Source organism: Bombina bombina, chromosome 11, assembly GCF_027579735.1.
Source record: "Bombina bombina isolate aBomBom1 chromosome 11, aBomBom1.pri, whole genome shotgun sequence".
NCBI classification, from domain to species: domain Eukaryota; kingdom Metazoa; phylum Chordata; class Amphibia; order Anura; family Bombinatoridae; genus Bombina; species Bombina bombina.
Genome location: NC_069509.1, coordinates 169,465,488 through 169,609,666, shown reverse-complemented (window position 1 = coordinate 169,609,666; position 144,179 = coordinate 169,465,488). Strand labels below are relative to the sequence as shown.

At 38.3% G+C, this 144,179-nt stretch overlaps 2 protein-coding genes and 1 non-coding gene across 3 annotated transcripts in view; 1 reads left to right on the top strand and 2 right to left on the bottom strand.

Annotated features, from left to right (window-relative positions):
- Window positions 1-14,360: 14,360 nt before the first annotated feature.
- On the top strand, window positions 14,361-14,442 carry TRNAL-UAG (transfer RNA leucine (anticodon UAG)). The gene has a single exon. It is a non-coding gene; the product is annotated as a tRNA-Leu (tRNA).
- Window positions 14,443-27,157: 12,715 nt separating this feature from the next.
- SDR42E2 (short chain dehydrogenase/reductase family 42E, member 2) lies at window positions 27,158-86,180 on the bottom strand. Its single transcript, XM_053694259.1, has 11 exons — window positions 85,857-86,180; window positions 84,510-84,605; window positions 78,078-78,135; window positions 77,646-77,764; window positions 73,988-74,063; window positions 67,633-67,715; window positions 61,845-61,982; window positions 46,105-46,170; window positions 39,938-40,001; window positions 32,384-32,457; window positions 27,158-27,516 (listed from the first exon to the last, which is right to left on the bottom strand). The coding sequence occupies exons 1-11, from the start codon at window positions 86,178-86,180 to the stop codon at window positions 27,316-27,318; spliced, it is 1,299 nt and encodes a 432-aa protein (XP_053550234.1). The 3' UTR covers window positions 27,158-27,315.
- A 40,964-nt stretch (window positions 86,181-127,144) lies between these two features.
- Window positions 127,145-144,179, bottom strand: part of VWA3A (von Willebrand factor A domain containing 3A) — a 147,692-nt gene continuing 130,657 nt past the window's right edge. The window contains exon 33 of the mRNA XM_053695138.1: window positions 127,145-127,381. Coding sequence (XP_053551113.1) covers window positions 127,344-127,381 — 38 coding nt within the window. The 3' untranslated portion in view covers window positions 127,145-127,343. The remainder of the gene's footprint in view (window positions 127,382-144,179) is intronic.

Below are 144,179 nucleotides of genomic sequence, written 5' to 3'. Positions count from 1 at the left end.
GTTTATTACGGCTGTTTATGCGCGTAAGGTTTTCTGCTTGTATTTCAAGTTGAAAGTAAACGCGATCGCTTGAGCGCACTCGCAATTTACACTAGAATGATTACTGCATCCTCAAAACTCTGGTTAACTGTTTGAACAAAAAAGTGTCACAAAACACATCACAAATACATTACAAAGTACAGTTACACTCATACTAACACTATCTAATAACAATTATTTTAAACAATATTGCACAAAAAAGTTATTAGAGCTCAAAGATATGAGGTCTCAGGTGTAAGAAAAAAACAGTATATGTATGTATTTATATATGTATACAACAAAAAGAACATAGAAAGCGCTGGTGGTTTATACATATGTTGATACTATGAGGCTATCAACGTGTCTACTTTACCTGCCTTCGCCGGTCCAATACGCCCGCCTAAGCTCGCCTACCTTCGCCGCCGCGGACCTGCAAAATTTCGCCTAAGTTATCAATAAATAAAATAAATGAGCAGCAGACTGTGAGAGTTATCACTCATCTGATCTCGCTGCTCTTCGGCTTTTTTACAGCTTTATTGCTAGCCTGTCACTAAGCACCCACACTAACTACACTGTTCTACCCCCTATACCGGCGCCCCCGGAGCCCCCCGCAACTCAATAAAGTTATTAACCCCTAAACCGCCGCTCCTAGACCCCGCCGCAACTCTTATAAATGTATTAACCCCTAAACCGCCGCTCCCGGACACCTCCGCAACCTACATTATACCTAGTAACCCCTATCCTGCCCCCCCTATACCGTTGCCCTCTATAATAAAGTTATTAACCCCTATCCTGCTGATCCCGCACCTCGCCGCAACTAAATAAATAGTTTAACCCCTAAACCGCCGCTCCCGGACCCCGCCGCAACCTATATTAAACTTATTAACCCCTAATCTGCCCCCCCTACACCATAAACCTAAGTCTAACACTAACCCTAAAACCCCCCTAACTTAAATATTAATTAAATAAATCTAAATAATATTTCTATTATTAACTAAATTAATCCTATTTAAAACTAAATACTTACCTTTAAAATAAACCCTAATATAGCTACAATACAAATAATAATTATATTGTAGCTATCTTAGGATTTATTTTTATTTTACAGATAACTTTCAATTTATTTTAACTAGGTACAGTAGTTATTAAATAGTTATTAACTATTTAATAGCTTACCTAGCTAAAATAAAGAGAAATTTACCTGTAAAATAAAAACTAACCTAAGTTACAATTACACTTAACACTACACTATACTTTAATAAATTATTCCTATTTAAAACTAAATACTTACCTGTAAAATAAACCCTAAGATAGCTACAATGTAATTAATAATTACATTGTAGCTATTTTAGGATTTATATTTATTTTACAGGTAACTTTGTATTTCTTTTGGCTAGTTAGAATAGTTATTAAATAGTTATTAACTATTTAATAACTACCTAGCTAAAAGAAATACAAAATTACCTGTAAAATAAATCCTAACCTAAGTTACAATTAAACCTAAAACTACACTATCATTACATTAATTAAATAAATTACCTACAAATAACTACAATTAAATACAATTACATAAAATAACTAAAGTACAAAAAATAAAAAAAATAAGTTACAAACATTAAAAAAATATTACAACAATTTTAAGCTAATTACACCTAATCTAAGCCCCCTAATAAAATAACAAAGCCCCCCAAAATAAAAAAATTCCCTACCCTATTCTAAATTAAAAAAGTTCAAAGCTTTTTTACCTTACCAGCCCTTAAAAGGGCCTTTTGCGGGGCATGCCCCAAAGAAAACTGCTCTTTTGCCTGTAAAAGAAAAATACAACCCCCCCAACATTAAAACCCACCACCCACATACCCCTAATCTAACCCAAACCCCCTTAAATAAACCTAACACTACCCCCCCCTGAATATCATCCTACCTTGAGTTGTCTTCAGCCAGCCGATCCACCGATGGAACCGAAGAGGAGATCCGGAGCGGCAGAAGTGATCCTCCAAGGGGCGCTGAAGTGATCCTCCAGGCGGGCGATGTCATCTTCCAAGCGGGGTCTTCAATCTTCATTCTTCAGGATCCATCTTCATCCCGCCGACGCGGAACATCCTTCTTTCCCGACGGACTACCAACGAATGAAGGCTCCTTTAAGGGACGTCATCCAAGATGGCGTCCCTTCAATTCCGATTGGCTGATAGGATTCTATCAGCCAATCGGAATTAAGGTATGAAAAATCTGATTGGCTGATTGAATCAGCCAATCAGATTGAGCTCGCATTCTATTGGCTGATCGGAAAAGCCAATAAATTGCGAGCTCAATCTGATTGGCTGATTGGATCAGCCAATCGGATTGAACTTCAATCTGATTGGCTGATTCAATCAGCCAATCAGATTTTTCCTACCTTAATTCCGATTGGCTGATAGAATCCTATCAGCCAATCGGAATTGAAGGGACGCCATCTTGGATGACGTCCCTTAAAGGAGCCTTCATTCGTCGGTAGTCCGTCGGGAAAGAAGGATGTTCCGCGTCGGCGGGATGAAGATGGATCCTGAAGAAAGAAGATTGAAGACCCCGCTTGGAAGATGACATCGCCCGGATGGAAGACTTCTTCAGCGCCACTTGGAAGATGACATCGCCCGGATGGAAGACTTCTTCAGCGCCGCTTGGAAGATGACATTGCCCGGATGGAAGACTTCTTCAGCGTCCCTTGGAGGATCACTTCTGCCGTACCGGATCTCCTCTTCGGTTCCATCGGTGGGTCGGCTGGCTGAAGACAACTCAAGGTAGGATGATCTTCAGGGGGGTAGTGTTAGGTTTATTTAAGGGGGGTTTGGGTTAGATTAGGGGTATGTGGGTGGTGGGTTTTAATGTTGGGGGGGGGTTGTATTTGTCTTTTACAGGCAAAAGAGCAGTTTTCTTTGGGGTATGCCCCGCAAAAGGCCCTTTTAAGGGCTGGTAAGGTAAAAGAGCTTTGAACTTTTTTAATTTAGAATAGGGTAGGGCATTTTTTTATTTTGGGGGGCTTTGTTATTTTATTAGGGGGCTTAGATTAGGTGTAATTAGCTTAAAATTGTTGTAATATTTTTTAAATGTTTGTAACTTATTTTTTTTATTTTTTGTAACTTAGCTTTTTTTATCTTTTGTACTTTAGTTAGTTTATGTAATTGTATTTAATTGTAGTTATTTGTAGTTAATTTATTTAATTAATTTAATGATAGTGTAGTGTTAGTTTTAATTGTAACTTAGGTTAGGATTTATTTTACAGGTAATTTTGTATTTCTTTTAGCTTGGTAGTTATTAAATAGTTAATAACTATTTAATAACTATTCTAACTAGCTAAAAGAAATACAAAGTTACCTGTAAAATAAATATAAATCCTAAAATAGCTACAATGTAATTATTAATTACATTGTAGCTATCTTAGGGTTTATTTGACAGGTAAGTATTTAGTTTTAAATAGGAATAATTTATTTAAGAATAGTGTAGCGTTAGGTGTAATTGTAACTTAGGTTAGTTTTTATTTTACAGGTAAATTTCTCTTTATTTTAGCTAGGTAGCTATTAAATAGTTAATAACTATTTAATAGCTATTGTACCTAGTTAAAATAAATTGAAAGTTACCTGTAAAATAAAAATAACTCCTAAGATAGCTACAATATAATTATTATTTATATTGTAGCTATATTAGGGTTTATTTTAAAGGTAAGTATTTAGTTTTAAATAGGATTAACTTAGTTAATAATAGAAATATTATTTAGATTTATTTAATTAATATTTAAGTTAGGGGGGTTTTAGGGTTAGTGTTAGACTTAGGTTTAGGGGTTAATAATTTTATTACAGTGGCGGCGGTGAAGGGGGGGCAGGATAGGGGTTAATAAGTTTAATATAGGTTGCGGCAGGGTCCTGGAGCGGCGGTTTAGGAGTTAAACTATTTATTTAGTTGCGTCGAGGTGCGGGATCAGCAGGATAGGGGTTAATAACTTTATTATAGAGGGCGACGGTATGGGGGGGCAGGATAGGGGTTAATAGGTATCATGTAGGTGGCGGCGCAGTCTGGAAGCGGCGGTTTAGGGGTTAATACATATATTATAGTTGCGGCGGGGTCAGGGATGTCGGGCAGCAGCGAACTTGTACTTTCGCTATGGTCAGACTCCCATTGATTCCTATGGGATCCGCCGCCTCCAGGGCGGCGGATTGAAAACCAAGTACGCTGGGCCGGAAAAGTGCCGAGCGTACCTGCTAGTTTTTTGATAACTAGCAAAAGTAGTCAGATTGTGCCGCACTTGTGTGCGGAACATCTGGAGTGACGTAAGAATTGATCTGTGTCGGACTGAGTCCGGCGGATCAAAGCTTACATCACAAAATTCTACTTTTGCCGGTCTCTAGCCTTTGATAACTAAGGCGAATCAGCCTCGCCACAAATACGCTGCGGAATTCCAGCGTATTTGAGGTTGACGGCTTGATAACTAGGCTCCTATATACATATTTATATATGTACTGTATATATGTATTCACAGACTATATACACTGTTTGCAGCATCGGGAGTCCGTCTTGGGAGTGCGGTCCGCACTAATTAAGATTATGAAACTGTCTTGAAGAAGGCCTCAGGATAGGCCAAAACGTCGACATTCTCTAATATATGTAATTAGTAATATGAATAAAGAATACTTATTGAATAAAGTCCTGTGAGTCCCCTCCATCTACACAATTGCTCTATACTTTCTTATTGAGGATAGAACCCAGGCATTGGCAACACAGGTGTGGAAGGAGTGCTAGGCCACCGGCTACAGTGTATATATATATATATATATATATATATATATATATATATATATATATATATATAGGTATAGATATATATTTTTCAAAAATACCATCAGATATATGTAGAAATATGTATTTATGAATAAATAGAACATATTCTGCTATGTGAAGAACATTTGGAATATGAAATGTTCATATTTTCATGTCGGGTTAGCGCACAAGTAGGGTGTTTGTTCCCCCCCCCCCACACACACACACTATTTATGCTCCATTGACTTCTATGGTGGAATATGTTCTTGCAGGCAGTTTACTTTTAATTCATAATACGAGCGCAACCCAACAGGCACAAAAAGCTTACTTCTAGAGTAGTTAATGGTCGATCAGGAGCGTTAAATAGAGCTCCACTTGTAATCTGGCCTATAATGGTGTAAATAAACGTCTGTGGTTCACAGGAATCATCACTGTTCTCTATGCAGCTAACATCAGCTGTTGAATATTGGTCTATAGATGGCTCCTAGCACTGAATAATTACATATCTACATAAGTGATCAATAGAAGGACTAATGACTACTTTGCCTGGTAGGAAGGAGACAATAGCTAACTTTTCAGATGTGATAAATCTGTGTGAGAGCTATAAAGTAGATGAGGGATAATGGGTAGTTAGATTTATCTGTGGCTAGGGCAGGACAAAACCAAAATACACTACTGGACTTCACCTTTTTTATGTCCATAGGCTGACCTCTGGGCCACTCAGATTATGTCTGATGACATCAGCAACTGTGTAGGTCAAGTCAAAGGGCACTCAAGGGCAGGATAATAGCTTAACCATATGTTGGACAGGTGCTGGACGTGCAGTTTTAGCTACCCATTTAATAAACTGTGCTTTTTACTAAATGATTTAGAAGAGGCATCTGATTCAGTCCTTACTTCTGTGTTCCTTTTCCATCTAGTTCTTATGAAGGTGTTAGTAGTGGTGCAAATTACAATATAAAGGAACCGGTGCTCATTCCTTGTAGCACGCTGTCCGTCTGGTGCATAAATTAAATGCTGTGCCGCACTTAAATGGACATGAAACCCTTTTTTTTTAAAAATTTCAATATTTAAAAGAGCATGAGATTTTAATCCACTTTCCAATTTTCTTAAATGATCAAATTCACTTTATTCTCTTGATATGCTTTGTTGAAGGAGCAGCAATGCAGTACTGGGAGCTAAATTAATGCATCTAGTGAACCTATGACAAGAAGCATTTGTGCAGCTCCTGAGCCTACCTAGATATCTTTTCAACTAATCATCCCAAGAGAACTAAGCAAATTAGATAATATAATTATATTAATAAGTTGTTTGAAATGACCTGCTCTGTCTGAATCATACATTTTTTTTTAGAGTTTCATGTTCCTTTAAAGTAATGGTAAATCCAACTGGTTCATTATTAAGATCACAAATCTAAGCGCTGTTTTAAGCGAATTTTAATATAAGAGCCAGTTTAGCAAAAAAAAACCCATAAAAATTACACATGCCATTGTGTCTCCTTGCACAGTTCTAAAGGCTTTTTTTGTTTTGTTTATGTGAGTGCCATACGGCTAAACAGAGGATTGGTTAAAAGAAAAAAAAAATCACGTTATGAAAAAAATGTTTTTTTATATCGGGCAGCAGAAGTGGGGGATTATAAGATAAGGTATGCAGTAAACATAGAGCCAAACAGTCTCATATCAAACACAATTAGATTTCAGATCTTATTAGGGAATCAGTTACATTTAAAATCAGTTTAATGCCACTTATCCGAAAAGTATGTGTGTGAGTGTGAGTGTGTCATTGTCTTTATTTGAGACTTGAATGAGTCCAGTATGCCCCCAGCTTCTCATCTGCCTCTTGTTCCCAGTTTTATTTAAAGGGACATAAAGCGCGCATACATACATTTCAGATTTAAATCATTTTTGTAATAAACATGTTTTAGCAGAAATGCTTCTAGTGAAAGCTATGTTTCTGTGACAACTTGTTCTGCGCATAGAGCATATGTAGATATGCCCGGTGCAGAATTGAGCACCATGCCTGCTTAGAGCATATATTGTGCTGGAGATGAGTCTGCATCATTGCTGAGGAATACACCATCATCTGGTTACAGCAAGCAAAGAAACAGTGACACATTGTACTTTAGGCGCTTTTGTTAATACATGCGTATCAGAACAATGCTTCCAAAAATGAACATTTATGCACAATCTTGAGTTTTATGTCCCTTTAAAGGGATTTTAAAGTTTTTTGTTTTTTTTTTACTTTTGACGGAACATTTTAGAAGGTGTTGTGGTTTTTTGGTTTTTCTTGGACACAGATTTCATTGCATTAAAGTGCTAGGGTTGTATAACCTCAGCATAAAATTGACTTCCATGTTCCTTGAAACGGACATGTTGAAAGTTATTCTTGTTTTAATTTTTTGCAACCATAAGAAAGTGTTTTATATTTTGTAAGTAAATGTTTTGTTCCCCTTTAAGAGATAGGAAAGTCAAAATTAAACTTGCACAATTCAGGTAGAGCAGGTCATTTTCAGACATGTTTAAATGTCTTCTATTTTCAAATGTGCTTTGTTCTCATGGTATCCCTTGTTGAAAAATAATATGCACATATCCTACACTAGTGGGAGCTAGCTGCTGATTGGTGCCTGCACACATTTGTCTCTTGTGATTGGCTAACTAGATAGTTGCAATGCTGCTCCTTTAGCAAAGGATAACAAGATAATGAAGCAAATTTAATAATAGAAGTAAATTGGAAAGTTGATTAAAATTGTCCAAATGATGAAAGAAAATGTTGGGGTTTCCTGTCTCTTTAATTAAACCTAAAACTAATGCTAGGTGGGGTCAAACAATACCCTCGCAAAAGCTCTATCTCCCACTCTTGATCACACCATGTATATACTCTTGATCCCACCATGTATATACTCTTGATCCTACCATGTATATTTTTAACAACTGGACACCTGGCAACCCTATGAGTGATCAATATTTAAACTGCCACAAATCAGAAGACAAAACACTTGCAAACAGATCCTTCAAACTAGATGAGGAGCTGTGTTGATTAATTGTAAAAGAGTGAGCATTACTTGACTATTGCTGTAGATAATTTATTGTTTGCATCTTTGCATTATTTAGTCTGACAGTAATCTTCATATTTTAGCACTCTATATCTTCTGAGCTTACTGATTTTAGCATACGTTTTAAACATATACCACTTTCTACACACAGTGCAAAAATATGAAAATTGCGGTCTCACTAAATAATACAAAAATCCATTTGCCCCCAACAGCCCACCCAGTCCAGTGCTGTGCATACTCACACTGCACTGTTTGCTGTGTCTCTCCTCCTGTTCATAGTATTTTTATAGTATTTTTACACACTGCAGCCTAGCTCCTCCCCTGCACCTCTGCCCTCAGAGTGTCATTAGGAGTCCAGGACAAGTTAGGAAGCATTGCTGCTGGCATTTAGGACAGTGGATCTAAGGTAGTTTTGTGTCACCTCAGTTCTGTGTGTCTTTAAGCACTTAGCTGAGTCCTGCAATAGTGTATTATATAGAGAAGTAATAATATATGATTGATTAGGAGATGGTTTATGTTTCATTATAACTTTAATGCAATAGTACAAGAATTATTCTATTTGTATGGTCTTTTGGAAGGATAAATGACTATTAATAGTAAAAGTATTGTTGATGATCAATTCATTAAGGGCATTTGATTAGCAGCACCTGGCTGCTACTTAGTCTCTTAATTTCTATGGAAGCAGTAAGGGTGTACTTAATTTTTTACACATGGCTTCTCCATTTTGGCTTTATTTTTGTTAGGCTGTTTCTTCCAGTGCATATGCGGGGTGTCATAAAGGGGTTAAAGGGATTTCAAACCCCAATTCTTTTGTATGATTCAGTGCATGAGATTGAAAACAACTTTCTAATTTACTTCTATTATCAATTTGTTTCATTATTTTGGCATCTTTTGTTAAAAAGCAGGGATGTAAGCTTAGGACCCGGCACATTCCTGGAGCACTAGATGGCAGCAGTTTTACAAGAATGTTATCCATTTGCAAGAGCACTAGATGGCAGCAGTTTTACAAGAATGTTATACATTTGCAAGAGCACTAGATGGCAGCAGTTTTACAAGAATGATATCCATTTGCAAGAGCAATAGAGGGCAGCAGTTTTACAAGAATGTTATCCATTTGCAAGAGCACTAGATGGCAGCAGTTTTACAAGAATGTTATCCATTTGCAAGAGCACTAGATGGCAGCAGTTTTACAAGAATGTTATCCATTTGCAAGAGCACTAGATGGCAGCAGTTTTACAAGAATGTTATACATTTGCAAGAGCACTAGATGGCAGCAGTTTTACAAGAATCTTATCCATTTGCAAGAACACTAGATGGCAGCAGTTTTACAAGAATGTTATACATTTGCAAGAGCACTAGATGGCAGCACTATTTCCTGCCATGTAGTGCTCAGATGCCTACCTAGGTGACTATTCAACAAAGAATGACACGGGAATTAAATAAATTTTATAACAGAAATAAATTGGCACCTTTTTTAAATTGTATGCTCTGTGTGAATCACAAAAAAATATTTTATTTGCAATTCATATCCCTTTAAGGAACATTATAATGTTTTTTTTTGAAGGGCACTATACACTAGTAGCTGCTGCCACTCCCATTAATGCATTAAAAGACACAAACACCTGAATATGTTAACACTTGGTCCCCAGGGCCCATAGCTGTTCATTCCTAGACGCTGTACTCTAGGTGCGCAGTACAGTTTGTCCTGTAAACAGAGAATTATTGACACAGCGTTAAGGAGCGGCTGAGACTTCTCTCTGTGTGAAACTTTAGGCCTCTGTGCCAGGAACAAAACCAGTGCCCTGAGCTTCTTAATAATGTGCAGAAATTGTTACAGGAGAAAAAATATCAGATACGTTACCTGTTCATAAATGTCAGAACATCTCTGTAAAGGGTTAAAGTACAATGTGATGTTTTAGAGAATAAATGTGTGTTTGACGCCTACAAGGGGTTAAACACAGGGTTAAAATCAGCTCCAGAGCAGTAATGCACTACTGTGAGCTAGCTGAGCACATGGGGTGACCCAATAACTAGAGGCTTATGTGTGTAGCCACCTATTACCAATTACCTCCCAGGAGTGCTCCTAAGCCTACCTAGGTATGCTTTTCAATAAAGGATACCATGAGAATGAAATAAATTTGATATGAAAAGTTTAAATGAACTAATTTAAAGCATATACAATGTATTAATGTTTTATTTTTATTTATTACAAATATTTCCCTGGCTGGACTAAATAAATCATCTTTTTCTTTCAATTGGATCCATTCCAATATACCTTAAAGGGATACTGATCCCAAATTTTTAATGATTCAAATAAAGCCTGCAATTTTAAGCAACTTTCTAATTTACTTCTATTATCAATTTTTCTTCGTTCTCTTGCTATCTTTATTTGAAAAAGAAGGAATCTAAGCTAAGGAGCCAGCAAATTTTTGGTTCAGGACCATGGACAGCACTTGTTTATTGGTGCTGTCCAATCAGCAAGTACAACCCAGGTTGTTTACAAAAAAATGGGCTGGCATCTAAACTTACATTCTTGCTTTTCAAATAAAGATACAACGAGAATGAAGAAAATTTGATAATAGGAGTAAATTAGAAAGTTGCTTAAAATTGCTGCTCTATCTTAATCACGAAAGAAAAATTTTGGGTTCAGTGTCCCTTTAACCTTTCATTAGTTTTTTTTTTGCAGGCTTTGCCTCTTGGGAAAATATATTGGACAGTTTGGAGTGGGATATCTTACCTGGTGACAAAAGCAAATGTATACGCTGGCGCATTGTAACAGAAAAATAAATCCTGTATTAAATCCTATAAAAAGCTTTACTGCACGGCAAACACACAGGCCCCTGGCGCATTTCACCTGAGGCCTTAATCATAGCTGCAACAGCTTAAAACGCGTCAGATGCTCTTGTCTGCCCTTTGTGTCTGCACTGACATCAAATAAAGCTTTTTTATATTATTAAAGGTACATTGTACACTAGATTTTTATTTGCATAAATGTTTTGTCGATGATCTATTTATATAGCCCATCTGGGAGTGTTTTTGTAACAATGTTTAGTTATGCTTATTTTAGAAAAACATTGTGCTGATTTTCAGACTTCTAACCAAACCTCTAAGTGTCAGAGGTATACACACGTTTACAGACTCCTGCTATCTCCTGTTTATGTTATCTGTCTTTTCCTATGCAGGCAAGGCAGGAGTGTCTGCTCTTTTTGTTTAGCCAGCCCCTTTCAGTGGGTGTCCCAGCCTAACCTCATCAACAGCGCTAAATTTGGAGCTTCTAAGTCAATTTTAAAAAGTTTTATAGTGGATTTTTGGATCAGTATCTGTGCATATTATTCATTATCGTAGTGTCTATTACTTGCAGTTATATGAAAATTAGTGTATTATGTCCCTTTATAAAGGATTTGCTTTTATTTGACCATTTGCCTGTTGTTTTCTTGTGAGTTCTGCAGTTCCAGAGATACCAGAGCACCTGTTTCTCTACATACATCTCATACATCACACAAGCTTTATTGCGCTATTGTGTGCACATCCTGGTGTAATGGGCAGAGACGCTACATATTCACAGAGACGGACTGAGCTTGCGTTTGTTGCACCAAGAGATTATGGGATCATGGTTAAAGATTGGATGTTGTACTTTACAGAACTAAGTATCATTATTGAACTGAAATTTCAAGTTTTTGCTGGATTTCCTATTACTGCGGTGTAACAACTGTGATTCACACACACACCTCTATTTGTATCTTGTAATCATATCAAGTAAGTGCATGTGTTATTTTTGCTTATTAGTAATCAGTTATATGTATTTACTCACTAAAGGTACAATGTACAGTACTGTGAAATGCTCCCCAATTAAATATTTTCCCAGTGATTCTTTTTGCCTGTTGAAGTGTATTAAATTGTATCTGGTGGCCTCCTCTACTTTTATTTTGGCATTTGAAATAGCTGGTTTTGTCTATTGAATCTAACATCTTTACTAAAATTAAGAGTCATATAAGCTTTGGACCAGTATTTTAGAGGCCCAAGCAGCATTGGCTGCTACATGCTTTTTGCTGGAAAACAAATACCGGCGCCAGGGTGAGGTGTGATACGCACATGATAAACAGTGAGCTCCAGTATTGACAAAGGCCAACAAACTTTTCCTATAAGGAGCTACCGTACTTTCCATCCTCGAGTAAGGAATAGCTGGGAACACTAAATGCAGCCACCAATAAGCAAGCGCTATCCAGGGTGCTGAACCTAAAATGGGCCTGCTCCTAAGCTTTACATTCCTGATTTTCAAATAAAAATAGCAAGAAATATTGATAATAGGAGTATATTAGAAAGTTGCTCAAAATTGCTGCTCTATGTGAATCATGAAAGAAAAAAATGTGGGTTTAGTATCCCTTTAATATATGTTAATCGGAAAGTTACTTTGCTCTGTCTGAATCATTGAAGAAACATTTTGGATTTCATGTCCCTCTAAGGGAGCTCAGCTAGATGTGGGGGGGGGGGGGGGGGCAAGTATTCAGTCTCAGCTCCCTTCAGCCCTAGAAACCCCCCCAAAAAATTCCCTCAGGTTTAAATATCCAGGCGATCACTTCTAGTAATCACCTAGTGTCAATAAATGTGCATTTACGTGAGTAGAGGAGCCCCTGTGCACACCATATATATAACTATTCACAAGGTTAACACATTAAAACACACAGGCACACTATTGCTTACAACTTTATTTATTATGAATGTAATAAGGATATACACTTTATATTGTACTGTTCTCATGTGCCGTGATATACATGAAATAATAGTACAGGCGTACCCCTGAGATATTGCGGGTTTGGTTTCAGACCACTGCAATAAAGCGAATATAGCAATAAAGTCACACTACTTTTGTTTTGTTTCCCAGTGCATATAAACTTTATATTTACAATATACTGTAGTCTATTAAATGTGCAATAAAATTATATTAAAAACAATGCTAACCATCATCTGAGCCTTCAGCGAGTTGTAATGTTTTTGCTGGTGGTGTGTATATACAGGTGCGTATATATGTGTATTTATGTGTTTATATGTGCATATATGTGTATTTATGTGTATATATGTGTATTTATGTGTTTATATGTGTATATATGTATATATATATATGTGCATTTATGTGTTTATATGTGTATATATGTGTATTTATGTGTTTATATGTGTTTATATGTGTATTTATGTGTATATATGTGTATTTATGTGTTTATATGTGTATATATGTATATATATGTGCATTTATGTGTTTATATGTGTATATATGTATATATATATGTGTATTTATGTGTTTATATGTGTATTTATGTGTTTATATGTGTATATATGTGTATATATGTGTATTTATGTGTTTATATGTGTATATATGTGTATATATGTTTATGTGTTTATATGTGTTTATATGTGTATATATGTGTATATATGTGTTTATATGTGTATTTATGTGTTTATATGTGTATATATGTTGGAAAATTGGCGGCGATAGACTTGCTTTGACATAGGGTTGCCACAGACCTTCAATTTGTAAAAAGAGCAATATTTGCGAAGCGCAATAAAACGAGATATGCCCCCGTATAGAGTAAATCTGATGAGTCTGCTGACCCCCCCAATATATAAAATGTGTTAACTCCTTACTGAAATGGCCTACAGTAAGTATTAATTATGTGTGCAACATCTAGAAACTTCAAAACAGCTCCGCATAGAGGTGGAAATGGCTCAGCAGTTAAAGGGTTAAGTATGTCTTTAATCTCATATGCAGGGGTTTAACACAGACATATGAAGCAATAGTGCAATGTCCCTTTAAATTGTAGTGAAAAATATACATCTATATGAAACATTTTTGCCTGTGTACACAAATATCATGCTGAAATGTTCATGTTATCATATGAAAATAATACTATTTGGTTCTTTAGGGGTAGTAAATACATTGTGCAGCCACATTACACTGGTGGTAGAAAGAATAAAAATACTTATTGTAAAGGTCAGTGGTGTAAAGATCCTGAGAAATAATTGATACAGTTTATTTTTTAATAGAGAGTAGATTGTATTAATTTCAGTGCCTTTAAAAACTATATTTTTATGATGATTTCTATGATTTTCTAGTTTGATCAGCATTTAATTTTAAAACAACAAAATTTTTCTTCCCAAATATATTACAGAAACTAATATATATATATATATATAATTTATATATAATATAATTTATATAGAATTTAGAAAAAAAAACATAATTCCAGGCTCCGTAGTAAAATTCTACAAAAATTGATGTGACTGCGCCATCTAGTGGTAGAATATGGAACGTATTTCTAGAGGTTGTAAAGCGTATTGTTTCATTCTATTAAAAACATTGTGCAAGTTTATATAGTTCACAACTTTATTCGAATGAAAAGTGCTGATGCTTCCCCCCCAGCTCAAATAATTAAATTATATGTAATAATGTGTCTAATACGGTATTATTATCACTTTCTGATATAGAAAACTAACTTTACTGATGTCAATTGGTAGCGTGGCCGAGTGGTCTAAGGCGCTGGATTTAGGCTCCAGTCATTTCGATGGCGTGGGTTCGAATCCCACCGCTGCCAGGTCGTTTTTTAATTTTCAACATTATATATTTACTATTATTCTAACCATTAATTAGTAATAAAAACGACCAATACTTTATCCTTAACTATTTTAAATTAATTTTATAATCATTTTATTCTTATGAATAGAACACAGACAATCCAAAGTAATACACTTCCCTACCACACAACTTAATTTTCATGTCATTCATTAATTCGAACGTGAAAGTTAATTTGTTTTCAGGTTACCAAATACGAGGGTAATAGTGGGAAGTCAGTTCAAGTAATTTCTTCTTTATTTCCCCCCTCCCTACATAATTATCAGATATAAATAATCTTAGAATTTTAAATGGATATTTGTTTCCGAACAGGAATTCAGCCATTACCCTCACCATAGATAGCACTCACTATAACTCTTTAACCTTAACCATGACTCTAACCACGACCTTAACCCTAAACCTTACCATAGCCCTTACCATATCCCTCACCATCACTCTAACCATGACCTTAACCCTAACCCTCACCATATCCATCACCATGACTCTAACCATGACCTTAACCCTAAACCTTACCATCCATAGCCCTTACCATATCCCTCACCATTACTCTAACCATGACCTTAACCCTCACCATATCCCTCACCATGACCTTAACCCTAAACCTTACCATAGCCCTTACCATATCCCTCACCATTACTTTAACCATGACCTTAACCCTAAACCTTGCCATAGCCATTACTATAACTCTATCACCCTTACTCTAACCATGACCTTAACCCTAAACCTTACCATATCCCTCACCATTACTCTAACCATGACCTTAACCCTAAACCCTACCATAGCCCTTACTATAACTCTATCACCCTTACTCTAACCATGACCTTAACCCTAACCCTTACCATAGCCAGACATCCCAACCTGCAAAAACTCATTTTATTGAGGTAGCTTCACCCGCTACTGCGCCCCCCCCCCCCCCAGTTATATATTGGACACCTTGAAATCCTAAATAAGATAGAAACTTATCATTAAAGAAGCTTCCCACTAAAGTCACATTAAAAAAAATAGCTTTATTGCACAACCACATACAACAAACCTATTTTCCAGTGATCGTATGCTTGTTGAATGCTTAAATGTTTTAGAATATGAAGTTTAATTACTTGCAGTAAATAAGGTAGTATTTGTGTTTTATTTTATTAAAATCAGTGGGGGATTTTTGATTACTGATGCATGCTTTAAGGGTTCTATAACGTCCCAGCAACTACAGGGATCCTTAAATAAGTACTTTTCCGGATTTGGGCCACATTGGATCATGGTACTTGGAGTTTGCATTCCATTTGCTGGCATCAGGGAGCCGCTATTACAATCAGGGAGACTCCCTGAACTTCAGGGAGAGTTGGGATGTCTGCATAGCCCTCACCATATCCCTTACCATTACTCTAACCATGACCTTAACCCTAACACTCACCATAGCCCTCACTATAACTCTATCACCCTATCCTCACCATGACTCTAACCATGACCTTTACCCTAAACCTTACCATAGCCCTCACCATATCCGTCACCATTACTCTAACCATGACCTTAACCCTAAGCCTCACTATAAGTCTAACACCCTATCCTCACCATGACCTTTACCCTATACCTTACCATAGCCCACACACTACCCCTCACAATTACTCTAACCCTAACCCTCACCATAGCCCTCACTATAACTATCACCCTATCCTCACCATGACTCTAACCATGACCTTAACCCTAACCCTCACCATGTCATCACAATAACTTCAACCATGACCTTAACCTAAACCCTCACCATATCCGTCGCTATTACTCTAACCATGACCTTTACCCTAACTCTTACCATAGCCCTCACCATATCCCTCACCATTACTCTAACTACGACCTTAACGCTAACCCTCACAATGTTTTCACAACGACTCTAACAACGACCTTTACCCTAACCTTTACCATAGCCCTCACCATGACTCTAACCACAACCTTAACCCTATCTCTCACTATATTTCTAGCCATAACTCTAATGCTAACCCTCATCAATGCTATAATCTAGACATTAACCCTCACCATACACCTAATCCTAACCCTAATCATCACCATAACCCTTGCTATAACTCTAATCATGACCTTAACCCTTACCCTTTCCATAATTCTAACCATGGTCCCAACTCTCACCATAGCCCTAACTACAACTCTAACACTCACCATACCCCTAATCCTAACCCTTACCATAACTCTAACTATGACCCTAAATCTGCCCTGCCTGTCGATAACCTTAACCCTAACCCTCACCACATCCCTAATAATATTAATAATAATCCTAGCAATCACCATAGCCCTAACCTATACCTCACCATAGCCCTAACCCTCATCATAGCCCTAACCTATACCTCACCATAGCCCTAACCCTCATCATAGCCCTAACCTATACCTCACCATAGCCCTAACCCTCATCATAGCCCTAACCTATACCTCACCATAGCCCTAACCCTCATCATAGCCCTAACCTATACCTCACCATAGCCCTAACCCTCATCATAGCCCTAACCTATACCTCACCATAGCCCTAACCCTCATCATAGCTCTAACCTATACCTCACTATAGCCCTAATCCTCATCATAGCCCTAACCTATACCTCACCATATCCCTAACCCTCATCATAGCCCTAACCTATACCTCACCATATCCCTAACCCTCATCATAGCCCTAACCTATACCTCACCATATCCCTAACCAAAACTCCAACACTAACACTAATTCTAATTATAGTTCTCTGTATTAGAAGAGTGATGAGAATGTTACAAAAGTTATATGTTTTTGTAAACCAAACTAGTGAATTTTGTCAGTTTTGGGGTATGGTTGAATAACACAGGTAAAAGTGGGCTGCTCTGCATTAAAATGCCCAGGCCTATTTGTGGTCCCAGTTTAGCACATTACGCAGTCACACACTATACAAAGAAAGCACACACATTACACATAACATTACACAGTCACACAATATACAAAGAAAGCACACACATTACACATAACATTACACAGTCACACAATATACAAAGAAAGCACACACATTACACATAACATTACGCAGTCACACACTATACAAAGACAGCACACACATTACACATAACATTACACAGTCACACAATATACAAAGACAGCACACACATTACACATAACATTACACAGTCACACAATATACAAAGGCAGCACACACATTACACATAACATTACACAGTCACACAATATACAAAGACAGCACACACATTACACATAACATTACACAGTCACACAATATACAAAGACAGCACACACATTACACATAACATTACACAGTCACACAATATACAAAGACAGCACACACACATTACACATAACATTACACAGTCACACAATATACAAAGACAGCACACACACATTACACATAACATTACACAGTCACACAATATACAAAGACAGCACACACATTACACATAACATTACACAGTCACACACTATACAAAGGCAGCACACACATTACATATAACATTACACAGTCACACACTATACAAAGACAGCACACACATTACATTACACAGTCCCACAATATACAAAGACAGCACACACATTACACATAACATTACAAGGTCACTATACAAAGACAGCACACACATTACACATAACATTACAAGGTCACTATACAAAGACGGCACACACATTACACATAACATTACACAGTCACACACTATACAAAGACAGCACACACACATTACACATAACATTACACAGTCACACACTATACAAAGACAGCACACACATTACACATAACATTACACAGTCACACACTATACAAAGACAGCACACACATTACATTACACAGTCCCACAATATACAAAGACAGCACACACATTACACATAACATTACAAGGTCACTATACAAAGACAGCACACACATTACAAGGTCACTATACAAAGACGGCACACACATTACACATAACATTATACAGTCACACACTATACAAAGACAGCACACACACACACACATTACACATAACATTACAAAGTCACTATACAAAGACAGCACACACATTACACATAACATTACGCAGTCACACACTGTACAAAGACAGCACACACATTACACATAACATTACACAGTCACACACTATACAAAGACAGCACACACATTACATTACACAGTCCCACAATATACAAAGACAGCACACACATTACACATAACATTACAAGGTCACTATACAAAGAAGGCACACACATTACACATAACATTACACAGTCACACACTATACAAAGACAGCACACACACATTACACATAACATTACAAGGTCACTATACAAAGACAGCACAAACATTACACATAACATTACACAGTCACACACTATACAAAGAAAGCACACACATTACACATAACATTACAAGGTCACTATACACATAACATGTGTGTGTGCTGTCTTTGTATAGTGTGTGACTGTGTAATGTTATGTGTATAGTGACATAACACATTACACATAACATTACACAGTCAAACACTATACAATGACAGCACACACACATTACACATAACATTACACAGTCACACACTATACAAAGGCAGAACACACATTACACATAACATCACACACTATACAAAGACAGCACACACATTACATTACACAGTCCCACAATATACAACGACAGCACACACATTACACATAACATTACAAGGTCACTATACAAAGAAGGCACACACATTACACCTAACATTACACAGTCACACACTATACAAAGACAGCACACACACATTACACGTAACATTACAAGGTCACTATACAAAGATAGCACAAACATTACACATAACATTACACAGTCACACAATATACAAAGACAGCACACACATTACACATAACATTACACAGTCACACACTATACAAAGGCAGCACACACATTACACATAACATTACACAGTCACACAATATACAAAGACAGCACACACATTACACATAACATTACACAGTCACACAATATACAAAGACACCACACACATTACACATAACATTACACAGTCACACAATATACAAAGACAGCACACACATTACACATAACATTACACAGTCACACACTATACAAAGGCAGCACACACATTACACATAACATGCCCAGGCCTATTTGTGGTCCCAGTTTAGCACATTACGCAGTCACACACTATACAAAGAAAGCACACACATTACACATAACATTACACAGTCACACAATATACAAAGACAGCACACACATTACACATAACATTACACAGTCACACAATATACAAAGACAGCACACACATTACACATAACATTACACAGTCACACAATATACAAAGACAGCACACACATTACACATAACATTACAGTCACACAATATACAAAGACAGCACACACACATTACACATAACATTACACAGTCACACAATATACAAAGACAGCACACACATTACACATAACATTACATAGTCACTCAATATACAAAGACAGCACACACATTACACAGTCACACACTATACAAAGACAGCACACACACATTACACATAACATTACACAGTCACACACTATACAAAGACAGCACACACACACATTACACATAACATTACACAGTCACACACTATACAAAGACAGCACACACAGTACACATAACATTACAAGGTCACTATACAAAGACAGCACACACATTACACATAACATTCACTATACAAAGACGGCCCATACATTACACATAACATTACACAGTCACACACTATACAAAGACAGCACACACACATTACACATAACATTACACAGTCACACACTATACAAAGACAGCACACACATTACACATAACATTACACAGTCACACACTATACAAAGGCAGCACACACATTACATATAACATTACACAGTCACACACTATACAAAGGCAGCACACACATTACATATAACATTACACAGTCACACACTATACAAAGACAGCACACACATTACATTACACAGTCCCAAATATACAAAGACAGCACACACATTACACATAACATTACAAGGTCACTATACAAAGACAGCACACACATTACACATAACATTACAAGGTCACTATACAAAGACGGCACACACATTACACATAACATTACACAGTCACACACTATACAAAGACAGCACACACACATTACACATAACATTACACAGTCACACACTATACAAAGACAGCACACACATTACACATAACATTACACAGTCACACACTATACAAAGACAGCACACACATTACATTACACAGTCCCACAATATACAAAGACAGCACACACATTACACATAACATTACAAGGTCACTATACAAAGACAGCACACACATTACAAGGTCACTATACAAAGACGGCACACACATTACACATAACATTATACAGTCACACACTATACAAAGACAGCACACACACACACATTACACATAACATTACAAAGTCACTATACAAAGACAGCACACACATTACACATAACATTACGCAGTCACACACTGTACAAAGACAGCACACACATTACACATAACATTACACAGTCACACACTATACAAAGACAGCACACACATTACATTACACAGTCCCACAATATACAAAGACAGCACACACATTACACATAACATTACAAGGTCACTATACAAAGAAGGCACACACATTACACATAACATTACACAGTCACACACTATACAAAGACAGCACACACACATTACACATAACATTACAAGGTCACTATACAAAGACAGCACAAACATTACACATAACATTACACAGTCACACACTATACAAAGACAGCACACACATTACACATAACATTACAAGGTCACTATACACATAACATGTGTGTGTGCTGTCTTTATATAGTGTGTGACTGTGTAATGTTATGTGTATAGTGACATAACACATTACACATAACATTACACAGTCAAACACTATACAATGACAGCACACACACATTACACATAACATTACACAGTCACACACTATACAAAGGCAGAACACACATTACACATAACATCACACACTATACAAAGACAGCACACACATTACATTACACAGTCCCACAATATACAACGACAGCACACACATTACACATAACATTACACAGTCCCACAATATACAACGACAGCACACACATTACACATAACATTACAAGGTCACTATACAAAGAAGGCACACACATTACACATAACATTACACAGTCACACACTATACAAAGACAGCACACACACATTACACGTAACATTACAAGGTCACTATACAAAGATAGCACAAACATTACACATAACATTACACAGTCACACAATATACAAAGACAGCACACACATTACACATAACATTACACAGTCACACACTATACAAAGGCAGCACACACATTACACATAACATTACACAGTCACACAATATACAAAGACAGCACACACATTACACATAACATTACACAGTCACACAATATACAAAGACACCACACACATTACACATAACATTACACAGTCACACAATATACAAAGACAGCACACACATTACACATAACATTACACAGTCACACACTATACAAAGGCAGCACACACATTACACATAACATTACACAGTCACACACTATACAAAGACAGCACACATATTACACATAACATTACACAGTCACACACTATACAAAGGCAGCACACACATTACACATAACATTACACAGTCACACACTATACAAAGGCAGCACACACATTACACATAACATTACACAATCACACACTATACAAAAGGCAGCACACACATTACACATAACATTACACAGTCACACACTATACAAAGGCAGCACACACATTACACATAACATTACACAGTCACACACTATACAAAGGCAGCACACACATTACACATCACATTACACAGTCACACACTATACAAAGGCAGAACACACATTACACATAACATTACACAGTCACACACTATACAAAGGCAGCACACACATTACACATAACATTACACAGTCACACACTATACAAAGACAGCACACACACATTACACGTAACATTACACAGTCACACACTATACAAAGACAGCACACACATTACACATAACATTACACAGTCACACACTATACAAAGGCAGCACACACATTACACATAACATTACACAGTCACACACTATACAAAGGCAGCACACACATTACACATAACATTACACAGTCACACACTATACAAAGGCAGAACACACATTACACATAACATTACACAGTCACACACTATACAAAGGCAGCACACACATTACACATAACATTACACAGTCACACACTATACAAAGACAGCACACACATTACACATAACATTACACAGTCACACACTATACAAAGACAGCACACACATTACACATAACATTACACAGTCACACACTATACAAAGGCTGCACACACATTACACATAACATTACACAGTAACACACTATACAAAGGCAGCACACACATTACACATAACATTACACAGTCACACACTATACAAAGGCAGCACACACATTACACATAACATTACACAGTTACACACTATACAAAGGCAGAACACACATTACACATAACATTACACAGTCACACACTATACAAAGGCAGCACACACATTACACATAACATTACACAGTCACACACTATACAAAGGCTGCACACACATTACACATAACATTACACAGTAACACACTATACAAAGGCAGAACACACATTACACATAACATTACACAGTCACACACTATACAAAGGCAGCACACACATTACACATAACATTACACAGTCACACACTATACAAAGGCAGCACACACATTACACATAACATTACACAGTCACACACTATACAAAGACAGCACACACACATTACACGTAACATTACACAGTCACACACTATACAAAGACAGCACACACATTACACATAACATTACACAGTCACACACTATACAAAGACAGCACACAAACATTACACATAACATTACACAGTCACACACTATACAAAGACAGCACACACATTACACATAACATTACACAGTCACACACTATACAAAGACAGCACACACATTACACATAACATTACACAGTCACACACTATACAAAGACAGCACACACACATTACACGTAACATTACACAGTCACACACTATACAAAGACAGCACACACATTACACATAACATTACACAGTCACACACTATACAAAGATAGCACAAACATTACACATAATATTACACAGTCACACACTATACAAAGACAGCACACACACATTACACATAACATTACACAGTCACACACTATACAAAGACAGCACACACACATTACACATAACATTACACAGTCACACACTATACAAAGACAGCACACACATTACACAATTCCATATAAACACTACACAAACATCAGACAGATGGTATATGAAGTATACTGCTGTGTATACCTATCAGCCAATGAGCTTTGGCAGGAAGTAAGTAACGGCCAATGAGCATTAATAGAAAGTAGCAGCCAATGAACATTAAGGAGTTGCACAATGAATGCTGCTGTAATCGTTACATTTAGTTTAAATTTAAGCCACTTCTACTTGGCATTTTCTTTCAAGGATTTTTTTTAATGTGTAAATTCTGTTTTTCCATATGAATAATATAAATGTTTTTAGCGCAGTGTCCCGTTAATACAATATTACTATTTTGAGAAACATTTTAAGCCCTGTGTTTATGTGCATATGAAGACAACACATTATATTAAATAATATGATTATAATATTAAACATTTTTTTAAAAAACAAACAAACATGATTTAAATATTTATTTAAACAGTAGATGAGTAACAGATAATAACAGTATTTTCATTCAGTGCATGGGTAATTCAGTTTCATACTTAGTCGTGGCTAAAATCAACTGAATAAAAATGGCAATGTGCAAGAAAACCGCAATATAAATATAATATCAGACCACACGTGTGGTACCTGTACGGTTTAATGACAGAACGTGGATCAGATCCTAAGAAAACTATCCACAAAAAGTATTGATAAAAGAAATCTGATATATGAGCTACTATTTTTTGGATAAAGGATACTGATTCATTGTTAGACCATTGCTAATATGACTGACTCAATAGAAGCTCTCTAAATAATTAACCACTTAAGGACAAGGCCATTTTTCAATTTCCTTCCCTTAAAGGGACACTCAATCAAAATTAAACTTTCATGATTCAGATAGAGCAGCCATTTTAAACAACTTTCCAATTTACTTCCATTAACTAAATGTGCAGTCTTTTTATATTTAAACTTTTTGAGTCAACAGCTCCTACTGAGCATGTACAAGAATAAGTGTGTACGCATTTTTGAATGGCTGATGTCTGTCACATGGTACTGTATGCATTTGTGATTGGCTGATGGCTGTCACATAGTACATGTATGCATTTGTGATTGGCTGATGGCTGTCACATGGTACGTGTATGCATTTGTGATTGGCTGATGGCTGTCACATGGAACAGGGGGAGTGGAAAAAGACATAACTTTTAAAATTGTCAGAAAAAAATCTACTACTCATTTGAAGTTCAGACTAAGTGCTATTGCATTGTCTTGTTATCTTGCATTTGTTGATTATGCAAATCTACTGTGTTGACTGGTCCTTTAAGGACCAGGGCTATTTTTACATTTCTGCGGTGTTTGTGTTTAGCTATACTTTTCCTCTTACTCATTTACTGTACCAACACACATTATATATCGTTTTTCTCAACATTAAACGGACTTTCTAAAGATTCCATCATTTCATCATATCTTATAATTTACTATAAAAAAGTTATAAACTATGATGAAAAAAATTGAAAAAAAACACACTTTTTCTAACTTTGACCCCCAAAATCTGTTGCACATCTACAACCACAAAAAAACACCCATGCTAAATAGTTTCTAAATTTTGTCCTGAGTTTAGAAATATCCAATGTTTACATGTTCTTTGCTTTTTTTGCAAGTTATAGGGCAATAAATATAAGTAGCACTTTGCTATTTCCAAACTATTTTCAAAATTAGCAAAAGTTACATTGGGACACTGATATCTGTAAGGTAGACAACCCAAAGTATTGATCTAGGCCCATTTTGGTATATTTCACGCCACCATTTCACCGCCAAATGCGATCAAATAAAAAAAATTGTTAATTTTTTCACAAACTTTTTCACAAACTTTAGGTTTCTCACTGAAATTATTTACAAACAGCTTGTGCAATTATGGCACAAATGGTTGTAAATGCTTCTCTGGGATCCCCTTTGTTCAGAAATAGCAGACATATATGGCTTTGGCATTGCTTTTTGGTCATTAGAAGGCTGCTAAATGCCGCTATGCACCACACGTGTATTATGCCCAGCAGTGAAGGGGTTAAATACAGAGCTTGTAGGGAGCTTGTGGAGTTAATTTTAGCTTTAGTGTAGAGATCAGCCTCCCACCTGACACATCCCACCCCCAGATCCCTCCCAAACAGCTCTCTTCCCTCACCCCACAATTGTCCCTGCCAGTCTACCAGTACTAAAATAAAAGGCTTTTTATTTTTTTAATTTTTTTTTTTTTAAAATACATTCTGCTGTGTAGTATCCCCCAACCTCCCTGATTCCCCCCAAAGAGCTCTCTAACCCTCCCCCCCCTCACTATTTCCTGCCATTTTGGCCAGTACCGGCTTTTCAATAAATTGTGCCCAATTTTTTTATCTATATATTTTTTTCTGTAGTGTAGCTGTCCCCCCCCACTCAATACCCTACCCCCCTCCCAGATCTCTTTCCCAACATTACTTCCCCGCTCCCTCTCCCATCACCCTCTCCCATTACATTTTTATGCACATATGTGCAGATCGCATGCGCTCCTGCGCGCACCGGCGAGTGTTTCCACACAGCTGGACGGAAGTTTGCCAGCGATGGGCCGCCCACCCGCCACCCTGAACTTGCTCCCACCGATCCAACGATCAGCACCACCGCTGACCGATGCAGAGAGGGCCACACAGTGGCCCTCTCTGCATCAACAACTCTGCACATCTATTTCTGCAGTGCCCCATGCAGAAATAATGCGATCTCGCTCTTTTGAGCGAGATCACGACAGAGAGAATCCCAGGAGTGCAGCAACGTACAGGGTACGTCGCTGGTCCTTAAGGACATAACGACCAACGTCGTACAGGGTATGATGTTGGTCGTTAAGGGGTTAAAGGGATACTGAACCCAAATTTTGTATTTCGTGATTCAGATAGAGGAGCAATTTTAAGCAACTTTTTCTTCGTTCTCTTGGTATCTTTATTTGAAAAAGCAGGCTGCATTTAGCCACCAATCAGAAAGCACTACCCAGGTTCTCAACTAAAATTGTTAGCTTTACATTCTTGCTTTTTCAAATAAAGATAGCAAGAGAATGAAGAAACATTGATAATAGGAGTAAATTAGAAAGTTGCTTAAAATTGAAGTTTTCAAACCTGTCCTCAGACCTCCCCAACAGGCCAGGTATTCAGGATTACCATTGGATGAAAGCAGGTAAAATAACCATGGTTACTAATCAGCTGATTATTTCACCTGTGCTCCAGTTCAGTAATCCTCAAAATGTGACCTGTTAGGGAGGCACAAGAACAGGTTTAAAAAAACAGTGCTCTATCTGAATCATAAAAGAAAAAATTTGGGTCCAGTATCCCTTTAACATTTCATGATAGACAAACATGAATTATTTTGCTAGAGGTAAACAGTACAAAGAATGCCCAGTTGCCTTTTATTTCTGTTCTGTGTTTTGTTTTTTTTAATAGTTTATAGATTGATTCCCTGAGCTTTATGATTCATCTGTAAATATGTTTGTGACTATTCAATACTAACGTACGCATAACTCTTAGACAGTGCAAGTTCTGTGATGCAAAAGGTTAAAGGAAACATCTGGACATTTGATCTTTCTACAAAAACAGAACAAAGAATATATAAATAAAGATGCAGAACCCAACAACGCAAAGTATTTGCCAGAAGTGCTGAGGTTTTGATGGCTCCAGTTCGTAAAACTTCACAATGTCGGCTAAGAAAAACTTCTTTGGGTTATAACCAAGGTCCTTCCTGGCCTTGTCTATTCGGAATGTGTACATCACACCTGCGTTCATCACCTGCAAAAGCGGTCACCACATATGTCACATAAGTCACTGTACATGACATTGTATCATTTTGTATCTTTTAAACATTGACAATATTCACATTGAAAAAGGAAGGGAGCAACAACAAACACATACAAAGTGGTGAAATATGTAATTTTACCCCCCATCAAGATGTGTGTAGGTAAAGTTGTATTTGTAAAACTGTACAAAACCCCTCTTGAAAATTAAAGAGATTGGGTTTGTTTGGTGACTTAGTAATTTTTTTTTATTGCAAATTGTAAAGTGAAGTCAGCTGGTTTAAAACAGATCTCTGCAGCCCTTGGTTTTTTTCACTGCAGCTAGGGATTCTGGGTAAGGATAATTAAACAGACAAAAAAAAAAATTGTGAGAAAGCAGGAATGTAAGTTTTGGAGCCGGACCATTTTTGGTTCAGAACCTGGGTAGCCAGAACCTGGGTAGCGCTTGCTGATTATTGACTACATTTAGCCACCAATCAGTAAGCGCTACTACCCAGGTTCTGAACCAAAAATCGTCCGGCTCCTAATTTTACATTCCTGCTTTTCAAATAAATAAACTCTGGGCTGGATTATAGTTGGATCACAATCTATAACAGCAGGGTGCACCTTCTTTTACAACTTGGTATTATAAGCAGATGTTATACAGAGAATCTTGATGGGGCTGACATTTTTTAGCGTGCCCTATACTTTTGGATAAAATCACTATTGATTTACCTCAAACAATGTTAGCACACAATAGCGCTAATAATTTTGAGCTCCACTTGTAATGAATTAATTAATTCTAAGTAAAGTCATTATATCTTTAAATTAAAAATAGTCAAGTTTGTCATCTCATGTCAAACTGATTGTCAGTTCTTTTCCTGCTGCATATATATGAGAAACCTCTGCTGTGTTATATATGCAACTGCCAAATTGTAAAATTGTGACAGTCATAAATGTAAAAAAGAAGCTTCCGTTGTGGTGAATGGACACTGTATGCCCACTGCCCAGATATACTATTAGACAATACCTCGTGCAACAAGTGACCAATCACACAAGAGCAGGGCCTGTCAATCACCTGAATAAACTGTACAGGGTGACTTATCTCGGCCACATTTAGAGGTGTCAGAGAGCATACGACACACAGCAATCTGCTTCTTACACTGCGGTAAGCAGCCATGCAAGGGCAAAGCAACATCCACTTCATAGTACATGGACCCTGATGTTTATTTAAAGGGACAGTAAACACCAGAATTTTTGTTGTTTAAAAAGGTAGATAATCCCTTTATTACCCATTCCCCAATTTTGCATAACCAACACAGTTATAATAATATACTTTTTACCTCTGTGATTACCTTATATCTAAGCCTCTGCAAACTGCCCCTTTATTTCAGTTCTTTTGACAGACTTGCATTATTAGCCAATCAGTGCTTGCTCTTAGGAGCTTCATGTGCCAGAGCTCAATGTTATCTATTTGAAACACATGAACTAACGCCCTCTATTGGTGAAAAACTGTCAAAATGCTTTCCGTTTAGAGGCAGTGTTCAAGGTCTAAGAAATTAGCATATGAACTTCCTAGATTTAGCTTTCAACTAAGAACACCAAGAGAACAAAGCAAAATTGGTAATAAAGGTAAATTGGAAAGTTGTTTAAAATTACATGCCCTATTTAAATCATTAAATATTTTTTGTGACTTTACTGTCCCTTTAAAGGGACATGGAACACAAAATTTTCATTCTTGATTCAGATAGAGCATTCAATTTTAAACAGCTTTCCAATTTATTTATACTATCAGTTTTGCTTCATTCTTTTGGTATCCTTTATTGAAGGAGCAGCAATGGACTACTGGGAGCTAGATGAACATATTGGTAAGCCAATGATAGGAGGTATATATTTGTGCAGCCACCAATCAGCAGCTCCTGAGCATACCTAGGTGTGCTTTTCAACAAAGGATACCAAGAGTACAAAGCAAATTAGAAAAGAGACGTAAATTGGTAAGTTTTTTTAAATTGTATGCTCCATCTGAATCATAATTATTGATTCAGACAGAGCATATAATTTTAACCAACTTTCCAATTTATTTCTATTTAATTTGCTTCCTTCTCTTGTTATCCTTTTTTGAAGGGTTTATCTAGTGTGAGCTCAGGAGCAGCAAAGCACCTGGATGCTAGCTGCTGATTGGTGGCTGCCTATAAATGCCTCTTGTCATTGGCTCACCCCATGTGTTTAGTTAGCAACCATTACTGCTCCTTCAACAAATTATACCAAGAGAATGAAGCAAATTTGATAATAGACGATAATAGAAATTTTGGGTATGTCCCTTTAACTTACACTTCTTGGTAATGTACACTAGAGGTCACTGTCTGACAAACGTTTCTATGACTTATTGCTTTATATTTCATGACTAGTCTCTATCACTGTAACATAAATATAGTATACAGGTAGAAAACCCTTTATCCAGACTGCTTGGTACTAGAAAAGGGGGGCAAGACCAAGTGTAAATAACAATATCTTATGTCACTTAGGCAGTATTTATATGTCATTATACAGCTCATTCATGTAACCTAAAGATAGTTTATATAATTTTTATTACAGAAAGATAGTACAGTACTGTAAACAGAAAGGTAATATTTGTTGTTTTAAATAAATATAGACTATTATTTGCATTTTCGATTGTGACGGGGGGGGGGGGGAAATAGTCATTTTTGATAATTTTATTTAAAAAAAAATTAAGTTTGGATTTCAGAATAACTTTGGATTTTGGAATTTGTACCTGTAATATAGATAGATAGACAGACAGATAGATAGACAGACAAACAGACAGACCATAGATAGTTAGACAGACAAACAGACAGCATAATTAAAAAGAGAGAAGCGCTCATCCTGGGAACGAACAATAGCATAATAGCTTGTTCTATGGCTAGTTACCACCCAAGAAGCAGCCTCTTTTTGCTCAACATGTGCCTTTCACAGAGAAGAACTTTCCTGAAGCATATCAGTCTGATCCTGACTTCACAGTACAGTCCAGCCCCGAAATACCAGGCAATCCCTCTCTGAACGAGAGAAACAGCAAAACCCCAGACGTACGTTTCGGCCTATTGTGGGGCTCGTCAGTGAGGTGCAGCCATATCCCTCTAGGCACACTGAGCAACGGGTCCACGTCTGGATTCCCGCATCACACATAGGGAGACTTCCCTAAGTGTCATAATTTGCATAATTAAAAAGAGAGAAGCGCTCAACCTGGGAATGAACAATAGCATAATAGCTTGTTCTATGGCTAGTTACCACCCAAGAAGCAGCCTCTTTTTGCTCAACATGTGCCTTTCACAGAGAAGAACTTTCCTGAAGCATATCAGTCTGATCCTGACTTCACAGTACAGTCCAGCCCCGAAATACCAGGCAATCCCTCTCTGAACGAGAGAAACAGCAAAACCCCAGACGTACGTTTCGGCCTATTGTGGGGCTCGTCAGTGAGGTGCAGCCATATCCCTCTAGGCACACTGAGCAACAGGTCCACGTCTGGATTCCCGCATCACACATAGGGAGACTTCCCTAAGTGTCATAATTTGCATAATTAAAAAGAGAGAAGCGCTCAACCTGGGAACGAACAATAGCAAATTAGCTTGTTCTATGGCTAGTTACTACCCAAGAAGCAGCCTCTTTTTGCTCAACATGTGCCTTTCACAGAGAAGAACTTTCTTGAAGCATATCAGTCTGATCCTGACTTCACAGTACAGTCAGCCCCGAAATACCAGGCAATCCCTTGGGTGGTAACTAGCCATAGAACAAGCTATTATGCTATTGTTCGTTTCCAGGTTGAGCGCTTCTCTCTTTTTATTTATGCAAATTATGACATTTTGGGAAGTCTCCCTAAGTGTGATGCGGGAATCCAGACGTGGACCCGTTGCTCAGTGTGCCTAGAGGGATATGGCTGCACCTCACTGAAGAGGCCCACAATAGGCCGAAACGTACGTCTGGGGTTTTGCTGTTTCTCTCGTTCAGAGAAGAATTGCCTGGTATTTCGGGGCTGGACTGTACTGTGAAGTCAGGATCAGACTGATATGCTTCAGGAAAGTTTTTCTCTGTGAAAGGCACATGTTGAGCAAAAAGAGGCTGCTTCTTGGGTGGTAACTAGCCATAGAACAAGCTATTATGCTATTGTTCGTTTCCAGGTTGAGTGCTTCTCTCTTTTTATTTAGACAAACAGACAGACCTATAGATAATAGAAAGATAGATAGCTGTAATATAAACAGATAGACAGACAGATAGGTAGCTGTAATATAGATAGACAGATAGATAATAGATATATAGACAGATAGATAGACAGGTAAAATATAGTTAGACAGGACTATTGATAATAGATAGATACTGTAGATAGACATATATACAGACAGACAGACATATAGACAGGCAGACAGATAGATAACTGTATAGACAAACAGAGAGATAGATAGATAGATAGATAGATAGATAGATAGACAGCTGTATAGACAGACGGATAGATAGATAGATAGATAGCTGTAATATAGATAGATATACAGAAAGACAGCTAATAGATAGACAGACCTATAGATAATAGATAGACAGACATATATACAGACAGACAGACATATAGACAGGCAGACAGATAGATAACTGTATAGACAAACAGAGAGATAGATAGATAGATAGATAGATAGATAGATAGACAGCTGTATAGACAGACGGATAGATAGATAGATAGAAAGATAGATAGATAGCTGTAATATAGATAGATATACAGAAAGACAGCTAATAGATAGACAGACCTATAGATAATAGATAGACAGACAGATAGACAGACAGACAGATGAGTAATAGTCACTAGTGACTAATTGACTTATTTATTATCTACAAACATTTACCTCGTATCTTGTAAGCATTGGATTGATTTCTAAAAATGGTTTTATTGCAAGATGCAGGAATTCCAGGATGATAGCTGCACAAATAAGTAGCACAAGAGACATAAATAATAATGATTAGTGTAGCTCAGTAGGTAACAATGTATGACATTGCTGTTGGCAGTGTGAGAGGGAATATTGTTGTTCTCATCTTTACAACATTTACAGCGGGTTACATTCAACAAAATTTTTAAGGGACATTCTAATTAAAGGAACATGAAAGCCAAAATAAAAAACTTTCATGGCTCAGATAGAGCAAATTTAAGGAACATTTAAATTTAAAGGGACAGTTAACACCTTGAGATTTTAATATAATGGTTAAAGTTCTGTGTAGTAAAACACATTTGCCATATACTTTATTTATTTTGCTCCCTTTTCATGTAATTTAGCTTTGAAAATTGTGGCTTTTCTAATTCTAGACCTGAAAAAAGCAACCTGCAGACTTATCAAGGCGAACCCTGCTACATATATTACCCTAATTGGTTTTAACAGACAACAAATGCAAAACAATGCAGTTTATACTAACAATATGACCCTAGCTAGTTTTACTGTCTGCAGATTGGCTCATCCAAATAAAGCAAGAGGTGGTGTAGTTTGGCTATTGAAATACAATTGCAGCAAATACAATGTTATTCTATAGCAACACAACAGTATGGTTTGTATTTACATGGTGCTTACTGTGCCTTTAACACATAAGAACATTTTCTTTTTTTACTTGTATGTCCCTTTAAATGATCTTTTTTATTAGATGACGTCATTTTGTAATTAGTGTCTCTTTCTACCAGTCGGGTCATCACAATCCTTTAGCAAAATCTCTAAAGGCCAGCACTCTCACATATTGACAAGCCAGCAAGCTCACAAATACACAAGCCAGCAAGCTCACAAATACACAAGCCAGCAAGCTCACATATACACAAGCCAGCAGGCTCACATATTCACAAGCCAGCAAGCTCACATACACAAAAGCCAGCAAGCTCACATATACACAAGCCAGCAAGTTCACATATACACAAGCCAGCAAGTTCACATATACACAAGCCAGCAACTCACTTATACACAAGCCAGCAGGCTCACATATTCACAAGCCAGCAGGCTCATATATACACAAGCTAGCAAGCTCACATATACACAAGCCAGCAAGTTCACATATACACAAGCCAGCAACTCACTTATACACAAGCCAGCAGGCTCACATATTCACAAGCCAGCAAGCTCATATATACACAAGCCAGCAAGCTCATATATACACAAGCCAGCAACTCACTTATACACAAGCCAGCAGGCTCACATATTCACAAGCCAGCAAGCTCATATATACACAAGCCAGCAAGCTCACATATTCACAAGCTAGCAAACTCACATAAACACAAGCCAGCAGGCTCACATATTTCACAAGCTAGCAAACTCACATATACACAAGCCAGCAAGTTCACATATACACTAGCTAGCAAGCTCACATATACACAAGCCAGCAAGCTCACATATTCACAAGCCAGCAAACTCACATATACACAAGCCAGCAAGCTCACATATACACAAGCCAGCAAGCTCACATATACACAAGCCAGCAAACTCACATATACAAAAGCCAGCAAGCTCAAATATACACAAGCCAGTAAGCTCACATATACACAAGCCAGTAGGCTCACATATACACAAGCCAGTAGGCTCACATATTCACAAGCCAGCAAACTCACATATACAAAAGCCAGCAAGCTCACATATACACTAGCTAGCAAGCTCACATATACACTAGCTAGCAAGCTCACATATACACTAGCTAGCAAGCTCACATATACACTAGCTAGCAAGCTCACATATACACTAGCTAGCAAGCTCACATATACACAAGCCAGCAAGTTCACATATACACAAGCCAGCAAGCTCACATATACACAAGCCAGCAAGTTCACATATACACAAGCCAGCTGGTTCACATATACACAAGCCAGCAGGTTCACATATACACAAGCCAGCAGGTTCACATATACACAAGCCAGCAAACTCACATATACACAAGCCAGTAAGCTCACATATACACAAACCACCAAGTTCACATCAGGGATAGGAAAAGACAAAGGCTGTGGTGGACATTTTCCAAAGTACAGACCTTAGTGAAGGACACCAAGGTAAATTTGAAATTAAAAACATTATTTTATAGTGCTTCGTGTTATTATACTGATACAGATACCACTGACCCTATAACCAGCCCTTGTCTGGCTATACCCATGAGCCAGTGTCACTACTGTGTCATTATATAGTGCTGGGTGTTATTATACTGATGCAGATACCACTGACCCTATAACCATACGCATGTGCCAGTGTCACTACTGTGTCATTATATAGTGCTGGGTGTTATTATACTGATGCAGATACCACTGACCCTATAACCAGCCCTCCTCTGGCTATACCCATGAGCCAGTGTCACTACTGTGTCATTATATAGTGCTGGGTGTTATTATACTGATGCAGATACCACTGATCCTATAACCAGCCTTCCTCTGGCTATACCCATGTGCCAGTGTCACTACTGTGTCATTATATAGTGCTGGGTGTTATTATACAGATGCAGATACCACTGGTCCTATAACCAGCCCTCATCTGGCTATACCCATGTGCCAGTGTCACTTCTGTGTCTTTGTATAGTGCTTGGTGTTATTATACTGATGCAGATACCACTGACCCTATAACCAGCCCTCCTCTGGCTATACCCATGTGCCAGTGTCACTACTGTGTCATTATATAGTGCTGGGTGTTATTATACTGATGCAGATACCACTGATCCTATAACCAGCCCTCCTCTGGCTATACCCATGTGCCAGTGTCACTACTGTGTCATTATATAGTGCTTGGTGTTATTATACTGATGCAGATACCACTGATCCTATTACCAGTCCTCCTCTGGCTATACCCATGTGCCAGTGTCACTACTGTGTCATTATATAGTGCTGGGTGTTATTATACTGATACAGATACCACTGCTTCTATAACCAGCCCTCCTCTGGCTATACCCATGTGCCAGTGTCACTACTGTGTCATTATATAGTGCTTGGTGTTATTATACTGATGCAGATACCACTGATCCTATTACCAGTCCTCCTCTGGCTATACCCATGTGCCAGTGTCACTACTGTGTCATTATATAGTGCTGGGTGTTATTATACTGATGCAGATACCACTGATCTTATAACCAGACCTTCTCTGGCTATACCCATGTGCTAGTGTCACTACTGTGTCATATAGTGCTGGGGGTTATTATACTGATGCAGATACCACTGATTCTATAACCAGCCCTCCTCTGGCTATACCCAGCTGCCAGTGTCACTACTGTGTCATTATATAATACTGGGTGTTATTATGCTGATGCAGATACCACTGATTCTATAACAAGCTCTCCTCTGGCTATACCCATGTGCCAGTGTCACTACTGTGTCATTATATAGCGCTGGGTGTTATTATACTGATGCAGATACCACTGACTCTATAACCAGCCCTTATCTGGCTATACGCATGTGCCAGTGTCACTACTGTGTCTTTGTATAGAGCTCTGTTATTATACATATGCAGATACACATCCAGTATTTCACTCAGGCTTTATTTATTCCATAACTTATCACCCAATATCGCCAGCAGTCTCTTGACAAACTACTAACTTTATTCACACTACATATTTTTTTTTTATTCCTATTATTTAATCAGAAAGAAAAGATATACTAAGGTTGTGGCGGACACTGCAAGGGCTAGTCACGGACACCAGTGTCCGTGTACGGACACCTTGCCTATCCCTGGTTCACATATACACAAGCCAGTAAGCTCAAATATACACAAGCCAGCAAGCTCACATATACAATTCCAGCAGGCTCACATATACACAATCTAGAAAGCTCACATATACACAAGCCAGCAAACTTAGATAAAACGCTAGCAAGCTCACATATACAAAAGCGAGCAAGCACACATATATACAAGCTAGAAAGCTCACATATACACAAGCATAAGCAAGATCACATATATACAAACATCAGCTCACATATACACAAGCCAGCAAACTTAGATAAACACGCTAGCAAGCTCACATATACAAAAGCGAGCGAGCTCACATATATACAAGCTAGAAAGCTCACATATACACAAGCATAAGCAAGATCACATATATACAAACATCAGCAAAATCAGATATACTCAAGCAACAAGATCACAGATACAGAAGCTAGCAAGCTCAAATAGACACAAGACAGCAAGAACACATATACACAAGCAAGCAAGCTCTCATATACATAAGCCAGCAAGCTCACATATACACAAGCCAGCAGGCTCACATATTCACAAGCCAGCAAGCTCACATACACTAGCTAGCAAGCTCACATATACACAAGCCAGCAAGTTCACATATACACAAGCCAGCAACTCACTTATACACAAGCCAGCAGGCTCACATATTCACAAGCCAGCAAGCTCATATATACACAAGCCAACAAGCTCACATATTCACAAGCTAGCAAACTCACATAAACACAAGCCAGCAGGCTCACATATTTCACAAGCTAGCAAACTCACATATACACAAGCCAGCAAGCTCACATATACACAAGCCAGCAAGTTCACATATACACAAGCCAGCAAGTTCACATATACACAAGCCAGCAAACTCACATATACACAAGCCAGTAAGCTCACATATACACAAACCAGCAAGTTCACATATACACAAGCCAGTAAGCTCAAATATACACAAGCCAGCAAGCTCACATATACAATTCCAGCAGGCTCACATATACACAAGCTAGAAAGCTCACATATACACAAGCCAGCAAACTTAGATAAACACGCTAGCAAGCTCACATATACAAAAGCGAGCGAGCTCACATATATACAAGCTAGAAAGCTCACATATACACAAGCATAAGCAACATCACATATACACAAACATCAGCTCACATATACACAAGCCAGCAAACTTAGATAAACACGCTAGCAAGCTCACATATACAAAAGCGAGTGAGCGAGCTCACATATATACAAGCTAGAAAGCTCACATATACACAAGCATAAGCAAGATCACATATATACAAACATCAGCAAAATCACATATACTCAAGCAACAAGACCACAGATACAGAAGCTAGCAAGCTCAAATAGACACAAGACAGCAACAACAGAACACATATACACAAGCAAGCAAGCTCTCATATACATAAGCCAGCAAGCTCACATATACACAAGCCAGCAGGCTCACATATTCACAAGCCAGCAAGCTCACATACACAAAAGCCAGCAAGCTCACATATACACTAGCTAGCAAGCTCACATATACACAAGCCAGCAGGCTCACATATTCACAAGCCAGCAAGCTCACATACACAAAAGCCAGCAAGCTCACATATACAAAAGCCAGCAACTCACATATACACAAGCCAGCAGGCTCACATATTCACAAGCCAGCAAGCTCATATATACACAAGCCAGCAAGCTCACATATTCACAAGCTAGCAAACTCACATAAACACAAGCCAGCAGGCTCACATATTCACAAGCCAGCAAACTCACATATACACAAGCCAGCAAGCTCACATATACACTAGCTAGCAAGCTCACATATACACAAGCCAGCAAACTCACATATACAAAAGCCAGCAAACTCACATATACAAAAGCCAGCAAGTTTACATATACACAAGCCAACAGGCTCACATATACACAAGCCAGTAAGCTCACATATACACAAGCCAGTAGGCTCACATATTCACAAGCCAGCAAACTCACATATACAAAAGCCAGCAAGCTCACATATACACTAGCTAGCAAGCTCACATATACACAAGCCAGCAAGCTCACATATTCACAAGCCAGCAAGCTCACATATACAAAAGCCAGCAAGTTTACATATACACAAGCCAACAGGCTCACATATACACAAGCCAGTAAGCTCACATATACACAAGCCAGTAGGCTCACATATTCACAAACCAGCAAACTCACATATACAAAAGCCAGCAAGCTCACATATACACAAGCCAGCAAGTTCACATATACACAAGCCAGCAAGGTCACATATACACAAGCCAGCAAGCTCACACATACACAAGCCAGCAAGTTCACATATAAAAAAGCCAGCAAGGTCACATATACACAAGCCAGCAAGCTCACATATACACAAGCCAGCAAGTTCACATATACACAAGCCAGCAGGTTTACATTTACACAAGCCAGCAAGCTCACACATACACAAGCCAGCAAGTTCACATATAAAAAAGCCAGCAAGGTCACATATACACAAGCCAGCAAGCTCACATATACACAAGCCAGCAAGTTCACATATACACAAGCCAGCAGGTTCACATATACACAAGCCAGCAAACTCACATATACACAAGCCAGTAAGCTCACATATACACAAACCAGCAAGTTCACATATACACAAGCCAGTAAGCTCAAATATACACAAGCCAGCAAGCTCACATATACAATTCCAGCAGGCTCACATATACACAAGCTAGAAAGCTCACATATATACAAGCCAGCAAACTTAGATAAACACGCTAGCAAGCTCACATATACAAAAGCGAGCGAGCGAGCTCACATATATACAAGCTAGGAAGCTCACATATACACAAGCATAAGCAAGATCACATATACACAAACATCAGCAAAATCACATATACTCAAGCAACAAGATCAGATACAGAAGCTAGCAAGCTCAAATAGACACAAGACAGCAAGAACACATATACACAAGCAAGCAAGCTCTCATATAAATAAGTCAGCAAGCTCACATATACATAAGTCAGCATGCTCACATATACACAAGTCAGCAAGCTCATATATACACAAGTCAGCAAGCTCACATATACACAAGTCAGCAAGCTCACATATACACAAGCCAGCAAGCTCACATATACACTAGCTAGCAAGCTCATATATACACAAGTCAGCAAGCTCACATATACACAAGTCAGCAAGCTCACATATACACAAGTCAACAAGCTCACATATACACAAGCCAGCAATCTCACATATACACTAGCTAGCAAGCTCACATATACATAAATCAGCAAGCTCATATATACACAAGTCAACAAGCTCACATATACACAAGCCAGCAAGCTCATATATACACACAAGTCAGCAGGCTTATATATACAAAAGTCAGCAGGCTCATATATACACAAACCAGCAAGCTCATATATACACAAACCAGCAAGCTCATATACAGTATATATATACATACAAGCAAAAAGTTCACATATACACAAGCCAGCAAGCTCATATATACACAAGTCAGCAGGCTCATATATACACAAACCAGCAAGCTCACATATACACAAACCAGCAAGCTCACATATACACAAGCCAGCAAGCTCATATACAGTATATATATATATATATATATATATATATATACATACAAGCAACAAACTCACATATACTCAAGCTCAAATTGTGGAAACCTCTTGATATAGACATTTATATTGTTGGTTATGGTCATTTGTTCAGAACTAGGTTATGAATTATCTGTACCTGCACCATAAACCAGAGAGTAGGGGATATGAATCCATGGATCACTGTAACCGAGCTTTTCAAACTGCAAATATAATATAACAGTGTCATTGTCAGTGCTCATACAGTACATTATATAGCTGGTCAGTAATATAATATAACAGTATCATTATCAGTGCACATACAGTACATGATATAGCTGGTCAGTGATATAATATAACAGTATCATTATCAGTGCTCATACAGTACATTATATAGCAGGTCAGTAATATAATATAACATTATCATTATCAGTGCTCATACAGTACATTATATAGCTGGTTAGTAATATAATATAACAGTATCATTATCAGTGCTCATACAGTACATTATATAGCTGATCAGTAATATAATATAACAGTATCATTATTAGTGCTCATACAGTACACGGTATAGCTGGTCAGTAATATAATATAACAGTATCATTATCAGTGCTCATACAGTACACGGTATAGCTGGTCAGTAATATAATATAAAAGTATCATTATAAGTGCTCATACAGTATACTATATAGCTAGTCAGTAATATAATATAACATTATCATGATCAGTGCTCATACTGTACATTATACAGCTGGTCAGTAATATAATATAACATTATCATTATCAGTGCTCATACAGTACATTATATAGCTGGTTAGTAATATAATATAACAGTATCATTATTAGTGCTCATACAGTACACGGTATAGCTGGTCAGTAATATAATATAACAGTATCATTATCAGTGCTCATACAGTACACGGTATAGCTGGTCAGTAATATAATATAAAAGTATCATTATAAGTGCTCATACAGTATACTATATAGCTAGTCAGTAATATAATATAACATTATCATGATCAGTGCTCATACTGTACATTATACAGCTGGTCAGTAATATAATATAACATTATCATTATCAGTGCTCATACAGTACATTATATAGCAGGTCAGTAATATAATATAACAGTATCATTATCAGTGCTCATACAGTACATTATATAGCTGGTCAGTAATATAATATAACAGTATCATTATCAGTGCTCATACAGTACATGATATAGCTGGTCAGTAATATAATATAACCATATCATTATCAGTGCTCATACAGTACATTATATAGCTGGTCAGTAATATAATATAACAGTATCATTATCAGTGCTCATACAGTACATTATACAGCTGGTCAGTATTATAATATAACAGTATCATTATCAGTGCTCATACAGTAGATTATATAGCTGGTCAGTAATATAATATAACAGTGTCATTATCAGTGCTCATACAGTAGATTATATAGCTGGTCAGTTATATAATATAACAGTATCATTATCAGTGCTCATACAGTACATGATATAGCTGGTCAGTAATATAATATAACCATATCATTATCAGTGCTCATACAGTACATGATATAGCTGGTCAGTAATATAATATAACAGTATCATTATCAGTGCTCATACAGTACATGATATAGCTGGTCAGTAATATAATATAACATTATCATTATCAGTGCTCATACAGTACATTATATAGCAGGTCAGTAATATAATATAACAGTATCATTATCAGTGCTCATACAGTACATTATATAGCTGGTCAGTAATATAATATAACAGTATCATTATCAGTGCTCATACAGTACATGATATAGCTGGTCAGTAATATAATATAACCATATCATTATCAGTGCTCATACAGTACATTATATAGCTGGTCAGTAATATAATATAACCATATCATTATCAGTGCTCATACAGTACATTATATAGCTGGTCAGTAATATAATATAACAGTGTCATTATCAGTGCTCATACAGTACATTATATAGCTGGTCAGTAATATAATATAACAGTGTCATTATCAGTGCTCATACAGTACATTATATAGCAGGTCAGTAATATAACATTATCATTATCAGTGCTCACACAGTACATTATATAGCTGGTCAGTAATATAATATAACAGTATCATTATCAGTGCTCATGCAGTACATGATATAGCTGGTCAGTAATATAATATAACAGTATCATTATCAGTGCTCATACAGTACATTATATAGCTGGTCAGTAATATAATATAACAGTATCATTATCAGTGCTCATACAGTACATTATATAGCTGGTCAGTAATATAACAGTATCATTATCAGTGCTCATACAGTACATTATATAGCTGGTCAGTAATATAACAGTATCATTATCAGTGCTCATACAGTACATTATATAGCTGGTCAGTAATATAACAGTATCATTATCAGTGCTCATACAGTACATTATATAGCTGGTCAGTAATATAATATAACAGTATCATTATCAGTGCTCATACAGTACATTATACAGCTGGTCAGTAATATAATATAACAGTATCATTATCAGTGCTCATACAGTACATTATATAGCTGGTCAGTAATATAATATAACATTATCATTATCAGTGCTCATACAGTACATTATATAGCTGGTCAGTAATATAATATAACAGTATCATTATCAGTGCTCATACAGTACATTATATAGCTGATCAGTAATATAATATAACAGTATCATTATTAGTGCTCATACAGTACACGGTATAGCTGGTCAGTAATATAATATAACAGTATCATTATCAGTGCTCATACAGTACACGGTATAGCTGGTCAGTAATATAATATAAAAGTATCATTATCAGTGCTCATACAGTACATTATATAGCTGGTCAGTAATATAATATAACAGTATCATTATCAGTGCTCATACAGTACATGATATAGCTGGTCAGTAATATAATATAACAGTACATTATATAGCAGGTCAGTAATATAATATAACAGTATCATTATCAGTGCTCATACAGTACACTATATAGCTAGTCAGTAATATAATATAACATTATCATGATCAGTGCTCATACTGTACATTATACAGCTGGTCAGTAATATAATATAACATCATTATCAGTGCTCATACAGTACATTATATAGCTGGTCAGTAATATAATATAACATTATCATTATCAGTGCTCATACAGTACATTATATAGCAGGTCAGTAATATAATATAACAGTATCATTATCAGTGCTCATACAGTACATTATATAGCAGGTCAGTAATATAATATAACAGTATCATTATCAGTGCTCATACAGTACATTATATAGCTGGTCAGTAATATAATATAACAGTATCATTATCAGTGCTCATACAGTACATTATATAGCTGGTCAGTAATATAATATAACAGTATCATTATCAGTGCTCATACAGTACATGATATAGCTGGTCAGTAATATAATATAACCATATCATTATCAGTGCTCATACAGTACATTATATAGCTGGTCAGTAATATAATATAACAGTATCATTATCAGTGCTCATACAGTACATTATACAGCTGGTCAGTATTATAATATAACAGTATCATTATCAGTGCTCATACAGTAGATTATATAGCTGGTCAGTAATATAATATAACAGTGTCATTATCAGTGCTCATACAGTAGATTATATAGCTGGTCAGTAATATAATATAACAGTATCATTATCAGTGCTCATACAGTACATGATATAGCTGGTCAGTAATATAATATAACCATATCATTATCAGTGCTCATACAGTACATGATATAGATGGTCAGTAATATAATATAACAGTATCATTATCAGTGCTCATACAGTACATGATATAGCTGGTCAGTAATATAATATAACATTATCATTATCAGTGCTCATACAGTACATTATATAGCAGGTCAGTAATATAATATAACAGTATCATTATCAGTGCTCATACAGTACATTATATAGCTGGTCAGTAATATAATATAACAGTATCATTATCAGTGCTCATACAGTACATGATATAGCTGGTCAGTAATATAATATAACCATATCATGATCAGTGCTCATACAGTACATGATATAGCAGGTCAGTAATATAATATAACAGTATCATTATCAGTGCTCATACAGTACATTATATAGCAGGTCAGTAATATAATATAACAGTATCATTATCAGTGCTCATACAGTACATTATATAGCAGGTCAGTAATATAATATAACAGTATCATTATCAGTGCTCATACAGTACATTATATAGCTGGTCAGAAATATAATATAACCATATCATTATCAGTGCTCATACAGTACATTATATAGCTGGTCAGTAATATAATATAACCATATCATTATCAGTGCTCATACAGTACATTATATAGCTGGTCAGTAATATAATATAACAGTATCATTATCAGTGCTCATACAGTACATGATATAGCTGGTCAGTAATATAATATAACAGTATCATTATCAGTGCTCATACAGTACATTATATAGCTGGTCAGTAATATAATATAACAGTATCATTATCAGTGCTCATACAGTACATTATATAGCAGGTCAGTAATATAATATAACAGTACATTATATAGCTGGTCAGTAATATAATATAACAGTGTCATTATCAGTTCTCATACAGTACATTATATAGCAGGTCAGTAATATAACATTATCATTATCAGTGCTCACACAGTACATTATATAGCTGGTCAGTAATATAATATAACAGTATCATTATCAGTGCTCATACAGTACATGATATAGCTGGTCAGTAATATAATATAACAGTATCATTATCAGTGCTCATACAGTACATGATATAGCTGGTCAGTAATATAATATAACAGTATCATTATCAGTGCTCATACAGTACATGATATAGCTGGTCAGTAATATAATATAACAGTATCATTATCAGTGCTCATACAGTACATTATATAGCTGGTCAGTAATATAATATAACAGTATCATTATCAGTGCTCATACAGTACATTATATAGCCGGTCAGTAATATAATATAACAGTATCTTTATCAGTGCTCATACAGTACATGATATAGCTGGTCAGTAATATAATATAACAGTATCATTATCAGTGCTCATACAGTACATTATATAGCTGGTCAGTAATATAATATAACAGTATCATTATCAGTGCTCATACAGTACATGATATAGCTGGTCAGTAATATAATATAACATTATCATTATCAGTGCTCATACAGTACATTATATAGTAGGTCAGTAATATAATATAACATTATCATTATCAGTGCTCATACAGTACATTATATAGTAGGTCAGTAATATAATATAACAGTGTCATTATCAGTGCTCATACAGTACATTATATAGCTGGTCAGTAATATAATATAACAGTGTCATTATCAGTGCTCATACAGTACATTATATAGCAGGTCAGTAATATAACATTATCATTATCAGTGCTCACACAGTACATTATATAGCTGGTCAGTAATATAATATAACAGTATCATTATCAGTGCTCATACAGTACATTATATAGCTGGTCAGTAATATAATATAACAGTATCATTATCAGTGCTCATACAGTACATTATATAGCTGGTCAGTAATATAACAGTATCATTATCAGTGCTCATACAGTACATTATATAGCTGGTCAGTAATATAATATAACAGTATCATTATCAGTGCTCATACAGTACATTATACAGCTGGTCAGTAATATAATATAACAGTATCATTATCAGTGCTCATACAGTACATTATACAGCAGGTCAGTAATATAATATAACAGTATCATTATCAGTGCTCATACAGTACATTATATAGCTGGTCAGTAATATAATATTACAGTATCATTATCAGTGCTCATACAGTACATTATATAGCAGGTCAGTAATATAATATAACAGTATCATTATCAGTGCTCATACAGTACATTATATAGCAGGTCAGTAATATAATATAACAGTATCATTATCAGTGCTCATACAGTACATGATATAGCTGGTCAGTAATATAATATAACAGTACATTATATAGCAGGTCAGTAATATAATATAACAGTATCATTATCAGTGCTCATACAGTACATTATATAGCAGGTCAGTAATATAATAAAACAGTATAATTATCAGTGCTCATACAGTACATTATATAGCTGGTCAGTAATATAATATAATAGTACATTATATAGCTGGTCAGTAATATAATATAACAGTACATTATATAGCTGGTCAGTAATATAATATAACAGTACATTATATAGCTGGTCAGTAATATAATATAACAGTATCATTATCAGTGACCAGCGGAGGGGGCTAGATGATTTGCTGCAGATACAAATGTGTACTTACCAATGGGTGGAACCACTCAAACACATTGACATTTTCCCCATCATGTATGTAATATGCTTGTCCACTCTGAAACACAGTAGAAATACTCAAATTACATTTCTAATTGAAAATTACTTAGAGAATAGATCACCATTTTAATTTAAAGGACCACTAAAGTCAAAATTATTTAACCCCTTAATGACCACAACACTTTTCCATTTTCTGTCCGTTTAGGACCAAGGCTATTTTTACATTTTTGAGGTGTTTGTGTTTAGCTGTAATTTTCCTCTTACTCATTTACTGCACCCACACATATTATATACAGTTTTTCTCGCCATTAAATGGACTTTCTAAAGAAACCATTATTTTCATCATATCTTATAATTTACTATAAAAATTTTTATAAAATATGAGGAAAAAATGGAAAAAAACACACTTTTTCTAACTTTGACCCCCAAAATCTGTTACACATCTACAACCACCAAAAAACACCCATGCTAAATAGTTTCTAAATTTTGTCCTGATTTTAGAAATACCCAATGTTTACATGTTCTTTGCTTTTTTTGTAAACTATAGGGCCATAAATAGTGTTTGCTATTTCCAAACCATTTCTTTTCAAAATTAGCGACAGTTACATTAGAACACTGATATCTTTCAGGAATCTCTGAATAGCCATTGACATGCATATATTTTTTTTTAGTAGACAACCCAAAGTATTGATCTAGGCCAGTGACGTGCAGTGAGGTCAGAGGCAGGTGAGGCACTGGCTAGGATTTGCCTTCATTCTTTAGATATCCTTTGTTGAAAAAATAGCAATGTACATGGGTGAGCCAATCACATGAGGTATCTATTGTGCAGCCACCTATCAGCAGCTACTGAGCATATTTAGATATGATTTTCAACAAAGGATATCAAGAGAATGAAGGAAATTAGATATTAGATGTAAATTGGACAGAAGGGGTGGGAGAGACAGGGAGAGAGACATAGATAGAGAGACAGAGGGGGGGGGGGGAGAGACAAAGAGACAGAGGGGAGAGAGAGAGACAAAGAGAGACAGAGGGTAGAGAGACAGACAAAGAGACCATGGGGGAGAATGAGACACATAAGGATAGAGACAGAGGGGGTGGGAGAGACAGGGAGAGAGAGATGGAGAGAGAGAGAGACAGAAAAAGAGAGAGAGAGACACAGAGGGGGAGAGAGAAAGAGAGACACAGAGGAGAGAGAGACAGAGGGGGAGGGAGAGAGACAGAGGGGGAGGGAGAGAGAGACAGAGGAGAGAGAGAGACAGAGGAGAGAGAGAGACAGAGGAGAGAGTCAGAGGAGAGAGAGAGAGGCAGAGGGGAGAGAGAGAGAGACAGGGGGGAGAGAGAGAGACAGAGGGGGGAGAGAGAGAGACAGAGGAGAGAGAGAGAGACAGAGGGGAGAGAGAGAGACAGAGGGGAGAGAGAGACAGAGGGGGAGAGAGATAGGCAGAGAGGAGAGAGAGGGGGAGAGAGAGAGAGGGGGATGGATAGGGACAGAGAGACAGAGGGGAGAGAGATAGACAGGGGGGAGAGATAGAGAGAGAGAAAGACAGAGGGGGAGAGATAGAGAGACGGGGGGGAGAGAGAGAGAGAGAGAGAGGGGAGAGAGAGACAGAGGGGAGAGAGGGGGAGAGGGAGAAAGAGAGAGACAGAGGGGAGAGAGAGAGACAGGGGGGAGAGATAGAGAGAGAGAGAGAAAGACAGAGGGGGAGAGATAGAGAGACGGGGGGAGAGAGAGAGAGAGAGACGGGGGGGGAGAGAGAGAGAGAGACAGGGGGGAGAGAGAGAGAGAGAGGGGGAGAGAGAGAGGGGAGAGAGAGAGAGAGACAGAGGGGAGAGAGAGAGACAGAGGGGAGAAAGAGAGAGAGAAGAGAGAGACAGAGGGGAGAGAGAGAAAAAGAGACACAGAGGGGAGAGAGAGAGAAAGAGGGGGAGGGAGAAAGGGAGAGGAGGAGGGGGAGGGAGAAAGGGAGAGACAGGGGAGGGAGAAAGAGAGAGACAGAGGGGAGAGAAAGAGAGACAGAGGAGAGAGAGAGAGGGGAGAGAGAGAGAGACAGATGGGAGAAAGACAGAGGGGATGGAGAAAGGGAGAGACAGAAGGGAGAGAGACAGAGGGGAGAGAGAGAGAGAGAGAGACAGATGGGGGAGAGAGATGGGGGCTGCTCATTAAAATATATTTCTTATTTTAATATATTTATTAATAGTAAAAGTTACACTACTGAGTCAGTAGTGTAACTTTTACTATTAATAAATATATTAAAATAAGAAATATATTTTAATGAGCAGCCATTTTGTGATTTTGTGCTTATTTGCTTAATAAATGTAACTTACAACACTGACCAGGTCATACACAAAATACATTTATTAAGCAAATAAGCACAAAATCACAAAATGGCTGCTCATTAAAATATATTTCTTATTTTAATATATTTATTAATAGTAAAAGTTACACTACTGACTCAGTAGTGTAACTTTTACTATTAATAAATATATTAAAATAAGAAATATATTTTAATGAGCAGCCATTTTGTGATTTTGTGCTTATTTGCTTAATAAATGTAACTTACAACACTGACCAGGTCATACACAAAATACATTTATTAAGCAAATAAGCACAGCACTAAATCACAAGATGGCTGCTCATTAAAATATATTTATTAAGCTGCCAAAGTTGGGAAGTGAAACAACATAGATAGCATAGCCAGCAACTTGAAAGTTTTGCTTAATAAATGTATTTTGTGTATGACCTGGTCAGTGTTGTAAGTCCTTACAACACTGACCGGGTCATACACAAAATACATTTACTAATTAAGCAAATAAGAGGATCAGACTGCGTCACAACACAAGTGTTCCTAGTTGAAAACACACACAGGCACTTCAAATTTAAGCAGAGGGGGGGCAGGCACCCACCACTACCCGGTCCAGTATATTTTTAACTTACAGTACTCTGTACAACTTACAAGTTATACAACGTTAACCCCAAGCCTCACAATAAAAAATATACATAATTACAGGCTGTACTGCTGATCATCACACTATCACACACGGCATGGCTGTCATTCTTGATGACTTACTTGTGTGAGTGTGACAGTGTGACCCGGACTGTGTGCACTTCGGCTCCTTCCTTCAGGTGAGTGCGGTGACAGGCTGAGCTGAGCCGACAGGTCCTCACGGTCAGGCAGGGGCAGCAGCTGCGATATGCGGTGTCTGTGCGAGTCTCACTCAGACTCTGTAGAGATCGGACAGCCTCCTCCTCCACTAGTCGCTACTTGGCTCAGAGGTGTCAAGCAGGAATAAGTGGCACTGTGACTGGCTGTTGTTCCCGCCGCGCTGCTCTTTCCTTGCGCATGCGCAGAAACTCAGTCTCAGTGCACTACTTGTAAGGCTAAGCAGGGCCAGGGAGGGAGTCAATCAACACCGGTGTTGATTGGATGAGCCGGTCTCCCAGGGAACAGTCGAGGCCTCATGAGAGATGCCTCATATAGTAATTTTCTCTGCCGCGCTGCTCCTGCAAATCACCACCGGGTGATGCTGCAGAGCAGCTAGATATAAAAACACACTACAAATATTGCGTAATAGAGAAACACCAGAACCCAGTGCCTCTCTATTGCGCAATATTAGTTTGACATGTCAAAAAAAAAAAATTTTACTTTTTTTTTTTTTTTTTAATAAAACTCTCTATTTGTTTTTATTTTGGCCCAAATGGCAGGTGCGGCACTGCCTCACCTGCCTCCAATGAGTGCACGTCACTGATCTAGGCCCATTTTGGTATATTTCATGCCACCATTTCACCGCCAAATGCAATCAAATACAAAAAATCGTTCACTTTTCACAAATTTTTTCACAAACTTTTGGTTTCTAACTTAAATTATTTACAAACAGCTTGTGCAATTATGGCATAAATGGTTGTAAATTCTTCTCTGGGATCCCCTTTGTTCAGAAATAGCAGACATATATGACTTTGGCGTTGCTTTTTGGTAATTAGAAGGCCGCTAAATGCCACTGCGCACCACACGTGTATTATGCCCAGCAGTGAAGGGGTTAATTAGGGAGCATGTAGGGAGCTTTTTGGGGTAGTTTTAGCTTTAGTGTAGTGTAGTAGACAACCCCAAGTATTGATCTAGGCCAATTTTGGTATATTTCATGCCACCATTTCATCGCCAAATGCGATCAAATAAAAAAAAAACGTAAATTTTTTCTCAATTTTAGGTTTCTCACTGAAATTATTTACAAACAGCTTGTGCAATTATGGCACAAATGGTTGTAAATGCTTCTCTAGTATCCCCTTTGTTCAGAAATAGCAGACATATATGGCTTTGGCATTGCTTTTTGGTAATTAGAAGGCCTCTAAATGCCGCTGCGCATCACACGTGTATTATGGCTAGCAGTGAAGGGGTTAATTATGTAGCTTGTAGGGAGCTTGCAGGGTTAATTTTAGCTTTAGTGTAGAGCTCAGCCTCCCACCTGAAACATCAGACCCCCTGATCCCTCCCAAACAGCTCTCTTCCCTCCCCCACCCCACAATTGTCCCCGCCATCTTAAGTACTGGCAGAAACTCTGCCAGTACTAAAATAAAAGGTATTTGGCCCTTTTTTAAAAAAAAAAAAAAAAAAAAAAGCATATTTACATATGCTGATGTGTAGGATCCCCCCTTAGACCCCAACCTCACTGATCCCCCACCAAACAGCTCTCTAACCCTTCCCCTCTGCCTTAATGGGCGCCATCTTGGGTACTGGCAGCTGTCTGCCAGTACCCAGTTTTGTAAAAAAATGTGCCTTTTGTTTTAAAAAATGCCCTTTTCTGTAGTGTAGCTCCCCCCCCCCCCACACCAAGACCAACCCCCAACCCCTTCCAGGTCCCTTAGATTACATTTTTAATATTTAGATTTTTTTTTTTTTTTTAGCTTTTAACTTTTTTTTTTTCTGTAGTGTAGCGGTTGCCAACCGCTCCCGCCCCGTGCATGCGCCCGCCACCCCCCGTGCACGCGCGCGCTCCTGTGTGCGCCCCCGTAGATCCCGCCCCCGATCCCGCCCCCCTCCACTTCACACAGAGCACCGATGGCCGCCCACCCGCCTCCCACGTAAGCTCCCACCCACCAACGATACCGGCCATCGATGTCTGGTGCAGAGATGGCCACAGAGTGGCTCTCTCTGCATCGGATGGCCAAGGGGGGTTATTGCAGGATGCCTCCATATAGAGGCATCACTGCAATAACCGGAAAGCAGCTGGAAGCAAGCAGGATCGCTTCCAGCTGCTTTCCAGACCAAGGACGTACGCCACACGTCCTCGGTCATTAACTGTATTTTTTTTGAGGACGTGTGGCGTTCGTCCTTGGTCGTTAAGGGGTTAATGATTCAGATAAGGCAATTTTAAACAACTTTCCGATTTACTTTTATCATCAAATTTGCTTTGTCCTCTTGGTATTCTTTGTTGAAAACTAAACCTAGATAGGCTCATAAACTGATTTCTAAGCCCATGAAAGCCGCCTCCTATCTCAGTGTGTTTTGACAGTTTTTCACAGCTAGACAGCTATTTCATGAGTGCTATATAGATAACATTGTGCTCATTGTGCTTATTTGAGTCAGCACTGATTGGCTAAAATGCAAGTCTGTCAAAAGAACTGAAATATAGGAGCAATTTGCAGAGGTTTAGATACAAGGTAATTACAGAGTTAAAAAGTGTATTAATATAATTGAGTTGGTTTTGCAAAACTGGGTTCTGGGTCATAAAGGGTGTCACGCAGGGGCGAAACTACAGGGGGTGCAGAGGTCGCAGGTGCGACTGGGCCCCTGAGGGTGGGGGCCCAGCTTAAAAAAATAATAATTTTTTTTTTTAATATATTTTTTATTTTATTTATAAAAAACGTTAACCTACCACTGCCTGTACTGATATCATGTGAGTGTGACATGACTACAGGGGTTAGTGTTTCTCTTTTACCAATTGGTGTTTATGTGTGTATGTGTGTATGTGACTGTGTGTGTATTTATGCATGTAGTATGTGTGTGTGTATGTTTGTGACTGTGTGTGTATTTATGCATGTAGTATGTGTGTGTGTATGTTTGTGGAACCAGCAAATTACAGACCTTGTTACTACAGCATGGGGGGGCAGGTGTAATCAGTGTCACTATACAGTACCACTATATACAGTATGGGGGGGGTGGACCATGTCACTGACTACTGTGGTCACTTTATAAAGTACTGGGCGGGTAGGGTCAGGCCAGCCATCTCACTGGCAGATTACAGACTGTGTCACTAACTTACTATATACAGTACTAGAGGGTTAAATAGTGTCACTATATATATATACAGTAATAGGGGGTCAGACCATCTCACAGACTGTGGGCACAGGGTACCTCCTTTTGCAGACATGTAATCTGATTCACATTTTTTTCTGTGTTAAATGTAAAAAATAAAATATTTATTAAATTCACCTTTTTTTGGAGGGGGAGGGGTGGTGGTGGGGGCCCTTCTTAGATTCTTGCACCTGGGCCCTGTAGTTTCTAGTTACGCCTCTGGTGTCACGAATACCAGGCTGCGAAGGCTACCTCCACCCCCTCCTATATAAATGGCTATGCCCTGTGTTCTGGCCCATTGTGGATTATTGGGTGGCCCAAACTACCTCCCTTTTGTGTTCTCACTGCTTATACTTCATCTTGGAAAGAGCTGATCTCTTGCCTCTTGGCTCCTTCCAGGCTGACTGGACTTATGGAACTCCGTGAACTCATAGAAGGCAGGGGAGGCAATGCCTCCCCTGCCATATGGGGCCAAAATTTAATTAAAGATAAATAAATTTAAAAACATTGTCCATTCCCCTCCCCCCAATGTAACGCTAAGGAGAGGCAGTGTACAAGACCGCTTCTCTCCATTGCACTACAATAGGAAAACCCGTGCTGAAGCGCCACCTGTTTGCTGCCTATATATCAGCACAGTAAATTGGGACCAATAGGAGGCAGCCCTCTTCATGCCTCCTAGCGAGGGAGCCAATCACACGGTCATGTTCTCCAGGTGATTGACAGCACCAGGAGAACATGACCGGCGTTGATTGGCTCCCTGCGCATGTGCAAGGGAGCAGAACTAACAGTGCGGTACTGGTGGGAAGGAGAGACTGCTGCCTCCTGTGACCTACTGTACCGGTAAGTACCTGAGACCGTGACAGTCAGCCCTGGATTAAAGATCACTGCCAGGGGACATCTGAAACTTCTGTTGAATCGAAGTGTATCTATGCAACAGGGATTCTCTTAGTGATGACATCAAGGTATATTATAAATAATATAACTATTATTTGTGCACATTATTTTTATTATAATATACCTTGATGTCATCACTAAGAGAATCCCTGCTGAATAGATACACTGCGATTCAACAGAAGTTTTAGATGTCCCGTATCAGTGATCTTTAATCCAGGGCCAGGGACGTGCAGTAATAACGTTATTTATAATCCGGCTACATAAATTAGCATTCTGTAAATTTTACAGAATGCTAATTTATGTAGCCAGATTATAAATCGGTAAGCAGAATGCAGCAGGGGTAAAGCCTTTTTCTTGTTATTTTAAAAGCGCCCAGTGGGGGTGAACAGCTCTCTGATAAACTAAACGGTTCTAAAAATGTCTAATTCAACGCAGGTGCCAGGGGTCTGTTAGTATGCTGTGCACCTCACACAGGCTATATAGAGCGCGGGGGTTAAGTCATAATGGCGGTTGTTTAAACTTTTTTGCCCATTTCAGTTTTTTGCATGTGCTCTTCAGCAGTCTCCTTCCTTACTCCAGCGGTAGCCATTTTGCCCTACAGGTACGCTGATCTCTTCACAGCGTTTTAACAGGAGGGGGTGAGATATTTCCATAGCGAGGATACTAGTGTTGATAGCGCAGCTGAGGCCAAGATAGATCGATAGAATGCAGAGGTGGACCAGCATAAAGCTGCTGCTCTTTTGGTGTCTTTGTGTCGAGTTTTGATATATTCCACTGGGGCTTTGAATTTGTCTCACATTTTTAAGACCTATTTAACCTTCACCATTATTCTGTAAGTAAAGAAGAATAATACATTTCAGAAATCCTGGTTAAACTGACCCTTCAGAGAAACGGATGGAGATTATAATATAATATTCTCTGAAGGGTCAGTTTAACCAGGATTTCTGAAATGTATTCTTCTTCTTTACTTACAGAATAATGGTGAAGGTTAAATAGGTCTTACAAATGTGAGACAAATTCAAAGCCCCAGTGCAATATATCAAAACTCGACACAAAGACACCAAAATTAATTATACGTAGTTTTAGGTAAGGCTTTGCATCTGGGGACCTGTGGCTTCAACAAATATACTGTAGTGTGCAACAAACTAAATTGCTAAGAAACAGCAGCACATCTGCAAACATAACCTGTGCTGGCTCTTAAAGATCTCTGGCAACCCAATAGCTCCTAAGTCTGATATCAAATTGTCAACCCCTGCATGGACAGTTTTTGCAGGGGCGTTATTGTTCAAATTAAACACTACTGTCTTGTGTGGTAGTTCAGCAGTGGATTCATAATATATTAACTGTATGTTTTGGGGAAAAGTTTTATAACTTTGAAATGTTATATATTCACTTGTTTCCTACTATATCCTATTTACATTTGTACATAGATGTACTTTTCATGTGTTTGCATTTCTCTTGTCCAGTGATTTACAACACATCCTTTAGTCTGTGTAAGAAGTTTACTTTGCTACAGTATTTTGTAATGGAGCAGACTGGCTTGTGGGTTCAGTACATTTTACAACACATCCTTTAGTCTGTGTAAGAAGTTTACTTTGCTACAGTATTAGTTCTGTAATGGAGCAGACTGACTTGTGGGTTCAGTACACTTTACAACACATCATTTAGTCTGTGTAAGAAGTTTACTTTGCTACAGTATTAGTTCTGTAATGTAAAATGTACTGAACCCCCAAGCCAGTCTGCTCCATTACAGAACGAATACTGTAGCAAAGTAAACTTCTTACACAGACTAAAGGATGTGTTGTAAAATGTACTGAACCCCCAAGACAGTCTGCTCCAACATATCCTTTAGTCTGTGTAAGAAGTTTACTTTGCTACAGTATTAGTTCTGTAATGGAGCAGACTGGCTTGTGGGTTCAGTCAGTGATATCTTTTTATCAGATATTACTGAAATAGGGTTGAAATTCTGATGTCAGGATATGATTCACAAAACCCCCACAAGTTGAATACACATTCCAGAACTCAATTGCAAACAAAATGTCTCCAGAGACATTTCTAGCTAGAGTGTGAAAATGAAATCCATACCAGATTTGTAATTAAAGTTTCCCTCTGACACTGAAACATTTGCTTCTTAATTAGGAAGTGCACACTTCATAGCACTCTGTACCCCATGCTGTGAGTGAGGACGAGGTGTCTGGAATACCCTCTTGAAGCTGGTCAAAATCATAGGGAAACAGTTTTTATGCACATAGGTGTTAATTGCCCCTAAACATCAAATACACGTCTGCATTGCTAGCTAAACAGAAAATATGTTGTATTGTGACTTTTACAACTACTCATGGATTGACCCCATGCTATGTGGGTGGGGCAGTGAAGACCTTAGCCAGCAAAGACACGTGCTATGGTGTAACTTTGAAATTTACTGAGAGCAAACAGATTAGCATTTACAATCCATGTAGCATAAGTAAAATTAAATACATTTTGAAAAATAAATAATGCCAATAGTTTCATGTGTGTTTGAAATAATTCAAATAACCCATGTATGTATATATATGGAACTGAGACATATTATATTAAATGAATGATTGCTGTGTTGAATGATAACTACATTGATAAACATTTCAAATACATATGAATGCTTAGATCATTTCTAATAATTATTTCTATTTTATTGCAGACAACCATTGGTCATGGGCATAGAAACATAGAAACATAGATATTGACGGCAGATAAGAGCCATAGGCCCAGCAAGTCTGCCCCACCTTACCTAACAGTATAAACTTATCTAGTTCGTAGGATAGCCCTATGCTTGTCCCATGCATTTTTAAAGTCCCCCACAGTGTTTGTTGCTACTACCTCTTGAGGAAGTTTATTCCATAAATCAATCACTCTTTCTGTAAAGAAGTGCTTCCTCAAATTACTCCTGAATCTACTACCCTTTAGCTTGAGCTCATGACCCCTTGTTCTTGAATTTTCCATTTTATGTAAAATACCCACAGCCTCAGTTTTACTAAACCCTTTAATGTACTTGAAAGTTGCTATCATATCACCTCTTTCCCTTCTCTCCTCTAAGCTATACATATTTAGGTCATTGAGCCTATCCTGGTAAGTTTTATTTTTTAGACCATGTACCATTTTGGTAGCCCTCCTTTGCACAGATTCAAGTTTGTTAATATCCTTCTGAAGATATGGCCTCCAGAACTGCACACAATACTCAAGATGAGGCCTAACTAATGATCTATAAAGTGGCATAAGAACCTTACTATTTCTGCTGCAAATACCTCTACCAATACATCCAAGCATTCTGCTAGCCTTACTCGCTGCCTTACTACATTGTTTACTAAGTTTTAAATCATCTGAAATAATAATTCCCAAGTCCTGTTCCTCGTCTGTAACAGTCAGTAAAGTGTCAATTTATGCACTTAGAAAGAGGTGCACTGAATACCTTAGCCTCTGTGTTTTTAAAGAATATAAATAGATATTTGTGGACCTAAAAAAGAAAATATTAATAACACTTGCTTTTATTTCAGATCTGCATGGAGAGGATTCATACATCCAGGACTTATTAGAAACATGAAATATGGTATATTCATGTTAGAACACAATGCAGTACTGAATATAAAATAGGCTGTTATTTGTATAGAAATGCCAGGATACTGATAAAATTGTAATGCATTTTAAGCTAATAATTAGCAGTATAATTCTTTTAATGTAAAGTAATATTAAAAAGAATTTGATGTTTCATATTAAAATAAGCAGGAAAAATGACAAAATATGATCCATGTGTATTTGAACATGTGACTTATTAATGCTAGGAATTATATTATATTGAATATAAACAATATAAGGAGATATTTGGAATGTAGCAAAAATGAATGGTAAGACTATGTTTATGATTGCTTGCTGCCCCCTGGGGAATTAAAACTGGTATGACAGTCAAACATATTAACTTTTTAAAACACATGCAAATCCAAATAGCCAATCAATTGTTTCAACTCTAAGGGCGGACCAGGGACAAGCACGAGGGCCAATCCGAGACAAGGTTTCCGTTTGGGTGTTTTTAATTTCAGAAGTATTAGTATCCTACAGCGCTGCGTTTGGTGACCTCTTGCTCCTGTCTAGTGTGGGTTCCCCAAGTGCCCACTTGGTTAATAGAATATAGAAGAGTAGAATAGATAGGAGCGCCAAAAAATAGGCAGGGTCTTATGTGATTGATAATTGCAGTTTTGGTGCTAGACCCTGGGTTAGGGTAGCATATATTCGGTGTTTTCGAAAAATTCTTATGTGGAATCAGGTGTTATAAGGATAGATTTAGAAGTGGGTATGATGTATTTAACAAAGAATATTTATTACAATTTGCACAAAATATCATACAATAAAAACAACCGGATATAATTCACAAAGTATTATATGGTTAAAACAATTAAATACATGGATCCATGTTAATAAAACCCTATTACATATAAATGTATCCTAAAAATTGATTAAAAAATGAATATGGCTGTCAGTCTCACATATACAGTATAATGATGAGGTCGTATGAGTGACCTCCCTCGTATCGTAAGCACAACAATTGTGATGAGGAAAGTGCAATAGTACTAGTATGCCAGGAAGATGTGGACGTTTGTGAAAAAATTATGTAAAAAAGTATTTAGAAATAGTCTCCAAGAAAGAGATCTACAAAAGCAATTATAGTTAGCATGTGAATAAAAACGGATGTGATCCACAAAAACATAAAAACATATGTGTGTATATCAAAAACAAATCACAAACAAATCGCCCAAAAAAAGGATTATATATAAAAAAATATTGGAAAAGAGTGATGAAAAAAACTTTTGTGAACAACAGGTGTGTACTCAAACTAGTTGGTGTAGTTGGAACGTTATTAGAAAGTCATTGTTGGAGGTGTGGAGATTCCTGAATTTCAGTCCATCGGTATAATGATCCTTTAGAGATCCTTTGTTTGTAATCCTAAAAAAGCATTAGAAGTCCTAAAAAATGTTGGAGATCCAAAAGTGTAAATTTATCCCAAAAATGTAGAAAAATTAAAAAATTATTTAAAAAAAAAAAAAAAAAAAAAAAGTGTGAAAGTGTGATCGATGTGTAGAAAAAAATACAAAAAAATGGTGAAAAAGGAAGATAAGGATACTCTGGAAATTTCTCAAGACCTATAAATAAATTTTATTTATAGGTCTTGAGAAATTTCCAGAGTATCCTTATCTTCCTTTTTCACCATTTTTTTCATTTTTTTGTATTTTTTCTACTCATCGATCACACTTTCACACATTTTTTTTTTTTTTTTTTTTTAAATAATTTTTTAATTTTTCTACATTTTTGGGATAAATTTACACTTTTGGATATCCAACATTTTTTAGGACTTCTAATGCTTTTTTAGGATTACAAACAAAGGATCTCTAAAGGATCATTATACCGATGGACTGAAATTCAGGAATCTCCACACCTCCAACAATGACTTTCTAATAACGTTCCAACTACACCAACTAGTTTGAGTACACACCTGTTGTTCACAAAAGTTTTTTTCATCACTCTTTTCCAATATTTTTTATATATAATCCTTTTTTTGGGCGATTTGTTTGTGATTTGTTTTTGATATACACACATATGTTTTTATGTTTTTGTGGATCACATCCGTTTTTATTCACATGCTAACTATAATTGCTTTTGTAGATCTCTTTCTTGGAGACTATTTCTAAATACTTTTTTACATAATTTTTTCACAAACGTCCACATCTTCCTGGCATACTAGTAATATTGCACTTTCCTCATCACAATTGTTGTGCTTACGATACGAGGGAGGTCACTCATACGACCTCATCATTATACTGTATATGTGAGACTGACAGCCATATTCATTTTTTAATCAATTTTTAGGATACATTTATATGTAATAGGGTTTTATTAACATGGATCCATGTATTTAATTGTTTTAACCATATAATACTCTGTGAATTATATCCGGTTGTTTTTATTGTATGATATTTTGTGCAAATTGTAATAAATATTCTTTGTTAAATACATCATACCCACTTCTAAATCTATCCTTATAACACCTGATTCCACATAAGAATTTTTCGAAAACACCGAATATATGCTACCCTAACCCAGGGTCTAGCACCAAAACTGCAATTATCAATCACATAAGACCCTGCCTATTTTTTGGCGCTCCTATCTATTCTACTCTTCTATATTCTGTTTTTAATTTCACCAATGATGGTTACTGAACAAAAAAAGGACGGGGTGATATCAGATGATTTAACCCCATGCTTTGAGAGAGAGAGAGGAGGCTAACCTACTGAAAGGCTGCTGCTGGCTAATTCTCACTAAACTCTTGGCTGCCCAATTTTGGTATTCTGAGGTGAAATTATTCCAGTTGAAGAATATTGAACATCGATTTGTTTATTTGGGTAAAGTATTGAAATTACATGTGATGTTTTAGAATAAGTTATATGCATAGCCACTACAGTTAAATTAAGAAATTACTGTAGCAAATAGATTTAAAGAAGCAGTTTGTATTTCAAGTTAGTATTTCATAAGCCTGTGTATTGTTAAAAGTTTATCTTTTGTATGCTAAGAAATTCATTTAAAGCAATTGTTCACAGCAAGAATATATATATTTTTAGTTTTAAATTAGAATTGTATTAGAATAAATTGCAACTAAATAGCTGAATATATATATATTATACAATTGTTTATAAGCACTGTTAGGATTGTATTGTTTGGATGTTAAAAGTTAAAGATTTTAGTCTCATTGTGTTAACTGAATGAAAGGCTATTTGTAAATAAGGCTGGTTTTTAAAGGTAAACTTTTCTGGGCTTTGTAAGAAGGATAGCTTATCTTAATAGTTGTTTTTAATGTGTATAATAGTGTTTCATATTCTGGTATTACAAATATATTTCAAAATGTTTATGGATATTAACTAAATAAAATAATTCAGGTATTTATATCAATTTTATGGTTCCTAGTAGATGCATATTGATTGAGGGTTTATTTTAAAGGATTATTTAAATATATTGTGTTATAACCCTGCCATAAGCTGATATATTATTTGGAGAGCACTACTGAAGGTTCTTATCATAAATACCGACACTCTTGTTATCATTTGAAGGAGCAGCAATGCACCACTGAGAGCTAGCTGAGCACAACTAGTTAGCCAATCACAAAAGACAAATGTGTGCAGGCACCAATCAGCAGCTAGCTCCCACTAGTATAGAATATGTGAGTATTAGTTTTCAACAAGGGAAACTAAGAGAACAAAGCACATTTGAAAATAGAAGTGAATTAAAAGTGTCTTAAAATAACCTAATCTATCTGAATCATGCAAGTTTAATTTTTACTTTCCTATCCCTTTAAGTACATGATATATATATATATATATATATATATATATATATATATATGTGTGTGTTTCTTGGGCGTATCATAGCCAGTGCCTCACTAGCCTCTGACCTCACCGCACGTCACTAGGAACTACTAGCTGGCCGGGCTTCCCAGGAATCCCGCTGAACTTTACCCTAGGTCGCTCCAGAGGTCTTTTGTCCCAGTGCTCCGCTCTTTTGGGGATTTATTGTGTATTTGGTGGACAAGGGTTGGGGTGATTGCTGAGGGAGAGCCCACCCAGGAACACCTCCACCTCAATAACTTTGCCAGGCTGCCGCACCAGTCCCCAGTAACTAATCATGTTGCTTTTTGGACTGTGGAATCTGGCAGCCGAGGGCTCTCCAACAACACCCTGGCATGGCCGCCGCTCCCCAGGAATCCCCCGAACCCGCAACCTGGATATTGTGGGGTTTCTATGGAACTATGGCTCCCCCGGAGGCGCCAGTATGTCTGGAAGCATGGGAATGGCGGGAGATAATGGGAATAGATAAGACTCTTATCAAGATGAGAATGTGTATATAGGCTGTGTGTTTTTTCCCAATAAAGTCTGTTTATGTTTCATCTTAATACTGCTCTTGTCTGGTTATTAAGGTGTGCTCTTGCTAAAATAACTTTCTCCACTCTAAAGCTACAGGTTCCAGGTACAGGAAGAACCCTTTTGGCGGAGCTACCCAGTCGGGGTAGACGGAGTCGTCACAAAGGGATTATCTATTTTATTAAACAACAAACATTTTTAAGTAGACTGTCCCTTTAAAAACAACAACAACTTTACAATATGCTATCAAATTATTCACAGTCTTTTTCCAGCTCCTACTGAGCATGTGCAAGAGTTTATATTATATACGCATGTGCATTTTGTGATTGGCTGATAGCTGTCACATTATATAGGGGGTAGGAAATGTAAGCAAATTTTGAAATTTGTCAGAAAAAAAAAAATCTGCTGCTCATTTGACATTGAGAATAAGTGGTATTGTATTGTGTTGTTATTGTGGATTTGTTGATGATATAATTCTACTGTATGTAATGGTACTACTCAGAGTTTTATTTGACTATAAGTACTGGCACAGGCCACAGAAAATAACCATTGCTATGGATCTATCTGCTCATGTCTCTTGTATTTATTGATGGTATATGCTGACTGTTCACACTTACCGCTACATGTGCCTTATAGGGAGTCAATGCTTCTGCTGCTAAGATTTGGGCTTCTATAAGATTGGACAAATGAACCCAGTTCATCTTGGCGTCTTTGCTCCCAAACTTGAAGAACACAAGACTCCTCTTCACATTTGCCTAAGGTTACATATAAACAGAAAATTAGATTTAAAACACTGGTATTTAAATTCCTATGTTTTTATATCAGTCATTAATAAGGTTGTCAGCTGTTCAGTATTTCAGGAGTCTGTAGAGTAAAAAAAGATCCAGTTTTTATAAAGACCCTGCGTGGCAGCTACATTTAAAGGTCTCCAGTGCCTCTATACAACGCAAATAAGAGCCATAAAGAGGTGACACCGCACATGTATTATTAGTAGTGACAGTTATTTGTAAAGAGCAAACAGTTTCCGCAGCGCTATAAATATACGTCTTATATGAAGGTAGCATTTATAGGAGGCAAAATGGTAGAGCCCTGCCAAGAGTTTCGCTGTTGTAAACCAACTGGGCTTGTAGGCTACATGCTAAGGAGGATCAAGTGGATGACAAAAGGAGGAGAGAAACTGAGTTAAGAAAAAGGTTAGCAAATATTGTATTTATCCCTGAACAGTAGAGTCTTTAAGGAGTGCTTGAAACTCTCAAAACTAGGGGAGAGTCTTGTGGAGCGAGGCAGAGAGTTCCATAAGATGGCAGCCAGTCTGGAGAAGTCCTGTAGATGGAAATGTGAGGAGGTAACAAGAGAGGAGGAGAGTAGGAGATCATGAGCAGAGTGAAGGAGACGGGAGGGAGAGTATCTGGAGACAAGGTCTGAGAGTTAGAGAGAGCAGTGTTATTGAGAGCCTTGAATGTTTGTGTCAGGATTTTGTGTTTAATTCTGGAGGCTACAGGAAGCCAGTGAAGGTATTTGCAGAGAGGTGCAGCAGACGAGGAGCGACGTGTAAGGAGGAGTAAGGAAGAGCAGCCTGGCAGAGGCATTCATTGTGGATTATAAAGGAGGAAGTGTCACATTTTGGAGATGTTTGTAAGGTGGAAACACCAGGTATTGGTCAAAGACTAGCTGTGAGGAGTGAAAGAAGATCTGAGTTAAGTGTGAACACAAGACCTCAGGCATGCGGTTTGGGGTAATGATATTATTATCATCAACAGTTATAGAAAGATAGGGGTAAATATTTTGGGAGAAGTGGGGAAAATAAGGAGATCAGTTTATATACAGTGATTATATATATATATATATATATATATATTATATATATATATATATATATATATATATATATATATAGCCATTGGGGTACAGTTCTCTGTGTGTTATATACAGCCACTGGGGTACAGTGCTCTGTGTGTTATATACAACCACCGGGGTACAGTGCTCTGTGTGTTATATACAGCCACTTGGGTACAGTGCTCTGTGTGTTATATATAGCTACTGGGGTACAGTGTTCCGTGTGTTATATAAAGCCACTTGGGTATAGTGCTCTGTGTGTTATATATAGCTACTGGGGTGCAGTGCTCTGTGTGTTATATACAGCCACTGGGGTGCAGTGCTCTGTGTGTTATATATAGCTACTGGGGTACAGTGTTCCGTGGGTTATATAAAGGCACTTGGGTATAGTGCTCTGTGTGTTACATATAGCTACTGGGCTACAGTGCTCTGTGTGTTATATATAGCTAATGGGGTGCAGTGCTCTGTGTGTTATATACAGCCACTGGGGTGCAGTGCTCTGTGTGTTATATATAGCTACTGGGGTACAGTGCTCTGTGTGTTATATACAGCTATTGGAGTACAGTGATCTGTGTGTTATATACAGAAACTGGGGTACAGTGATCTGTGTGTTATATACAGCCACTGGGATACAGTGCTCTGTGTGTTATATAAAGCCACTGGGGTGCAGTGTTCTGTGTGTTATAAACAGACACTGGGGTACAGTGCTCTGTGTGTTATATACAGCCACTGGGGTACAGTGCTCTGTGTGTTATATACAGCCACTGGGGTGCAGTGCTCTGTGTGTTATATACAGCCACTTGGGTGCAGTGCTCTGTGTGTTATATACAGCCACTGGGGTGTAGTGCTCTGTGTTTTATATACAGCCTCTGTGTGTTATATATAGCTACTGGGGTGCAGTGCTCTGTTTGTTATATACAGAAACTGGGGTACAGTGCTCTGTGTTTTATATACAGTCACTGGGGTGCAGTGCTCTGTGTTTTATATACAGTCACTGGGGTGCAGTGCTCTGTGTGTTATATACAGCTACTGGGGCGCAGTGCTCTGTGTGTTATATACAGCTACTGGGGCGCATTGCTCTGTGTGTTATATACAGCTACTGGGCGCAGTGCTCTGTGTGTTATATACAGAAACTGGGGTACAGTGCTCTGTGTGTTATAAACAGCCACTGGGGTACAGTGCTCTGTGTGTTATATACAGCCACTGGGGTACAGTGCTCTGTGTGTTATATACAGCCACTGGGGTGCAGTGCTCTGTGTGTTATATACAGCCACTGGGGTACAGTGCTCTGTGTGTTATATACAGCCACTGGGGTGCAGTGCTCTGTGTGTTATATACAGCCACTGGGGTGTAGTGCTCTGTGTTTTATATACAGCCTCTGTGTGTTATATATAGCTACTGGGGTGCAGTGCTCTGTTTGTTATATACAGAAACTGGGGTACAGTGCTCTGTGTTTTATATACAGTCACTGGGGTGCAGTGCTTTGTGTTTTATATACAGTCACTGGGGTGCAGTGCTCTGTGTGTTATATACAGCTACTGGGGCGCAGTGCTCTGTGTTTTATATACAGCTACTGGGGCGCAGTGCTCTGTGTGTTATATATAGCTACTGGGGTACAGTGCTCTGTGTGTTATATACAGCTACTGAGGCGCAGTGCTCTGTGTATTATATACAGAAACTGGGGTGCAGTGCTCTGTGTGTTATATACAGCTACTGGGGCGCAGTGCTCTGTGTGTTATATATATAGCTACTGGGGTACAGTGTTCTGTGTGTTATATACAGCTACTGGGGTGCAGTGCTCTGTGTGTTATATACAGCTACTGGGGCGCAGTGCTCTGTGTGTTATATACAGAAACTGGGGTACAGTGCTCTGTGTGTTATATATAGCCACAAGGGTGAAATCTCTGCTGTATGGGTTGTAAAAACATTGCTCTATGTATGCTGTTTGCGGTCAAATCACTGCTTTGTGTGTGTGTAACTAAAAGCAGAAGAGGAATAAAACATTTGTGTGTGTGTTACTGGCAGCCAAAGGGATACAATCGCTTCTCATCTGTGAAAAAATATATATGATGAGGTCAAGGGTGATGCCTAAGCTAGACCCACTGTGTGACCTCACCTACCACACATGCCCTGTCACCTACATGTGATTAAGTAAGAGGGCACCTCTAGTCATTATATTACAGCTTCTTTTGTACCTATAACAACAAAAAGCTGTTCTTTTTATGCATGTAGTACATGCCACCAAAAGGTCTGTAGGAGTAATCCCTAGTGACAAGTAGTGCACAAACATGCACTTCCTGATAGTTTAACTGTGCTATTCACACAAAAAGAGTATACCACTGATATGGAGCAGGGTCATATTTATATATCATATACATGATGGAATTTTGTTTCAGTTTCAGAATGTCCCTGCCTTTACCAGTCCAGACCCCAAATACTAAAACTGCTACCAATACTAATATGTATTATATGTATATACACTGTGCTGTAATTTGTCCACTTCATCTATTCCAAACAACTTGTTATATCAGCTAAAGTGTATTACATTGATTGGAAACTGTTTCTTTAAGTTTATTGTAATTGTTCCTTTTAAGTATATTACAATTGATATAGCTAGTTTTGCTTCATGAAACCAGCCCGGTGATGACAATTTCAGTACCTAAGTAGTGACCTTTGTGTATAAAGAGATAAGGGGGATCTTCTGCAGGCTCAGCCCAATTAAAGGGTATGTTCTTGAGAACAATTGTGGTTTCAATGAGCAAAACCAGATATTTCTAATACAGAAAGAATACAGTTCAGCATCCCTTTAATAGGTATTATTTATAAAGTGGTGAGATTTTTATGTAAAATAAAGGAACAATATAGCAAGATGGCAGAAGGTTAGAAAGTGGTTTGAATGGCTTGTAGCCATACAGTGGCCGGTACCTTAATGCAACACAAATCTTTATGTAAATATTCATAATCACAACATGTATATAGAATTCATTTAAAGAAACGCGTAATCCAAAAATGTTTTTCAGCATTCAGATAGAACATATTATTTAAAATTATTAAACATACTGTAAAAATATAAATATATATAGAAATATTTATTTAAGAATACATAGAACATATTATTATATGTGAAGAACGTTGGAATGTGAAATATTCATATATAACTCATGTGGCACTTGGTTAAACGTAATCTAGCCCTATGTCTGAAAACTATTTTTATATATTAACACCATGTTTCCTGTTATTGTTTTTCAATAGCCAAAATCCCTCTAACTTGCCTTATTAGGAGATATATTCCAGTTACTAAAGTAGACACAGCTTGCAACTGTTATTTCTTTGCTGTACCCCTTTTAAAAGCTGTTTATTTTATCTGAGGCCAGAAATAAATGAGCTACTACACTGATCAAACAATGACCGTGTAGAATATAGCAGAGAGAGCCTTGTTCATCTGCAGAAATTGAAAAAACAATTGTCGTAGTTTAAAATACAGGAAAGTGTAGGGGGAATAAATATATTTATATTACAACATTTTATTTTATATACTAAGCATACTTAAAGGGACAGTAAAGTCAAAATTAAACTTTCCTGATTCAGATAGAGCATTTCATTTTAAACAATTTTCCAGTTTACTTCTATTATCAAATTTGTTCGTTCTCTTGGTATCACTTATTGAAAAATAAAACTAGGTAGGCTGAGGAGTGTGCACATGTCTTTAGTACTCTATAGCAGCAGTGTTTTGCAACATTGAATAAAAAAGCTACAAATAATGTTGCAAAACACTGCTGCCATAGAGTACTAAAGTCACCTTCACACTCCTGAGCTCTTATGAGCCTACCTAGTTTTACTCTTCTATAAGAGATACCAAGAAAACGAAGGAAGTAAATTAGAAAGTGGTTTAAAAAATTGAATTCTATTTCCGAATCATGAAAGTTTAATTTTGACTTTACCGTCCCTTTAAATTGTATATTGTATAATAATTTATATTACAATCAGGGATGGACAGAGACCAACCAGGGACCCTGGGTAAAAATTAGTGAAGGGTTCCATAAAGACTCCCCACCCACCCCCAATACCCTACCATCCTATGCTCCTCGCTCACCCCACTGCCTTCCTGCCCCAACCCCACCAGGGCCTCCAACATCCAGGACAGGAACCTCAACCTCTAGGGCAAGGGACAGAGCATCCAACCTCTAGGGCCAGATCCCAATTTCCAGGGCCCCCAGAGCAACAGATCCTCGGATCCAGGCACAGGGCCCCGCACCAGGGATACTGCCACCACTCCAGGGACAGGCAACGCCACTGGGTGACCCTCGGTCCATGTCCAATTTGCCTGACCTATCAGTCCGCCATTGATTACAATTTTAAAGTGTTTTATGTAGCTTAAGCAATTTGTTGTGGTACATTTTACTAGGCACAATACAGATGTGGGTTTGCAGTGACAATTTTTTTTTTAGTTCAGTGAGATTTGTGAATTTACAAATACACCAAGGTTATTACAATAGAGAACACACTACTATAAAATGTGCTATAGCGGCTGCAAGGGTTAATTACACTTTTGATACAGGCAATACATACTATTATTCTAGGAAAATGGCGACGCTCATCTTGTCCATAAATAGCAGAGGATCGTAGTACGCACGTATGCAGCTTGCCACCTCCTGGGAATGAAGATACAAAGATAATATTATAGTAATTATAGATGCAAAGAGGGTAACACTTCCCTTCATCTCTAGTATAGGTCTTTGAGTATTCCTGGGTTTATTTATTCATATATTGTATTTATTTTTATTCAGTTCTCATTTTAGGCATATTTAGAAAAGCTAAACTGTTCTCATTTATTACTGCATATTATTTTTATATGTCCCTTGCTTGCTATGTGTTTAACCCGCTCATAGAGGTAAAATGGGCATGAAAGCCTAAATTAAATATGGTTCAGATAGAGAAGGCAATTTTGAATGACTTTTCAGTTTAATTCTATTATCAAATGTAATTCATTATCTTGGTATCATTTGCTAAAAAGCATACCTAGGTAGTCTTCTACTGGGAACTAGCGTGTGATTGGTGGCTATACACATATGCCTTTTGTCTTTGGCTCACAAGATACTTTCAGATATCTCTCAGTAGAGCATTGCTTTAGTTTTATTATTTGTTTAACATCTTTTTACTGAACAGGAGCTAAATCTCTTTAGAAGTGAAAGTAACTTTTCATTTAAAGGGACAGTCTAGTCAAAATAAACTTTCATGATTCAAATAGGGCAATTTTAAATAACTTTCCAATTTACCTTTATCATCAATTTTGCTTTGTTCTCTTGGTATTCTTAGTTAAAAGCTAAATCTAGGTATGATCATATGCTAATTTGTTAGCCCTTGAAGGCTGCCTCTTATCTGAATTCATTTTGACAGTTTTTCACAACTAGAGGGCGTTAGTTAATGTGTGCTATATAGATAACATTGTGCTCACGCATGTGGAGTTACCTAGGAGTCAGCACTGATTGGCTAAAATGCAAGTCTGTCAAAAGAACTGAGATAAGTGGGCAGTTTGCAGAGGCTTAGATACAAGGTAATCACAGAGGTAAAAAGTACATTAATATAACTGTGTTGGTTATGCAGAACTGGGGAATGAGTAATAAAGGGATTATCTATTTTATTAACAGTCTGATGTAGACTGCCCCTTTAAGTAAATGCACTTCCTAATTGAAATAAAAAAAGTTTATATTCTTACTTTATACTTAGCTCTCACTATATTTTCTCCTCTATCCAACCCAGTGCAGCTTTTTTTTTTTTTTACAAGGGGACAGTGCATAATAAACTGAAGGAAGTTTTATTGTTTACTGTCCCTTTAAGCTGTTTATTATGATTTTGAAACAAAGTACATTTTTGTGGAATACTGACCTGTGGGATAGAAGCTCATTTGCTGATATGGACAACTCCCACAGTTGTATTGGTTAAAAGGGACACACCCCACAAGCATAAAAACTTTTTTTTTGTGTGTGAAAACAACATTAATTATACAAAACAATACAAATCTGTAACACATTCTATAATGCCCTCTTTTATGATGCAACAAAAAAAATAAAAAATATTTTAAATTCCCTTCAAGGCACAAACGAATCTATAATGTGAAATCAGCCCCCGTGTGCTCCAGACAGGTTCCTGACTGTACTATAACCTTGTCTTGGGATGGTTAGGAGACTCAGATCACAGGTGATATACATGAGACATGGAGCCAATGCTCCGGGGACACTGTCTGTGTTACGTGTCCTTACAGGTATCAGGTGAAGAAAGCGCTTGCTAAGACACGTACCCAGCTAAATATATCCCAGCTTCACCTGGGCACCGGGTTTCATGTTGCGTTTTACGTTTATTTGTTATACACTGGCTTTTTAACCTTATCGCCACGCTCAGAAACTTAAGAGCTGCAATGGCTCCTGGACTATGGAAATGTCTGGGATGTTGCAATAAATTATTTTAAAGAAACATATTATGTGACGGAAACAGAACCTTAAAGTGCCATAAAACAGGTTGAGATCTGTGCATATCCTAAAAGGGCTAATAAAGTAAAAATAGTTTGCATAAAAAAATTGTTTATAAAATGCTGGCAAGTATTTTAAAATCATTTTCAAAAATAAGGAAAATTAGTTACAAAGCTGTGCTGTCTGGAGCAGCTAACTCCACCCCCCCTTATCAGTGTTTAGACACAGGCATTGTATTTCAAGTGAGTTCACAGCTTCTAGGCAGGCTCCAGCAGATAATCCCTATTCACTTTTGTATTCTACCAAAACAACAATAAAATATAGATACAGCCATAGAAGGAAATGTGTGGGGGGAGTTAGAGCTTTACAATTCAGAAACTAAAAAGAAAGGGTTAATTGTCTCTATCCCAACTTGTTTTATGTCCCTTTAAGCTAAAAAGGGCGATTAGCTAAAGAACAAGTGGCGATTAGGGACACAAAAGTAGCTGGGTCAGGGTATAAATTGTTGGCACTGTAGCCATATAACTACAATAACGTTTGAGATATTTCTGATAATTTGACACAGGGGCCTGGATTCATTATGATTTCAAAGGCCTCACCAGAGAGACAAATCTCTCTAATCCATATGTGATCATACGATACAGATTCTTTATAGTATAATTATCACACGATAACCAAAATAACAAAGGAAGTTACATTTTTTTTTTTTTTATATTAAATTGTTTTAAAAATTTGATGTTTCTAACGCAGGGACCATTTAGGTAAAAATATAAATATTTATTTTAAAGACTTTTAGGGCGAGATTACATATACGGTGCAGGCTTCAGCGCAAGTGCTGAAACCTGCGCCTCCTGAAACCTGCGCCTCCCGTTATTTCACCTCGCACATCTGGGTATCACATATACGGCACTGGCAGTTTATAAAGTGCCGTAAATTAGATAAAATAGCGATGTCCAGAAATAAGCGTAAATACAAATTTCTTGAGTCGCCAGTGACTTACGGCACTTTAAAAACTGCCGGCGCCTAAGAAAAAAAAATAAATAAAGTAAAATCTCCAGTAAAAGTCTAACCCGGTCCCAAAAATAAACCTGACCCATAAAACCCCTATATCCGCCATCAAACCCACATTGCAACTAATAAGCCTAATTAAACTATTAACCCCTACTCCGCCATCACATACATAGCAATCTACCTAATAAATGTATTAACCCCTAATCTGCCATTCACCCACATCGCAATCTACCTAGTAAAAGTATTAACCCCTAATCCGCCATTAACCCACATCGCAAAGTCCCTATTAAAACTATTAACCCCTAATCCGCCATTAACTCACATCTCAACAAACCTTATAAATCTATTAACCTCTAATCCGCCAAACCCACACAACGCAATAATCCTATTAAAACTATTAAACCCTAAACCGCCAAACCCACACAATGCAAATAACTAATTAAATTACTAAGCCCCCTAACCTAAGACCCCCTAAATTAAAAAATACTAAGTTACAAACAATTAAGGTAAAAAAAATCTAACATTACTTAAAAATAAAAAAACTAAGATTAAATTAATCTAAGATTACAAAAATAAAAAAAAATCGAACATTACAGAAAATAATAAACAAAAATAAAAAATTAAACCTAATAAAAACACCCCCTTATCTAATGCTAAACTACAAATAGCCCTTAAAAGGGCCCTTTGTAGGGCATTGCCCTAAATTAAACAGCTCTTTTTGTTAAAAAAATACTAAGTTCCCCTTAACAAAAACCCCCACCCACCAAACCCCCCAAAATAAAAAAAAACTAACACTAAAAAAAACCTAAGCTACCCATTGCCCCTAAAGGGGGATTTGTATGGGCATTGCCCTTAAAAGGGCATTCAGCTCTTTTAAGAGTGCCCATTAAAACCCTAATCTAAAAAAAAAACCTAAATCTAACTCCCCAAATAGGTACTTAGTAAGGGCTTAGTAATTAGTTATTTGCGTTGTGTGGATTTGGCGGTTTAGGGGTTAATAGTTTTAATAGGATTATTGCGTTGTGTGGGTTTGGCGGTTTAGGGGTTAATAATTTTAATAGGATTATTGAGTTGTGTGGGTTTGGCGGATTAGGGGTTAATAGGTTAATTAAGTTTATTGCGTTTGTGGGGGATGGCGGTTTAGGGGTTAATAGTTTTAATAGGTTCTTTGTGATACGGGTGAATGGCGGATTAGGGGTTAATAGTTTATTAAGGTATATTGCGTTGTGGGTTGATGGCGGTAGTGGTGAAAACTGTCAAAATGCTTTTAGATTAGAGGCAGCCTTCAAGGTCTAAGAAATTAGCATATGAACCTCCTAGGTTTAGCTTTCAACTTAGAATACAAAGAGAACAAAGCAAAATTGGTTATAAAGAATTCTATCAGCCAATCGGAATTATGGTAGAAAAAATCCTATTGGCTAACGCAATCAGCTATTGGCTGATTGGAACAGCCAATAGAATGCGAGCTCAATCCTATTGGCTGATTGGACCAGCCAATAGGATTGAACTTCAATTCTATTGGCTTATTGCATCAGCCAATAGGATTTTTTCAACCTTAATTCCGATTGGCTGATAGAATTCTATCAGCCAATCGGAATCTAAGGGACGCCATCTTGGATGACGTCACTTAAAGGAACCGTTATTCAGTAAGAAGCCGTTGTTTGAAGAGGATGCTCCGCGTCTGATGTCCTGAAGATGGAGCCGCTCCGCGTCAGATGGATGAAGATAGAAGATGCCGTCTGGATGAAGACTTCTGCACTTCTGGAGGACCACTTCACCAGGCTTGGATGAAGACTTCTCCCGGCTTCGTTGAGGACCTTGGCCCGGTTGGATGAAGACTTCTGCCGCTTCCTTGAGGATGGATGTCGGATCTTCAGAACAGTAAGTCGATCTTCAGGGGGTTAGTGTTAGGTTTTTTAAGGGTGTATTGGGTGGGTTTTATTTTTTTAGAATAGGGTTTGGGCCGCAAAAACTGCTCTTTTAAGGGCAATGCCCATCCAAATGCCCTTTTCAGGGCAATGGGGAGCTTAGCTTTTTTTAGATAGTATTTTATTTGGGGGGTTGGTTGTGTGGGTGGTGGGTTTTCCTGTTGGGGGGGTTGTTTGTATTTTTTTACAGGTAAAAGAGCTGATTTCTTTGGGGCAATGCCCCGCAAAAGGCCCTTTTAAGGGCTATTGGAAGTTTAGGCTAGGGTTTTTTTTATTTTGGGGGGGCTTTTTTATTTTGATAGGGCTATTAGATTAGGTGTAATTAGTTTAAATATCTTGTAATTTGTTTATTATTTTCTGTAATTTAGTGGGGGGGTTTTGTACTTTAGCTAATTTAATTTAGGTAATTGTATTTAATTTAGTTAATTTATTTAATTATAGTGTAGTGTTAGATGTTATTGTAACTTAGGTTAGGTTTTATTTTACAGGTAAATTTGTATTTATTTTAGCTAGGTAGTTATTAAATAGTTAATAACTATTTAATAACTATTCTACCTAGTTAAAATAAATACAAACTTGCCTGTAAAATAAAAATAAACCCTAAGCTAGATACAAGGTAACTATTAGTTATATTGTAGCTAGCTTAGGGTTTATTTTAAAGGTAAGTATTTAGTTTTAAATAGGAATAATTTAGGTAATGATACTAATTTTATTTATATTTATTTAAATTATATTTAATTTAGGGGGTGTTAGGCTTAGGTTTAGGGGTTAATACATTTAGTATAGAGGCGGCGATGTTAGGGACGGCAGATTAGGGGTTAATAATATTTAACTAGTGTTTGCAAGGCGGGAGTGCGGCGGTTTAGGGGTTAATATGTTTATTATAGTGGCGGCGACATTGGGGACGGCAGATTAGGGGTTATTAAGTGTAGGTAGGTTGCGGCGACATTGGGGGCAGCAGAATAGGGGCTAATAAATATAATGTAGGTGGCGGCGATGTTGGGGGCAGTAGATTAGGGGTTCATAAATATAATGTAGGTGGCGGCGGTGTCTGGAGCGGCAAATTAGGGGTTAATAATTTTTATATTAGTGTTTGCGATGCGGGAGGGCCTAGGTTTAAGGGTTAATAGGTAGTTTATGGATGTTAGTGTACTTTTTAGCACTTTAGTTATGAGTTTTATGTTACGGGGTTGTACCATAAAACTCTTAACTACTGACATTAAAATGCGTTAGGACTCTTTACAGGATAGGGTGTACCGCTAACTTTTTGGCCTCCCAGGACAGACTCGTAATACCGGCGCTATGGAAGTCCCATAGAAAAAAAGACTTTACGAAGTTTACGTAAGTCGTTTTGCGGTAAGGCCAAAAAAGTGTGCGGTGACCCTAAACCTTCAAGACTCGTAATACCAGCGGGCGTAAAAAAGCAGCGTTAGGACCTGTTAATGCTGCTTTTTTACCCTTATGCAAAACTAATCTAGCCGATAGTATGTAGATTCCCTATCCATAAGCATAACGTACCGTTAAGTGCGGTTCCATTAGCTGCCAAGACCATCTGATCAGCAATCGCCTTTGACCTGGAATAATGGCTGATGTGCTGGAAAAAAAAAGGGATTTGTATTGTTTATGTATTGAGAAGGCACCAAGGGAATAAAAATATCAAAAAGTGACACTTTTACATAATATATGTTTATAATTTCCCTGCTTTAGTCTAAGAGTTAAAACGCTGGCATTTGTGTATTATTTTACTGTTATTACATTTCATGTACAGACAAACATGCATATTCACTGCACTGACAAGAAGTACTGACAGCTGTAACGTGTGTACAAATATACATGCGTGTACAGACAAACGTACATATTCACTGCACTGACAAGAAGTACTGACAGATGTAACGTGTGTACAAATATACATGCGTGTACAGACACACGTACATATTCACTGCACTGACAAGAAGTACTGACAGATGTAACGTGTACAGACAAACGTACATATTCACTGCACTGACAAGAAGTACTGACAGATGTAACGTGTACAAATATACATGCGTGTACAGACAAACGTGCATATTCACTGCACTGACAAGAAGTACTGACAGATGTAACGTGTACAAATATACATGCGTGTACAGACAAACGTGCATATTCACTGCACTGACCAGAAGTACTGACAGATGTAACGTGTACAAATATACATGCGTGTACAGACAAACGTACATATTCACTGCACTGACAAGAAGTACTGACAGATGTAGCGTGTGTACAAATATACATGCGTGTACAGACAAACGTACATATTCACTGCACTGACAAGAAGTACTGACAGATGTAACGTGTACAAATATACATGCGTGTACAGACAAACGTACATATTCACTGCACTGACAAGAAGTACTGACAGATGTAGCGTGTGTACAAATATACATGCGTGTACAGACAAACGTACATATTCACTGCACTGACAAGAAGTACTGACAGATGTAACGTGTACAAATATACATGCGTGTACAGACAAACGTACATATTCACTGCACTGACAAGAAGTACTGACAGATGTAGCGTGTGTACAAATATACATGCGTGTACAGACAAACGTACATATTCACTGCACTGACAAGAAGTACTGACAGATGTAACGTGTACAAATATACATGCGTGTACAGACAAACGTACATATTCACTGCACTGACAAGAAGTACTGACAGATGTAACATGTGTACAAATATACATGCGTGTACAGACAAACGTACATATTCACTGCACTGACAAGAAGTACTGACAGATGTCACATGTGTACAAATATACATGCGTGTACAGACAAACGTACATATTCACTGCACTGACAAGAAGTACTGACAGATGTAACGTGTACAAATTTACATGCGTGTACAGACAAACGTGCATATTCACTGCACTGACAAGAAGTACTGACAGATGTCACATGTGTACAAATATACATGCGTGTACAGACAAACGTACATATTCACTGCACTGACAAGAAGTACTGACAGATGTCACATGTGTACAAATATACATGCGTGTACAGACAAACGTACATATTCACTGCACTGACAAGAAGTACTGACAGATGTAACGTGTACAAATATACATGCGTGTACAGACAAACGTACATATTCACTGCACTGACAAGAAGTACTGACAGATGTAACGTGTACAAATATACATGCGTGTACAGACAAACGTACATATTCACTGCACTGACAAGAAGTACTGACAGATGTAACGTGTACAAATATACATGCGTGTACAGACAAACGTACATATTCACTGCACTGACAAGAAGTACTGACAGATGTAACGTGTACAAATATACATGCGTGTACAGACAAACGTACATATTCACTGCACTGACAAGAAGTACTGACAGATGTAACGTGTACAAATATACATGCGTGTACAGACAAACGTACATATTCACTGCACTGACAAGAAGTACTGACAGATGTAACGTGTACAAATATACATGCGTGTACAGACAAACGTACATATTCACTGCACTGACAAGAAGTACTGACAGATGTAACATGTACAAATATACATGCGTGTACAGACAAACGTACATATTCACTGCACTGACAAGAAGTACTGACAGATGTCACATGTGTACAAATATACATGCGTGTACAGACAAACGTACATATTCACTGCACTGACAAGAAGTACTGACAGATGTAACGTGTACAAATATACATGCGTGTACAGACAAACGTACATATTCACTGCACTGACAAGAAGTACTGACAGATGTAACGTGTGTACAAATATACATGCGTGTACAGACAAACGTACATATTCACTGCACTGACAAGAAGTACTGACAGATGTAACGTGTGTACAAATATACATGCGTGTACAGACAAACGTACATATTCACTGCACTGACAAGAAGTACTGACAGATGTAACATGTGTACAAATATACATGCGTGTACAGACAAACGTACATATTCACTGCACTGACAAGAAGTACTGACAGATGTAACGTGTACAAATATACATGCGTGTACAGACAAACGTACATATTCACTGCACTGACAAGAAGTACTGACAGATGTAACGTGTACAAATATACATGCGTGTACAGACAAACGTACATATTCACTGCACTGACAAGATAGCAGGAGTTTTACTTTATTGTTGGATGTCTCCCAGCTGAATACATTTTGGACTGTATTGGCTACCTGGCTTCTTCTTTTCTGTTGCTTGCTTTCGTCTAACTTACCCAGACCCACTCAGATGAAAGAAACATTGGTTTCAATTAGAGATTTATCCTTCGTAAGGATCCCAATGCGGAAGAAAGCCGCCGCTCGTGGCATTTGGCTCTTTTTGGAGCCAAATTTCTTCTTGGGAAAGTTTAAAACACTAAGATCTGGATTTGCACAGATTTTAGTTTGTTGAACTTTCACAAGAAGAAAAGAGTCAAATGACACAAGTGCCCATATTCTCCCACCTTCGGATACTAATGAAGGAATCCAAATGCACATCACTAGTTTCTATAAGAATCCATAATTCCCAGCTGCAATGTGATATATATGAATTATGGAAAATATGACTTAAGTCCATTGGTATAACTGAATTGTAATACAAAGCAAATGAAATAATAAAAATGTCAAAGTATTTTCTAGCACAGAAAGTAACAGGATAATTAATTCTGTATATCCCACGTGTAACATTTAAACAAAGCAATAACACCATTCTTATAGCAAGCAATTTATCTGTTTATTACACTTATATTAAATAAAAAAATAATATAGTTTATGCAAAAGTTAAAGGAAAACTAAACCCATGTTTTTTTCTTTTATGATTCAGATAGAGCATGCAATTTTAAGCAACTTTCTAATTTACTCTTATTATAAATTTTTCTTTGTTCTCTTGGTATCTTTATTTTAAAAAGCAGGAATATAAATTTAGGAGCTGGCCCATTTTTTATTCAGCATCCTGGATAGCACTTGCTGATTGGTGGCTATATTTAGATACCAATGAGCAAGCTCTACCCAGGTGTTGGCTCCTAAGCTTTACATTCCTGCTTTTTCAAATAACGATACCAAGAAACATTGATAATAGGAGTCAATTAGAAAGTTGCTTAAAATTGCTTGTCTATCTGAATCATGAAAGAAAAAATTTGGGTTTAGTGTCGCTTTAATCTAATGAGAAAATACCTTATCAAGTGGAAAGTAGGTTGTTGTTTCCTCGTCGCCATCTTTAATTGGGATGCCACCGAATACCACGTTTACTGTACTTGTATAAATTAGTCTTGGGATATTCCTGCTACAACAAACTGCACAGCACAAGAGGAAACACATTATTACACACAGACAGTCCTGATAACAAGAGATTTATATGTGCGAGTGAGTTGAATCTACCACCATATATAGAACGCCTGTTAGCTACGCTAGTGATTACATTTCCTTATACACAATACATTTCTGTAAGATAAAGATATCAGTGATAGATATGTACTTTTTCAGACTGGATACAATTGTTAAAGGGACAGTAGCTATGTGACATATTTAATGTGCCATATGTTGTGTTTTGATGTATATTTCATTAAAATAAAATAGGTAATTATACACAAAAATCAATATACGTACCATTAATAACCACTTTAGTTCCTCCTATGTTAATAGACTCGATTAATTCTTTCTGGAGCTTTAAAAAACAAACAAAACAACAACAGATTAAAAGGTTTCAACGTCTTTTGCATTCACACCTGGAGCTCCTGACTCTCACCTAGATTACAAGTTTTGCGCTATAGAGGGTGCGAAACGAACGCAGCAAAAGTTGCGGTATTTCACCCTCCATAGTGCTGCCATTACAAGTTTCTAAAAAGCCGCCTTGTGCGTGCGATATGGTGGCGGTAAGCTCCATACCGCACAAAATCATAGGGCTGCTTTGACGTGCTCATGCACGCTTTCCCCATAGACATCAATGGGAGAAGGTGTTAGGAAAAAAAACTAACACCTGAAGCGCGGAATGGCGATTGCTGTAATGCAACCCCATTGATAACTATGGGGAAAAAAAAAGTTACATTTACACCTAACACCCTAACATAAACCCCAAGTTTAAACACCCCTAATCTGTTTTCCTCGACATCGCCGACACCTAAATAGAGTTATTAACCCCTAATCTGCCATTTCCGACATCACCGCCACTAATAAAAGTTATTAACCCCCTATTCCGCCACTCCTCAACATCGCTGCCTCTATAATAGAGTTATTAACCCCTATTCCCCTGCACGCCAACATCACCAACACTATAATAAAGCTATTAACCCCTATTCCATCACTTCCCCAACACTGTTGCCACTAAAGTTATTAACCCCTAAACCTCTGGCCTCCCACATCACCGTCACTAAAAAAAACTATTAACCCCTAACCCTATCACCCCCTAACTTTATATTAAAATGACAATATCCCTATCTTAAAATAAATAAAAACTTACCTGTGAAATGAAAAAAACCTAAGTTTAAACTAACAATTAACCTAACATAACTATTATACTGAAATGAAAATAACTACCAATTAAAAAAACTAAATTACACATAAAAAAAAAACTAACACTACTAAAAAAAATTAAATCTAGAATTACAAAAAATAAAAAATACTAAATTACAAAAAATAACTAACAAAATTTTCCGAAATAAAAACAATTACACCTTATATAATAGCCCTATAAAAATAAAAAAGCCCTCCCAAAATAAAAAAAAAACCCTAGCCTACAATAAACTACTAATAGCCCTTAAAAGTGCATTGCCCTAAAGAAATCATCTCTTTTACCTGAAAAAAAAATACAAAGACCCCCAACAGTAAAACTTACCACCCAACCAACCCCCCAAAATAAAAAAACCTAACTCTAACAAAAACCTAAGCGATCCATTGCCCTAAAAAAGGGAATTTGTATGGGCATTGCCCTTAAAAGGGCATTTAGCTCTTTTAAAAAAGCCCAAACCCTAATCTAAAAAACACCCATCCGGTGGCACGGAGCGGGTCCATCCTTCAAGACATCTGGCGGGGAGGATGAGAGCTACTTAAATTCTATTGGCTATTCAAATCAGTCAATAGAATTTCAGTACCTCTCATCCAATTGGCTGATTTGAATTTACAAAATCAAATCAGCCAATAGGAATGCAAGGGACGCCATTTTAAAAAGGCTCCCTTGCATTGAAGATTCAGTGTACGGCGGCGACCGTATGAAGAGGATGCTTTGCGCCGGATGTCTTGAAGGATGGATCCGCTCTGCGCCGCCGGGATGAAGATAGAAGACGCCGCCGTGGTAAAGATAGAAGATGCCACCTGTATGGATGAAGACCTCGCCGCCTGGATGAAGACTTCTCGCCACCTGGATGTCCGGACTTCACAAACTGTAAGTGGATCGTCGGGGTTAGTGTTAGTTTTTTTTTTACTTTTTTTGGATGTTTTTTTTTTAGATTAGGGTTTGGGCTTTTTTTTAAAAGTTTTTCATTTTGGGGGGTTGGTTGGGTGGTGGGTTTTACTGTTGGGGGGTCTTTCTATATTTTTTCAGGTAAAATGGTGATTTCTTTAGGGCAATGCCCTACAAAAGGCCTTTTTAAGGGCTATTGGTAGTTTATTGTAGGCTAGGGATTTTTTTTTTATTTGGGGGGGGTTATTTTTAGGTGTAATTGTTATTTAATTTAATAATTGAATTATTTTATAATTTCGTTTGTTATTTTTTTTTTAATTTAGTGTTTGCTATTTTTTGTAATGTAGTATTTTTTGTCATTTTAGATTTTTTTTTTAAGTGTTAGGTTTTTTAAATGTGTAATTTTGTTTTTTTAATTGGTAGTTTTTTTACTTTTAGTAGAACAGTTGTTAGGTTAATTGTTAGTTAATTTCACAGGTAAGTTTTTATTTATTTTAAGATAGGGATATTGTAATTTTAATTTAAAGTTAGGGGGTTGTTAGGTTTAGGGGTTTATAGTTTAATTTAGTTTTTTGCGATGTGGGGGCTGGTGGTTTAGGGGTTATGAGGTTTATTTAGTGGATGGTGATGTGGGAGGCCAGAGGTTTAGGGGTTAATAACTTTATTTAGTGGTGGTGATGACAGGAGCGGCAGATTAGGGGTTAATAACTTTATTATAGAGTTTACGATGCGGGAGGGCAGCGAAATAGGGGTTAATAGGTAGTTTATGGGTGTTAGTGTACTTTGTAACATTTTAGTTATGAGTTTTGTGTAACAGTTTTGTTGCACAAAACTCATAACTACTGGTCTCAGATAGAGGAACGGATTGTGCCGGTATAGGCTGCAATGCAAGCATTTTAGTCTCACCGCACAACCTGTAATACTGGCGCTATGGAAATCCCACGCAAAAACGTCATTTTTTTTGAGTGCGGGATTGACGTTGCATTACAGGCTAAAATGCTTGCAGTATAGCTATACCGACACGACTCGTAATGGCTGCGTTATGGTTTTTACGCTGAAATGGCCACTTTTTTAGCACTAAAACCGTAACACAAAACTCTAATCTAGGTATCTGTGAACTACCATTTGATTGTCTTCAAAATACCAAATTCACCAAATAAAGAAAGAAAAATTTGTAAGCCGGGTGGCATTATAAAGTAGCGGGATGGCATTATGAAGTAGCCTGGTGGCATTATGAAGTAGCTGGGTAGCATTATGAAGTAGCGGGATGGCATTATGAAGTATCCGGGTGGCATTATGAAGTAGGCGGGTGGCATTATGAAGTAGGCGGGTGGCATTATGAAGTAGCTGGGTGGCATTAAGAAGCAGCTGGGTGGCATTATGAAGTAGCCGGATAGCATTATGAAGTAGCCAGGTGGCATTACAAAGTAGCCAGGTGGCATTACAAAGTAGGTGGGTGGCATTATGAAGTAGGCGGGTGGCATTATGAAGTAGCTGGGTGGCATTAAGAAGCAGCTGGGTGGCATTATGAAGTAGCCGGATAGCATTATGAAGTAGCCAGGTGGCATTACAAAGTATCCGGGTGGCATTATGAAGTAGGCGGGTGGCATTATGAAGTAGGCGGGTGGCATTATGAAGTAGCTGGGTGGCATTAAGAAGCAGCTGGGTGGCATTATGAAGTAGCCGGATAGCATTATGAAGTAGCCAGGTGGCATTACAAAGTAGCCGGGTGGCATTGTGAAGTAGGTGGGTGTCATTATGAAGAAGCCGGGTGTCATTATGAAGTAGGCAGGTTTCATTATGAAGTAGATGGGTGCCATTATGAAGGCGCAGGGTGGCATTATGAAGTAGCCGGGTGGCATTATGAAGAAGCCGGGTGGCATTATGAAGAAGCCGGGATGGCATTATGAAGTAGCTGGGTAGCATTATGAAGTAGCGGGATGGCATTATGAAGTATCCGGGTGGCATTATGAAGTAGGCGGGTGGCATTATGAAGTAGGCGGGTGGCATTATGAAGTAGGCGGGTGGCATTATGAAGTAGCTGGGTGGCATTAAGAAGCAGCTGGGTGACATAATAAAGTAGCCGGATAGCATTATGAAGTAACCAGGTGGCATTACAAAGTAGCTGGGTGGCATTATGAAGTAGCCGGGTGGCATTGTGAAGTAGGCAGGTTTCATTATGAAGTAGATGGGTGGCATTATGAAGTAGCTGGGTGGCATTATGAAGAAGCCGGGTGGCATTATGAAGAAGCCGGGTGGCATTATGAAGAAGCCGGGTGGCATTATGAAGAAGCCGGGTGGCATTATGAAGTAGCTGGGTGGCATAATAAAGTAGCCGGATAGCATTATGAAGTAGCCAGGTGGCATTACAAAGTAGCTGGGTGGCATTATGAAGTAGCCGGGTGGCATTGTGAAGTAGGTGGGTGTCATTATGAAGTAGGCAGGTTTCATTATGAAGTAGATGGGTGCCATTATGAAGGCGCAGGGTGGCATTATGAAGTAGCTGGGTGGCATTATGAAGTAGTCGGGTGGCATTATGAAGTAGCTGGGTGGCATTATGAAGTAGTCGGGTGGCATTATGAAGTAGTCGGGTGGCATTATGAAGTAGCGGGATGGCATTATGAAGTAGTCGGGTGGCATTATGAAGTAGCGGGATGGCATTATGAAGTATCCGGGTGGCATTATGAAGTAGGCGGGTGGCATTATGAAGTAGGCGGGTGGCATTATGAAGAAGCTGGGTGGCATTATGAAGAAGCTGGGTGGCATTAAGAAGCAGCTGGGTGGCATAATAAAGTAGCCGGATAGCATTATGAAGTAGCCAGGTGGCATTACAAAGTAGCTGGGTGGCATTATGAAGTAGCCGGGTGGCATTGTGAAGTAGGTGGGTGTCATTATGAAGAAGCCGGGTGTCATTATGAAGTAGGCAGGTTTCATTATGAAGTAGATGGGTGCCATTATGAAGTAGCCGGGTGGCATTATGAAGAAGCCGGGTGGCATTATGAAGAAGCCGGGTGGCATTATGAAGAAGCCGGGTGGCATTATGAAGAAGGAGATGGGGAGGTGGAAATGAGGCGCTAGAAATAGCACTAGGGGTTAAAAGTACTATGGATAAAGTGATATCTTACTATTATATTGGTGTGTATTTAGAGAGTTAAAGGCTTGTAGATGTTGAAATCACATCAGATTAGATAATTAGCGACAGGTGTAAAACATATAAAGGTCTTGTAAATGTTGAAATCACTAAAGAACTAGTGACGAGATGTAAAACATAAATAAACAACAATTTATTACAAATGTAACCCTATTAATACAGAAGCACAAATCTCAGTGCTATAAAATGAGCATGTAAAATATACAATAAAAATTATAAGATACCTAAGTGTTGCAACACTGATTCATAAATTCAAGTTATTTTGATTAGCACTAAAAATAGTAGGTTTTCTGAGTGGAGACTTTTCTAAAGTATACCAAGGGTTAAACCACAAAAACTGTTACTTAAGTTATATGAGCGGTGATACAATGTATCAGATAAAAGTCAATCCTTACAATGATGCCGTTAGGGATATATATCATGCAGTTATTTTCAGATTATAATCCCATATGCAGCGATATTAGCTGTGTAGTGGAGTAATAATGGCAAATATCAGATGACAGCGGTATTCACGTTTGTAAATGAACAGGAATGTTTGTAATTTTAAGTCAGTTCACTGAATATTCCATTTAGTTATTAGGTTATTAGTATAAATGTTCTTACCCTTATTTGAAGATGAATCCAGCTAGCCTTATTTGCAGCGTTCTGCCTTATTCCCCAGCGCTTGCCGCATCTACTTACTCCGTATTTCCGGCAGCCTCTCAGGTGGGGGAGTTCCGGGAGGTCAATTGCCCTATGACCTGAGTCCCCGTCTGGATCCTCTGTGCCCGTAAACGTAAGGGCAGACACCTCAAGCTGTAGTCTTTTTTATATATATACTTGCGCAAGTTATTCCTTAGAAGGTTCTTACTTGAAGTCTTTCCTGCACTTTAGTACTGAACGTACGCAGGTAATTCTCCGGTCTCCTTCTGGTGCAATAGAAAGTCACACTCCCATCGACTTGTTTAGCCAGGTGTTCTGGCTTTTTCAAGATGAAGTGTGAGCTCAATATCTGCCTTTAAATAGTGTTGTGCAAACTTTTATTGGATTCCGCTGGGTCCTAAAGCCATAGTGCTGGGATATGTTCTGGTTGCCATAACTATTGGCCATTCTTTTATTTTCCTCTTTAACCTCCTATAATTCCTTATAATCAACCTCTCTACAATTTAAGTGATTATTCAGATGGTATCCTTCAAAAGGGTCACAATTGATCATTTTGAATATCATAAAAACACAGAATAAAGTGCAATATTGTTCAACAAAGGATAGTTCACATTTTTCTTTTGTTAAATATTGTAAGAGATATTTAGATCTAATTATTAGTTTGCAGTTTTCTAATTTAGTAATTAATTTGTGGTTATACAAATATGAAAGATTCAATTAATTGTCATTATTGTTTAATGAAAGTGAATAGGATTCCAAAATAATTTAGGAACTCAAACTAATATCAACAGAATCACTGTTTTTGCGTTGTATAATCTAAATACAATCTCCACAATGTAACATTACTCACTTGCTGACTTCCAGACATTCCGAATGAGGCCAAGTGAAAAATGCAATCAACGTCTTGGCAAGCATTGTACAGAGAATCATAATTCCGTATGTCGCCCTGTAATATTAAAAACAAATCAAAGGATTATTAATAAATCTCTCTGAATTGTCATCCTGTGCATATAGCTGTGATTGATGTCATTGGTAAATTGATTGTCACAACATATTTGGATTAATAAGCACTTCTGAAAAATAAAACAGATTTGTTTTGTAATCTAACACCAGATTATGCATCCCATTTAAGGTTAGTTTACAAGTGGAGCGTTAACTCTGCTAGAAGTAAGTTATTTGCGTGCGTTGGGTTGCGCTTATATTATGAGTTGAAAGTAAACTGTTTTCGATCTAGTGCTAACCCAACACACGCAAAAAGACGAATTTAGGTTATCGTGCATGCGATAACCTGTTCCTCATAGAAGTCAATAAAGCAAAAAAAGAAGGGGAAAAAAACCTAACACCAAATGCGCGTGCAAACCCGATCCCATATTCTCAAGTGCGCTAACCCAACATGAAAAAATAAATGTTTCACATTCTAATGTTATTCATGTACAAGAATATGTTCTATTTATTCATAAATTAACATTACTCTCTCTCTATATATATATATATTTATATATATGATGCTTTACTGGCACAATATATATATATATATATATATATATATATAAGAATATCTATTTAGAAATTCTAGAACATACTCTGCTATGTGTAGAACATTGGAATGTGAACTATTTAGAGTAACTACATAGTTAAAACCTTTATTAAATATGAATATTGCATAAAAAGAGTTACATAATCACAAAAATGTTTAAAGGGACAGTAAAGTCCAAATTAAACTGTCATGAATCAGATAGGGCATGTAATTTTAAACAACTTTCTAGTTTACTTTTATCATCAAATTTGCTTTTTGGTATTCTTTGTTGAAAGCTTAACCTAGGTAGGCTCATATGCTAATGTGTAAGACCTTGAAGTTCCCCTCTTATCTGAATGCATATGACAGTTTTTCACAGCTAGAGGGTGTTAGTTCATGTGTTCATATAGATAAAACTGTGCTCACGTACGTGAAGTTATTTAAGAGTCAGCACTAATTGCCTGAAATGCAAGTCTGTCAAAAGATCTGAGATTAGGAGGCAGTTTGCAGAGACTTAGATACAAGGTAATTACAGAGGTAAAAAGTATATTTCTATAACAGTGTTGGTTGTGCAAAACTGGGGAATGGTAAATAAAGGGATTATCAATTTTTTTAAACAATAATATTTTTGGCATTTACCATCCCTTTAAGGTTTAGGATTTTAGCTAATATATATCTTACCTGGAAAAATGTCGCTCCTTTGGGGGTCTCCCACTCAGATGGTTTTGTGTCAAAGAGCACAACAGAAATTCCTGATTGAGTGAGAATACAGCCCAGATTGTGGCCAACATATCCTCCACCTCCTGTGACCAAAACCTTTTTTATTCCTGAATCCAGTAATCCTGGGTATGTTCCTGGGGAGCAGGCTGATGGCTGGCTCTGGTGTGGCACTGCCCCATTAGACCTGAAATTAGTTCCATTCTTCAGACATTCAGAAGATAAATCTTCTATTTCAAACTTGCCTCTCACGTCTTCCATAGGGTGCATAACCTCTTTTTCTCTCATGGTACCAACTGTAATCCAGGCGTTCAGCTAGTGTTTATCCTGCAACAGCAGCAACAACAAAAATATAACATTCTGTTTATAAGGGCAATGCCCAAAGCAGTCAAGGGGATATTATTTTACAAGCAAAGTATATATAAGCAATTAAGCACATTGCAAACGATCTTCTAAGAAATATTTTATAAGCATTTCCTAACTAGCACTTTGTTTGCAGCACTTTTCTATTTTAGAGCAGTCCAGACACACACCACTTGAAATGCATTGAGTATATTTAACTTATCTGCATTGCTTTTGCTATTTGTATGTCAGATGTAAATTAGATCCTGATATAATCAAGCACTCTGTAGCATACAGCAGGGACAGACAAATAGCTACATACTTAAAGGGACATTGTACTCACAGGCTGCATATGTCCGTTGCAGTGGTGTATTTAGGTTTTGTGCTGCCCTAGGCACTCAAAATTCTGCTGCAAACACAGCCACACACACCCAAAGGTTTTAGGCCTTTTTTCCCTTTAATATTTTTTTGGGTCAGTGTGTAAAATGTTTTTTTTTTTTTTAACAGCGGCTCTAAATGAAGCAACTGTTTAAAGGAGCACTGCCTGTGAAGAGCGACCTTATTAATCGCACGAGCCTTGTCTTCTCTGTAAAAGCCTGCATTTTATCGCTCACTGTACTGTGTGCTGGCTTTTAGAGAGAGGATAGGGCAGATGTGCTGCCCCTCCCAAATCTGCTGTCCTAGGCACCGGCCTTGTTGGCCTAGGCCATAATATGCCCCTGCGGGGTAGTGTAATAACTGTATAACTGGAAAAATCACATTTTGCTATAGTAAGGAAAGCTGAACCATTTCAAGAGATGATATCAAGCAACTCAACCCCCAAGGCCTGTACAGAAAGATCAAAGGCTACCATCCTATGTAGATAAGACTGGTAATACCTGCTCTCCTTCCTGAGGACAGAAAATCAAATTTCATAAAGGACACAGGACAGGACAATGGCATCATAAATATTCAAAAGGACTCAGATAAGGTCAGTCCTGAGATGCGTCACAAAGGTCAGATGGCATTAGGAAAACTCATTTCCTGGACCACAGTAACATCTACAGGCAGTTAAAGGGACAATCAACACCAGAATTTTTGTTGTTTTTAAAGATAGATAATCCCTTTATTACCAATTCCCCAGTTTTGCACAACCAACATTGTTATATTAATATACTTTTTTTAACTCTTTGTATCTAAGCATCTTCTGACAGCCCCCTGATCACATGACATTATATTTATTATCTATTGATTTTAATTTTAGCCAATTGGTGCAGTGTCTGCCACAATCCACGGGGGCGTGATCATAGTGTTATCTATACGGTTTACATGAACTAGCTCTCCCCTGTTGTGAAAAGCAAATAAAAAAGCATGTGATAAGAGGCGGCCTTCAAGGGCTTAGAAATTATCATATGAGCCTTCCTAGATTTAGCTTTCAACTAAGAATATCAAGATAACAAAGCAAAATTGGTGATAAAAGTAAATTAGAAAGTTGTTTAAAATGAAATGCCCTATTTGAAACATGAAAGTATTTTTTGGACTTGACTGTCCCTTTAACTCAACAGAAGAATTGTTATAAAACAGAAGATGAATGGATTTGATTGGCTGGGACTGTGGCTGTTTGGCTATACATAAGAGAAAGGAGTGACAAAATAACACCAAAAAGTAATAGAGACATTAGTCTATAGTGTAGATAGACTAGAGGAATAGAGCCTTGTATATTAGACGCTTCTCTCACCACTCATGTATAGATCTGTAATTTAATAAATTCATCCTTTTAAAAGACTGGTGTAAGGATCATTCTTTAAATACGGTAAATGGTATATAAAGGAAAAGCCTGACACAGATTTTAGTTACAATCCCGGTATTAAGGGGTGGCTTTTTCACATTGGCAAAGCCAGGCAGGTTAGCGTTCCAGTTTTTTTTTTAAGAAGACAAACTATTGGGGAACCCAGTACCAGCTACAGTTGTGGCCGGACTCAGACGTGAGCGCACTGGAAGGCTATATCAGAACAAGAATTCTGGACTGGTCCTTGTGAGCAGGTGAGATGGAAGTTATTAACAGATGTGCAAATAATAGTACTATTGAATATGTGTGTAAAGATCATTTAAATGCATTAGAATTATTTAATGATTTGTTGCAACAATTTGAGGATGCTGTTGGTAAAATAAAGAAGTCTGTGTTGAATAAAAAAGTAAAGTATAATGGTAATTTAGCAAAACTTATTGTACATTACAAAGGGGCATTGGAAGGGTTTAGAATTGTCCCCTGTTTTATCAGAAAAAGATAGATGTTTAAACAGTAATTATACCAAGGAAGAAAATCATGATGTTTGTCACAAAAGTGAATCTAGCCAGAGAGAGAATGTAGTTGAACATCCACAAAAAGAAAGAAATGCTACAATAACAACAAATGCATTAGAAGAAGGTAAATCCAAGCTACTGCCATTGTTTCCTGTAAATACCACAACAGATCTGAACAAAGCAAATAGTATAAAAACTTTCTACCATGTGCCAGGATAGATTAGAAAGTCCACAAGCAATAGGGTCTCAGATTATTGGTGAGAGTGTACAGACTCCCTCTGTGCTGAGTAGTGCACCAGAAGACCCATATAAAAAGTATGCCAGAAAGCTTAAAGGTATGCCAGAAAGCTTAAAGGGACATGAAACCCAAAAGTTTTCTTTCATGGTTCAGATAGAGAATACAATTTTAAACAACTTTCCAATTTACTTCTATTATTTAATTTGGTGAGAAACCCTTAGTGCTTAATGCTGCTCCTTCAACAAATGATACCAAGAGAATGAAACAAATTAGATAATAGAAGTAAATTAGAAAGTTGTTTAAAATGTTATTCTCTATCTGAATAATGAAAGAAAAAAATGTGGGTTTCATGTCCCTTTAACCCCTTAACGACCAAGGACGTACGCCGCACGTCCTCAAAAAAAATGCAGTTAATGACCGAGGACGTGTGGCGTACGTCCTTGGTCTGGAAAGCAGCTGGAAGCGATCCTGCTCGCTTCCAGCTGCTTTCCGGTTATTGCAGTGATGCCTCGATATGGAGGCATCCTGCAATAACCCCCCTTGGCCATCCAATGCAGAGAGAGCCACTCTGTGGCCCTCTCTGCACCGGACATCGATGGCCGGTATCGTTGGTGGGTGGGAGCCGACTTGGGAGGCGGGTGGGCGGCCATCGGTGAGATCTGGAAGGTGGAGGGGGGCGGGATCGGGGGCGGAGCCTTCGCCACGGGGGGGTGGCGGGCGGGCGCGTGCACGGGGCGGGAGCGGGTGGAAACCACTACACTACAGAAATTTTTTTATAAGTATATTGTCAAATAAAATTAAATACTTTTTTACCAAAGCATCTAAGGGATCTGGAGGGGTGGGGGGTTGGTATTGGGGGGGGGGAAGCTACACTACAGAAAAGGGACATTTTTTAATAATATTATTCACTAAAATGGGTACTGGCAGACAGCTGCCAGTACCCAAGATGGTGCACATTAAGTCAGAGGGGGAGGGTTAGAGAGATGTTTGGTGGGGGATCAGTGAGGTTGGGGGCTAAGGGGGATCCTACACAGAAGCATATGTAAATATGCAAAAAAAAAATGCACAAAAAAGCCCAAATTTTCCTTTTATTTTAGTACTGGCAGAGTTTCTGCCAGTACTTAAGATGGCGGGGACATTTGTGGGGTAGGGGAGGGAAGAGAGATGTTTGGGAGGGATCAGGGGATCTGATGATTCAGGTGGGAAGATGATCTTTACACTAAAGCTAAAATTAACCCTGCAAGCTCCCTACAAGCTACCTAATTAACCCCTTCACTGCTAGCCATAATACACGTGTGATGCGCAGCGCCATTTAGCAGCATTCTAATTACCAAAAAGCAACGCCAAAGTCATATATGTCTGCTATTTCTGAACAAAGGGGATCCCAGAGAAGCATTTACAACCATTTGTGCCATAATTGCACAAGCTGTTTGTAAATGATTTCAGTGAGAAACCTAAAATTGTGAAAAATTTTACGTTTTTTTTAATTTGATCGCATTTGGCGGTGAAATGGTGGCATGAAATATACCAAAATGGGCCTAGATCAATACTTGGGGTTGTCTACTACACTACACTAAAGCTAAAATTAACCCTAGAAGCTCCCTACATGCTCCCTAATTAACCCCTTCACTGCTGGGCATAATACACGTGTGGTGCGCAGTGGCATTTAGCGGCCTTCTAATTACCAAAAAGCAATGCCAAAGCCATATATGTCTAATATTTCTGAACAAAGGGGATCCCAGAGAAGAATTTACAACCATTTATGCCATAATTGCACAAGCAGTTTGTAAATAATTTCAGTGAGAAACTGAAAGTTTGTGAAAAAAATTGTGAAAAAGTGAACGATTTTTTGTATTTGATCGCATTTGGCGGCGAAATGATGGCATGAAATATACCAAAATGGGCCTAGATCAATACTTTGGGATGTCTTCTAAAAAAAAATATATACATGTCAATGGATATTCAGGGATTCCTGAAAGATATCAGTGTCCCAATGTAACTAGCGCTAATTTTGAAAAAAAATGGTTTGAAAATAGCAAAGTGCTACTTGTATTTATGGCCCTATAAGTTACAAAAAAAGCAAAGAACATGTTAACATTTGGTATTTCTAAACTCAGGACAAAATTTAGAAACTATTTAGCATGGGTGTTTTTTGGTGGTTGTAGATATGTAACAGATTTTGGGGTTCAAAGTTAGAAAAAGTGTGTTTTTTTCAATTTTTCCTCATATTTTATAATTTTTTTTATAGTAAATGATAAGATATGATGAAAATAATGGTATTTTTAGAAAGTCCATTTAATGGCGAGAAAAACGGTATATAATATGTGTGGGTACAGTAAATGAGGAAGAGGAAAATTTCAGCTAAACACAAACACCGCAGAAATGTAAAAATAGCCTTTGTCCGAAACGGACAGAAAATGGAAAAGTGCTCTGGTCACTAAGGGGTTAAAGCTCTTATTCAGCCTTATAATCCAGACTTGCATATGTTGGATAATATAATTCATTTTGAGCAGTTTGTTACTCAGTACACTTTAGATAACCAGACTGCTTGTCATCTTCTGAAGATCTGGTTACCAGCATACTACTTTGACACGGTCGACCACCCTCTTCTGCTCCAAACCCTCCAATCCTTCGGCATCTGTGACACAGCCCTTTCGTGGCTCTCTTCCTACCTGTCAAACCGTACCTTCAGTGTAGCCTTCTCTGGGGCCTCCTCTGCCCCGTCACCACTTTCTGTCGGAGTACCGCAGGGCTCTGTCCTCGGTCCCCTTCTCTTCTCTATCTATACGTCATCACTAGGTTCCCTAATTAAGTCCCACGGTTTCCAATATCATTTGTATGCCGATGACACCCAAATCTACTTCTCTGCACCAGAACTATCTCTTTCCTTGCTAACCCGTGTCACTAACTGTCTTTCTCACATCTCTTCCTGGATGTCCTCTCACTACCTCAAGCTAAATCTCTCCAAAACTGAGCTCCTCATTTTCCCCCCTTCTTCCAAAATCTCCACCCCCAATATCTCTATAACTGTCGACAACTCCATCATCACCCCTACCCCGCACGCCCGATGTCTCGGGGTCACATTCGACTCAGATCTTTCCTTCACTCCTCACATTCAGTCATTGGCTAAAGCCTGCCGCTTTCACCTTAAAAATATCTCTAAAATTAGACACTTCCTTACACAAGACACAACTAAGATTTTAATCCACTCTCTTATTCTTTCCCGCCTTGATTACTGCAACTCTGTCCTCTCTGGTCTCCCCACCTGCCGCCTAGCTCCTTTACAATCCATAATAAATGCCTCTGCCAGACTCATCTTCCTTACACGTCGCTCTTCATCTGCTGCGCCTCTCTGCAAATCCCTTCACTGGCTTCCTCTTGCCTCTAGGATCAAACACAAAACCCTCACTCTGACATACAAAGCACTCAACTGCACTGCTCCCCCCTACATCTCAGACCTTGTCTCCAGATAATCTCCCTCCCGTCCCCTTCGCTCTGCTCATGACCTCCTACTCTCCACCTCTCTTGTCACCTCATCACACTCCCGTTTACAGGACTTCTCCAGACTGGCTCCCATCTTGTGGAACTCTCTGCCTCGCTCCATAAGACTCTCTTCTAGTTTTAAAAGCTTCAAGTGCTCCCTAAAGACTCTACTGTTCAGGGACGCATACAACCACGCTAACCTTTCCTAATACCAGTTCCTCTCCTCCACTGCAATCCCCTGAACCCTCTTAGCATGTAAGCCTAATAGTCCAGCTGTTTGTGGATCACCTTCTTAAGAGCTGACTACAACAGTGCAACTCTTGGCAGGGCCCTCTACCATATAATTGTTTTGTTGTACTCCCCCTTTGGTTATAGCGCTGCGGAATCTGTTGGCGCTCTACAAATAACCGATAATAATAATAATAATAATACTACAGCAAGTATTTACCACTCATACAGCAGAATGGGATATGGGCTGACAAGGAGAACCGTAGTGATATGTTAATAGATCTAACCACACTAGATATGACTGATCCTTCATTCTTAGAAACTGTTGTTCCCCAACCAATGGTAGAGCCATTAGCTTTCTGTTCTAAATTTCATGAAATTTACTTTAGGGCTACAAACAAGCCAGATTTAGAGATAGGAGATACAAGGATGTTACATATATTAGCAAGTAAATTTATTGATTTTGTTAATGGAAATTTACTATCTAGAGCACGTAATTTCAAGGAATTCCTTTGTATTCTTGCAGACCGGCAAAAGGAGTCAAAATGTAAAAGTACACAGCCAGAGCTAAGACATAGAAATAATTGTAATGATAATAAGAATAACAACAACATATACATGCCACAAACCACTTTTTGCTTTGTTAGTGGGAAGATTGGACACACAAGAAGATACTGTTGGTACAATGAAAGTAGGCAGGAAAGAATAGGCCAGGAATATGCTGCTGTTAATTATAGAAACTGGAATTGCAAACCAACAAATGTTAAACTGTATCATCCCCTAAATAAAACAAAAAAATATCAAACATGGGAAACTATGGCCTAGATTTAGAGTTTGGCGTTAGCCATCAAAAGCAGCGTTAAGGGGTCCTAACGCTGCTTTTTAACGCCCGCTGGTATTTAGAGTCAGGCAGGAAAGGGTCTACCGCTCACTTTCTTTCCGTGACTCCAGGCTACCGCAGATCCCCTTACGTCAATTGCGTATCCTATCTTTTCAATGGGATTTGCCTAACGCTGGTATTTGGAGTCTTGGAAGAAGTGAGCGGTAGAGCCTCTACCGACAAGACTCCTACCGCCAAAAAAAGTCAGTAGTTAAGAGCTTTATGGGCTAACGCCGGAACATAAAGCTCTTAACTACAGTGCTACAAAGTACACTAACACCCATAAACTACCTATGTACCCCTAAACCAAGGCCCCCCCACATCACAAACCCTCTAATAAAATGTTTTAACCCCTAATCTGCCGACTGTACACCGCCGCCACCTACATTATAGCTATGAACCCCTAATCTGCTGCCATTAACATCGCCGACACCTACATTATATTTATTAACCCCAGCAGGGGGGGTGTCAATCAACCCGATCGTACTTGATCGGTTTGAATTCCAGCAATGTCTGTCCGCCTGCTCTTTAGACCGCTGCTTCACAACTACTGAAACACGAGCCCTCAAGTTCCATTCGGAGCTTGATAAATGGGCCTCATAATGTGCAAATACAGGGTAAAATTATAAAACATTTTTGTAATATGAAATCAAAACCACGTGGTAGCAATCTGAGCTCAAAATGAAATTGTTTGCAAACAATTCTATTCATTTTTTTTATTACTAATGTGGCCACTGTATAAGAAAAATATTTTTGTTTTTAAATTTGCATATGAACTTCTAACTTTTGTGGATAACTCCCTTGTTTTTATTTAGCAGGTTATGCTGATCCTTTAGATGTAATATTAATAATTTTTGTTTCTGTTTCCTCAGGTAATTTCTGCAGTTAGTCCACAAAGTTAAATAAGGAAAACACAGATCAACTGCACGTTTGCATTTATTGTCATTTCTAAATTATAAATGAAAAAATAAAGATTCAAAAGTTTAACGATTAGAAAACGCAGAAGATAAACAAATGAATGTGTGTAGATCAGTGTTTTTAATGTGATGTTTCTTTGCTTGTGGTTTACGATTATTTTTATTTAATTTTTTTCCCTCTTTTTTTTCTCACAAAGATGGGAATGACATTTTTATCAAAAACATTTTTTTCTCATTTTAGTTTTTACATTTTTCCAGTTTGTTTTTGACATTTTGTGGCCTATTTATCAAAGGTCTTGCGGACCTGATCCGATAGTGTGGATCAGGTCCGCAAGACCTCGCTGAATGCGGAGAGCAATACGCTCTCCGTATTCAGCATTGCACCAGCAGCTCACAAGAAATATTTTCAAGAAAGTGTTGTGTTTCAAGAAGACCATGATGATGCTTCCACTGAATAATAATTGAGTAGTGTTTTATCATGTCTGCTAGACCAGGGGTCGCCAATCTTTCGGACCTCAGGGACCACTGAACTCACAATTTTGAATCCCGTGGACCACTAACATTAATTTCTTTTTAAAAGGTACAAACCTCTATAATGTGTGTGTGTATAAGTATATATATATATATATATATATATATATATACACACATATCCACACACATACTGTACAAACATAACTAGTATAACCATAGCTAAGTTTACATTATGTTATAGTTATTTTTTGGAATGAACTAATTAAATGACAAAACTGAGAGAATACTTCCAAATGACAGATGAAGGCGAGTGCCAACTTTTGAGCTGGAAACAGAGAGGCAGAAAGTGGGGTAAAAAGAATGTTTAAAAGGACCTCAAGACTTCCAAATTACTTCCCCAGTTAGGAATTATTCAAAATTACTTATGATCATAGACAGATATCGGAGTCATAAATTAAATTTATATCAGAAAGCTCTCAAAATGGACGTGAGCTAACCACGACTGATATTTCTGGCAATTACTATAATACTGGTGGGATATGGCTGATCTGCTGGATGGCAATTACTGGAATTCATGTGGAATAAAATTATTAGAATGAAAAATAATATTTAATACAAAAAATAAGATGGAGGGGAGGAAGGCAAACAGTGATGTAAGTCAATATGAAGGAATTAGCAAAACTACTACAAAAACAGGTAAAGGGAAGAAAATTAATTAATTTTCTTTTTTATATACTTTAATTCCACTATTTCAAGCCAAGACTATACCAACCTCTGCTGGCTTTAGAATGGAACCATCTTCCTCTGAGCAGCGTGCCAGGCAAGAGGAGTTAAAAATACAATCTAGCCACGCAAGTTGCTCAGTATTACACAACGTGCGCAGGGAGATTGTAATTTAACCGATTTTTCACTGATGTCCAGCCAGGCACTGTAGGGAGTTGTGGCGCGATAGGGGTGACACCATCAGAGGACATTAATTCCTGCTTGATGGTGTCAAGGACCACCAACGTCTTCTCGTGGACCACCAGTGGTCCACGGACCACTGGTGACCACCAGTAGTCCACGGACCACTGGTTGGCGACCACTGTGCTAGACAACTGGGTTACCTGTGTAGCAATAAAGCATTATGCTATGTAAATGGTGCAATGTAGGAATGAAAAAAAGGAGTTCCAGGTTTGATCTGATTTATATTGCTGCTGAATATGTATCTATACTCATCCTACATAAATTGAATTTAAATGACTTTGGTTAAGTAACAAAAGTAGCTGTTGATTGGTTGCTGCACATGTATGCTTCACGTTATTGGCTCACCCATGTGCATTGCTGTTTCTTTAACAAAGGATACAAAGAGAATTAAGAAAATGAGATAATATAAGTTACATTGGAAAGCTGTTTAAAATTGTATTCTCTATCTGAATCATGAAAGAAAATGTTGGGTTTCATGTCCTTTTAAACTCCCTGCAGCAGCCCAGCACTTCTAGGAATTACTAGACACAGCCTTATGGACTTGCAAGAGTAGAAATTGTTCTTTTTTAGATCAAGAGCTCAGTAAGCAAACACTTCCATGTTCAGAAATGAGCGTAAATACAAATTTCTGGAGTCGCCAGTGATTTATGGCACTTTAGAAACTCCCGGCGCCTAAGAAAATAAAATAAAAAATCAAATCTCCCGTAAAAGTCTAACCCGCTTCAAAAAAATAAACCCAACGCGTAAAACCCCTTATATCCGCAATCCCCCCACATCGCAAACTAATAATAAATGTATTAACCCCTTAACCGACAACCCCCCACAACACAATATGCCTAATTAAACTATTAACCCCTAATCTTCCATTCACACACATTGCGATCTACCTAGTAAAAGTATTAACCCCTAAATCCGCCAACCCCAACATTGCAAACTACCTAATAAATGTATTAACCACTAATCCACCATTAACCCACATTGCAAAGTACCTATTAAAACTATTAACCCCTAATCCGCCATTAACTCATATCGCAACAAACCTTATAAATCTATTAACCTCTAATCTGCCAAACCCACACAATGCAATAATCCTAATAAAACTATTAACCCCTTTGCCTCCAAATCCACACAAAGCAATAATCCTAATTAACCTATTAACCCCTAATCCGCCAAACCGCCACAACACAAATAACTAATTTAATTACTAAGCCCCCTAACCTAACACGCACTAAATTAACCCCCAAATTACATAAAATAATAAAATACTAAATTATAATTAAAATAAAAAATCTTAACAGTACTTAGAAAAATAAACCTAAGATTAAATTAAAATAAATTAATCTAAAATTACCAAAAATAAAAAAAGTCTAACATTACAGAAAATAATAAACAAAATTATCCAAAATAAAAAAATTAAAACCTAATCCCTATGAAAATAAAAAAAGATCCCCCCCCCAAAGTAAAAACACCCCCTAATCTAATGCTAAACTACCAATAGCCCTTAAAACATAAATTATGCTTACCAGATAATTTCCTTTCCTTCTGTATGAGAGTCCACGGCTTCATTCCTTACTTGTGGGAATTCAGAACCTGGTCACCAGGAGGTGGCAACGACACCCCAGCCAAAGGCTTAAATACCTCCCCCACTTCCCTCATATCCCAGTCATTCTGCCAAGGGAACAAGGAACAGTAGGAGAAATATAAGGGTATAAATGGTGCCAGAAGAGGTGGGCCGTGGACTCTCCTCATACAGAAGGAAACGAAATTATCAGGTAAGCATAATTTATGTTTTCCTTCTTAATATAAGGAGAGTCCACGGCTTCATTCCTTACTTGTCGGAAACATATACCCAAGCTCTAGAGGACACTGAATGAAAGGGGAGGGTAAAAAGAGAGGCGGACCCTATTCTGAGGGCACCACAGCCTGCAAAACCTTTCTCCCAAAAGCCGAAGCAAAAACGTCAAACTTGTAAAAATTAGAAAAGGTATGTAAGGAGGAACAGGTAGCCGCCCTACAAATCTGATCCATAGAGGCCTCATTCTTGAAGGCTCAAGAGGAAGCCAATGTTTTAGTTGAATGGGTTTTAATCCTCTGAGGAGACTTATGTCCCGCTGTCTCATAAGCTAAGCGAATAATAATCCTAAACCAAAAAGATAAGGAAGTGGACGAGGCCTTTTGCCCCCTACGCTTCCCACAATAGACAACAAGCAAAGAAGAAGTCTGTCTAAACTCCTTCGTAGCCTGAAGATAGAACTTCAAGGCCCAAACCACATCCAAATTATGAAGTAACGTTCCATTGAAGAAAAAGGATTAGTACACAAGGAAGGAACCACAATCTCCTGATTGATGTTGCGATCTGAAATGACCTTAGGAAGAAAACCTAACCCAGTACGAAGAACAGCCTTATCAGCAGGAAATACTAGGTAAGGAGGCACACATTGCAAGGCAGCCATTTCAGAGACTCTGCGCGCCGAAGCAATAGCCAGTAGAAAAATAACCTTCCAAGACAGTAATCCCATGCATAGGCTCAAACGGAGCCTTCTGCAAAACTTTAAGAACAAGATTTAAACTCCAAGGAGGAGCGCTAGATCTAAACACAGGCCTGAGTCTAGCCAGAGCCTGAACAAAAGACTGAACATCTGGAAGCTTAGAGAGCCTCTTGTGCAGTAAAACAGATAGGGCCGAAATCTGCCCCCTAAGGGAGCTAGCAGAAAGGCCCTTCTCCAGACCATCCTGGAGAAAAGAAATAATCCTGGAAACCCTGACCTTATGCCAGGGTAATCCACGCTCTGTACACCAGAATAAGTAGGTCCTCCGCACCTTATGATAGATGCAACGAGTAACCGGCTTACGAGCTTGAATGAGAGTATCCATAACTCTCTCAGAGAAACCTCTCTTGGCTAGGACTAAGCGTTCAATCTCCACAAGTCAGCCTCAAAAAATTTGTTTTGATGAACAAAAGGACCCTGTTCCAGCAGATCTGCAGCAAGGTAACCTCCATGAGGACATCCCCACCAGGTCCGCGAACCACATCCTTCGCGGCCACGATGGAGCAATTAGAATCACTGATACTTGCTCCTGCTTGATGCGGGCAACTACACGAGGAAGGAGTGGTAACGTCGGAAAAGTCTATTAGCTCTGCCTGAGGATCCCTGGACCGCGACCCATATCTGGGTAGCTTGGAATTGAGCCGGGACGCCATGAGATCTATCTCCGGTGTCCCCCATCTGTTGCAAATCTCCCCAAACACCTCGGGATGGAGAGACCATTCCCCAGATGAAAGGATTGTCTGCTGAGGAAATTGTACACACCCGGAATGTGGATCGCTGACAGCGAGCAATTGTGGGCCTCCGCCCATTCCAGAATCCAAGATATTTCCTTCATTGTTAGGTAGCTCCTTATTCCCCCCTGTTTCGTTATCCGAACGAAAGGAATGAAAGGAACGAAAATTTAAGACCTTGTCTTGACTTCGGAGTCATGTCCGCAGACCAATACTTCAGCTAGAGTGCCCTACGGGCTTGAACAGAAAATCCTGAAGCCTTGGCGTTCAGGCGAATAATCAGCATATTTGCATCACAAATAAAAGAATTAGCCACCCTTAAGGCCTTGATTCTTTCTTGGATCACTTAGAGAGGACCCTCAACCTCGATCAACGCAGATAAGGCATCACACCAGTAGGTAGCAGCCCCAGCAACCGCAGCAACAGCCGCTGCCGGCTGAAACAAATATCCCGTATGTTGAAACATCTTTCGTAACAGAGTTTCTATCTTCTTATCCATGGGCTCTTTAAACAACGAACTATCCTCAAGCGGGATAGTAGTGAGCTCAGCAAGCGTGGAGATAGCGCCATCCACCTTGGGGATGGAGCCCCACAACTCCAATTGCAAGTCCAGAACCGGGAATAACTTTTTAAAGGAAAAAGGAGAAAATGACGAACCAAGTCTTTCCCACTCATTCTTAATAATGTTCACCATCTTTACGGGACTCGGGAAAGTCTGTGGTACAACCCTGTCCTCGTAGACCTTATCTAACTTAGGAATACAAGGTTCCTCAGGCAATTTAGGCTCCGGAACCTCTAAAGTAGCCAATACTTCCTTTAGCAGAAAGTGTAAATGTTCAATCCTAAATCTAAAGTCTGTTTCCTCCGCAGCTGGAGGCTTAGAGGCAGCAGATTCCAACTCAGAAAGAGCATCCTCTGAAGTATCAGAGGCGTCGTCGTCAACTGATAATCTAGTATCAGATAACTCCAATAAGTTAGCAGAAGACCCCTGGGAAGGATAGCAATATTTTACCTTTCGCTTGCGCTTAGCAAGGCGAGGTAAAACCCTAAAGGTAGCAGACACTGCCGTCTGTAACTGTTCAGTGAAGTCTGGCTGTAAAAGGGCCCCTCCAGATGGAGGATCAGGAGTGCAACAAGAAGCTGCATGTGTAATAGGAGATGACTGTACAGTGCCCCCCACCGGGATGGAGACTCCTCAGTGGTGGATGGCTCAGTGGTACTAAACATATTGACTTTCCTTGACATGATTACCTTATCAGGCATGTGGAACATAATTGAGCAGGTGGGTATACCGTGGCCTCCTCACAATATATGTAGACAGGTATTAGACTTAGGTAAAGAGGGAGTACCCTCTAACGTATCAGAGTCCTCCATAGCTTGCACTTATAAAACGGACTATAGAAAACAATATAAAAAGGCACATTTATACCCCAATGGCTGGGGCACTCAAAACCTCCTATGACCCAGGCCAAACAGAGAAACCGCTTTGTCTCCTTAAACCGCACAGTCAGGAACAAGGAAATCCCACCCACACCGGTCACTTGGTGCGCCATGCAGAACCACCCCTGCTATAGAAATAAGCGCGCCAAGCCTAACAGGCTGCGCAGCTTATACAAAAACGAAAGTTAAACCTGTACGTTCCACATCTGCCTGAGCCTCATCTCACACATGTCACAGCATAAACATAATAAAACTATTTATGTGATTGATCCCCCTTGTTCAATAACCCCCTTCCAGAGATATTAACCCTTGATTCTATACAGATAAAAGGAGCCACACTGTGACCCTGTCTTCTTGCGTTATAATATGTGTATAAAAAAATGAAACAATCTTACCAGAATCTATGCCGTGGAATAGAAACACAGCCTCTCAGGTTTGACAGTCTTGTAGCATCGCTCCTGACATGGACTTGAGTGATGGAAGCAGGCAATGAAACTCATCAATACTGATTGCTTAGGAGCTGTTAATACGAGTCTGGATGGGTTCGCAGAAAGACTCTCCCTGCATCTCCAGACCCTAACTTTTGTCAATGCTCTCACTGAGAGGCTGACAAGACTACTTAAAACTGCAGTCCCATTCTGAAGGGTAGATACCCTCCATAAAGAACTACTCCGTATCTTCTGACACTTCTCTGCCAACCTCCTGTGACGAAAAGTAAAGAATGACTGGAAGTGGGGAGGTATTTAAGCCTTTGGCTGGGGTGTCTTTGCCTTCCCACAAGTAAGGAATGAAGCCGTGGACTCTCCTCATATTAAGAAGGGGCTTTTTGTAGGGCATTGCCCTAAGTTAAAAAGCTCTTTTGCATTTAAAAAAATTCTAAGTCCCCCCCTAACAGTAAAACCCACCACCCCCCCAAAATAAATAAACCTAACATCAAAAGGGCATTCAGCTCTTTTACTGCCCTTAAAAGGGCATTCAGCTCTTTTACGATTGCCCATTTAAACCCTAATCAAACCCCCCCTAAAAAAAAATAAAAAAAATCCTAACTCTAACCCCCAAATAGGTACTCGCCGTTCCTGAAGTTCGGCGGAGAAGGTCCTGTTCCAGGCGGTGAAGTCTTCTTCCAAGCGGCCGACATCCAGTGTGGAGTGGAGATGAGCATGGAAAAAGACCGGTTAGTGAATTCAAGGTATGCTTTAAATATGGAGTACCTTGAATTCCTATTTTAAATTAGCCAATAGGATGAGAGCTATTCGAATCCTATTGGCTGTTCATCACCGGTCCAGCTCCGCGCCGTCTTGGTCCTGGATGAAGAAGGAAGAGGTCCCCGCTTGGAAGAAGATGTTAGCCGCTTGGAAGAAGACTTCACTGCCTGGAACAGGACCTTCTCCGCTGGACTTCAAGAACCTAATTGGGGGTTTGAGTAAGGATTTTTTTGTATCTTTTGTTTTTTTGTTTTTTTTAGGGCAGTAAAAGAGCTGAAAGTCCTTTTAAGGGCAATCCCCATATAAATGCCCCTTTAGGGGCAATGGGTAGTTTAGGTTTTTTTAGTGTTAGGTTTATTTATTATGGGGGGTTTGGTGGGTGGTGGGTTTTACTGTTTGGGTTTTAAATGCAAAAGAGCTGTTTAACTAAGGGCAATGCCCTACAAAAAGCCCTTTTAACGGCTATTGGTAGTTTAGCATTAGATTAGGGGGTGTTTTTATTTTGGGGGGCTTTTTATTTTCATAGGGATTAGGCTTAATTTTTTTATTTTGGATAATTTTATTATTTTCTGTAATGTTAGACTTTTCTATTTTTGGTAATTTTAGATTAATTTATTTTAATGCAATCTTAGGTTTATTTTTCTAAGTACTGTTAGGATTGTTTATTTTAATTATAATTTAGTATTTTATTATTTTATGTAATTTGGGGTTAATTTAGTGGGTGTTAGGTTAGGGCGCTTAGTAATTAAATTAGTTATTTGCGTTGTGGGAGTTTGGCGAATTAGGGGTTAATAGGTTAATTAGGGTACTTGCGTTGTGGGGGTTTGGCAGATTAGGGATTAATAGTTTTATTAGGAGTATTGTGTTGTGTGGGATTGGCGGTTAGATTGCGATGTGGGGGTTGGGGGATTAGGGGTTAATAGGTTAATTAGGGTACTTGCGTTGAGGGTGAATGGCGGATTAGGGGTTAATAATTTTAATTTAGGTATATTGTGGTGTGGGGGTTGGCGGATTAGGGGTTAATATATTTATTTAGTTATTGCGGTGGGGATTGGCGGTTGACAGATAGATATTGCGCATGCATTAGGTGTTAGTTATTTTTCGGAGGTAGATAGATATTGCACATGCGTTAGGTGTTAGTTACTATTTTCAGGGGGTTACGGTGCTCACATACTGAGCGCAAGTTTTGCTGCGCCTGCCTATGTGTGGCAAGGTGAAAATGGAGTAAAATTTCTCAATTTTCGCAGCGTAAATCCTTGCGCTGAATATGTGATACCAGTTTGCAACGCAGTTCTATGTTAGCTTATGGGAGTAAAAATTGCGGCGATGCGTGAAATATACGCATCACATTTATATGCGGTGCCGTATATGTGATAGCAAAACCGCGTAAAAAACGGCGTCACCGGCTTTTGCGGGTGACGCTGCATATGTAATCTTGTCCTTAGTGTTAGAGCTAGGGATATGGTTAACCCCTTAGATGCCAGGGGTTAATAGGTGTTTGCACCCTCAAAGCAATGTCCCCTTTGATATTTATGAGCAAGTGAAATGACTAATTCTTAAGATATTGAGGTATTGGTGATATACTGGCTGCAACATTACAGAAGCCTCAGTTTAGCTATTGTTGTGCTTCTTCAGACTTTCATGATTCAGATAGAATATACATTTGTCAACAACTTTCCAATTTATTTATATTATAAATTTAGCTTTTTTTCTTGGTATCTGTTGAATGAAGAGCACTACACCACTGGGAGCTAGCTGAACACTTTGGTAAGTCAATCACAAGAGGCATCTATGAGAAGCCACCAATCAACAGCTATCTCCCAGCTCCTGAGCCTGTCTATGTATGCTTTTCAACAAAGAAATACAAAAGAACAAAGCAAATTAGATAAAAGAAGTCAATTGGAAAGTTGTTTACAATTGTATGCTCTGTCTGAATCATGAAATAACAACTTTGGGTTTCATGTCCTTTTAATGTGTTGTTATACCATTTCCAGAGTAATATGAGAAATTGCTTCTGTTTTTTTCAATATTAAACCCCCCAAATCATTAAAATGGGGTGAGCTTGCAGGGAAACCAGATCTCCTTCTTTAATCACTTTCTTACACACACTTTATATGATTTTTGTCTGCAAACCAAAACCCACAAATTTTGACAGCTTAAAAATTAACATTGCATTACTTATCTCTCCTAACACCCACCAGGAGTGTAATTACTTCTGCTGGCTGTGTTTACACAGATTTCCTATAGCCAATACTAAAGTCTCAGTATAGGTAGCGATGCCACTGACAAAATCAGCTATTTCAAATGCCGAAATAAAGACAAAGGAGCTATTTGTAAACAATTCAATACACTCCAGCATGTAAAATAGATCATTGGCAAGAAAATAAAAGGGAGACAAATTTAGGGTAAATGGAATCTGAAATATTTACATTAAAGGAATAGTCTAGTCAATATAAACTTTTATGATTCAGATAGAGCACAGGATTTTAATCAACTGTCCAATTTACTTTTTTTTTAATCAAATTTGCTTTGTTCTCTTGGATTGTTAGTTGAAAGCTAAACCTAGGTAAACTCATACACTTGTCTCTAAGCCTTTGAAGGTCGTCTCTTAGTTTAGTGCATTTTGACAGTTTTTCACAGCTAGACAGCGTTGGTTAATTTGTGTCATATAAATAACATTGTGCTTGCGCCCGTGGAGTTATTTATGAGTCAGCACTGACTTATTAAAATACAAGTTAGTCAAAAGAACTGAAATAAGGGGGCAGTCTGCAGAGGCTTAGATATCAGGTAATCACAGAAGTTAAAAGTATATTAAAGATTTAGTAAACACCAAAAATGTTATTGTTTAAAAAGATAGATAATCCCTTTATTTATTATTCCCCAGTTTTGCACAACCAACACTGTTATATTAATGCACTTTTTACCTCTGTAATTACCTTGTATGTAAGCCTCTGGTGACTGCCTCCTTATCTCAGATCTTTTGACAGACTTGCATTTCAGGCAATTAGTGCTGATTCTTAAATAATTTCACGTGCATGAGCACAATGTTATCTATATGACACACATGAACTAACGCCCCCTAGCTGTGAAAACCTGTCAAATGCATTCAAATTAGTGGCCTTCAAGGGCTTATAAATTAGCATATGAGCCTACCTAGTATTAGCCTTCAACTAAGAATAACAAGAGAACAAAGCAAATTTGATGATAGAAGTAAAATAGAAAGTTGTTTAAAATGACATCTCTTATCTGAAACATGAAAGTTTAATTTGGACTTTACTATCCCTTGAATATAATATACTGGGGAATGGGTAAAAAAGGGATTATCTATTTTTTTTTTTTAAACAATTAAAATTCTGGGGTAGACTGTCCCTTTAAATAAATAGTTAAACACTTTATTAAATATAAATATTACATAAATATGCTTTTAAATGTTTTCAGCTCGTTGACTGCAAAGGGTTCCAATGCACTAATAATATATATGTCTATATGATACATATGTATTTATGTGTATATACACATGTAAATACATAAATACATATGTGTTTGTATGTATCTCTATATTAAAGCACTTTGCAGCCTTTTTTCTTCTTCTAACACCTGAGATCTCATATCTTTGAGCCCTTATAACTTTTGTGTGCAATGAATAATTGTTATTAGATGGTGTTATTATGATTGTAACTGTACTTTGTAATGATTCTAGCGTAAATTGCGATTGCGTCTACTTTCAACTCGTAATACCAGTGGTAAGCCTGATGAGCGCAAACATTCGCGACATACCCCATATCTCTCCGGCACAAATGTTTGGGCTCCATTCGTAAACTAGCCCTTAGTTTTATGCAGATCATTTGAAATGTTGTGCTCAAATATTGATATTTACTATACATAATAACTGAATTTAATATCTTTAATTTCCCTACAATATTATGAAATAACATCTTACAACACAATATATGCATAGGGGAGTCTGCTTACCTGCTGCTGCACCTAGCTGGAGTGATATCAGATGAATATTTCTTCAGTTGATTGTTTATATAAAGCTTGGTATGAGCCACGTATCTCTTTAATAAGTCATTTATCAGACTCATTTACATTTCAAGAAGTTTTTGCAAGTAGTAATGGTTTAAATGTATCAGCTGCCAAATGAATCATCAATACCTTGATATAAAAAACAAAACAATTAGCTGCAAAAATAATCGGTCATAACCCAGTTTTCTTATAGGAAAGTCTCCGCCCAGATGCCTGTCAATAGCTACAGATGTGATTATCTTTTATGTGGCTTGTTGGTTTGTAAATTATAGATCAAGTTCTGCAATATCCAAAATATAAATATATAGTTGTAGCATAGGTGGAATTTATAAAAAAAACAACAACTTATATCTGTGTCAAGATCTCTCTTCGTTCCATTGTTTAAATGGTAAAGTCCAGGATCCCCAATACATCTTTACTCTCAAGCAAATAAAAAGCAAATGAGAGTTTGGTCCCCTGGCTTGTTCTTATACTGAGCAATCCATTACTGGTGCCCCCTACAGGACTCATCTGGACTTCAGTAATAATAAGGACAGTTTTCAAACTACTGATGGCAGCTTTTTTGTTTTGTTTTTTAAAGAAATTAAAGGGATATGAAACCCAAAATATTCTTGTGTATATGAGACAGAGCATTTCATTTAAAAAAGTTTCCAATTTACTTCTCTTATGAAATTTGCTTGGTTCCCATGGTATTCTTTGTTGAAGAGATACCCAGTTAAGTGTATGGAGTACTACATAGCTGGAAATAGTGCTTACATCTGGGGGTCGATCCGATAAAAATCGTCGCCCGCAAAAGCCGGCGACGCCAATATTTGCGCTGGTTTGGTATCCTATATACGGCGTAACCTAGAAGTTACGCCCGTATATTTCTGCCGTCGCCCGTAGTTTTTTGGGCCATAGGCAGGTATACCAAACCAGCGCAGTTTGGTATCCAATATGCAGCGTAAGGACTTACGTGGCGAAAATGGAGAAATCTTACTCCATTTTCACCTCGCCACAAAAAGCAGCCGTAAGAAGCCTTACGCTGACTATTGGAGCCCCATAACTCCCTAAACTAGCTAGAAAATAAACCTAACACCTAACGCATGCGCAATGTCTATCTCCCTGTCAACCGCGATCCCCCGCCGCAATCCATAATAAAGTATTTAACCCCTAAACCGTCGCCATCTACATAAACTAACCCCCTACTGTGAGCCCCTAAAACGCCACCATCTAACTGATCTATCCCCTAATGTGAACCCCTTACACCGCTGCCATCTATATTAAAATTATTAACCCCTAATTTAATCTACCTATCCCGCCGCCAGCTATATTATCTATATTAACCCTAAGTATATTATAGTTAATATAGTTATTACATTATATATATTAACTATATTAACCATAATTATATTAGGGTTAATATAGTTAATCTAGTTACTATAGTATTTATATTAACTATATTAACTCTATCTAACCCTAACACCCCTAATATTATAAACTAAAATATTCCTATTTAAATCTAAATACTTACCTATAAAATAAACCGTAAGATAGCTACAATATAATTAATAATTACATTATAGCTATGTTAGGGTTTATATTTATTTTACAGGTAAATTGTTAATTATTTTAACTCGGTATAATAGCTATTAAATAGTTATTAACTATTTAATAGCTACCTAGTTAAAATAATTACCCAATTACCTGTAAAATAAATCCTAACCTAAGTTACAAATACACCTACACTATCAATAAATTAAAGAAACTACAAATATCTATCTAAAAATACAATTAACCTTTTAACGCCGTTATGCCGTTCCATTCCGTCATAATTACACTGGGCTTTAGAGCCGTTATGACGGAATAGAGCGGCATAACGGTTTTCAGCTCCTGTGCCCCCTCCGTTATTTTGTTTGTTGTGGATCCGGTTGGGGGATGTGCCTAGCACCTCTGGCACTCCCCCAGGATCCAATCAGCATGGAGGGGGTGTATCGATTGTCCCCTGTAACACTGTAGCAGCCAATGAGTGGAATCATTGGCTGTTACAAGTGTATCCGCTTCCTCTCTGCTCTCAGTGCGATCTGAGAGAGAGAGGAAGACAGTTTAGTGTTGGTGTGTGCTGTAGAAAGTGGAGAGGGAGAAAAAAATATAGTTACAAACAAAATATATATATTTTTTTGCTGCTGATCACAGAGCTGCTACTGTGATCAGCCTAATATAACTTGGTTATCCAGTTAGGGCTTTGATCAGTGTTGATCAAAAGCGTTGGGGGTTTATTTGTGGGGGGTTACAAATATATATATATATTGTTTTTGCTGCTGATCACTGAGCTGCTACTGTGATCAGCCTAATATCACAGTGATCAGCCTGTCAGGGCTTTGATCAGTGCCCAAAAGTTTATTTGTGGGGATCTTTAGTTATTATTAACCCCTTCCCTGCTGTTCCCAATCACTACCCTTCCCAGTTCCTTTTTTTTTTTAGTTTATAAAAAAAAATAAAAAAAAATATATATAAAGAAAAAATCATAATTTAAAAAAAAATAAATAGGGAATAGGGTGGGTGGGAATAGGTGGGTGGTAATTGGGAGGTGGTAATTGGGGTGGTTTAGTGGGCTTTTGGGGAAGGTGAAGTGGTAATTGGTGGTGGTGAAGTGGTAATTTGTACTGAAAAAAATCCCTTATGGCACGCTATTCAGCAGAAGAGGCTTATGCCATTCTTGCCGCAGATTCAGGGAGTGAAACCCTCTCTGCTCTGTCTGACAGCGCAACCCTTACGGCATCAGATATAGAGCCCCTGAGTGATACATCTGATGCTGGTGCTCCCTGCCCGCCACCTAAAAGGAGGCGTCGCACAAATGACCAAAATTGGATACCCCCAAATTTCACTGCCCCAGAAATGCCAGAATTTACTGAGACTCCTGGCATAACAAGTGATGTTCCAGTATGTGAGCCAATAAACTATATGTCACTGATTCTGACAGATGCTATGTTTGAGCATATAGTTGCTCAAACAAATGTATATGCCAGCCAGTATCTGTCCAAAAATCCCCAATCTCTGTATGTCAGAAAAAATGCCTGGCATCCCACTGACATACCAGAGATTAAAAAGTTTTGGGCCCTGACATTAATAATGGGGATTGTGAAGAAACCCAGCATTCGTTCATACTGGAGCCAGAACCCCATCCTGGCTACCCCTCTTTTTCCAGGGGTTATGAAGAGGGACAGATATGAACAATTGCTGCGGTTTCTCCATTTTAATGATAATACCAAGTGCCCCCCCAAAAATGACCCCCTGCATGACAGGTTATATAAACTAAGGCCCCTGATAAGCCACCTGTCCCAAAAATTTAAAGAAGTTTACATACCTGAGCAGGACATTTGCATTGATGAGTCCCTCATGAAATTTAAGGGGAGATTGCTTTTCAAGCAATATATACCATCCAAGAGGTCCCGCTATGGGGTAAAATTTTATAAGCTCTGTGAATGCAGTACTGGGTATACCTGGGCATTTCGCATCTACCAGGGAAAGGATAGCCACTTGGATCCACCTGGCTGCCCAGATTCAGTTGGCACAAGTGGGAAAATTGTGTGGGATCTCCTACTACCCCTGCTAAATAAAGGGTACCATTTGTGGCTCGATAATTTTTACACCAGCACAGAGCTATTAAAATTTTTGTTTTATTTTGAAACCGTGGCCTGTGGCACAACAAGAAAAAATCGCAAAGGTTTCCCCCAGAAGCTGACATATGGAAAAAAAAGTAGGGGCACAACGTCAGCTTTACGCCACAATGAGCTACTGGCCCTTCGGTACACTGATAAAAAAGATGTGTACATGCTCTCCACAATGCACGATGAAGCTACAGTGCCAGTGTCTGTGAAGGGAAGATCTGCACAGATCCTAAAGCCAAAGTGCATTGTGGAGTACAACAAAAACATGGGGGGGGGGGTAGATTTAGCTGACCGGTGCCTGCAGCCATATCTAATTCAAAGAAAAACTAGAACTTGGTACAAAAAAGTAGCCTTTTATATTATGCAGATCGCAGTATATAATGCATATGTGCTGTACAAAAAAACAGGCACAGGGAAAACTTATACTTTTTTGGAATTTGTGTTAAATGTAACATCTGATATTTTGTTTAACCAGACCCCTAATCCTCCCACTGTTCAATCTGAAAATGTTGAGCGACTCTGTGGCAGGCATTTTCCCACTAGGATCCCCCCCACTGCCTGCAAATTAACACCCCAGAAAAGATGCAGAGTCTGCTATAAAAAAGGAGGGAGGAGGGATTCTAGTTACCATTGCCCTGACTGCCCCTCTCAACCTGGCCTCTGTATCACTGATTGCTTTCGAATATATCACACAGAGTTAAACTTTTAATTTGAAAGCAATCTGTATGTGTTCCTAATTTATTTTATTTTATTATTCTGTATTCCTAACTTCATAAATCCCCTGACCTTGTCCTGTCCCTTTATATGTTAAGCCCATCCACTCTAAGGCCATTATAAGTTATACAAAACAACTCAAATACTCCTTTTAGAATATCCTGAGTTATCTACTTTTGCAAATGGTATGTCATGAGGGGGGTAATTTTCATTCCTAGGCTGCCATACTGTCTCAAAGGCAACATAGGGCCAGAAAATCAATGTGCCAAATTTCTATGCAGACCCTATATTGGGCCCTGTAACTTCCTAAAACCACATAAAACCTGTGCATAGGGGGTATTGTTGCACTCATGGGAGATCACTGAACACAGATATGGGTGTATTATAGCAGTAAAAAATATAATGATGTTGATCTAAATAGAAAACATGCAAAGTCTGTGTGAAAAAAGCAAATAAAAAAATATGACCACTAAATTTGACCAGGTTTTGTGACTAAGTGGCTACAAAAAAAGACTAAACATAGTCCTTTTTTAATACCCTGGGTTGTCTACTTTTGCAAATGGTATGCCATGGTGGGGTAATTTTCATTCCTGCGCTGCCATACTGTCTCAAAGGCAACAAAGGTCCATAAAATCAATGTGCCCAATTTCCATGCAAATTGGCAGACCCTATATTGGGCGCTGTAACTTCCTAAAACCACATAAAACCTGTACATAGGGGGTATTGTTGTACTCATGGGACATCGCTGAACACAAACATGGGTGTATTATAGCAGTAAAACATAAAAGGATGATATAAACAGCAAAAAGGCAGTGTTTTTGTGATAAACTAAAACTGAAATATGAACATTACCTTTGGCCAGATGTTGTGACTAAGTGGCTACAAACAAAGACTAAACATAGTCCTTTTTCAATACCCTGGGTTGTCTACTTTTATAAATGGTATGCCACGATGGGGTAATTTTCATTCCTGGGCTGCTATAATGTCTCAAAGAGGACAAAGGCCCATAAAATGAATGTGCCAATTTTCTATGTAAATGGGCAGATCCCATATTTGGCCCTGTAACATCTGTAAACCCCATAAAACCTGTACATGGGGGGTACTGTTTTACTCTTAAGACATTGACAAACACAAATATGTGTGTTTTATAGCATCAAAACATAAAAGGTTGATGACAGAAACAGCCAAGGGGCAGTGTTTGTGCAAAAAACGCATACAAAAAAAAGGAGCACTACATTTGGCCAGGTGTTGTGACTAAGGGTCTTCACAAAAAGATGTGACATGGGCCTTTTGGAATACCCTAGGGTGTCTTCTTTTGAAAATGGTATGCCATGATGGGGTAATTTTCATTCCTGGGCTGCTATAATGTCTCAAAGAGGACATGGCACAGAAAATTAAGGTGCCAAATTTCCATGCATAAAAACTGAAATGGGCAGACCCCATATTTGGCCCTGTAACTTCTGTAAACCCCATAAAACCTGTACATGGGGGGTACTGTTTTACTCGTAGGACCTTGACAAACACTAATATGTGTGTTTTATAGCAGCAAAACATAAAAGGTTGATGACAGAGACAGCCAAAGTGCAGTGTTTGTGCAAAAAACGCATGCAAAAAAAATGACCATTACATTTGGCCAGGTGTTGTGACTAAGGGGCTTCACAAAAATATGTGACATGGGCCTTTTGGAATACCCTAGGGTGTCTTCTTTTGAAAATGGTATGCCATGATGGGGTAATTTTCATTCCTGGGCTGCTATAATGTCTCAAAGAGGACATAGGCACAGAAAATTAAGGTGCCAAATTTCCATGCATAAAAACTGAAATGGGCAGACCCCATATTTGGCCCTGTAACTTCTGTAAACCCCATAAAACCTGTACATGGGGGGTACTGTTTTACTCGTAGGACCTTGACAAACACTAATATGTGTGTTTTATAGCAGCAAAACATAAAAGGTTGATGACAGAGACAGCCAAAGTGCAGTGTTTGTGCAAAAAACGCATGCAAAAAAAATCACCATTACATTTGGCCAGGTGTTGTGACTAAGGGGCTTCACAAAAATATGTGACATGGGCCTTTTGAAATACCCTAGGGTGTCTTCTTTTGAAAATGGTATGCCATGATGGGGTAATTTTCATTCCTGGACTGCTATAATGTCTCAAAGAGGACATAGGCACAGAAAATTAAGGTGCCAAATTTCCATGCATAAAAACTGAAATGGGCAGACCCCATATTTGGCCCTGTAACGTCTGTAAACCCCATAAAACTTGTACATGGGGGGTACTGTTTTACTCGTAGGACCTTGACAAACACTAATATGTGTGTTTTATAGCAGTAAAACATAAAAGCTTGATGACAGAAACAGCCAAAGTGCAGTGTTTGTGAAAAAAACGCATTAAAAATAAATGAGCACTACATTTGGCCAGATGTTATGCCTAAGGGGCTTCACAAAAAGATGTGAAATGGCCCTTTTGGAATACCCTAGGGTGTCTTCTTTTGAAAATGGTATGCCATGATGGGGTAATTTTCATTCCTGGGCTGCTATAATGTCTCAAAGAGGACATAGGCACAGAAAATTAAGGTGCCAAATTTCCATGCATAAAGACTGAAATGGGCAGACCCCATATTTGGCCCAGTAACTCCTGTAAACCCCGTGAAACCTGTACATGGGGGGTACTGTTGTACTCGTAGGACATTGAAAAACACAAATATGTGTGTTTTATAGCAGTAAAACATAAAAGCTTGATGACAGAAACAGCCAAAGTGCAGTGTTTGTGTAAAAAACGCATACAACAAAAATTACCACTACATTTGGCCAGGTGTTGTGACTAAGGGGCTTCACAAAAAGACGTGACATGGCCCTTTTGGAATACCCTAGGGTGTCTACTTTTGTAAATGGTATGCCATGATGGGGTCATTTTCATTCCTGGGCTGCTATAATGTATGAAAGGCAACTTAAGCCCAGAAAATGAATGTGCCAGATTTCTATGTAAATGGGTAGGCCGTATGTTGGGCCTTGTAAATTCCAGAAAACCTGTACATGGGGGGTATCGTTATACTCATGGGACATCGCTTAACACAAGTATGGGTGTTTTATTGCAGTAACATATATCAGAATGATGATATTCACAATAAAATCATTTGGAAAGCTTCAAATTTCTTAATTTCTCACACTTACTTTGATTTTTTTTATATAAAATTATAGTTGAGAAATAAATCTTTTATGCCAAAAGAAAGCCCTATCTGTCCTCTAAAAAACAATATATAATTAGTGTGGGTGCACTTAATGTGAAAGGGGTAAATTATGGTTGAAAAGACATATAGCTGAAATTCAAGGTTTCGTTTACGTTCAGAACTTGAACAATTGCCTATGTCATGAAAGGGTTAAATAAACTAAATTAAATTACAAAAACAAACAAACACTAAATTACAAAAAATAAAAAAAAGATTACAAGATTTTTAAGCTAATTACACCTATTCTAAGCCCCCTAATAAAATAATAAAGCCCCCCAAAATAAAAAAATTCCCTACCCTATTCTAAATTAAAAAAAGTTCAAAGCTCTTTTACCTTACCAGCCCTTAAAAGGGCCTTTTGTGGGGGCATGCCCCAAAGAAAACTGCTCTTTTGCCTGCAAAAAAAAACACAATACCACCCCCCAACATTACAACCCACCACCCACATACCCCTAATCTAACCCAAACCCCCCTTAAATAAACCTAACACTACCCCCCTGAAGATCTCCCTACCTTGTCTTCACCACACCGGGCCGAACTCCTCATCCGATCCGGGCGATGTGTTCCAGCAAGCGGCAGTGAAGTCTTCTTCCATCCGGGCGATGTCTTGAAGCAAGCGGCAGAGAGTCTTCTTCCATCGGCGACGTCTTCAAGCAAATCGGCATCTTCAATCTTCTTTCCTCCGCCGCGGAGCATCCTTCCGGCATGACGACTTCCCGACGAATGAGGTTCCTTTAAATGACGTCATCCAAGATGGCGTCCGTCGAATTCCGATTGGCTGATAGGATTCTATCAGCCAATCGGAATTAAGGTAGAAAAATCTGATTGGCTGATTGAATCAGCCAATCAGATTCAAGTTCAATCTGATTGGCTGATTGGTTCAGCCAATCGGATTGAACTTGAATCTGATTGGCTGATTCAATCAGCCAATCAGATTTTTCTACCTTAATTCCGATTGGCTGATAGAATCCTATCAGCCAATCGGAATTCGGCGGACGCTCTTGGATGACGTCATTTAAAGGAACCTCATTCGTCGGGAAGTCGTCGTTCTGGAAGGATGCTCCGCGGCGGAGGAGCGAAGAAAGAAGATTGAAGATGCCGATTTGCTTGAAGACGTCGCCGATGGAAGAAGACTCTCTGCCGCTTGCTTTAAGACATCGCCCGGATGGAAGAAGACTTCACTGCCGCTTGCTGGAACACATTGCCTGGATCGGATGAGGAGTTCGGCCCGGCTGGGTGAATACAAGGTAGGGAGATCTTCAGGGGGGTAGTGTTAGGCTTATTTAAGGGGGGTTTGGGTTAGATTAGGGGTATGTGGGTGGTGGGTTGTAATGTTGGGGGGTGGTATTGTGTTTTTTTTTGCAGGCAAAAGAGCAGTTTTCTTTGGGGCATGCCCCCACAAAAGGCCATTTTAAGGGCTGGTAAGGTAAAAGAGCTTTGAACTTTTTTTAATTTAGAATAGGGTAGGGAATTTTTTTATTTTGGGGGGCTTTATTATTTTATTAGGGGGCTTAGAATAGGTGTAATTAGCTTAAAAATCTTGTAATCTTTTTTTTATTTTTTGTAATTTAGTGTTTGTTTGTGTTTTGTAATTTAGTTTAGTTTATTTAATTGTATTTTTAGATAGATATTTGTAGTTTCTTTAATTTATTGATAGTGTAGGTGTATTTGTAACTTAGGTTAGGATTTATTTTACAGGTAATTGGGTAATTATTTTAACTAGGTAGCTATTAAATAGTTAATAACTATTTAATAGCTATTATACCTAGTTAAAATAATTAACAATTTACCTGTAAAATAAATATAAACCCTAACATAGCTATAATGTAATTATTAATTATAATGTAGCTATCTTAGGGTTTATTTTATAGGTAAGTATTTAGATTTAGATAGGAATATTTTAATTAATAATATTAATATTAGATTTATTTTAATAAGAGTTTAGTTAGGATGTTAGAGTTAGATAGGGTTATTATACTTAATATATATATAATATAATAACGATATTAACTATATTAACCCTAATATAATTAGGGTTAATATAGTTAATATATATAATATAATAACTATATTAACCCTAATATAATTAGGGTTAATATAGTTAATATAGCTGGCGGCGGTGTAGGGGGATTAGATTAGGGGTTAATGTGTTTAATATAGCTGGAGGTGGTGTAGGGGGATTAGATTAGGGGTTAATACATTTATTATAGGTGGCCGCGGTGTAGGGGGATGTAGATTGTAGCCAAAAGAGCAGTTTACTTTGTGACAAAGCCCCGCCAAAAGCCCTTTTAAGGGCTGGCAAAAGAGCTGTTACTTTGGGGCATGCCCCGCAAAAAGCCCTTTTAAGGGCTGGCAAAAGAGCTGTTACTTTGGGGCAATGCCCTGCAAAAAGCCCTTTTAAGGGCTGGCAAAAGAGCTGTTACTTTGGGGCAATGCCACGCAAAAAGCCCTTTTCAGGGCTATTTGTAGGGTTAGACTTAGGTTTAGTGGTAGGGATAGTTTAGTATTTTAGGGGTTAAATAATTTAATATAGATGGCGGCGGGGTAGGGGGATTAGATTAGGGGTTAATAATTTTAAAATAGATAGCGGCGGGGTAGGGGCTCACTTTAGGGGGTAGGTAAGGTAGATGGCGGCGGTGTTAGGGGCTCACTTTAGGGGGTTATAGATTTAGTATAGCTGGCGGCGGTTTAGGGGTTAATAATTTTATTAGGTTGCGGCGGGCTCCGGGAGCGGCGGTTTAGGGGTTAATACATATTTTATTGTTAGGCTAGTGAGGGGGGATAGCGGATAGAGGGTTAGACGTGTCGGGCTATGTTAGGGAGGCGTGTTAGACGTGTCGGGCTATGTTAGGGAGGCGTGTTAGACAGTGCGGGTAATTTAGACTTTAGTCAGGTTTTGTAGGCGCCGGCAGTTTCTAACGTGCCGCAAGTCACTGGCGACGCCAGAAATTTGTACTTGCGCAGATTTCTGGACATCGCTGGTTTATCAGACTTACGGCACGTTAGCATCTGACGGCGACATATATGGGATAGCTCGAGTTGCGAGCTGAAACTGCGGGCGACGCGGGTTCCCTCGCTTGCGCCGCAAACTACGATCTATATCGGATTGACCCCCTAGTGATTTTGCAAATGGATAGCATTCTTGCAAAGCTGCTGCCAGGTAGTGTTCCAGGCACGTGCTCACTCCTGACCTTATGTACCTGCTTTTTAACAAAAGATACCAAGAGAACAATAGAAAATTTGATAATAGAAGTAAATTAGAAAGTTGTTTAAAATTCCATGCTCTGTCTAAATGAAGAAGGAAACATTTTGGGTATACTTTGTGAAATTAGCAGATACAAAATAACAATAATAATAATCAGTTTTCCATATAAGATTTCCACTAACTTGATATCCGTTCCATCCACTGGAATTTCCATGGCCTTATTGGTGGGGTTTTACAAATTCAAATCCATTCCAAGGGGCCGATTTACCATGCTGCGAATGCAGCAGTTTCCGTGCGAGCCTTCAGGCACCCCGGAAACAAAAGTTAAGAAGCAGCGGTCGTAAGACCACTGATACTTAACTCATCTGTCACCTCTGAGACGGCGGATAGCAGTCATCCCGATCGGATAACACCCCCTGCTAGCGGCCGATTGGCCGCAAAAGAAGCAGCGGTCGTAAGACCACTGATACTTAACTCATCTGCCACCTCTGAGACGGCGGATAGCAGTCATCCCGATCTGATAACACCCCCTACTAGCGGCCGATTGGCCGCAAAAGAAGCAGCGGTCGTAAGACCACTGATACTTAACTCATCTGCCACCTCTGAGACGGCGGATAGCAGTCATCCCGATCGGATAACACCTCCTGCTAGTGGCCGATTGGCCGCAAATCTGCAGGGGGCGGCATTGCACAAGCATTTCACACAAAATGCTTGTGAAGTGATAGATGACAACAGTATATGCTGTCAGCATTTATCGATGTGGGGCGGACACGATACACTACAGCCGATCATGTCCGTCTGCACATTGATAAATCTGCCCCAATGTCTGTTTTGAAAATCCCACAATAACTTGTTCCTCACAAGGTTCTCAAATGTATTTGTGAAGCAATATTACCACCTATTCCTCAGTCTGACACCAGTATTGTAAACCCATCAGAAAACACTTTTCCAGCATGTTTTATTTTAACTCTTAAAATTCTACACCTTAGACAATTTTTTTGTTGTTGAAATCTGTTTATTTTATTTTGTAAGTACAATCTTAAGAAAAAAACATCAAAACTGTTTTACAGACGTAATAAATAAGAATTAAAATAAACGCCTCTGTGTCTTCTTTGCTCTTCATCATATCAGTCCATCTTAATAATGAATTATCTCAAGTGTGTAAGTTTTTACATTGGTAACAATAGATAAACAATTGAAGGATAATAGTTACAACCATATAATGATATGAATCTTACTTCAAACAATAATGCATATGTCAATAATTCTCTATACCCCTAGTGCTCAGCTCTCTATATGTATTTTTTTCTGATCTGCTTCGTAATACATTACATAGGGTTCCCATGTTTTTTTTTTCTTTGGTATTTAAAAGGGTAGCAGTGGCGCTAGTCATATGATAGTGATTTCTTTTGATATATTCAAACTTAGGCGGTTCTAATCTCCAATATCTGGCTATGCAAAGTCTAGTGACAATGCAGATTGTGGCTATTAATTTAGCAAACTTCTTAAACGTACCATCCACTAGGAAGTGAAGTAGTGCTCGATCCGGGGTCAGGGAGATTTCTTTAGCGTATAGTAAACTTAGGAAATTAGATGTTTGATCTCAGACTCCTCTGATCTTAGTGCACTGTCACCACATATGCAGATATGATCCAGTTTCCCCGAACCCCATATAGCATAAGTGACTATTCGCCTCTTCTGGTTTGGAAACTCTAGTGGGATAAAGATACCATTTGTAAGATACCTTCAGAAAGTTTTCTCTAAAAGCTGCATTTGGTGAGAAGGATAGAACTCTAATATTTGTTACCCATGTTTCTACGGGCCAGGTTAGGTCTAATTCCCTTTCCCACTTTAGCATGATCAAGGTTTATTTGTCTCTGTCTACGATGTTGAATATAGGATATAATATGGACATTTTCCCTTTCATCATGTGTCTGGCTAGACAAAGTTATTCAAATGCTCTATTTGTCGGAACTCTTTCATGTCCTAGTATATCTTGTACCCTCGATTTTAATTGTAAATAATGGTACCATATATTTTGGTCTGGGGAACCTAGATCTGCGTATTGTCCAAATGTGATGAATTTCTCATCTATAAGGGCATCAGCAATTCTATATAGTCCTTTGTTCTCCGATTTTTTTTGGACTTGTTCATTTATTGATCAGCTGAGAGAAATGAAGGGAGTTACCTTAGATCTAATATTGAGCAGAGGGTATCTATGTGACAGGTTATCCCATAGATAGGTGGTGTGGTTTTTTGAAAGATAGAGTTTTGTGTGCGGTGGCCTAACGTGTTTAGGCGCTCACAGTAGTTTATAAATCTGGCCAATCCCCATCATGTCCATTTCAATTTAAACCCATTGTGGTGTGTTTTCTATTTTATACTGTTGAAGAGTTTGGGCCATTCTGGCTGAATAATAGCAAGAAATTAGATTTGGTAGTCCCAGTCCCCCTCCATTTTTATGTTTTAGCATAACATGTTGTTAATTCTTGCTCTTTTCCTTTGCCATACAAATTGTAGAAGGCCTTTTTGTAGTTTGGGGAGTTCTAATAGTGGGATTGATACCGGTATGAATCTAAATAGGTACAGCAACTAAGGCATTATTGTCATTTTAGTTGTTATTATTCTACCGTATAAGGAAATATTATATTTACTCTATTTAGCCAGTCATTTTCTGATATGTGTGAACATGGGAATATCATTTGCCCTGTAGATTGTGTGGGCATCAGCAGTGAGGTTTATCCCCAGATATTTGAGTGCCTTTTTGTCTAGGAGAAGGAGAAATAAACTATTTATTTCAGCTGCACTTGACTTCTTACACAGTCTGATTTACTGATAATCCGTCTTTTACACTCTTACTTGTACTCTTTAAACAATCCTTACAAAAATATATAAAAATTTCAATACAATTCAATATAAAATACCCTTTAAGAATAATTAGAGTTATACACAAGCAAAAAATAATGAACTAATTAGTAATTCATATATAAAACCACGTTGCTACCTCGCATTCATGACTCAGGGAGTATGGTTTATATTTCATTTATTATAGATCTTCTTCCATTTTTGTAATGTTCTTCCCTTGGCTGTGGATCTTGGGTGCTGCTTAGATATTCACTGAGTACAAAGGTAACTCAGACTTCAAGATTACTGAAAAAGAAGAGAAAACAGCGCATCCCAGATTCAAGGTAAAATATTTTGCACTTTATTCTGTGCACACAAACTATTGCACTTACAAGAGGTTAATTAAAAATCACCTTATACGCAGATCTCTTTGCTCACACCGTTCAACAGGTAGCGACCTCTGCTTCACTTGCGGCTCTGTATATTCCGCGATCTCCTCCAAACGTATGCGGCATTAAAAACACTAATGTCAAAAATAAAAGTTCATTCAAAAAGTTCTCCTTTTAATGTCTTTTGATGTCTCTTACGTGCTGAGTCAAATAATCACTGGCATATCACCCAGCCTACGCGTTTCATTTGTGCTGTGCAAACTTTCTCAAGGCTGTGGGTGTATGCCATTGCTTGAGGATCCCTTCCTTAAATACACTTGTGTCAGCTCCACCTATTTTCCCCTTTTCTTCATAGAGATTGGCGGTTCAGCTGAAAAACAAACCCTGCCCCTAGCCATGTGTTTTACGAGCCCTTGTCATAAAATCAGCTCATGCGTGATCACCTATACATGATCGATAACAAATACCTGTATCACACCATTATGTTTACATAATCCATCTATTATACACACACATTTGTTTGACAACTCCATTCTGAGGATACTTATCATATTACGTATTTTCCTTCTTAAGCGTCTAGGGCCAGGGTTTGTTTTCAGCTGAACCGCCAATCTCTATGAAGAAAAGGGGAAAATAGGTGGAGCTGACACAAGTGTATTTAAGGAAGGGATCCTCAAGCAATGGCATACACCCACGGCCTTGAGAAAGTTTGCACAGCACAAATGAAACGCGTAGGCTGGGTGATATGCCAGTGATTATTTGACTCAGCACGTAAGAGACATCAAAAGACATTAAAAGGAGAACTTTTTGAATGAACTTTTATTTTTGACATTAGTGTTTTTAATGCCGCATACGTTTGGAGGAGATCGGGGAATATACAGAGCCGCAAGTGAAGCAGAGGTCGCTACCTGTTGAACGGTGTGAGCAAAGAGATCTGCGTATAAGGTGATTTTTAATTAACCTCTTGTAAGTGCAATAGTTTGTGTGCACAGAATAAAGTGGAAAATATTTTACCTTGAATCTGGGATGCGCTGTTTTCTCTTCTTTTTCAGAAGGAGAAATGTATCTCTAATCATTTTTTCGTGTATTGTGGTAATTTTAAGCTTAGGGCTTTACATTTGTCTTTGTTGACTTTGTATCCAGATAGTTGACCAAATTTATGTAGTAGTGAATATAGTAGCGGTAGGGAAAGTAATTGTTTAGTTAAAGATAAAATAATATCATGCGCGAATAGCGAGATTTTGTAGTTATTGTTTCCAATTGGTATTCCTGAGATGTCTGGGTTGTCTCTTATCTTTACTGCTAGGGGTTCTATACAGAGTACGAAAAGAAAGGGGATTACGTATTCTGATTGATTTTGGTTGATAACCTGAAAGTCTAATATATGCTTCAGGAGTGGAGTATAATTTGGTCAATGCAAAATCAGCCAATAGGATTTAAGCAGCTCTCATCCTATTGGCTGATTTGAATTTTTCAGCAAATAGGAATGCAACGGTACCCCAATATAAAAGGGGTACTTTGCATTCAAGCTTCAGTGTGCAGTGGTCGATTGCATGAAGAGGACGTACCCAGCTGGATGTCACCGAAGGTCCTGGACAGCTCCGTGCCACAGGGATAAAAAAAGAAGATGTCCCCGCGATGGAGGAAAATGTTGACGCCTGCATGAAGACTTCTTTTATTTATTTTTTTAGATTAAGGCTTTTTTTTATTTTAATGGACAGTGAATGAGCTGAATGCCCTTTTAAGGGCAATTTCCATACAAATGCCCCTTTAGGGGCAATGGGTAGCTTAGGATTTTTTAGAGTTAGTTTATTTTTTATTTTGGGGCGTTGTTTGGGTGGGGGGTTTACTTTTAGGGGGGACTTAGTCATTTTTAAAGGTAAAGGAGCTGTTTAACTTAGGACAATGCCATACAAAATGCCCTTTTAAGGGCTATTGGTAGTTTATTGTTAGCTTAGGGGGTGTTTTTATTTTGGGGTGGCTTTACTATTGGGTGGTAATGGTGGGGGACCGGCGGTTTAGGGGTTAATAGGTTTAGTTTATTAGTAGTGATGTGGGGGGCTGGCGATTTAAGGGTTAATAACTTTAATTAGTGTCAGCGATGTTGAGGGTCTGTGGATTAGTGGTTAATAACTTTAATTAGTGTAAGGGTTGGCGGATTAGGGGTATTTAGACTAGAGTTTTATGTTAGCGTTTTTACATAACTCTTTTCCCATAGAAATCAATGGGTTGTGTTACGGCGATCGCCATTCCGTAATCTCAGATGTTAGTTTTTTTCTGACACTTTCTCCCCCTTGATGTCTATGGGGGAAAGCGTGGACGAGCACGTAAAGTCAACCATTGGGTTTTGTGCGGTATGGAGCTTATTGCACCATACCACACAACAAAAGAAGGTTTTGTAATGGCAGCGCTATGGAAAGTGCGATAACGCTATTTATTTTGCGTTATTTACGCACCCGGTTTAGCGTCCAACTTGTAATCTTGGTGATAGTAAATAAAATTAACTAATACCCAAGCTGTGGAGTCCACAAGTAATAACATAAAGGGGGGATTTAAAAACATCTTGTTTTACTGAGAAAATAAATCCATAACCCCAATATTTTTTTTGTATGCACTTAAAATAAGTAAACAGGTGAAGAAATCAAACTGAAACAACTGCCTGAAGAACCTTTCTATCAAAGGCTGCTTCAGAAGAAGCAAAAAAATAAAAATGGTAGAATTTAGTAAAAGTATGAAAAGAAGACCAAGTAGTTGCCTTGCAAATCTGATCAACTGAAGCCTCATTTTTGAAAGCCCAAGAAGTGGCGACTGATCTAGTGGAATGAGCAGTTTATCCGCTGTAGCGGAGGCTAACCTGCTTCCATATAAGCTCTGTAAATCAAATGTTTTTACCAAGAGGCTAAAGAAATAGCAGAGGCCTTCTGAACTTTCCTTTGGTCAGAAAAAAAGAACTAGAGGTTTATCTGAAATCCTTAGTAGCATCAATATAATATTTCAATGCCCTAACAACATCCAGAGAATGCAAAGATCTTTCAGAAGCAGGAAATAAAGAAGGAACAACATTCTCTTTGCTGATTTTGTCTGAAGAGAGAACCTTAGGCAAATAAATTAAATGACGTCCATAAAACATCCTTATCCGGATGACAAATTAGATAAGAAGGTTCACAAGAAAGAGCAGACAACTCATACACTCTTCTAGCAGAGGATATAGCCAAAAGAAACACACACTTTCCAACACTTACCAATTTATACTGGCTCAAAAGGAGGTTAAGATTCCATGGAAGAGAAATAGGCTTGAAAACAGTTTTGATACAAACCAAAGCCTTAACAAAACAATGAACATCAGGAAGATTAGCAACCTTTCTGTGGAAAAAACTGAAAGAGCTCAAATCTGCACTTTCAAAGAACTGGCAGATAGGCCCTTATCTAGACCATCCTGAAAAAAACTGCAGAATCCTAGGAATCCTGAAAGAATGCCAGGAAAAAAACATGATTTATACACCAAGAAATAAAGGCCTTTCAGACCTTGTGATAGGTTTTCCTAGTAACAGGCTTACGAGCCTGAACCAGGGTTTCAATTGCAGAATCAGAGAAACCCCTATGTCTCATAACTAAGCTTTCAACTTCTATGCCATCAAGTTTAGAGATTTGAGATTCGGATGGAAAAAAGGACCTTGGGACAGAAGGTCAGAAGGTAGAGGAAGAGGCCAAAGAGGGGAAACTGGACATCAGAACCAAATCCACATACCAAATCCTGCGAGGCCAAGCTGCGGCAATCAGGACGACTTCTCTAGCCTTATCTTGGGAATCACTCTGGAAAGAAGAACCAGAAGTGAAAACAGATAAGAAGGCTGAAATGACCAAGGAACTACTATAGCATCCACTAACTCTGCCTTAGGATCTCTGGACCTCGCAAAGTACCTGTATGGAACTGGTCTGAAAGTTCCTTCCTTCTTCCGAACAAAGAAGAGATTTTAATAAAATCCCATCCCCTGTTCCTGCCAATGAAATGGAACATCACTCCCATATTTTCCAGATCTTGGACAGACTGAAGAAAAGCTTGAGCTTTTACAGGATTCCTTGGAACATTGGACAGAAAAAAAAACTTCCTCTGGGAGTCCTTGTTCTGAATCCTATTCGATATGCCTGAGAAACAATATTCTAAACCCAGGGATTTGAAACAGACTGAAACCAAGCCTCCAGAAAGAGGCATAATCTGCCCCTACCAGAACTTCTGGATCGGGGGCCGCACCTTTCTTACCCTGTTTTGACTTGTTCTAAGCAGGGACTGAACCAGAGGAACCTTGCTTTTTAAGTAGAGGAGTCAGTTTTCTGTTATTTATTCTGATAAAAGGATAAAACATTATTGGTAGATTTGGATTAGCCTTTAAACTTTCTATCTTGAAGAAGAAAAGCCCCTTTACCTCCAGTAATAGTGAATATAGTAGAATCCAAACCAGAACCAAATAACTTATTTCCCTAAAAGGAAAGAGACAATAATTTAGATTTAGTAAATACAAAAAAAAAAAAAAAAATACACAAAAAAACCAGGAGGGAGAATTCTTTTTAAATTATTATTTAGGAAAATATTTGTACTTAACACAACAGCTGTGTAAAATAGTAGGAATATAGTTATATTAACCAAATGGTGCAGACCCTCAAACTATATTACGAGAAATGCATAAGAGAGAGTGTAACAGAACTTAACTTAATTCTGTAAAAAGAGAGGGGTTTCAGCACTCTTTTAAATAAAGATAATTTAATCACGCAACACGAAAAACTAAGCGTGCAAAAAAAGCGTCCGCGTGCAAAAGCAAGGGAATAGTAAAAAAGGATCTGTCCCTGGGAAAAATATAACAACATACATACTGTAGATTATTTTTTTTTTAAAAAGTGCTCATATCATAGCTATATGGGTTTCTAAATATTAAATAAAAGATACTTACCAATAGACGTCCACTAGCAATCAAGTAGCAGACAGACAAACCAGTACTAAAACATATCAAAAGAGATTATTGAATAGTAGTATATTGTAGATCCACAAAGAGAGGAAGAAGACAAGTCCCTGCGACCGATTATAGAGGATTTATGAAAAATTTCCCATGAGGTGAAACAAAGAATGATAAAAAATACCCCAAATACATCCCTCTGTACTCTAAGGGGAAATCAGGCATCAATATAGACTGAAACCCCTATCTTTGAAGAATAATATGCACATCTTCATTCTTCAACCACCTCCATTGGAGGCAAAGTAAAGACTGAGGTATGTGTGAGGTTGTTGGGTTTTATAGAGCTTTTGGGGTTTGGCATTCTTTGCCTCCTCCTAGTGGTAGAGAAGAGCAATTCCCAAGAATAAGGATTGTAGACTCTCACCAACTGTATGAAAATACCAATCAGGAGAGGGAAATAAAGGAATATTGAAGGCACTGGATGTACCATGTAGCACTTTTAAAGCTATCATCAATAAGTGGAAAAATGTGGCACCACAGAGACATTGCAAAGATCAGGACGACCTTGCAAAGTTGATAAGAGGACGAAGAGAAAACTTATCATAGAGGCTACCCAGAGGCCAACAGCAACACTGAAGGAGCTACAAGAATTTCTGGCAGGTACCAGTCACTCCTTGCATGTGACCACCATCTCTCGTATTCTGCACGTTTGGGCTATGGGGCAGGAAACCCTTTATTACAAAAAGGAACATCCAAGCCCGTCTAAATTATGCCGCAAGATTCATCCAGTCAACCCAAACTATGTGAGAAAATGTGCTATGTTCTGATGATCCGTACTGATTTTGAAGCATAATGGTGGTAGCATCAAGCTTTGGGGCTAATGACCTAAAGAGAGTTGTAGAATAAAGTGAAATGAAGCTCTCCAACATGCCAAAGTTTCAATACTTTATTAGAGAGAGTGCAGAGTCAAACAGCCACTGTTTGACTCTGCACTCTCTCTAATAAAGTATTGAAACTTTGGCATGTTGGAGAGCTTCATTTCACTTTATTCTACTATTGTTGGGGAGTTTTGTAGTGACTCCTTGAAGCTCTAACCTGTGAGTATCACTGCTGGATGAATCGCACAATTTGATTCTAAAGAGAGTTGTACACAGAAGATCCCCTTGGAATTTGAAGGAACTTTTAGATTTTTTTGCAAAGAAGAGTGGGATAAAATGAATAAAGACTCATGCACAAGACTTGCTGCTGTAATACATACAAGAGATGCTTCCATAAAGTATTAGTTAGGTGGGGTGTGCAGACTTATCAGGGTGTTGTAGTTTTTTTTCCATTTAATATTTTCCTAATAATTAACTATTTTTGATTTTTGTTAATCACATATAGATTGAAAAATTCTGACATTGTTATTTGTGTTTTTACATTTCATACGGGTGTGTAGACGTTTTTTATATTCACTGTACTCCCCTTTAGATAAAATCCATCTAGTGAGAGTTATTACTGTTTTTCAGTGGCATACACACATATGCTATTAGAACCCGTGCCCCAGCATTTATACATCACACCTTCTCAGAGAGTCAGCAGTGGCTTGTATGACACAAATAAAGTCTTCACGGGCACAATACACACCCCAGCCAGCTCTCTGTGCTTGAACCTCACAGCATATGTGCGTATGCCACTAAAAAAACGTAATCAGTTTTACTAGACGCATTTTTGCTAATGAAACTATATTGCAAAAATGCTTCTGTTTAAAATTAAAATGCACATTTCAACTTTGACCTTTCTATCCCGTTAAACATTTATGATTACATTAGAGCATGTGATTTAACCCTGTATGTAGCTGATCGTTAAGGGTTTTCTTGGTTATAATAGCGTGGACTACACTATTATACCCTCCCTCTTGCCCTCACCAGAAACCAGACCGCGCTATTAAAAATGCAATCCCCATAGAAAGACCAGTGACGTATAGGGTAAATCACTGCTCATTAAGGGCTTTAACAACTTTCCAATTTAAGTTTGCTTTGTTTGTTGAAAAGCATACCTAAATAGGCTAAAAAAACCCAGCAATGCACTACTGGGATTGGTGGCTACACACATATGCCTCTTGTCATTGTCTCACCAGATGTGTTCAGCTAGCTCCGAGCAGTGCATTGCTGCTCCTCAGCATACCTAGGTTTACTCTTCAACAACAGATACCAAGAAATTAAAGCAAATTTGATAATATGAGTAAACAGGAAAGTTGTTTAATTTTGACTTTAGTGTCCCCTTAAACAAAAAGAAAATGACCTCTGTGTTTTGGAAATGGTTATTCACTAAAATCTTCTTAAAAGATTCATTTAATTGGATAAGACCAATTTTTCCTATCCAATCATATCCACCTTCTAAGAATTCTCATTTTAAAGAACAACCACGGTATTCTGTGTTTAACTGACCACAAACTACACACACAGTAGTGCGGTTACTATTTAGGTTTATTCTTACAAAAGAAAACGTTTCCAGACATGTAAAACATGTTTTTATTTATTTATTTTTTGTAAAAAGTTTTTATTTACATTCAAATGTGTTACCATGACAACAGAGAGACAGTAATAATTAAATAATATACATTAAACAGATATATGACCACAAATATGAAAATAAACATCACACACATCGTCTTTATATAGATCTCACTCCATTTTAACTTCAGATAATAATTCTTCAAACATGATTAAAGGATATTTCCTGCCACAGTTCCATTTGCATCGTCTGTTTTTAAGAAGAAGAAAAAAAATACACATCACTAATATTTCATAGACAGTGGGGCGCACTATGCAAAAATTATTATTTGGTTTATTGTATCTGCTGGAGTGTATTAAATTGTTTAAAGATAGCTCATTTACCTTTATTTTGTCAACTGAAACAGCTGCCAACACCTATACTGAAAATATTATTTTTTAATTGTTGTATTCTCTCTAGAATAACTCTGTAAACATGAGACAGCAGCTGTAATCATCCACCCAATGGGGGTGGGAGAGATAAGTCTTAAAGTGTTATTTTGCTCTCCTATTTGTTTTTGTTTTTAAGGGGATGATAAAATATGGAGGCATTTGTGTAGAGATAAAGATAAGACCAGGAGGTCTGTTCTTCCTGCAAGCTCAGACCATTTCAATAAGTAGTGGTTTATGTAAATTAGCACATCCCGCTATTTCAAATACAAAAATAAACCTAAAGGAGCAATGAAGACCCATTTTACAGTATAATGTCCCTTTAATGAGAGAGAGTCACATTTCTTCTTGCAGACAGAAAGAGTGAGACAGAGATGGAGAGAAATACAAGGGTAATGGGAGTAAAGACTGCATCAGGGGAGAAAAAGGCTTTTCTATAACATCGTTCAGATGTAAAATCCATTATTCAAAAAGCGAATGTAAATAGCAACATTCATTAAAGGGGCATGAATCTCCCAATAAAAAAAAAATGCATGCGCACCTGATAAATTATTTTCTTTCCTGGCATGGAGAGTCCACTAATCCATTCTAATTACTAGTGGGAATTCAATTCCTGGCCACCAGGAGGAGGCAAAGAACACCCCAGCAAAGCTGTAAGTACCTTCCCACTTCCCATAATCCCCAGTCATTCGGCCGAGGGAATACAGAAAGAGAAGAGGAACACCAAGGGTATAGAGGTGCCTGAAGTTTTAGAAAAAAACAAAAATTAGAAGCTGACTTGATGTTAAACAAGGGGCGGTCGTGGACTCTCCATGCCAGGAAAGAAAAGAATTTATCAGGTAAGCATAAATTTTGTTTTCTTTCCAATGGCATGGAGAGTTCACAAATCCATTCTAATTAATAGTGGGAACCAATACCCAAGCTAGAGGACACAGAATGGAAAGGGAGGGAGAAACAAGGCAACTGAAGGCACCACCGCTTGATGAATTCATCTCCCAAAAGAAACCTTAGCTGAGGCAAAAAGATAAGAGAAAAATGCATGCAACGAGGACCAAGCCTCCGCCTTGCAAATCTGCTCCACAGAAGCCTCATTTTTTTTTTTAAAAGGCCCAACGTATGACACTCTTCAATCAAAAAAAAAGAAAGAGTAGTTGACGTGGCCTTCTGGCCATTGGGTTTGCCAGCAAATATCACAGAAAAAAGCAGAGGATCAACAAAAATCCTTAGTAGCCTGGAAATAGAATTTTAGAGCACAAACTACATTCAGGTTGAGCAGACGGAAAGAAGGAATGACAATGTCCAGATTGCCATTGCAGTCTGAAACCGCCTTAGGAAGAAATCCCAATTTGGTACGAAGCACCGCATTATCAGCAAGGAAAATAAAATAAGAGGGTTCATACTGTAGAGCCGAAAACTCTGAGACTCTACAAGCATAAGAAATAGCTAGAAAAAACAAAACTTTCCAAGCCAAAAACGTAATATCAACCGAATGCATAGGCTCAAATGGAGCCTGCTGCAGAACCCAAAGAACAAGATTAAGGCTCCAGGGAAGATCAACAAGAGCAAACACAGGCCTGATTCTGACCAGGGCCCGAACTAAGGACTTAACATCTGGCAAGTCGGCAAAACACTTATGCAACGGAACAGAAATGGCAGGAATTTGACCCTTCAGGAAAAACTGACTGATAAACCCTTCTCCAGATCTCCTGGAGAAAAGACAGAATACAGGGAACCTTACTCTACGCCAAGGAAAAAAACCTGCATTTCGCACTGAAATGTAAGTGCGCCAAACCTTATGGAATATCTGCGAGATACCAGCTTACGAGCAAAATCAAGGAGTCAACAGCCATTGTCAGAAAACCTTGTCTAGACAAGACTAGGCATTCAAACTCCATGCAGTCAACTTCAGAGAATCCAGAATTAGATGCAGAAAAAAACCCCTAAAACAGAAAGTCCTCCTTTAACGGAAATTCCACGGGGAGAGGATGACATCCTCACCAGGTCCGCAAACCAAAGTCTGCAAGGCCAAGCTGGAGCAAATAGAATTACCTAAGCCTGCTCCAGATTGATACAGGCTATCACCCAAGGAAAGAGGGCAAACAGAGGAAAGGAAAATCAGACCGAAAACCCTAAGAAGCGCTAGATTGTCCACCAGGGCAGAATGCGGATCCAATGCAGTGGAACTGTAACTGAAAACTTGGAGAATAGGCGACACGTCCCCCATCGGAGGGATATGATTGCCACTCCCCTAGTGAAATGTCTACCTGCTCAGATACTTCGCATCCCAGATCTCCACACCTGGTAAGAAATATCAGAACAGAGGCAGAAGTGAGACCCTGCCCACCGAACAATGCGAAACGCCTCTGTCACCATGTATCTCCTAGTTCCTCCCTACAGGTAGCCATAAGCTACTGAATAGAAGTATTCAGAGTGGAATTGATAAACCAGACTGACCCAAGAAGAGGCCACAAAATCAGAGCATAGGGGATTGATTTCAAATTTAAATTATAAATAGGGAGGACGGACTTCCTAGGAGACTAGGTCCCCTCTAAAAGACCCCAAAGAGCTCCCCAGCTGAAGGGCTGGCTCTAAAGTCACAATTTCTCAAAATGGTCTCAAAAAAGCATGAACCTTGAGACAGATGGTCCTGCCAGAGCCACCAGGATAGATAAGTTCTCACAACAGGTTGTCTAGGACTATCCTCAAAGAAAAGTCAGAATAAATCCGATCCATAGTCTGAAAATACATAACTGTATAGATCTCAGAAGAAAATATAAAAAAGAAAATACCATACCCAGAGCAGCCGGGGAACAGACCAATGACAGAAGAGAAGACAGGCAGGAAGATTATTTTCTCACCTCCTAAGAAACTCATTCTCAATATGAAGTCAATAATCGCCCCAAAAAACAGACAAATTGGCACCAAGGAATCTTGTTCACATCACAACTTGAGAATAGGAACATGAAGGAAAGTTCCTTCCGGACTATGGAGGTCATAAAGTGACCCTCCTGGACTAAATAAGGATGGACTAGTAAATACCAACTGCACAGCTGTGACGTTCCTGGTGTCCCCCTGCCTGTTATTAAACCTAGGTCTCCAGGTTCCGAGGTCAGATTGCTCTGTCTGTGACACTAGAGGTCATCAGAAGCACATGCCAGATGAGGGAACAGGAACTCTCCTGAATGGAATGTTAAAATGAAAAGATGTAGCCGGGACCAAAATATGGTTCAGGAAGGGCGCCACCACAATCCTTGATCACTGGCAACTGCTTTTAAAGGCTTCCTCCGGTTAGCCGCACATGAACCTGTGCACTAAAAGAGTCCTAGAATCTTAGTAAAGATTCGGGGAGCCGTGGCCAGACCAAAAAGAAGTGCCTACTAAGTCCTTAGTAGTTTCCATTTAGAAGGATGGAACCTTGAGAACATTATTGATGCAGCTGGATTCAAAACACCCAAGCTTTTGGTTACTAGGTGGCTAAACTATCCACCAGACCACTAGAACTTTCTGAAGTAGGGTAACATAAAAAACATAATTTATGTAAGAACTTACCTGATAAATTCATTTCTTTCATATTAGCAAGAGTCCATGAGCTAGTGACGTATGGGATATACATTCCTACCAGGAGGGGCAAAGTTTCCCAAACCTCAAAATGCCTATAAATACACCCCTCACCACACCCACAAATCAGTTTAACGTATAGCCAAGAAGTGGGGTGATAAGAAAAAAGTGCGAAGCATAAAAAATAAGGAATTGGAATAATTGTGCTTTATACAAAAAAATCATAACCACCACAAAAAAAGGGATGGGCCTCATGGACTCTTGCTAATATGAAAGAAATGAATTTATCAGGTAAGTTCTTACATAAATTATGTTTTCTTTCATGTAATTAGCAAGAGTCCATGAGCTAGTGACGTATGGGATAATGACTACCCAAGATGTGGATCTTCCACGCAAGAGTCACTAGAGAGGGAGGGATAAAATAAAGACAGCCAATTCCGCTGAAAAAAATCCACACCCAAAACAAAGTTTAAATCTTATAATGAAAAAAACTGAAATTATAAGCAGAAGAATCAAACTGAAACAGCTGCCTGAAGTACTTTTCTACCAAAAACTGCTTCAGAAGAAGAAAACACATCAAAATGGTAGAATTTAGTAAAAGTATGCAAAGAAAACCAAGTGGCTGCTTTGCAAATCTGATCAACCGAAGCTTCATTCCTAAACGCCCAGGAAGTAGAAACTGACCTAGTAGAATGAGCTGTAATCCTTTGAGGCGGAGTTTTACCCAACTCGACATAAGCATGATGAATCAAAGATTTTAACCAAGATGCCAAAGAAATGGCAGAAGCCTTCTGACCTTTCCTAGAACCGGAAAAGATAACAAATAGACTAGAAGTCTTTCGGAAATCCTTAGTAGCTTCAACATAATATTTCAAAGCTCTAACTACATCCAAAGAATGCAACGACTTTTCCTTAGAATTCTTAGGATTAGGACACAATGAAGGAACCACAATTTCTCTACTAATGTTAGAATTCACAACCTTAGGTAAAAATTTAAAAGAAGTTCGCAACACCGCCTTATCCTGATGAAAAATCAGAAAATGAGACTCACAAGAAAGAGCAGATAATTCAGAAACTCTTCTAGCAGAAGAGATGGCCAAAAGAAACAAAACTTTCCAAGAAAGTAATTTAATGTCCAGCGAATGCATAGGTTCAAACGGAGGAGCTTGAAGAGCCCCCAGAACCAAATTCAAACTCCACGGAGGAGAGATTGACTTAATGACAGGTTTTATACGAACCAAAGCTTGTACAAAACAATGAATATCAGGAAGACTAGCAATCTTTCTGTGAAAAAGAACAGAAAGAGCAGAGATTTGTCCTTTCAAGGAACTTGCAGACAAACCTTTATCCAAACCATCCTGAAGAAACTGTAAAATTCTAGAAATTCTAAAAGAATGCCAAGAAAAATGATGAGAAAAACACCAAGAAATGTAAATCTTCCAGACTCGATAATATATTTTCCTAGATAAAGACTTACGAGCCTGTAACATAGTATTAATCACAGAGTCAGAGAAACCTCTATGACTGAGAATCAAGCGTTCAATCTCCATACCTTCAAATTTAAGGATTTGAGATCCTGATGGAAAAAAGGACCTTGCGATATAAGGTCTGGTCTTAACGGAAGAGTCCACGGTTGGCAAGTGGCCATCCGGACAAGATCCGTATACCAAAACCTGTGAGGCCATGCTGGAGCCACCAGCAGAACAAACGAGCACTCCTTTAGAATCTTGGAAATCACTCTTGGAAGAAGAACTAGAGGCGGAAAGATATAGGCAGGATGATACTTCCAAGGAAGTGACAATGCATCCACTGCCTCCGCTTGAGGATCCCTGGATCTGGACAGATACCTGGGAAGCTTCTTGTTTAGATGAGAAGCCATCAGATCTATTTCTGGAAGTCCCCACATTTGAACAATCTGAAGAAATACCTCTGGGTGAAGAGACCATTCGCCCGGATGTAACGTTTGGCGACTGAGATAATCCGCTTCCCAATTGTCTATACCTGGCATATGAACTGCAGAAATTAGACAGGAGCTGGATTCCGCCCATACCAGTATTCGAGATACTTCTTTCATAGCCAGAGGACTGTGAGTCCCTCCTTGATGATTGACATATGCCACGGTTGTGACATTGTCCGTCTGAAAACAAATGAACGACTCTCTCTTTAGAAGAGGCCATGACTGAAGAGCTCTGAAAATTGCACGGAGTTCCAAAATGTTGATTGGTAATCTCACCTCCTGAGATTCCCAAACCCCTTGTGCTGTCAGAGACCCCCAAACGGCTCCCCAACCTGTCAGACTTGCATCTGTTGAAATCACAGTCCAGGTCGGAAGAACAAAAGAAGCCCCCTGAACTAAACGATGGTGGTCTGACCACCACGTCAGAGATTGTCGTACAATCGGTTTTAAAGATATTAATTGAGATATCTTTGTATAATCCATGCACCACTGGTTCAGCATACAGAGCTGAAGAGGTCGCATGTGAAAACGAGCAAAGGGGATCGCGTCCGATGCAGCAGTCATAAGACCTAGAATTTCCATGCATAAGGCTACCGAAGGGAATGATTGAGACTGAAGGTTTCGACAAGCTGAAACCAATTTTAGACGTCTCTTGTCTGTCAGAGACAGAGTCATGGACACTGAATCTATCTGGAAACCTAAAAAGGTTACCCTTGTCTGAGGAATCAATGAACTTTTTGGTAAATTGATCCTCAATACAAGTTGATTAGTATGAGATTCTGCTAAATGTGAAGACTGAGCAAGTACCAAGATATCGTCCAAATAAGGAAATACCACAATACCCTGTTCTCTGATTACAGAGAGAAGGGCACCGAGAACCTTTGTAAAAATCCTTGGAGCTGTTGCTAGGCCAAACGGCAGAGCCACAAACTGGTAATGCTTGTCTAGGAAAGAGAATCTCAGAAACTGATAGTGATCTGGATGAATCGGAATATGCAGATATGCATCCTGTAAATCTATTGTGGACATATAATGCCCTTGCTGAACAAAAGGCAGAATAGTCCTTATAGTTACCATCTTGAATGTTGGTATCCTTACATAATGATTCAATATTTTTAAATCCAGAACTGGTCTGAAGGAATTCTCCTTCTTTGGTACAATGAAAAGATTTGAGTAAAACCCCAGCCCCTGTTCCAGAACTGGAACTGGCATAATTACTCCAGCCAACTCTAGATCTGAAACACATTTCAGAAATGCTTGAGCCTTCACTGGATTTACTGGGACACAGGAAAGAAAAACTCTTCTTGCAGGAGGCCTTATCTTGAAGCCTATTCTGTACCCTTGTGAAACAATGTTCTGAATCCAAAGATTGTAAATCGAATTGATCCAAATTTCTTTGAAAAATCGTAATCTGCCCCCTACCAGCTGAGCTGGAATGAGGGCCGCACCTTCATGTTGACTTGGGAGCTGGCTTTGGCTTTCTAAAAGGCTTGGATTTATTCCAGACTGGAGATGGTTTCCAAACTGATACTGCTCCTGTAGGGGAAGGATCAGGCTTTTGTTCCTTATTGTGACGAAAGGAACGAAAACGATTAGTAGACCTAAATTTACCTTTAGATTTTTTATCCTGTAGTAAAAAAGTTCCTTTCCCTCCAGTAACAGTTGAAATAATAGAATCCAACTGTGAACCAAATAATTTATTACCCTGGAAAGAAAGGGAAAGCAAAGTTGACTTAGAAGACATATCAGCATTCCAAGTTTTAAGCCATAAAGCTCTTCTAGCTAAAATAGCTAGAGACATATACCTGACATCAACCCTGATGATATCAAAGATGGCATCACAAATAAAATTATTAGCATGTTGAAGAAGATTAACAATGCTATGAGAATTATGATCTGATACTTGTTGCGCTAAAGCTTCCAACCAAAAAGTTGAAGCTGCAGCAACATCCGCTAAAGATATAGCAGGTCTAAGAAGATTACCTGAACATAAGTAAGCTTTTCTTAGAAAGGATTCAATTTTCCTATCTAAAGGATCCTTAAAGGAAGTACTATCTGCCGTAGGAATAGTAGTACGTTTAGCAAGAGTAGAGATAGTCCCATCAACCTTAGGGATTTTGTCCCAAAACTCTAATCTGTCAGCTGGCACAGGATATAATGGCTTAAAACGTTTAGAAGGAGTGAATGAATTACCCAAATTATTCCATTCCCTGGAAATTACTTCAGAAATAGCATCAGGGACAGGAAAAACTTCTGGAATAACTACAGGAGATTTAAAAACCTTATTTAAACGTTTAGATTTAGTATCAAGAGGACCAGATTCCTCTATCTCTAATGCAATTAAGACTTCTTTAAGTAAAGAACGAATAAATTCCATTTTGAATAAATATGAAGATTTATCAGCATCAACCTCTGAAACTGATGATGTTCATTTAAAAATTCTTCTGAAAAATGAGAAGTTTTAAAAGACCTTTTCCGTTTACTAGAAGGAGGAATAACAGACATAGCCTTCTTAATGGATTTAGAAACAAAATCTCTTATGTTAACAGGAACACTCTGAGTATTAGATGTTGATGGAACAACAACAGGTAATGTAACATTACTAAAGGAAATATTATCTGCATTAACAAGTTTGTCATGACATTCATTACAAACAACAGCTGGAGGAACAGATACCACAAGTTTACAGCAAACACACTTAACTTTGGTAGATCCAACATCAGGCAGCGATTTTCCAGAAGTATCTTCTGATTCAGGGTCCATCTGAGACATCTTGCAATATGTAATAGAAAAAACAACATATAAAGCAAAATTGATCAAATTCCTTAAATGACAGTTTCAGGAATGGGAAAAAATGCCAGTGAACAAGCTTCTAGCAACCAGAAGCAAATAAACAATAAGACTTAAATAATGTGGAGACAATAATGACGCCCATATTTTACGTAGAATCTAGCACAAACTTACTTCACCACCTCCACAGGAGGCAAAGTTTGTAAAACTGATTTGTGGGTGTGGTGAGGGGTGTATTTATAGGCATTTTGAGGTTTGGGAAACTTTGCCCCTCCTGGTAGGAATGTATATCCCATACGTCACTAGCTCATGGACTCTTGCTAATTACATGAAAGAAATAAACCTATTAATGCCGAAAGGACACCCAAGAAATATATGTCACCTGGGACCAGGGCCGTCTTTAATACTAACTGGACCCTGGGCAAACATTTTCTTGGCCCACCCCCCATGCAATTACGCTCTCCACCCCAACATCCCGAAAAAAAAATTAAATCAATTTATGTAATAATTTTTTTAAAATTATTAGCCCAGCAGTGTATCATCCACTGCTGGGCTAATCATTTAAAAAAATGAAATAAATTGCAATATGTGAAACTGGACCCAAGCAGTACTAATAAGTAAATAAATATATAAACACTGTGGATTAATTTAATATGCTTTTGAATGTGATTCTGGTGTGAGGTTAGCTGGTTAAAGAGATTTAGGGCAGCCAACAGGAGCAAAGCAAGGTAAAGACTGAGGAGGAAGCATGGAGGTGCAGACAAATATAAGTTTACTGACTGGAACAGCAGAACTACTATGGGAAGCTGTAAAATCTGAGACAGAGAGAAAAAAAAAACCTATAGAAATAAACCTTACCTTAATGTGTGAAGTATCAGCATGATACTATACATCAGCCACAGCAGCACATGTCACTTCTTTGCTAGGAACAAGTTCCCTCTCACCCTGCACTAGAAGATGCTGCATGGGGGAGGGGCGTGTGTGCACCCACTTATTCTTCCCACTGACACCTTTCTACAAAGCACTGTTCCCCTAACAAACTTCAGTTAGTTGATCTTAGGGCCCCAGCAGGAAGAGCAGGGCTAAGAGGACCAGTAGACTGGATGCTGTCTGTCCAAGGCTGCATGGATACAGTGTGAGACGAGATACACAGCCTCAAGACTGAAGAGAGCAGAACAGATGCTCAAATCCTTACGTGCCTGCCGCTCCAGCTTTCTGCTGCATGCGCCTACAGTTAGCCCTACCCAGAAACAATCCCCACCACCAGAGCAGTTACCTGGTAACAGTGGTAACCCCAGCAGGACCTTTTCTGATGCAGTGGGATTGGCTGGATGCCGAGTTAGGGCTTAGCATTCAGTGCTGCTCAGTGCACATCTAAAACAGCACATGGCACTAGCTTGGCATGTCACATGACACCAGCATGGTCTGTCACCATTTCTCACAAATAAATATAAGAACTTTTGACTGTGACAGTATTAGGACTGACTGTGTGTGTCCCCCATGTCACATTTCATCAGCAGTCTGGCTTGAACCAAAAATTTGTTTTTTTCTAAAGGACTCTTGGGCCCCTCAACAAAGACTGGACCCAGGGCAGCTGCCCCTTTTTTGCCCTCTGTTAAAGACGGCCCTGCCTGGGACAATGCACGTCACAGACATTAGCATATATCCCCTCAATATGAGAGATATTAAAAGATAGTGCTCATATATATAAATTATAAAAACATGAAAATAAATATATTAGTGTCCTAAGAAACTTGAACAATACATGTCACAGACATTAGAAAGAAAACACCTCAATATGAGAGAGATTAATATATTTAGCCCCTATACATTTGAGCCCTATTGGTGATAAGAAATGTATGTATATCAGATACATGGAACAACACATGTCACATAATACTGAAAAACTATCTGTTACATTAGACAATACATGCTGAACGGATCAATTCACAAAATTATGAATTATACATCAAAATTACGCTGCAACCGACATGAGAAAAAAGTCTCTGTACTGAGAAAATCTCATTCTATAGTAAATAAAGAGGACAAAGATCACTATATAAATCTGTCCTCAACATATCTCATGTTGCAACAATAAATCTTGTATTAAGAATGTATTCCATCTTTAAACAGAGGCGCCACCGCTGAAAAATTAAACACACTGGCATGAAGAAACTAAACCACTTCCTCCTATACTATATTTGTTTAGTTATGTTTTGTATTTTATCAAAAATCTTTGACATTGTATACCTCTATCATTGTACCATAGCGTTACGGAATTTTGCGGCGCTATACAAATAAATGATAATAATAATAAACCTAAAAGCTTCATAGCAAACAAATGCCTCTAATTAGTTTTCAATTGTGCCTGCCCCCACTGAGGTATATAAAAGAGCAAGTGGCAAAAGTCCCCACCCTTAGCCGTTAAGCCCACCCTCACTGAGACCACAAGCCATAGAGGGATAAGGGAATCCAGGGACTTACCAGTCTTGCAGCTTTTTCAGCAGCCCCAGGTCTGATAGAAAAATCTTCATCCTGACAGGTACCTTAGAGCTTCAGCTGCAGGGCAGGAACAGTATCCCCGGTCTGACAGATCCAGACGACTTCTGACAGAGACCTGGACAGAAAGGAAAAGCAGAGCCAACCCTGGTTTTCCATATAGGGTTAGCATAAATTGTTGGAGGAGAAGCAAGGACTACCCTGCCGACCTCCAACAGCTAATAGCCACCATAATTCTTACTCAAAAGGATTACATGGACACAGCATTACCCCAAACCTTACTTGCAGGGAAACTACCCATTAAAGGATTAAAACGTAATTTTCTTGGGGGAATTTCCGGGCAGCGGCCATGATAGGTCGCACTTGTGCAAGCTGCTCCATCTTTCTAATGTAATCTATTTGATATCACCCTTTCCATGAAACATCTGAGACAGAGACTAACATAATATCTGCGTACTAAAGAAAAACTACCTAACGAGACCAAGATAGCTGCTGGCTTCAGAGCTTGGAGCTTCATTTGAAGTTGTGGCCTCCAACATCAGCCACGTGGAATACCCCCCGACAGGATGCTATTTGACTCCTGTCGTTAGCTAGCACCGTGAGTGCACCTACAACAATCTGACAAGCAAGTTGACAATTGGCAAAGGAGCCTTTTATAAACTGGTCGCCTCGCTATACAATGGAAATCGCAATCCGGACTGTTTTAGAGGAGGTAGGACGCCTTCTGAGTTTCCATTACTCACAATTCTGCATACAGCTAGAATCAGAATGGGGAACACTTTGTAATGATGCCGCTCACACTGTTTGCCTAGAAACGAGACAGGATCGTATGAGTGGCCTCCAACACGCAGCTGAAGTACCCTTGTATAAGTCGGGATCTAGCTATGAGGTAAAAGAAAGTGAACAATCAATCGAAATTCATGGGGACCAAGCACTTCCTATCCCTAAAGCCAATAACGGCACAACAACTTCTACAGATCAGCAAGAAGATATGAAATCCTCACCAAACCGATGCGAACTTTGCCTACTGCTGGATTCCTTCACTGCGAATACTAGAGAGGGCAAGATGAGAGACAGACTGGAAACCGCAGAAAACCATACCATCTGTGCTGGATCCCTCAGCTCAATCTCGTGAACAATTTGGGTCGCTACTGACACATCTCACCATGGCAGCTTGGTGTCGGATCAAAAAGGTTGGAGTCAGATGAACCAAATAAACTCTGTTTATTCCTCTAAACGCTGTATATGCCACACATATCCCTCAGAAGGATTGATGCTAACTTCAGTACAGAGGTGATATGACAGCCTAATCACATAGACTCGAAGCACCTAACTTCTAAAGTATTATGTTTTGTAGTTCAATCCTGCTCATTTAATATATGTTGCACTTTCTTTTTATTGTTTATAATCCAATATGGCATTTGAAGATCAGAACTGTTTTGGCGTATAGTATTAGGGGATATAAGTAATATTTGCACTTACTTAATTATTTTTTTATCTCTTATTTATTTTCTATACCGTCGCTGCATATCGACAGCTAATATATCTGTTAGACCCTCATTGCAGCTTTCCCTGCTCAACCCATTATAGTACTGCACAGTAGCCTTTTTTTAATTTTTTTTACGAGATGGGGTTGTTAAGTTCAAATTATAGAGGTCCTGATTATTTGCTGGTCTCCCACATATGTCCCCATTTGTGAAGTTCACTTATCCATAATCATTCTCTTATATTTTTGCTTAGTTTCATACTACCCATGTTCCCTATGAAGATTAATGCAAATTTCATCGCAGGGGTGGAGCCTTATTACGTAGAACTGAAGAAACTAACCCTCAAAAATGTTATGTTAAGAATCTTAAGTTACCTTTCTTAACATACGTTTCATTATCTATCAACCCCTGTGATTCAATATGGCTCTGAATGTATTATACGGTGAGATACGAGTAACATCTACATATGTTCCCTACCACGGCTTTATGACAATTTATGTACTTGATGGGTCTTTAAAACAATTATATGCGCCAAACACATTATATTACTGCACTGCAGTCCTACATGTAGTGGGGTTTTCACATGCTAAATGTATGCTTCCTGATACACATACAGCACAGAGGATCTATCTTTTACTAGTTATGTAATTGTCACTATACGATAATGTATTTTATTTGCTGTGTCTCCCTATGTGATCCGTCTGTTATACCTGTAGTGATCATATACTAAGTAAATAGTAATTATGTGAAATAGTTTTGTGAAAATGATTTTTTCCTATTTTATTTATAAACTGTATCACATGTTCTGGTTTAGCTCTGGTAATTAGAGTTGGACCGCCAGCGGGCCGAGGCAGAACAACACGTCCGGATCTTAACTAATACACGTAGTTCTACACATTGTTTGGAAACTACTCTCTCTAGTCACATTATATACAGTACAAGTCATCTTTTAGACCTAGATCTATATCACTGGGGAATTGCTGCAAACTGTAGGAATCTAGTTACAAACTTGAATATAAGCAGGTTCACATATGTACCAGACTCCTACCCACCCTCATTCGTGTGTCCTTTGATACATTACCCTAAGCTCCATTGCCCTAACCACACTGGGAGACAGATGTCTAGACATATATTACTTTCTATGTAATTATAGCTGATAAAACTAACTCGTTTTCTGAAAACCCTCCAACAATAAAAACTAGCTGTCAAATTTTATTTTTCTTCCCATTAAGCTATAAGCTACTCTTGAAGTAAACTCAGTTCGGTCATTGATGTTTGGACCCTTAGCCCGTTAGTACCTGGAGGCTCCTTTGCTAAACCATTAGATCACTATTATTAAATTGTTTTAAATAACAGTTAAAAGGGATTAAATCTGGTCATGTTTGCATGTTACAATCCCTAAGAGTTTGTTATGCCTGATATAAAACATTATAAAAATGAGGTTTATCATCTGAGATCCACAAGTGGTCTCCTTTGTTTGAAATAACCTTCTTTTATTTTAATACTTTTTTTTACCTTTTGGAGGTCCAAGTGTGGCCTATTGTGTCATTTAGAAGGTTTCTAGGTAATTAGCATCCTATGTATATAATGTTCACATGGTACACATATCATTAGCTTTGTGTTCCTTATCCTTTAGTTTTACTGTTTACATTGCTTGTAAAACTGATACCTTACTTCATGTGACATAAGAATTTACTTTTACGATGTTGTTTGCCTTTAAATGAACCATGAATAAAAAAAACCAAAAAAACAAAAACAATTTTCTTCAGACACCATCTTCGCACACCTCCATGATGTACAAAGGCAAAGAATGACTGGGGATTATGGAAAGTGGGAGGGATACCTAAAGCTTTTGCTGGGGTGTTCTTTGCCTACTCCTAGTAGCCAGGAGTTGAATTCCAACTAGTAATTAAAATGGATTTGTGGACTCTCCATGCCATTGGAAAGAAATGTCATCATTTAGACAGCATGTAGAATTAAAAAAAAATTCAAATCAGTTTTTTGTATTATTTTTTTTTATGTGGTCAAGGCTGGCGAAGAACAAAAGTGAATCAGCTAACAAGACAAGGACATTGCTAAATAGTTATTAAACTGTAAACGTGATTAATTTAAAGGTACACTAAAGTGAAAATTAAACTTTTATGATCATACAACTTTCCAGTTCAATTCCATTTTCAAAATTCACAGTCCCGTTATATTTACACTTTCTGAGGCACCAGCTCCTACTGAGCATGTGCAAGAAGTCATAGAATAAACGTATGTGCATTTTGTGATTGGCTAATAGCTGTCACATGATGCAATGGAAAGGGAAATTTAACTAACTTTGAATTTTGTATAAAAAACATAATTTATGCTTACCTGATAAATTTATTTCTCTTGTAGTGTATCCAGTCCACGGATCATCCATTACTTATGGAATATATTCTCCTTCCCAACAGGAAGTTGCAAGAGTCCACCCACAGCAAAGCTGCTATATAGCTCCTCCCCTAACTGCCATATTCAGTCATTCGACCGAAAACATGCAGAGAAAGGAAAAACCATAGGGTGCAGTGGTGACTGTAGTTCAAATGAAAAAATTACCTGCCTTAAAGTGACAGGGCGGGCCGTGGACTGGATACACTACAAGAGAAATAAATTTATCAGGTAAGCATAAATTATGTTTTCTCTTGTTAAGTGTATCCAGTCCACGGATCATCCATTACTTATGGAATACCAATACCAAAGCTAAAGTACACGGATGATGGGAGGGACAAGGCAGGTACTTAAACGGAAGGTACCACTGCCTGTAAAAAAAACCCTTTCTCCCAAAAATAGCCTCCGAAGAAGCAAGGTATCAAATTTGTTAAATTTGAAAAAGTATGAAGCGCAGACCAAGACTCCGTCTTGTAAATCTGTTCAACAGAAGCCACATTTAAAAAAGGCCCAAGTGAAAACCACAGCTCTAGTAGAATGATCTGTAATCCCTTCAGGAGGCTGCTGTCCAGCAGTCTCATAAGCTAAATGAATTATGCTTTTCAAACAAAAAGACAGAGAGGCTGCTGAAGTATTTTGACCTCTCCTCTGTCCAGAATAGACAACAAACAAGGTGAACGTTTGATGAAAACTGTAGTAGCTTGTAAGTAAAACTTTAAAGCACAAACCACGTCCAATATTGTGTAATAGACGTTCCTTCTTTGAGGAAGGATTAGGATACAAGCATGGAACAACTATCTCTTGAGTGATGTTCTTGTAAGATACCACCTTAGGAAAAAACCCAGGTTGGTACGCAGGACTACCTTATCCGTACAAAGGACCAGATAAGGAGAATCACATTGTAACACAGATAACTTGGAGACTCTACGACTCGAGGAAATAGCTACCCAAAAGGAAGATAAAGATTGATATCTATGGAACAAAAAAGGTTCAAACGGAACTTCTTGAAGAGCCTTAAGAACCAGGTTTAAGCTCCATGGTGGAGCAACAGTTTTAAACACAGGCTTGGATCTAACCAAAGCCTGACCAAATGCCTGAACGTCTAGAATACCTGCCAGACGCTGGTGCAAAAAAATAGACAGAGTAAAAAACTGTCCCTTTTAAGGAATTAGCTGACAACCCTTTTCTCAAAAACATCTTGGAGAAAAGATAATATCCTGGGAATCCAGGCTTTACTCCATGAGTAACCCTTGGATTCATAACAATCAGATATTTACACCATATCTATGTTCAATTTTCCTAGAGACAGGCTTTCATGTCTGTATTAAGGTATCAATGACTGACTCGGAGAAGCCATGCTTTGATAACATCAAGCGTTCAGTCTCCAGGCAGTCCATCTCAGATTGATTCTATTTAGATGGTTGAAAGGACCCTGAGGTAGAGGGACCTGTCTCAGAAGCAGAGACCGTGATGGAAAGGATGACATGTCCACCAGATCTGCATACCAGGTCCTGCGTGGCTACGCAGGCGCTGTCAAAAACACCAAAGCCCTCTCCTGCTTGGTCTTGACCTCCGGAGGAAATCCCACTCCCCCGGAAGAAAAGTCTGACGACTTAGAAAATCCACCTCCCAGTTCTCAACACCTGGGATATGGATAGCTGATAGACAAGAGTGAGTCTCTGTCCAGTGAATTATTGTAAGACTTCTAACATCGCTAGGGAACTTCTGTTCCCCCTTGATGGCTGATGTAAGCCACAGTCGTGTATATTGTCCGACTGAGTATGATGTACCTCAGAGTTGCTAACTGAGGCCAAGTCTGAAGAGAATGGAATATCACTCCCAGAATATTTATTAGAAGGAGAGTCTCCTCCTAAGTCCACTATCCCTGAGCCTTCAGGGAGTTCCAGACTGCATCC

Bases quoted from the DNA above. Each gene is read 5' to 3' on its own strand.
- SDR42E2 (XM_053694259.1), bottom strand. From the start codon at position 86,180: ATGAGAGAAAAAGAGGTTATGCACCCTATGGAAGACGTGAGAGGCAAG. The intron at 84,606-85,856 runs GTAAGATATATA...TTAATATTACAG, and splicing joins AAGGAGCGACATTTTTCCAG to GGCGACATACGGAATTATGA. The intron at 77,765-78,077 runs GTACGTATATTG...TGTGCTGTGCAG, and splicing joins AACTAAAGTGGTTATTAATG to TTTGTTGTAGCAGGAATATC.